The sequence below is a fragment of the Ixodes scapularis genome, unplaced genomic scaffold (genome assembly GCF_016920785.2).
Source record: "Ixodes scapularis isolate PalLabHiFi unplaced genomic scaffold, ASM1692078v2 PGA_scaffold0__279_contigs__length_252992795, whole genome shotgun sequence".
NCBI classification, from domain to species: Eukaryota; Metazoa; Arthropoda; class Arachnida; order Ixodida; family Ixodidae; genus Ixodes; species Ixodes scapularis.
Window position 1 is genome coordinate 232,022,641 of NW_024609835.1, and position 144,179 is coordinate 232,166,819.

Sequence of the window (144,179 nt, forward strand, 5' to 3'; positions counted from 1 at the left end):
CAACACAGAGAGGCGCTATGCTCAAATTGAAAAGGAAGGGTTGGCTGTGGTCTGGAGCTGTGAAAAGTTTCGTGACCTCATCACAGGATTGGAAGTCATCATCGAAACTGACCACAAGCCTCTGGTCCCAATTTTTTCCACAAAAAGTTTAGAAGACATCCCGCTGAGACTACAACGCATGAAGCTACGCATGATGAGGTACTCATATGACATCAGACATGTTCCAGGTAAAGACCTCATCGCCGCTGACGTCTTGTCCAGACATCCTCTGGCTGAAGTCCCAAGCCGTGAATTGGAAGAAGAGATCGACGCTTACGTTCACGGCATCAAATCCAGTCTCCCCGCTACTGATAAACGACTTCAGCAAATCCAGGAGGAACAAGAAAAAGATGTCACCTGTCAGCTCTTGACCAGATACTGTGCTGATGGGTGGCCTACCAAGAACAATGCAGATCAGACGTGTAAGGACTTTTGGCAATACCGAACCGATATTTCTATGAATGAGGGGCTTCTAATGAAAGGCTCAAGGATTCTTGTGCCCCAATCCATGAGAGAAGACATCTTGAGTAAAATACACCACGGACATCAAGGCATCACTAAATGCCGGGCACGCGCACGCGAGTCTGTCTGGTGGCCTGGCATATCGACTCAAATAGAAAACTTTGTCCGAGGGTGTCACCAGTGCATCCAAGAAACGAGCAACAGACGAGAGCCGTTGATGCCAACGCCTTTCCCTGAAAGACCGTGGCAACAAGTAGGCATGGACCTGTTTTACCTCGCAGGAAAATGGTATTTGCTTGTCACCGATTATTATTCTAGATTCCCAGAAGTTGCGCCGCTCACGAGTCTGTCAACAACGTCCGTAATCGACCACCTCAAATCTATCTTCGCCAAGCATGGCACACCAGAAACTGTGTTCAGTGACAATGGCCCACAGTTTCAAAAGATCGACTCGTCAGAATTTTTTAAGTTTTCACAAGACTGGGGCTTCCACCACAAAACTTCCAGCCCGAAGTTTCCGCAAAGTAACGGCTTTGTAGAGTCTGCTGTCAAAATAATCAAGCGCAGTATGAAGAAGACCGATGACGCCTATCGCGCACTTCAGTCGTACCGAGCCACACCTCTCGAGAACGGCTACAGCCCCGCAGAGCTCCTGATGGGAAGGCGCATAAGGACCTCACTCCCTACAGTCGGATCTCGCCTAAATCCAAAGACTCCGGATCCCGATCTCCTCAAGAATTGGGAGCAACAAAGCAGGGACAAAGAGAAAATGAACTTCGACAGAAGGCATGGAGTACACCCACTTAAGCCACTGCATATTGGACAGCGCGTGTGGGTCTCAGACCAAAGACAAACTGGTCACGTCACGTCGCCTTCGGAAGCGCCCCGTTCATACATGGTTGAGACCGACCGGGGAGTTGTGAGGAGAAATCGAGGACACTTGATTCCAATTCCCATTCCCACGACACATGCACAATCCGCACGTGAAGGATCATCCCTCGCTACCAATAACAGGGCTTCCTTGCCTACAACATCTACAGGCCTTCCAACCACGCGGAGTGGGCGTACTGTGAAACCTGTCGACCGGCTAGGTTCCTAGATATTAAAAGGGGAAGATGTTCTAGTAGCTCTTAGAGAGATGCGCGGGCTGCAGCTATAGAAGTAGAAGACGAGGAATAAAAGAGGAGACTGGCTCGTGTCCTCAACCTGGCTGGTCCTGTTTCCTCGTCGCTCGCCGTACCCCTAAACACCCAACGCAACACCTTTTAGTTCTCTTTTATTTCAATAAAGGTCCCGAACAATAATATGTTCTTTTTAAATTAAAATGTCGACCCGAAAACTGTTCTTGATTTTAAAATGAAAACGTGCATATACATTTTACACTCGGATATCAATAATTATGCATGCGCAATGGCGATGCGCAGTATAAAGCTACCGGAGGTATTGAAATAATATACTCAAACTACGCAACTTAGTCGGCACCTCAAGGAGTAGATTTATCTCTAGGCAGTGCTTCTATATAGGCACTTTAATTTTACTAATATGATGCGACTTCCTGTGAAACAGTATTTTTAAGAACAAAACCGGAAAACTGGGAAAATAACAAAAGACGCCGCAACAGAGAAAGTCGTTCGTTTTTTTTTTTCTTTCTCCGATCTCGGGGCTTTGTCATAAAATATGTTCAACCATCCCTAGCTAGTCGGAGCCCTATCTTTTTGTTCCTTGAAACAGTATGATGTAACGTCCAGTCGCTTTTCATTTGTTATCGTACTGATAAGTCAATCACCAAACGTCGCTACGTTTCTAGCAGACGTCCTTGTCAACCAGTGTACTGATGGAGAAAACCTGCTAAACGTTTATGCTGAGCAATCTTTTTTTTTTGAATTCACAAAAAATTTACAAGTGAAGCCACGAGATCTTTCTCTCACTTCGTGAAATCCTGCACACAATCTTTTAGAAATTACTACACCACGGATCAGAGACCTATATCAGAGAATAAAGCCGCCCAGGTTAGCATCCTCGAGTAGATGCGCTGTCTGAGCTGGCTCATCTATTGGAGGAGCCGAGGACACTGGGCGCCTCGCTGGCATGCTGGCAAGAGCACGCGGTGGAGGTGCAACGTGCACAGAGGACTGGCTGTATCATCGGTGCCACGAGCCTTACCAGTTTCTCAGCCACACGGATCGGTGTCGCAATCTAGACGGATCAGCGCACTTGTTCTTATTTCTTAAATCTGAAAATGTTGTATTTATCCTGCCCAAGGATTTGGTTTCTCTTTGTATTTTATTTATTTATTTATTTACATAGAACTGCGTCGCCTTTCGACATAATAGCAGGAGTTAGCAGATGAAATACATTAAATTCCAACAAAAACATCGTAACACAAACAAATTTGTATATACATTAAACATATCCTTCAATACGCTTTGATATGCAGTTGTTGCTTTTATTTGCTTAATTCTTTAAGATGTTGTACTTCTCCTTAATATGCATTCGGAGTTTTTTTTTGTTATAGATTATATGTAGTGGTTCTTATTTGTAACATCTCAAAATGTAGAATCCCCAACCCCCTTGCGCAACTTCCTTCACAAGGTGACCTGAAAGGTACTAAAAATAGTACATTATATTTATTTCTGTATTTTGTATCTAATGGCTTCAAGGGTGTTTATATTTTGCTAAATATTTAATCGCAAGAGTTATAGTAATGTAAGCAGCATCGGACGAACTTCGTCTGGGGGATATCTTATCTTGCTTATTTTGACACTGAACGAGAAACAATCTGCATTAAACGCAAGACAACTGCCTTTGATTCACGCATTAAAATCTTCAAATGTTGAGATTAGATTAAAATTACCAGTCATTAAATATAATTGCGATGACTATTCACTAATATTAAAAATGGAAAAAATCTATATTGTCGGCATTTTAAACAGCTGACAAGGACAGCGACCTTTTTATGCACCCCGCAGTAGTGCTATATTTTGAGCACGGGAGAAGAAATCTTTAAAGCAGCTATCTTCTATGCAAGGCCAAAATTTCTATAGGAAGTAAATTCTGACAATGATGGATGCCATACTAGTTTTCACGAAAAAATGACAGCGTTTGGAATATATATATATATATATATATATATCAGGGGCAATCAAACAACCATTAATCATCGCACGTGTCAAGCGCAGCGATCGAGAATCACGGCCTAGAATCCCGAGATCTCGCGATATAAACGGTACGGTTCGCAGAGACCTGGGAATTTGACGATTTTCGGATTGATCGTCTTTAAGCTGTCAAGCACTTTGAGGTAAACTGCATGCAGCAGGAAAAGAATTACGTCAACATACGCGAAGATATGTAAAATAATAAAATATGTAAATGGAAGAAACATTAGAAATATGTCCACGCAAACTTACACAAAAGTAATTTCAATTGTCAATTGTTATTCTGCTTACCAAAACATGCCGAGTAACACATTTAGATTTAAGATGCAAATGGCAACTATGTAGCTTGGAATTTATTTATAAATAAAGTTCAGCATTTTTTGGTTCAGTAACCTAAACATGGTACAACCAGAAACGACTTTGTCAAACAGCGACTCTCCGACTATCGCGTAACTTATGTTATATGCTTTCAAAAACTATATGTTACGTTACATTTCATGAAAAAAAATGTAACTATGATACTTGAATTTTCATTTTACAGAAATAAAGGTCAGCTTGTAAAAGTAACAGATGGTAGCTTCCCCCACTTGTTCTTCTCTAAAGTTTATTGTGTCGTACTATAGGCCGGAGTGTGGTAGCTTTTTAAATGTATACCGCTTGATGAAAATATATTTAAAAGCAATTGGGTACAAAAACAATTAGTCATTTATTATGGTCTTTGCTTGAACTAGCCACTGCTAGTAAGCGTCGTTCGTGAGTTAAATTGGCAGTGGATATACGTATAGTGCTCTATTTATAGTGTTTCCAAATAAAAATGAGAGCACCATATAAGGTTTGCCAAAGAATTTATCATATTTACCGAATATTACGCGTGTGTCCTCTCATTCAGCTCAACTGGTATTCACAAGCAAGCGGTGAGAATAATGGCCACTGCCTAAGGCAAGAAACATTATGGTTACCATTTCGAAAAATTCTGTTAATTTCACACAGGACCCAATTTGTTTCAGCATTAATTACAGAAAATAAACTTATTAATTGCGTAGAATGTATGGCGTAGATTGTATTTTATAGTTTTTTACACTTCTTCTACTCTTATGCATAACACAAACTGGCCGTCGTTGGTCATTCGGGCCAACTTTCCGTCAGCGGCGTATGTCGGCTTCTCTTTGGTTTATCATTGCAACCCTCATGCAAGTACGCCGTATGATAACCAGGCACCACACAGTATTGCGTTTATATTAACGTCCAATCAGAAAGAATTTGTCGATACCATTTTTATCCAGTCAATATCTGTGAAGTATTGGCTAGGTCGCGTCGACGCCATCCTGACATACCCTACCCCCTGCCGGTTTTTGTTGAGTGTCGATAGTGTCTTTTGTAAATCGGCGAAGCTGACGAGGCATTCGGATTTTTAACCTACTAAAAACCTAATTTGATAAACGAAAAAAGAAAATATAAAACAAAGCGGATTGCGCTTCTTTTTAGCTGGAGAAATACAGCAAAACGCAGCACTGGAGATTAGCTGCATTGCCCATCTCCCGTCGACATCACCTTTCGCTAAGCCCTCCCCCCCCCCCCCCCCCCCCCCCAACAGCCTCCCCCTTTATTATGCGTCTTCGTGTTGCTATGAGCGAGTTCGACGACCGCTTCAAGCAAATCAGACTGATAGACCGAAGCACGTGACCGCTCTTCGCAGGCTATAAAAGCTTGTACAAAAGTTGGTCACGCGACTCGCTCTCACCCGCTGATAGGCTCACTGGGGCCGTAATCTTCGCCATTTGCCTACTTGTAGTTCGGTTTCCGAAATGCGCTCTTTGGTCTTCTACTTCCGTCCATTCCAGTCGCGGCAGTGAATTTTTGTCATCAACGGTCGAAATACGCCATGCCAACTTTTCAGTAATGACTGTTCTTCTTTTCGGAGTCCATGGAATCTTTGTTCGGTGGTAGTGGCACGCGCTTCGACAAAGAAGTGCTCATCGGCGACACTGAGACATTCGTTGAATCTGGGCGATATTCTTCCTTCTTCACTTTGTGTGTGCGTGGCTCTGTGCTATCCGATCGGGATAATGCACATATCAATGGATTACATGACGCCGCTGTTTTATTTGTAAGTGCACTAAAAACATGCTTCTGATAGTGGTCCTGCTTCCATCACAATAGGGAATTTTGGAAGATTCTCCGATACCTCCGATACTTCCGATAACGATGCGATGAACAAATGCAGCGACAGAATAAGGGGTATTGTTATCAGTCATCGGAAAGATATACTTACACTCTCTAATTTCAACGGTCCTTTCTGTTATATTCGTGAGCTTTGCTTGGCATGAAAACACATGGTTGAAAAAACCTCGAGACTGCGGGTAAACGACACAACACTAAAAAGTCTTTAGAGACTTTTTAGTGTTGTGTCGTTTACCCGCACTCTCGAGGTTTTTTCAACCATGTGCAATATATACCAGCTTGTTTGCGCCCTTACTTTTCGCTCATGAAAACAAAGTAATTTTATTTCATAATTTGCTTTCCGTTCCAAAGAAGTATCCTTTTTTTTAAACATTTGCCAAGAACATGAAGTCTATAATGACATTGGTTTAATAAAAGTATGGTTGCGATCGAAACAATTCCATTTGTCTTTTTTTTTTTTTTTGGAGCAAGGCGAGCCATATACCGACAATTAACGTGCCAGTAAATACTGCCGATAATGCCGGTAGAAAGCAGGGGCATAAGCGACGTCCGGCCGGTACAAACGAGATGCATATGCGACATGTGGCCGATACGTGGCCGACAGTCTTATCTCGGAAGTACTCGCGGGATATCACTGCTGATATTAAGCCGGTGGCGAAACGGTGGTGCACCAATACCTGCGCAGCTCCCTCCCGCTGGCAGGTCAAGCTAGGCGGCTCGGCAGGAAGGGCTTGTCGTCATTTTATTTGTTTAGCTTGTGGATCGACGCCAGGGGTTTGGGTGAGTCCATGTTCGAATTTATGTGTTTTTGATTATGATTAAATGCTTATGAACGTGTGTTCAAAGGATTCAGCGGGTGTGCTTTCGGTGAGAATAGGAGGCCTCACCTGGCGAGCCGCCGGCCAGGTAAGCCTACTTATGCCCAGCTGCGAAGAGCTTGCTCGAGCAGTGCTAGTGGCGCGAGCTTGTCAAAGTCGTGGTTGAGGAGTGAACCATCCTTGCTGTCGCCGTTTTAGGGGCGGTAAGAGGCGATGTCCGCACGTATACCAGATTGGCCAATCGATCTGCGTCCTCTTTTACTGTGATCCTGCAGTGTACGGGGACCTTATAGAAATTAACGGTCGACTACGAGGGACTCCACTGTTCGGCCGAGTGGTGGCGTGTCGTCGACCTTTGAAGGCGGTGAAAGACCGTTCGGGAGTCTGAGACTCAAAAATATGGGAAGCCAGCGGAGTCCCTATAAGCTCCCGGAGCACAATATGGCCAGCCGCCAGCTTTATTCCGAGCAGACTCGTTGGAGATTTTCACGGTCGGCTCTCTTGATCTCGGTCACCCGCTCTGTTCCATAATACACAGTCGGTGAACTACCCCAAGTGTCTCAACTTCCAGGCGTCCTCCCCTTCGCGTGCGGTAGATTCAGGCTGACGTTTAGTTCGTGGTTTGGGATCATCAAGAGTGCACTTTTAATTAACTACAGCTATTTGTTTCAAGCGCTGTCGAATCCGGTTGAGAAAATCCAAAGTTAAATTTGTGATTGTGGTGCGCGATATTTAGATTTAGAGTTTGCTGGCACTTCATTGTAAGTACGCCACCAAGTTTCAATGGCTTCTCCCGATCATTCGCGCGAAGCGTGATCTTGAGTAATAACTTATAAGGTATGTTGTTGTTGCTGTTTTGTAACCTTGTTGTAACTCCTGTTACAAATAGCGGTTATTCTTTTAATATTTCGTCATGCTTTCCTCCACCGTGGCATCATGCGCGCAAATTTGTGTCCATTTTTTTGTGTATAAACGTATTTGTCAGAATTTGCGAGGGTCTTGGATCTACTGAATCCCAAACTTCGGAAAATAATGGTATTAAGTGAAACATTTAATTAAGAATCTTCTGTAAAACAAATTGCGAGCAGAACCCAAGCGTCTCTAATCGCTATGAGTTTGTTATACAGACGTTTTGGGTTTTATTGTTTCGCGTACTATGGTTTCTTCACCTGCTCATCAACATTTTTGTATAGTACACATTTATGCACGCCAAGCATGTGTAGTTTGTTCGAAGCACAATTTTCTCGACCACTAGTATTTATTGGGAGCAGAACCAAATGGTGACTTAAAAGTACCATTATAGCTCACCACAAGTACACAGAGCTTTACTCCATATCGACCAATTTATCAAAGACTTATTACAAAGAATGTCTGCGTACCTCAGTTCGCTAGAAGTGCACTAAAAATATGGCTGTTTTTCGCCATTTGACGGCCCACCTCCCGATGTTCAACGCGCAGGACGGCTACTATGGTGTACCTGCACTGTGTTGTATTGAGTACGCATGTTTAGGTGCATATCGTTTAGGTGGCGTTCCACCATAATCTGTGAAGCACACAGTATTTAAACGAAAATCGGGATCGCACTCCAAGTACGGGAGGCGCAGTAAAGTGAATGAGGGACTGTCTTCCTCCGCAGAAGTTCCACAACTGAGGTAATCTACTAAAATTGGCCGTAGCTGGGCGTTGTTGTCTAGTCCGAGGTGCCCGGATGTGCAGGTCGCGTGTCACTCAGCGACTTCCGCATACGCGAGCAACACGGTCGTCCTCCTTGTCGTCTGCTTCCCAGACTAAAAACCATTTTTTAAACAACGCTCGCGTTATAAAACAACGCGATTATGCTGCACTCAGTGGCTACATATATTGTTAAATGGTCAAGGAACCTTCTACTTTGTTTCATTATAGTGTAGGATGCATTTTGGCAAACAACACACTGCGCACGAAACGTGGCTCCTGCAAGGTCACTTCCCCGCAGAAAGTCTTGAACCAGCGCGGTGCACATGACTGCTTCTCTGCCAATGCGGACTTATCAGCCAAATAAAAAAAAAAAAAAACAATGTGAAACTCTTGCTTTGCAGTCAGATCTCATACCGCTATTTTAATCCTTGTGACGTTTCAGCGCCATCGATGGGGAGATGAGAACATCAAACCGGTTCCAATTCCCACTTAAACAGCAGTGCGTAAGGAAGAGTTTAAATGAATCTCAAGAAAACTTCGGTCATGTCAATCAGCAGAAATCGCGAGGTATAATGTTTTACTTTAACCCGGCTGTCGGGCAGATTCAGAGAGCATCTCTTGCAAAGACGATTGGTGTTTAACTTCACGGCAAGCTGTGTTTTCTCCAAACATGTTCTGAAATAATCTTCATTTCGGCACACGTTTTCAAGACCGCGTAGCGCGCAACCCCCGCCGCGTGAAGGCTGCGCGGCGCGCTGCCGCGCCCGCGTGCGAAGTTCCAGATCGACTGAGTATCATCGTGAGATGTGCGAAACATTAGGTGTATTTCGATCCCCCTATGTCAATGTTCTGACACCTCTCGCTTCTTCTGCCGTTGTAGCGCCTGTTGCAGAAAAAAATGGAAGATCGTTTCGTTTACGCCCTTTTGCACGCCACGCGGTGGTGATGCCGACAATGCTGAGTTTCAGTTCTAGAGCTTACGATGGCTTGACGCCAGCGGGAGGCTCTGGAATAAAAGGGCTATACTTCGTTTCAGCTTCCGTCCGAGCGCAGCCAAAGGCTGAGGAATGGTTTGCAACTTCGAGAAGAGCATTCCTACGCACCACAAAGTAGTCCGTAGAAGTATTTTTTAAACAACTGTTTTGTGCTTAAGCATTCCACAATATTCCAGATGTATACTGGTGAGCATGGTTTGAAACTAAAGCAAATAAGCATCTGAAGTTCATTTTTTTATTAATCGATGTAAATGCATGTAGTTTGGTGAAAACACGTACATTTGCTGACAACACGCTGCAGCGCTTGGTTTTTCTGTGGTCGCTTCAAAACGTCCTTTCGAAAAGGCACGTTTTGGCGTCAGGGGCGATAGGTCGTGTTGAATGTCTGCTTTCGAATTCGGCAGTAGACTCCGGCCGCGTCGTACAGCGAATGCGTTGTAAACAAGAAAACATCCGGGCCACTACAATTCACTGATACGCGGCGAAGTCAGGGTACCCCTTTACCTGCCGATCACATTGAACGCCGAGAAGCTGGTGGGAAGGACGGCGCCTCGAGCACTGGTATGTGCAGACAATACAAGAAAACATCAACGGCCGATTTATTGGTCATCTTTCAATGTGTTCAATCAAATCAATTGATTTGATTTGATACTTACATCTCGAAACTATGCCGAAAGGCCGAACAGATTGAAAGCTCGGACATGGACGCCAGCGGCCAGCTTACGTACTGACATCCCCTTTAACTAAGTTTCGGAACGTGAAAGAGCACTTTTTAGACCTGTATCAGGCGATGCCCTTGATACACCCGTAGCAGACGGAATACTCGGACAGCGCGGGCGGCGCAGACCACCCGCGGCGCAGCGGAGGGATACAAAAGTGCAGGTGAGACCGCGTGACCTATTGCCGGCTTGTGATTGGCTCCGGCCACACGTAGCTTTGGCTGCGCTCGGACGGAAGTTGAAACGAAGTATACCTCGACAGCTTTCAAAAGTAATAAAAACAATTAATGCGGATTTTAGGTTGAGTCATAGCACGAACAAACATTAGCTCTATAACCCACTCTCTGGCACGAGTGTTTTCTGCTTACTGTCATCGTCCATAACATGTTTGTCCCCATTTGTATAACAGCACTACCTGCGCCTTACGAAAGCCTCCTAGAACCCGTACTTAATTTTCAACCTAGATTGAAACTCAACATCTTCTTTCGAATGTAACACACATCCAAACAGTAAACCGTGTATGTTGTTTTGTTATCTACCTTCGAACTCGCACCGGTGATTACGGGTATGAGTTCAAGCTCCCGCGTTCCTAAATGAATACTCCAATATACGATTAAACTGACGATGACGACCGCACATTAGCGTATTCAGCGTCCCCTATATTTGACTTTTCCGTATGACTTTGAGAACTTGGTTTCCCCTTCTTTCGCTGTTGCCAACAATGAAACAGCGTCGTACGCTTCTTTCTCGAGAACAGCTTAAAGCGACGCCGACAAAAATCGGTCGACACACAAATTCAGGTGTGCAGATCCATCAAGAGGGGGCGGGGATTTTCAAAAAATGACCTTGCAAGGTATTTTTTTTTATTTCGGTTTTGTTTTTATGATTTGAATTAATACAATGAAGTGATGCGATTTGTCTTTCTCGTTTTGAACACTTCCCTATTGGAAAATCTCGATGATGGAAAGATGACGGAAAAGGCTCATACAAGCGTAACCGTAATATGGGACATCCTATACAAGCGAAAAAGGCGGCTCCAGTATAGTGGAATAAGGCGGAACGATACAGGTGGGCGGAACCATACAAGCGTGTCGTATTATGGGACATCCTATACCAGCATAGTGGATATAGGCGGAACCATGTAGGCGGACGGAACCATACATGCATAACGTAATATGGGACATCCTATACCAGCAAAAAGGCGATACCAGCATGGTGGAGCCATATGGCTCCAGCGTGTTGGTTTCGCCTTTTCACTGTTGTACAGGGCGATTTAGTTTTAAGCTTTACATATATGTTTAGAAAGGTCGTGAAAGCTATATTAATGCGGTTTGTGCAGGCGAGTTATACGGCCAGGCGTACGTAGTATAGGGACCTAGTCGTAACGATCAGTCAGATAATTAAATACAATTTGTTAATCAACTTTTTAATTAGTGAAAATGAAAATATGGTTTCAATTATAAACTTGCTGAGTCATTGAAAACCACAAAATCAAGTTTTTTTAGAAGGATATAATTCAGGGGTAGCGTTTTATGCATTCTGTAAAAAGCTTTATTTGGACGAGTTTCTAGGTTTCAGTTTCTTATCAGAGCTCATCTCTGCGCCCACGGTCCTGTTCCCCAGGGGCATAGACACGCAACACACATGCGCCTTGCTTCCCTTCATCCTACGAGGGAGGCGAGGGGGCGGCTTCGCACTGCGGTCACTGGGCAGCTGGACCGCAGGTGCAAAGATGCGCTCTGGTAAGAAACCGAAGTCTGGAAATGCGTCCAAATTGACCATTTTTTATAACGCCATAAAATGCTACTCGTCTTATATCTTTACAAAGAAAATTGATTTAGTGTGTTTTGATGATGCTTAGCAGGTTTCTAATTGGAACCATGGGTCTATTTTCACTGATTAAAAATTTCACGAACATACTATACTTAGAGAGAGGTTGAAGCAGTTTTGTATTTGAGAAAACACTTTTAAATCTTCTTCATTTGACCTCCAGAATCTCAAATATCAAAATTATTTGCTAATTTAATTAATCAAGGCTGCATAGTCATTTTTAAAGCGCTGTGAAAGCACCTCCCTAGAGAGCGACGTCACAACAGCAGCTTTCAAAATCTTTGTTCACGCATCTTCAGCGCCTATCAAAGCTATGCACGCACATGCTATTTTTTAAAAGGGCAGAAAAATGTGTCACGACTGGTGCCAGTGCCGGAGAATATACCTAGAAAACTTGCGATTGGACGCGCGGCCCTTAAGCGACACACGCTTGGCGGCCGAAAGGTCTTCTTACGATGTCACTGTTGGTGGGATGTTTTTTGTGTTTTCTCACGTTTAGTTATATCTTTGAGGAAAACGAACGGGATATTCAGATTCGCGGGATAAAACTACGCTAGAATGAACCCCCATCTAGTTTTCTGAAAGAAGTCTGGCACATCTCTGTAATAAGCCGACGGATCATTACAAATTAGCCTTTTATACTATGCCGCCCTGGCCATATAACTCACGTGCACAGACCGCGTAAATGTAGCTTTTACGGCTTTTTTAAAAAAAATCTGTAAAACATAGAAAAAAAACTCTGTAGAATGTCCCCCAATACGATACGATTGTATGGTTCCTTCCCCGCTTGCATTGTTCAAGAAAGACTTGTGGACATTTAGCGTTTCATTGGAATGCTGGATGTCAGCGAGTCTCTACATCAGTGAGTGGTTTCAAACAAGCATGGTGTTTGCACACCAGTAAGCTCTTATCCGAGGCTCACCAGGAGCACTAAGAGCAGAGGCGAAATGTCGTGACCTGGTAAATTTGGTTGCAGGTATTTATTTTTACAAGAACTGCATGCAGCAAAGCTTAACTTTGCTTAAAAGAAGATTATTAAAAATTCAATACTGAACAATGGTGTCCCTTGAGCTGTCAGACCAAACTCCCACTCTTGCCACTCAGGAGTTCCTAACTTGTGCGTAGAGGATCAGCACAACCCAGATTTGTGCTGCGAGCGCACCTGCAATATAAAAGTTGAATAAACATGAGATGAAATATGAGACGTTTACAATTCTCTGTAACGTGAAATTAGAGCACAGATCTTGAAGAGGAGGATGGGAAGGTATGCCCCTCCTCCCCCTCCCCTCCTCCTCTTCTGCTCCCTCCCATTTAGCAGGAAACTTCCCTGAATTTAGCGGGAAAATTTCCCCACTAAATTTAGCTGGTTAAGTTTCCCACTAAATTTAGCGCAGAAATTGATGTCACATGACCTCAACACAAATGCAGTTTTTCCGCTAAAAGTAGCAGGGAAAATGACGTCGCATGACCGTGTCACGTCAGCCATAAAAAAATTCAGTTTCTCAGCTAGACTTAGCGGAAATATTAACGTCACATGACCACAACATTAATTCAATTTCCTGCCAAGTTTAGTTGGGTGGTTACGCCGACAGCGACGCCGCGAAACGCGGAAACGGGTGCTAAGAGCTGCGCTAAAAACTAAATGCATCAGGTGAAATAAAGTGAACATTAGAGATACTGTAAGAAAAAGAAGAGAATCTAAGATACCTTTCTCAGATCCTTCCTTTTGTCCGTTCTCAAATGTTTTGATTTCAAGAAATGTTTATCTCTTTATTCATACCCAGAGAACCCCTCCCAGTTTCACCATGAATGCAATAAATCAATGCAGACTAGACCTTGTAAACTATAATCCACATGAAAATTAATGTTTGCCACATAGTCATGTATGAGTCAGTGGCTTAGATCTCTAAATACATTTGTATTGAGGAACATTCTTGAATAAAACTTCTGGGCTTTGAATTCAACAGTTTGTACTTCCATAAGGAACACTGTATGGCACTGATTTTTTTTTTTTTTGTGACACATCAGAAACAGCACAGCACTGTCATCCTCGCATACCCAACAAGAATTTGTATTTTTTTTTTTAGCATGGCATGTGCTATTCTAATGCCCATACAGCATCCTTTAACAAAATTTCCTTTGTAGAGCTTTTTATTGGTTCTTATTTAGCTCGCACGACAGATTCGGTACCCTGAATTCTCACTCGGCATCAACAGTTTTATATATTAATGTAATAGCGAAAGACAAGATGTATGGACTTGAGTACGGCTCAGCAAGCACAGATGTTGAGAAAAGTACTGAAGAAAACTCAAATGTCAAAATAAAAATAAGCTGGAATGTGGAATTATGGACATTGACATGAATGCAGTTAGCAGATTCAATATGAAGAATATGTGTTAGACGCACGCTCAAAGAAACCTGTTGCATCTATATTCATTCAAATTACTTTGCAGAACCCAGCGCTGCAGTCTCAGGTGGGAGTTCGCTGAATGAGTCTACTGAAAATGAGTGTAGACGGAAAAAGCAGTTTGATCTGCGATAATGAGCATTACATAAGTGACATGTCATTATTACTGTTACAGTGCCGAATGTTCCAAACTGTCAGTCGCATCATTCTGTGAGTTCCCTCCGTACATTACAGGGTTTGGCTCTCTCGAATGCTTTGCGAGAAAAATGATGAACTGGAAATATCTAGAGTAGTTCTAGAAAAACTATTTCCAGAATCTTATCTCAGCATCGCAAAGAATATAAAAAGTTTCTAAAGACAAGGTTAGTGCAGGAGTTGAATAAACTAAATACTTTGTTTTTCGAAACCATCTTGCCGTAGTAAACGTATGAAGTTCCCCTAGGTAGAGCTAGTCATTACGGATGATTGTGCCCATTGCGTACCATAAAAATTTAATTTGCGACCTAAAAAAAATTTACAAACTCAATTAACTCTGAATAAGTGGACCACTTGGCATTAAAGATTGGCCTCACCATGACTGGCTGCCAACATCTACATAATAATTTCCATGAACCTATGTATTTCAAGAAAATATTTGGTGCGAGCTGCTTAAAACACAATAGCACTTTTTAGCAAGTGCTGATTGTTGGGCAAGTTGGTACGGTATGTTAGAAAACATGATTGTGCTTTGAAGACGGGGACATAGGAAGGACAGACACCACAGAGTGCTAACTTTCAACTGATTTAATTCAAGAACCTCGGCGTAGAAACACACTGCGTCACCGCACCACATCTCAACCAATCCGTGGCCCTGCCACGGACCGCAAGTACGCCAACTCCTTATCCGCCAAGTCAATTGACGCCACACTGACACAACACGTGCCGGAACTATTTATAGCATCAGCCTCCATAATCTCTCTAACAGTCATATCTTTGTGCCTAGCAAGAACAGTAGACTGAGCAAATAATGGTTTGCACTCGCAGTCATGATCTGTCGTGTCACTGTCATGACTGCGGGTGCAAACCATTATTTGTTTCGTCTATTGTTCTTGAGAGGCACAAAGATAGGACTGTTAGCGAGATTATGGAGGCTGACACTATAAACAGTTCCGGCACAAGTTGTGTCAGTGTGGCGTCAATTGACTTGGCGGATAAGGATTTGGCGTACTTGCGGTCCGTGGCAGGGCCACGGATTGGTTGAGATGTGGTGCGGTGACACAGTCCGTTTCTACGCTGAGGTTCTTGAATTAAATCAGTTGAAAGTTAGCGCTCTGTTGTGTCTGTCCTTCCTATGTCCCCGTCTTCCAAGCGCAATCATATTTTCTACCGCACTTTTTAACACTAATAGAAAGCCTGTAGTGGGCCACAACTTAAGCAGTTTTCACTTCATTATAAAGAGCAATTACACATATGTGAACCATGAATATAGGCCTGCACTGAATTTTTTTCTTAAGCTGAACGTGCTATGCTCTGTTTACTATATAAATCTTTGCAAAGCTGACAATGTGCAAGTTCCTGTTTTTTTATATTTCACATGTCCCGACTGGTGAGTGTGGTAGGGACATAAGATTGATGACACCAACGAAACACAATGATTATTTTAAGAATTTGTTTGGGTATAGCATGAGCAAGGAGATCTGCGGGAAGTTATTTCTGTGACACCGTCGAACCTACATCCGCGGGCTTTAAGTTCACATGTTAATCATGTCTGCAGACTCCTTTTTGTAATTGGAATTTCATCCAACCCAAGATTTGAATATGTTTTTTTTTCATTTTAGGCTTAGTAGTGCTTTTGCTGTTCTATTAATAGGTAAGAAAAATGCTTATTTCAAGTGGCATACCTAACACCTGGTGGCACGAGGACTCCCCTGTCGTGACGCAGACCGAAAGTCACAGCCAGGGAGATACTGCGATGCTCTTGTTGCTGGGATTACCTCCCCCATGGTCCTGCCCAGACCACAGAAAAAGATTGAGTCCAAGCTTGTGGCCACTAGGATCTCCAGATCTTGAGGCACCCAAGTAGCTGAAAATAAAAACAAATCACAATCAAGTACTTGGCAGAGCTACATTAGAATGGCTAACATATTCTTTCGTGATCAGCACATAGATCCCCTTATTTTAGTCATAGTCACCCCCCAGGACAAAGCTACGTAGGCGCTAAAATGATGGGTACCGAATTTAGGTGAATGATCAAATGCATTCATTTAACCCCCTTTCGCCCCAACCTGAGACTTCTGTCAAATATTCACATTCAACTGTAAAGACTACAAATAAAACTACTACTGCAATGCAAAGCCGTATAGTGGGAGAGTTTAGCCAGCGGGTGTGGCAACGAAGGCGCCGGAGAGGAGGAAAGGGAGGAGAACGCCGAAGGAGGGAGAGAGAAGGCAGCAGAGAAACAAAGAGGAGACGACCACCATTTTGACGCAAAGCTGTCTGCACGGAGCAAGGTTGAGGCTACGTGTCGTCTGCTACGGGCTTATTTATTTTTTTTACCTAAATAAAAGTGCGTTCAAACATGGAGGAACTTCTTTCTTTAGGTTTTTAAGCCACCGAGGAATAACACTATATCATTTTATTGCCAGAGCCTGCCAAATAAAAGGAAAGAACCGAAATTTGAATATCGATCCCATGCCGGGCGAATGAATGAAAATGGCGGCCCTCCCCGCTCAGCTGGGAGCAGCCTAGAGTTCACGCGCATGCGCTCACGCCTCTTGCTCTGTGCCGCGGGCTGATCAGCTCACTCGGAAGGGAGACGTTACGGCAGCGAAATCATAGACTGCCAGACTCTCCCCATATATGGCTCTGCTGCAATGGAAAGATTTTCCTACCCTCGTGCTCAGCGAGTGTCGACTGTGGTACAACTCCGGTTCATACACTCGCTGAACATGAGGGTAGAGTGTACCAGCAGAGGGCAGGTGTCTGTATACAAAGAGTTTAGTTGGCACACCAAGAGGCTAACGAATAAGAATGGGTACCACTCTGAGCAAAATGCCAAAAAAGCGTGGATCTCGGCTTGACACTAACAGCAGCACACAGTATCTATTTTAGTGACAAAGGGGTACTAAATCATTATTTTCAGCTTCCTAACTAAACTAAATATTCTTCCCGGCTTGCTTTTTAGGAAAATCTCCAAATTTACAAGAACTACTAAGACAACGTCTAAAAAAAAAAAAAGCAATGGCAAAACCAGCAATCGAATTCGCCTGCTCTCCAGTAGCACGACATCTATGGCAGGCAGACCTGCAGAATGAGCAAGCAGTTTAAGAAACAGTATGTCCTATGTATAATTTTTTTTTATGCTGCAAAGCAAGCGCTGGAAGGAGGTTTCACGACATTAACGAAATTTCTTGCAATCAGTTGAGAACAAATTAGAGCAGTGAACTTGTCCTTGCTTCTGGCATAACGTTTTAGTGTTGCCCATGGAAACTCACATAAATTTGAAAATAAAAACAAAAAAGACTAACCTTCATAAAAAAATCTAACTTTGGCAAAGAAAAGTTACCTTGGAAAAAATATGTACAATACAGTTGTACAGCGTGCATTTGTGTGCTTAACCAATTTTGAGGCAAATCGGCGACAATGAAAAGAAGACGTTTGAGTACAATTAAGGGAAAGACAGAAAGGATGCATACCTACAACAAAAACATTTAGAACGACCACGGGCAGGAAACTCTGGTGAGGCTCTCGGAGTGACTCCCTCATATGGGCCTGCGCAGACCACAGAACAAGATCGGTCAGAGCTTGCAGCCATAAGGTGCTTCATACCATGAAGTTACAGAAGCGGGTGCAATTGGAAGCAAAGTGCATTTCATTTCTCTGAAAAACGAAGAGTTTAATAGGTAGCTTGCATTCATAAGGTGATACAGTCATGAATGCACAGACTTTTCAATGCAGCGCTATATCACCAACTTGTTAACCATGCCGGGCAACACTAAAAACTGAGAGCATTATTTTAAACTATCTCAGCTTAAAGTTAACCACGACAGAAGCTTCAAGCCATCCTTGCAAATTCAGTGCACAAAGCAAGCCATGTGACCTTCTAGTTGGACGCCATGGTACGTCGAGCTTATAATCATGCTTCATGCTGTTTTTGCTGCAAAGGCTTGTAGTTTCAAAAGTGGTCCAGCTTAAAGAGACTAAAAGTATAGACGTTTATGAGTGGGGCCCTCATTTAGTCTGCAGCTACATTGCGAAATAGGACGATCCAACCGGGATGTTTGCTGCCTGTAACCACACGACCAGCTTGTGCCCAGCGATTGTTCGAGCTGAATACATGTCCTCGACAGTGCCATTATTTGACAAGCATTTCTATGACTGTTAAACATGACTGACTTACAGAGAGACTCCACCTCAACGACTAATGACTTGGGATACCTAACTGAATACTGATATATCAACTAAATGCAAAACAATTACCTGGCAAGCATTAAATTTTTCAAGAGGCTGGGTCGACTCCGCATTAAGTTGAAGGAGTCGATGCGTAATAGGACAATACAAACAAAAATATGCCTTAGAATTCCTTTTGCACCCCCAAAATGATGTGTTTTTGAAGGTAAGGTACACAATGTTCTTGATTTAGAAAGTGCTTCAGCTGTACAAATGCATATGCAATAAGGGAACTTGCCAAGCCTATTCTACTCAGCTCTGTGCAGGTTAAGCTAAGTTAGAGTATAGAAGTACATGCTCACTGACACCATCAGAAAGGCAGGGAGAAGTCTCCGTTGTTCGACCTCCAGCCCGTCTGCTACCTTCGATGACGTTTCAGCGCCTGATGAGCCTGGAGCGAGCACATCTGTCTAAAGCGGGGTGAAAAGCACAAGCATGTGCTGGAGGACGCCCAGTCATTCTCTTTTTGTCATCGGCTATACTACATATTTTTAGTAAGACATATTTTTAAGTGAGGAAAAGTACTGCAAATATGCAGTCCACCTTAAAGATAACAACAGTTGCCATTCACCATTTTCCAAATAAGTGCTCCCACGTACCGGAACATCTACACATGTGGTGCGTGAGTAGGTTCAGGACTGAGAGGCTAGAAAACGAAGCGCTCGCAAGGCTTGTCTGGCCCTTCCAACCATGCGGGTACATTCGTTGCAAGTTCCCGATTTGTAGACAAAATGATTTAGAATGAGCAAATCTCGTCTACGCCCGAGGTAGAACATTGAATTGCGATTCCCCCATATTGTGCGAACCATCCTTCAAACTGCGGTACCACCTGCAAATAAACTATGTTGTGCTGCGGCACGCGTCCATGCTGCCTGCTTCAGAGGAAAACCACTGCTCGTGTTGAAGACGACATCCCACAGTGGACAGGCAACAATTTTTAACGAACAAAAACAAAATTGATATCATTCAATAGACACAGATAGGCTCACAAAGTGTCGGCACCACGATTGTTGTTGTTGGTTTTACTCTTGCATACAAACAAAGGTGACTTCCTCTCTCCTCCGATGGACAGTAAAACCCCCTTATCTTGGTGGCCCCTATTTCTTCTCGAATCGGTCAGAGAGGACATAATCGCAGTCACTGAATTCCGCAAAATTAAAGGCCGCGAAAATTAAAGGTTCGCCAACATTAAGGGGTTTACTGTTCTTCTGAGTGTCACATGATGTTAACATTTCAAGGAGGCTGAAGGTATTGGTTTAAGAAAAAATTGACCTATGAAAAAAATGCCCTTCTCCAGGTTAGGCACGCGAGGTTCTTTTGCACTACCTATAAGGTGGCAAGTTTATTTCGGCAGAGCTTTTGGTAAAACGGAGTCACAAAAGTAGCTATACTTGGCGTCAACTATTTTGTGCTGCATTATAAAGCCAGAGTAGATTCCACAGTGCGTGCTTCAGCAGAGCACTGTTTGTTGCGAGAGCATATGTGGTTTAGTGTTGCATCCCATTTGCATAATCTAGAGAAACTAGCGCTGACAGAGTTGGAGCACTCCAAATATTAACAGCCGACTGTAGAAGCATTGAGAGATGCACACATGCGAACTGTGCATTTCTTAAAGGTGGGTTCGAGCAAAGGTAAAACCAATATCTATACTTATGGCGGCCATACTTGCCTTTCCCAAGCACGACCACTTTTCCCTCGGTAGCACCATCCAGTAAGAAGCACCAGCAACACGCCCATGAGACGCCGCCGCCTCCTGGATTGAATGACGACCCGCCTGAGGTCTTGGAAGGAGATCCGGAACACTGCTTTAGGCCAGATGTTGTATCTGGTGGGGCAGAGACTAAAAGTAAAAATTAACAAATTTATCTGAAGCACTACATTCCTATAGGACAGCAGTATTTTTTTTAGGCCAGTGATTCGCTTTAATTAAACACAAATGGTTGGTTTATATGATGAACCATCAGCCCCTATTTTTCTTAAGTGTAACGCAGTGTCTAACGTTACGTCCGACGGAACCCGAAATAAAAATTAAAGTTACGCCCAACGTAACTGTCAAGCATTCGAGTTACGTCCGACGTAACCCAAAATAAAAATTAAAGTTACCGTATTTACTCGAAAATAGGTCGAACTCTATTTGTTAGACCCACCGAGAATAAAAAAAAAAAAAAAAAAATTCAAATATAGGTCGACTTTTTTTTTTTTATTTTTAAGAGCAGGGGAAATTTTGGGCAAAAGAAAGAAACCTTTATTTACATCACTTCACAGCTTGGTAGACATCCTCGCAAATCCGCCACAATACTTCACTGACACCGTCGAAAGCGACGAAAGACAAACTACAAAGACGCAAACAAAGCCGCCGTGTCGCCATGAGCAACACGCGAGCCGAGCCGCCTCAAGCAACTAACAAAAGTAACATCTTTTTTTTTCTTATTTTTTTGTGCGCGTTTGCGAGGATGGAGGACAAAGTGCATGGCGCATCGCGTTCCTCTCCTTCCCCATTGCCCAGCAAGGGGAACGCTAGAGGTGCGATGGCGAAATCCAATGCCCCAAGAGGTGCGCGCGATAGCGGCATCGGCCACCGCTGTTGTTTTCGGTTGTTTAACAAAAGCTTTTGGAAACAAGAAGCGGCGCAGCTCTACGGCAACGCCGGCTCGGTGACTTGATAGCTTCATGCCTCCGGTACGGTCGCAAAATTTGGTCGCGAATGTAGGTCGAAATTCTTTAGTCACGATTTCCGAAAAAAAAAATAAATAAATAAAAGAAAAGAAAAAAAAAGGTCGACATATATTTGAATAAACACGGTAGTCAGCTGCGCGACGTGACACACATTATGAAAGCGATTGGTGCGAGCGATCAAGGTGATGAGCGACGTTTTCTAGAAGCCCAGGAACCGAGCGGCGCAAGCAGCGAGAGTGAGAAATCTTCGTCGCTCGGCGCCGGCACATGAGCTTCTCGTCGTCGCTCGTCTCGTTGATCGCTATATTGCTTACATGCTGTTCAGAAAGGTGCTCTAAGTGGTTACCATTGCATTGGGACCAGCCTCGCATCCAACCGTAACCAGTCTTGACTTTTTTTTAAGCCGCCCAAGTAGAAGTTAGCATCGTACATACATCGTTTTCAAGCATGGCTCCTCGTTCATTGCTCGATTTACTTTTTCGTAAATGACAAACCGCAATGAAGCACAATTATTCTAGTTCAAAATTGTCACGAACACTTGGCACGCATGCTTACACTGTAGCGCACCTAACGTAATTTAAAAGTAGAACGAAAACGGGACGAGATTCGCTTACCGCTTCACGGAAACAGAGTCCTTCGGATCCTGGGCCTAACGGCCGAAATCGGAAGTCGCCTGCGGTCCGGCAATCGGACGAGTTGAGCCGGCCGCGCTGTGCTGACCCCGGCTGACCACGCCTGGTTGAACCATGAGAGGCGTCGTCCAGTTGAGAGCCAGAGACGCAGTAGAAACGGACCGTAAAACATCTGTCCCGTAAAACGCAGAAGGAGCCAGCGCCAAAACCGCTACGTCTGGCTGCGTCGCCATCTCCACGACGACCGGAAGCGTGTAAACCGGGACTGGCCGGGAAGTTAGAAAAGGCGCGGCAGCGGAAGCCACTGGGCGGAAGCTTTACGTTTCGGTTTCGCTTTTCTCCGACATCGGCCACGGTCGCGGGCTGGTATGTTTGCGGCTGGTTGCGACAACGCGAGGGGCCACGAAAAGACGCCGAGTTGGCCGAGTACGAGTCACGGCCCACGATACGAGCAACGGGCCGTTTGCCGCTGTCGACCGGCGATGCGGTATCCGCGGCTTAGTGTCACGATCGGTTTGTTGCCGTGCACGTTGACTCAAAGCTCGAAGTTATGCAGTTCCGTCAGTTCCGTTCCGGCACCAGCAGCACCACGTTTTCCGGTGCATCGCACGTGGAGGCCTTTCGACGCATTCAGTGAACGTAAAGATCGCGCCCGCTGTCTTCGGTGCTGTGGAAGAAGTTGGGAGACGGAAGAAGCATCAAAACCAAGGCGTTTAGGACTCCAGTCCGGGCCGCCGGTCCACTCTGAACGAGAGGCGACGTGTGTGTGCACGCTTTGAGGAAGCCTCCGCGTTTCGCCGCGCCAGACCTCGCCGATCGCGACCAGACCCCGAGTCCGAGAGGCTCTTGCGCAGCCAGGAACGGCAGCGAGGTAGGAGCTGCTCGTTCTGCGCAACCATGCAGTGCTCTACAGTGATCGGAGCTCTCGGTGTCATGCGTGCTTGCACCGAAGCCTTTGTGACCCCTTCGGACGCGCAAGTCGTACTTCGCAAAGGTTTGGACGGGGCCGCCCTCACCGAGCAGCTCCGCTAAATTCCGCTTACTTATGATCGCAATAAAAGCTTGCGTTTGTTCTCGGGAAAAAAATTGCGGGACCGCTCTCCGCGCCGCCGACGAGGTTGGCCGCCACCATGTTCTCAGCTGTTCACTCGCTCCCGCAGCGAGCGCGCCTTCCGATAATCCTCCCCGTTCCAAAATGCGATGCGATCTTCGTTTACATGGGCTGAATGAATGCGCACTCGCCATCTCAATCCACCTCTGTCTAGCGACTTTAATGCGATGCGCTTTGCGCATTATGCCGTTTACATGACCGCATATTGAATGCGGCAACTGGATTCAATGCGACTAAGTCGCATTCATGTAAACGCGGCTTATGTTATTTTTCGACATGTATGATGTATGTAACGATACCGGTGGTAAACGATGGACGTTTTGTTGGAAGATGGCGGTCGTCTTTCTGCATGTATGGTTTAGTTATACCGGTGGTCTTGTGGTATAGGCGTTTCGTTGGAAAGATGGCGGTCGTCTACGTCATCGGACGCAAAATCATACCCGCCATACCGAGTCATATCGGCGAGCAAACCGGCTGCCAGTATAGACAGACCCGGAGCCATAGCGGTGCCGGTATCTCCAGTTATGGAGAACGCAAAACCAAATTAGCTGCATGTATAATAACAATAAATTATGGTGGTGTCATACCAGGACTGTACAAGCAGCAGGTTTGTTTCTTGTACGTTTTTCCAATAGGGTTCTGGAGCAGCCAAAAGTAAAATTCGGAACCCAAAAACAAATTTTAGAGAAAATTATTGTCCCTCTTGTCCAGCACGCTTGCACCTTTGTAATAATTGCGATATAATCTTCGGCTTCAAACTCATGCCGTTCATCATTGTTGGTGTTAGACTGGTGGCTGCAAATAAAACCCGTTTGCTCTATCGACGTTTGACTCCTGGTTAGCTCAGTAGGTAGTGCGCCCCACTGGAAATGGAATGGTACCTGGTTTAATACCAAAACCTGCCGGATATTTTTTTTTTTCGTGGCGCAGCAGTTTTATAGTTGTGTTGAGAGATTTGTGTTTGTCCTTTGTCCCTCCAGGGAACATTTTTGTCATTCTTGCCCAGCTCACCTGCACCTTTGCATGAATTGCATTATAATTACGAGCTTTAAATGCAGGTCCTCCATCATTATTGCTGCTAGACATGTGCCTGCTGATAAAATCAGCTTGCTGTACTGACCTAAAACTCCTGATCACCTCAGTTAGTGGAACACTTCAAGAGGAATGCAGAGGTCTCTGGTTTACCAGAACCAGGCAGATTTTTTCGGTCGTGCACCGGTCACCTAGCTATGTCTGGAGATTTGTGTTCGTCCTTTGTCCCCTTTGTTCTCCGTCTCCTAGGATTATTATTCTCATGAAATATAGGGTCGGATTCGAAAATTTACGAAATAAAGAAGCAATCGTCGGGGACGAATACAGGTTATATTCCTGGCGCCCCATTTTTGCCTAAAATAGCATGCGTCGCTAGCCTCGAATACTCCTTCTTACTTCACAAAGTACCAAATGGTAGACTTTCACTTTTTTTCAATTTTATTTAAGCATGCACCCGAAAGTAGATATGTTTATTATCGATCTCAAATTTAAGAATTAGGAAAAAGTATCGTAGGAGCCAAGGCAGAAGCAAAAGAATAGTTGAACGCGGAGAGTATTTTTTAAAATCAAGTTAAAGAGCGTAATTTTGCAACCACAAAGGCACGAAACGGGTAGATCAGCGTTTGGAATACACGTTCCAGAGATTGAAAGGGGTCGAGTACCAGCCAGGCTCAAATAATTTTTTACATTTCCGTTTCGTTTTTGTAGCCAGCAACAATAATATTTTTATTAATATAAATATTCGGCAAAAACAACTGGTTTGGGTAACCGAAGGCAATAAAAGACGACGACTATAAAACAAGATATGAATTTTTGTATTTCCCTTATCTTAGAAATGCCTGAAAATACGGCCGAGTTTAGCAAAAAAACTGGTGTGATAGTGTGGCGTAGATGTATCTGCTTGAAATTTGAGGCACGCACACATCACGAGCCATGCTGACCCATGGTTTACTTAACAGACACGATAAACGCAGATGCACCTCGTTCCGCTTTATTTGAAAATAAAGATACGTCTTAGCGAACCACATGGAACACTTAAAAAAACAACAAAAAACATTCAACTCAGAAATAAATAAGACTACGGTTCTTCCATGTAAACCAAGCCTCAGGTTATTTTTAGACGTGTGGAAAATTTCGCGAAATGTCCGCACAATGCCTACATTATAGTTGATGATAACCGCCTGCCCATGGACCGCTGTCTCCTTGGGTTCGCCCGTGGGAGCTACGTCGCAACCAGCCGCATTCCTACATATTGATGCTTCTTCATCTAACCTTTCATTCCTGGTTTTAGAACTTCCGCACCTGGAAACAGCGTCTGTTTGCCGTCAATTCAAGTCAAACGCATCGTCACAAACAACGGGTAAAGCTCAGTTTATAACTGACCTGCCACCTCATTTAATCGTCAGTGGGCATGGAAGAGCAGCCATGACGCAGACGCTTCTAAAAACATTCTGCTTTCTCGTACAGGTTAGTTAACCTTATTCAGTTCATTCTAAACGCACTAGTAATCGTTGCTTGCCGCTCGTTTCATGCCCCCTTGTGCAGCTTGATTTATGTATGAATAGTATTTGTCATGAAGTTGTTTTCTTGTTGGTTGACATTGAACTGAAAACCGGCCGTAAAGACGATTAGAACAAGAGCATTGGTGAAACATTGGCTGCCGTTAAATCTATTTCCACTTCAATAAATACATCGTGTGTGTCTTCACTCAGTGAAGCCAAAGCCAGTCGAAAATTCCACGAAGACTGTTTGTCTATATGAACGTGAGATTGCCTGACGTGGTATCGAAGTTTACACGACTGAGGGCCTTCGTGTTGTTTCCGAAGTTCAAATGCCGTGTTGGTGAAGCCTGTTAGAGACGAACATTCCGCACTTCAATGTCGTCTGGATGAATATGAGGAACAGTCACGCCGAGATAACTTGATTTTATATAGCATCTCCGATAGCCCGACTGAAGAGTGCGCCAAGTTCGAGTAGAAAGTGCGCTCGCTTCTGTTTGATCCCTTCTCCCTTCATCTCACCTAGGAATCTATTTCACGAGCACATCGCTTCGGCACTTTTTTTTACTAACAAGTGTCACCCGATAGTGGTAAATCTATTTCACTTAGAATTAAAGAAAACATTCAAACCCAAAGATATAAACTGAAAGGCACGAGGATTGCGTTACAAGAAGATCTTCGTAAAGCTACAGGGCTTTCGCGTAAGGCGGGTATTGGATTTCGGCAAGGCGAGTACAAAGATATTTAATTTTTGTGAGAAGGTTTTTGTCAACACTAGTTGCTAAGCATAAAACGTTCAGACCAACAGTATGCGCCAGGTCAAACTACCAACGCGCGTGCAGGTATTGACGCTGTAAAGTCCGGTCATGATAACGCTAGTGACGCTGAACGTTCACCCACTTTGATCCTGCCACCTCCTTTCGAGCTATCAGCAGTCGTTCAGGCGAGACCTTTTTGTAACTATTTTCTTTTTTCTTTTCGATATAAGAAGCATTATAAACAAACGAGATGTCCTATCGTCCCTTGACAAATGGCTTGCCGATGTGATTATCTTGACGGATTCCAGGTTATCTGGTAAAGTGTACAGCCGTGAACTGCTTTCTTGTCAGAAGGATTATACTGTTTATAGACAAGATCGTTAGGGACGCTTGGGTGGTGTAACTAATTGCTGTTGCTGATAAAATAGTTTCGTATGTTCTTCTCACGCCTTCGCCTCTCTAAGTTCTCTGTAACGTGCATTCCTTTAAACTACATAAGCACGCTAATGTGTTTGCTACCGGCCACCTCATAATACGCCGACATTTTTGATGCTATGTTCGATTGCGTCAATACTATGATTATTAAATTACCATAACCCCGTATTCCTGTTAGGTGATTTTAAAAATCCAGGCTTAATGCGGAAAGATTCCCGCCCCATTGTAGCTGCTGCTTCATTGGATTGTTCAGCTGTAATGAGTACTGTTTCTATGTTTAACTTCTGCCAACTTGTAAATGTACCTACTCGCGTTAGTAGCTCATCGGCTAAGGTTCTTGACCTCGTATTGACCACCCCTTCTGAATCAGCCTCATCTCTATCTCTTCCGCCTTGTTTAAGGTACCGCTCTGCTATTCCTTTCCCTTTACAATCCAGTTCCCACACTCCCCTAAACAGAATAAACTAATTCGTGACTATGCTTAAGCGGATTTTCTAGCAATCAACGCTCAATGGCAATTTTTGTTAATTTGTTCTTTCCGCAAATTGGGGAATGATTGATTTATGAAAATTGGGATACATTCAAAACCAAGGTCACGATTCTAATTGATAAATATATTCATCTTTTTTCAAATATCTGGTTCCAGAAAATCTCAGTGGTTCAACCTAGCATTAAGAAATCCACAGAACAACAAAAAGAGGTATTTTTCTATCGCTCTAAGGTATGCAACATATGAGAAAATTGGTCAGCTTATCTGTCCGTGTCGTCGAAATATAAACAAGCTATTGCCAGCGCCAAGCACGCTTTTTAATAATGCGCTTCCATCTTTATTACCGTTTAGCCCACGCAAGTTATGGATTGTCGTCAATATGCTTGAACGTAAAAGACATACGTCTAAAGTCCGAAAGTAGATTGTTTATTCGACGTGATTAGAGCAGTGTATTTTTGATTAATACCTTCATATTTATTATTGAGGATTTTTGCACCGACTACATTACTTGTTGTTCAAATTCAAAATGTTACACCTATGCAGCCTGCTTTCGTCGATAGGGTCGTTATTTTTTAGCTGACTGAGAAATATTGCGCTGGCTTAGCTCGGCTGTGCCAGGATATACGTAGCGTCAGCTTATGCGCACAAAAATGACCGCATCTCCACGTGGTGAATGATGTTAATTGGGGCGAAGCTCTGGTGGTGCTGATGTTACTGATTTCGTTCATAGGTCATGCTGATGATGCTGATTTTTTTCGATTTTTTCTTAATCTTTATTCCTCATAGGTAGTGCTGTGTTCCGGGTTGCGCTTCGAATTGATTAGCCAATGGATGCAAAGTTTAACGCAATTGTATACGCATGTGACCGCAGCGCCCTCTCCTGTATAGACATCGAGCGGCTACATGCAACGTTTCATCCATGACATCCCCAGCTATTGAGTTACAACCACATCTCAGAGCGCCCTACTCGTCCCGCAGTCGTGGCCGAGTGGTTAAGGCGACTGACTAGAAATCCATTGGGGTCTCCCCGCACAGGTTCGCATCCTGTCGACTACGCAAAAATGTTTTATTTTTTTTTAAGAAGACAGAGGGGTATGACAATCGATGTGAGCACGGACGCCGGACAAGGCTAGACCCTAATGAGCTTCGCCCCTAGAAATGAGAGGCGCTATCAAGCGGCTCGGTTGCAGCGTCAGACTTGGCTACTGCGCAACGGAGGCGCACAGCTGGGCACGCAGTGGCGCCAGAGCGTCTGCCGTGGCTATGACGCCACTCCTCTGGAACGCGCATACCGGCGAGGCGACGAAGCGGCGGCGGCGGCTCCAGCGCGCCAGCTGTGCTCCGTGTGATGTCACTTCTCCTCGCGCATGCGCAGCACGCAGCACGGCTCAAGGGGTGTCCAAACAGGACACTACAAAACGCGCGACTCCGACAAATCGTGAAAATTGAAGCGGACGCGCCCGCTTCAAGCCCGCGTCAATTTTCACGATTTGTCGGAGTCGTGCGTTTTGTAGTGTCCTGTTTGGACACCCCCTTTACGCGAGCCACGCGAAGCTGTTCAACTTCGGCAAGCTTAGCTCACGCTAAAAAGCGAAAGTTTCTTCTTCAGTAGGTATTTATCGCTTCAGTTACAAGTTTGTGAAGAGTACTGTGAATTATTCATTTGTCGCCTTGTCTCAGACTTTTAAGCAGTCATTGTAGTCTACCACCCTACACGATCAGTAGAAGGTTGGCAAGGTAGTTCCGGTGCGCAAATCTGGTAAGGTTTTAACCCTTGTAATGCCATACCGAATTCCTTGGCATTCATTCCAAGCAAAATACTTGAACATGTGATATACTCCAGTCCGTTCATTTTCCTAAAACCAATTCCTTCTCTGGAACCTGGCCGTACGGTTTTCGTAAACATTATTTATTTATTTGAACATACCATCAGTCCCTTACGGGACCAAGGTAGGGGTGGAAGATAATGAACAGCTCAACAATCCCAGTCTACGCTGTCCTGCACCGACAGAATCACAATAGAAACAGTAGCATAAAAAAGCAACGATAGTGAAATAAGAGTAACCCAACAAACAGCCTGAAGCGCGACCGAGCGGTAGAAAATAAGCGTTCCGAACTCCAATTGACCGCGTGCATCACCAGCACTTTCTTGGAACTGGTTCTGATCGCGTGCTGTTTGCAAGAATAACGAGTATCTAAATCATTCCTTATTCAACCGCCCATCTTTCGCGTGCCGTTCATGCTTATTCCTGGTTGCTCGTGACGAATCTTTATCTATATACCGATGCTTGTTAACAAGAATCAAATTGTTGATATTGTTGAGAAAAAAAAAGCTTTAACTTTTCTCTTTTTTTTTCTGCGGAGTTGAAGCAGCGGTAAACTGGCTCCGTCATAAAGGGGGGAGACCGAATCCTGCCTTCGGTAACGCGAGTAAATAAAACGCAATGCGCGTCGCTGTACACTTTCCAGTTTAAACTGCAGGTTCTTCACATATGGGTCTCAGACTTCGCATGCATATTCTAACATCGGGCGAACTAACATCTTGTATGCAATCAACTTAGTCTCTTGTGATGCAACTTCGAGGGTGCGCCGGATACATTCTAACTTTTCATCGGCTTTACCCATAACATTATCAATGTGGATTGTCCACCCTAGGTGTGCAGTTATTGTGACGCCAAGATACTTATATTCAGTCACCTTATTCAAGGTAGCACCCTGGAGTGTGTTGCTAAACTCTAAACGCTGGCGTTTGTGATTTCTGGTCATACATTCAGTTTTTGTGTATTTAGCGACATTTGCCATTTTACACACCACGTGTTTATTTTAGACAAATAGTCGTTTAGCCTCACTTGATTGACGACAGACTTCGCTTCAATGTAGATAATACAATCGTCTGTAAACAATCTGGCTTGGATAGATTAATCAACTATAAGGTCGTTATTATACAAAAGAAACAAGGGCCCAAGCACTGAGCCCTGAGGCACTCCCGACTCGACATCACATATGTCAGACCTGTGTTCGTCAATGCTTACAAATTGTTAGCGATTTGTGAGACATGCCTCTGTCCAGTCAACAACGTTACTATTTCTTAGGACAGATTTCAATTTAATTATTAGTTTTTTTATTACTTACCGTATCGATAGCTTTTCTGAAGTCTGAATAAATTATATCTACCTGTCCTCCTGTGAAACTCAACTAGTCGTTATACTAATGATTTGTTCACTGTGTTAGACCGTTCATCTGCCGTTCATTGTACTTTTCTTGACATCACTAGAGCCTTTCATGCAGCTCAACATCGACTACTACTTTACAAACTTAGCAAACCTAATCTCGAGAGCAATATGTTTGGATGGATCGAGTGTGTTTTGCGTGGTCGCAACCAGTATGTATCAACTAGTGAGCATGACTCTCAACTTTACTCTGTGTCACCAGGCGTCCCTCAAGGATCCACCCTAGGAGCCATTCTTTTCCTCATCAACATTAATGACCTTACTGATTCGATTGTCTCATCTACTAAACAGTTTGCTGATGATGGCGTTTAATATAAAGAAATTTCAAACTTCCCTTACGAATCTATCCTTCAGCAGATTTTTTTTTTTTTATGGTATGCCACTTGGCTTATGAAATTCAATGTTTACAAATCGAAGGTAATGAAAGTCACAAGTCGAACTAATCAATCAAATCCGTCTCTACGTCTCCTTAAATATGCCCCATTGTCTTCCGTTTATACATATGCATATATTAGTGTTGATATTACCTCTAATTGTTCCTGGCAGACACATCTTGAATGGTCGGTTTCCTTCGTCGTAATTTCTCTCTTGCTCCGATTTCATTAAAACTGTTATTATATTATACACTGTGCGCTCCAAAATTCAGTATCCTCAATCTGTATTGGATCCTCATATTGATTCCTTCGTTCTAATCCTCGAATCTATCCAGAATCGCTGTGGCTATTTTGTATTGTCTAGTTATTTCGTTTACCTAGCGTCTCTCAAATGAAAAAAAAAAAATCTTTCTTACTTTTCTAGTCGACGTTGCATCAATAGAATCTGAACCTTTCATAATATTTATTACGCAAACGACAACCTTTATTAGTCACTTTTACAGCCCCCTCCTTTTTGCCACCTTGGTCCGACCACCAATTGAACGTTGGCGTGCCCAGTTGTAGGACTAACCAGTACTTCGACTTCTTTGTCCTCAAGACTATCGTGGACTGGAACCACCTTCCTGCGTCCATCGTCTCGATCAGCGGCCGCATTATTTGAAGTCTGCGGTGTTTGATCATTGGCCATCATAACTCTTCTACCTTCTACACGTTTTTCAGACGTTTTCCGTTACTCCTCTGTGAAACGCCTAACGGCACTGAGACTAAATAAATAAAGAAATAATACAATAAGACGAAAGAGCTCGTACTGTGCTTTCACAGCGGAGCTGTTAAGGGCTAGTTTCCCCAGGATCATGTCACCCGCAAAGAAATGTCGGCACAAAACTCTGGTTGCCGCCGTCGCTCATAGATTGTAACGACATTTCTCCGAGAGAAGAAAAGCGGGAACGGAATGAGCGGCGAAGTGCGCAGCAGCGTGAGTGGTTTTGTAACCGCCGCGAGGCCGCTGTCGCCTAAAGTTACACTGCGCCGAGCGCTTCAGATTCCCTTGCGAAGGAAGAGCAGCTCCGCTGCTTTTCCTTCTTTACTAAACTGCGGAAAGGCTGAAAGTTATTTCTTTAATATTTAGTACTGTAAGTAGTGATATTGTTCATGCCATGTATCTGTCCCTTAAATTATGTTCAGCTTATGGCATTCCCAATCTCAGCAGTATGTAGGGTGTTTTGTTATGGGTTTTAAATATTTGGTTAAAAAAACACAGTGAAAGCTACACAAATGCACTTTGTTCACGTGTATTATACAGACAGGGGTCTTATATAACCGGTAATGGTTACGATAATTAGATAACTAACTAAAATTTAATAATTACGTCAGAAGTTGTGAAACTAAATTGCTGGTTTCATTAGACACTTAGTGAGAGTAACTAAAAACCAATACATTAATGAAGTCTAGAACGATTTTCAGTGCGTGCGAAACATGGTAGTGTGTAAAAGTTACCACTCGCGCAATAACGTACAAGCTTGGCGGTGAGAGAACACGGAAGATAAAAGACGGAAAAACGAGCCTGCACGTTTTCGCACTAGATTGGTAAATTTAGGGCACCGTGGCGCTTCCATTGTGTTTCAGCTTCTTCTAAACTTTACGGATTTAGTTGCTTTTGGTGCCGCTCTAACGCTTCTAATTGGAACCATATGTATATGTTGAAAAATTAAAAGACGAAGAAGAAATTTTCTTTAATTATTTAACACAATCGTACGATTACCCTTGCATACTATGCGCGCCTGGAAATTCGCTATGCCTACTAAATTGAGTCGAATAGTTATATTTGCTGCCTTACGAAAGTACAAAATGCAGAGCTGTATTACATTTGTGAAAAAAAAATGTGTAAACCAACTCGCTCTTGGTGTAAAAAAAATTATTTTCGGAGGTACTTTCAGGTCTATATTCAGAGGATCACGCTTTAGTTATTTTACACAGAGATATTTGCAGTACTTGCCAGGTTGAAAAATATAAGAAAGAAAGTGTGGCAATGCATCATTTAAAGTGCAGCGAGAATGTGCTATTTTCCGTGGATGGCTACCCTTGTTGCTTAGGAGACAAATCTTTCCCTCAGCATAACATATTATACTACCAAACCAAAACCATCCTCGCCCCTCCAAGAACAAAAATCCGACTTGTTGTTAGAACTGTCGCTCGTTTTGCATTCAGATTTACTAATGACGGCCATGCTTCTGCCAAACAAAAATTATAATATGGTTTCATGGATGCCAAAAATGACAAAACATAGACTTGTGCAACGTTAGAATCTGGATGTCATTGTTTCTTTTATACAATGAGCAACAATTGCCGGCGTTTGCTGACGTGCTTGTGTGATTCGCTGAATTTTTTTCTCCAGTTCTGTGACACAGCCTGTTTTGATTACGAGAAGAAAGCAATCAATGTACTTAAGCCTAATGTTCGGACTAGCTGTTGAGGTGCCAGCGCCTGTGGTTCAAAAGCGTTAACGTGAGCTCTTTTCAGTTTATATACAATGGTTCCGTTTCTCGTATGAGTGTGTGGCTACCTTTAATAAACCAAAACGATATCGTAGTGGCTTTTAGTTTTCAGTTTTATAGTTTTGTAATTCGGCTGTCGTCTCTTCTGTGACTGAGATCGTTTTTGGAACTTTGATAGCACTTGTTGCGATCATGAAATTCATTTACAATACAACAAACCACTTACGACAACTGTTATTAAACAGATTCACTAGAAACTGATAAACAAACACATAGCTTATATACGGGAACGTTTGACCACTACTCCCGTGGCCACTTCGCATGCACGGGAGCGTTTTCTTCAAGCGCGATATATCTGCCATGCCCCCGTCCGCATCAAGTGCAACCGCCTTATCATGACATAAGGGACGTGATTTTGCCTACGGTACTCTGAAGATAAACACTTTGAATCAATTCTTGAGTACACCATAATCTTATGGGTGATTGGTTAATGAGAAGCATCAGCACAAAGAAATATAAGGGGCTGATGTTATCCTAATCCACTCTTCTTTTCTTTCTTCGCAGTTAAAAAAGACCAGACACTGTGCCAAGTCACATCTAGCTAACTTTTCCATACCGCACTGCTAACCGCGTTCCGACAAGAGCAGCAGTGTGTGACATCACAATAAGGTGAGTAGACAATGAAGCCCCTAACAGTTCCCTTTACTTGATGAATTCTCCTGCCCAAGCGATTATGCCGTCAGAAGCTTGTTTACCTAAGGGAAACTGAGAAATGACAATCAAGGATGTTTCCCCCACAACTACCCAAACACAGCATTTTCATTTTTTTTTTTTGGGGGGGGGGGGGGTGGAGGTTTGAGGGGGGGGGGAGGGGGGGAGTACCTGTTTCGAAGTGAAATCCCTCGAAAAAAAAAAAAAAACAACTATCCGACGGGAAAACAAAAATGGTTAGTGGTTAGAGCTGTATCTCCCATTCTACAGAAACAAAATAATTATATTAACATAAAGAAGGGGATCGCACAGGTGCCCGGCAGGGGAATGGGAAGAGGAGAGGTTCCCGTTATGTATGCAATCGGCGACTGAATGTGACGGGTCGCATTTTTCTTTTGTGAGGAGTACTTTACCCTTTTATAATTCGGAAATGGCTATACGTGAGAGACAAAGCGGTGACGATTGAGTAAGCCTCACTGTTACGGGAAACAGGAGGATTCCTATATCTGCCGCATTTAGCCATCTGTTGCGATAGTCAGTCTCCAAGGCGGCGAGAGACCGGACGGACGGACCGGAGAGTCCCCTCCTGAGAGAGACGGGTACGTCTTTTTTGGTGTCTTGTCTGTCTCATCCTACACTTCACTGTCGAAAAGCATTTCCTCAAGGCACTCCAAAAAAAAAAATGTTTAAGCCGCGAGCGCAGCATTTCTGAGGTAGAGTTAAAATATCCCGGCACTCGACGACTATAAAAGCCTAAGGTTATTAAGAGATGAAGATCATAATTTGAGTACAACATATAAGGGAGTTGAGGCCCTCTTATAAGACAAATGACAATTTGCAATTCCATAAATCGTGTTTTTTGTTCAAATATATTAATGCAAAATGGAAGCTATACATCATTCGATGAAAGGCGGCACTAACTGATGTAAGGCATCTCGAGATTGGGAGCAAAAAGGGTCGGTAATTTCGTAGTAACGGTTTGATGCACCTCAGTATTACGGCGTATAGGCCAAAAACGTAAAATACTACTAAAATGAAGAAGTATGGTAATTTTTTCCAATATCACTTTTTAATGAAAAAGGTTTTAGAAACCCCAAATGTATACCGTTAGATCCTATCGGGATATATCTAGCCCTCCCATCACATGATCCAAGATTCATTACCCTTATAAACGATAATTTCAGGGCCACGCATTAATTGCAGTGACTATTGCCTTGCGCGTTGTAGCAAATCAACACTTAAAGCAGGTTGACTTCTTGAGTTTGTAAAAAGATAATTCTTCTCCATTATACTACCACGATGCAGAGACGTCTGTATGCTCTAGCTAGCACTAAAGTTTCGTTAATCTAGGTGTTTCAAACGGATTGTTATTTCAGCCGTGGCAGGGGTGCCAAAATGGTATCCCCACGAGAGAGGTATTTCGAAGACTTCTTCTCAAAGCGCTCAAGAGGCAACCAAAACGCTTGTTATCGTAGCGGGACTAGCGTAAGTCTCGCGTCCTACGGCAACTATTTTGCATAAGCTGTCTTGATTTGGCTTGATTCGTTCGTTTCCGCGTGTTGGTGCTGAATGAAAAAAATCTGTTGTTGTGAAGGCAGACTCGCTGCTGTATGATTCGGGCAACAGTCGTGATTGTGACGATGGGTTTAGTATTGAAAAATATAGCTACACAGGTGTAAATTTGCAAACAATTTTGGAGGAAGAATTTGAGTGTTCTACTAGCATCGGGTTTATCGAGATATGTTCCCAACAATTCGCTCCGGAAGTATTGTAGCTTTCAAGGTTCAAGTAACGCGATTAGATTGCGAAGGTGATTTTATAGTTCGCGTGATATGTGTTCGGTATGACGCTGACCAACATGATCGGGGATGCTATTCAAAAAGAAAATTTGTACCTATCGAATGCACGTCCCATTTTTGAATATGCGTGCGCCGCATGGCATTTGCATACCGGTAGCACCATTGAACAACTCAAACGTATTCAGAAACGGGCAGCTCGGTTCGTCTCCGGCAATAACAATTTATCTAAACGATCACCTGAATTAAGCCGCAATCTAAGATGGCTTCTGTTGGACGACAGAAGAAGGTACCTTAAGATCCCTTTATTTTTCAACATACTTAACGGTAGAACCGGCATCGAGAAAGAACGTTAGATTAAGGAACCCAGTAATGTGTCGCCGCGTTCAGATCGTTACAATAAAAGTACGTGATTATGGATGCAGAATTAATGTATTCAAACACTCTTTTTTACCACAAACAATGCACGAGTGGAACAATTTACCAACTGATGTCATCATTTCTGCACATTCCTCCTTTCCTACTGCCCTAAAAAAACTTGCTGTTGAAATAATTTTTCACTTTGCTCTTACAATAGTGCCAGTCACTATACTTTATTTTTATATATTGTACAAAGTATTGTATTGTCCTCATAAAATGTCATATCCACTATTTCTGCATCAGAATAGTTATTGTGTATCTCTATATCTCTCGCTTGCTATTGTTTTGTATTGCCTTACCCCCCTACAATACTGCCCAGAACAGGGCGATGTAGGTATTCCAGTAAATAAAAAAAATGATTAAATAAATAAATAAATAAACACAAAATAAATGTTAAAACGGCATATTTTGTTCTTCATTTTGTGTTTAGACTTTTGTATCATTTTTACCACACACCGACTGACGCTGACAGGCACTTGTACTGCGACGTGGCTCATGAGTGTTCGAACGCTAGAGCGCCACCTTTATGAACTCGCAGCTGTTAAACACGGTAGGACACAAAGAAATAGCAGATGAACTCAGACGATGGCAGACGGGAACGCACCGCTTGTATGGTCCCGTTTCGTGGCAGTGGCAGGCAGGGGTTAACAGTGATGGAATAGTACACGATGCTGGACGGTGCTGCGTGTCTGCTCACACAATTAGCTGGCGATGTCAGATGACGGACTAAACTGGACGTCGGGACCGCGATATATTCGGCTTGCTTACCTGTTGAACGGAGCAGTCAAGCAAATTGAGGACTAACGGGCGAGTTTATGGGAGTCACTAAATATTTGCAGAATAAAGCAGGTCTAGAGTCACTGAATGTTGTCAGAAGCTTCGCTGCAGAACCGAGTCGTGGTGCGGCAGTTGCAATCCCCAACATGGCGCTGCCCTGTGCGGCCAACGCGAAGTGCGTACAGTTTTGTGATCGGTCTCGTGTGACCCATTCAATCCGCGTTTCTGGCTTCAGGCGACGCTGGTTTGTTTGAAATAAACGTTCTTGCCCTCGTTCCGAGCAGTGCGTGACTTGCCTACTCGCTGTCTCGTTTCTCTATCTCTGGCTTCGAGACACACCGAAGCCGAGTGTTATGCTTAGCGCCTGAGCTGTGATTGTGAAACGCAGCATTAGCGCAAATGTAGCGAGAAAACAAGCCGGCAATCCTTGGCGAACCAGATTAGCGGCTACCTGCTACAAAAAATAGAGAGCGAAAATCAACGCACTCTCCTTTCGGTCCAAACACATCGATGCCCAGCGCTTCCCCTTGTGAGTTCTTGCCGTAGCCATGGTTGCGCGGAAACGTTTTATATACATTGTATTTAGTTTGGACCTATATATCTTCAAAAATGGCCGACGGATAACCTCCGCCGCAGGTCAAAACAGCCAATCAGAACTGGATTGTACGGGGATTGACTTGTGGTACGCGTAGTTAATAGGATTCAGTACTCTGGAAACATTTAACAAATCTAAGCTGAACCACTGATATCTTGCCGGGAATTAAAAAAAAATATCGTAACTGCCCCCTTAATGGCGTCTTGACGTGTAAATATACCGGAAACATTTTTCTTTTTTTTTAATTTTTTTTTAGCAGATGTGTTTTATCTATGTACTTAACATTTCTTCAATTAGGTTTTTCGAAAGGCAAATTTTAGTCAAAATAGTTTCAAGCGTTAGAAGGAGCAGTGTCTCAAGTCAGTATGTCAACATTGGAAGCTTAAGAAGTTTGATAGAACAATTTAGCTGGTTTTAGAAATATAGCAAAATAACCAACCAATGTGTGTTTTAAGTGTAATTAACTTTCTTTGGCTGCTTTCTTCGTAACATTTTAGGATATTAAAAGTGAGTTTCGAGCACAGCAGTGTTTTGCAGTGTTTGTGTACTTGTCTTTTCTCATGTTTTTTTCTTCGACTCTTTATTTTCATCATCTACAGGTGCAGCATTTCTTTTTTTCACGTTCATGACATGTAAGCAGAATAGTTAACAGAAAACCGCTTATTTAAAAAAAGAACTGTTAAACTTGACATGAAGAATAATAAGACAGGAAGCACAGTCCACATCGTGCGTTCGCTATGCTTCAGTTATAATATGTTATGCCTGGTTAGGGGCGGGGGTGCTTCTGTCGATTTCGGATGCTTTGCACATGGCAATACACCAAATGAGGGAGTACAGGGGGATATGGATTGGGCATCTTTCGAGAGTAGAGAAGCGATCAGTAAAGTAAAATTTGAACAAAGGCTAGCTGAAATTGAGAGAAGAGAGAATAAAACTTTATTGTCCCAGCACTGTCAGTGGGGTAACGGCTGCAGCCGTCTCATCCACCGCAGTCCTAGAAGACGGCCTAGATCTCCTGGACCTCGGCGGCTTCTTCGGCTAGCCGGGTGGCCCAGACCTGACCTTGTGGGTCTGAGCTGAGTAGTAGGGCCTCCCAATTCTCGCGGTCTTGAATTTTGCGGCCATTAATGGTCGGTGCCGCCTGAGAGCCTGCCCATAAGATATGTGGCAGATCCCCCTTCTTCCTACAGAATTTACACCTATTTTCCAACTGTCCCGGGTAGAACCGGCTTCAGGCCACTAAGTTCGGATACATGTTGGTTTGGAGAAGGCGCCAGGCCACTGCCTGCTTCTTAGTTAGTTCAGGTTGAGCCGGTGGGTACCGGGCCCGTCCCAGTGGATAATGATTCGTAATTTCTGGATAGGTGAACATGCGGTCTCCTTGCGTTCCCAGTTGGGCGGGCTCACTGGCTCGGCGTGTAAGACCTCGAGCTACTGTGCGAGCCGCCTCGTTGCCTGGGAGCGAGGAGTGCGCGGGTGCCCAAATAATTTGAATCGTCCCGCGTTGCCGCTGTTGGTGATGGTCACCGTACGTTCTTAAAGCTTTGAGCGTCTCTCACGAGACGCGCCTTTTTACGAAATTTTGGATGGCGATCTTCGAGTCACTTATAATAATTTTAGCTTTGGTGGAGGCCACCGCTAGAGCGATGGCCGCCTCCTCCGCTGTCTCGGGGTTGTCCGTCGCCACGGTCCCGCTTACGAGGGGCTCCCCGTCTGCGCCCACCGCTACGACGCACATGTCCTTGTAATTTCGATATTCTGCGTCATCTACATAAACCACGTCTTCGGCGTCTTGGTATATTCGTTTCATGTTGCGAGCTCTTGCCTCCCGTCTCTCCTTATGTTATTCCGGGTGCATGTTCTTGGGCAGTGGAGGGATTTCGAGGTCCCTCCAGATACTCTTTGGTATGTCTCCCTCAGCTCCGGTTTGTGATTTGTAGTGGATGTTAAGTTTCTTTAGAATGTGCCGCCCCATGGGGCTCTGTGTTAGTCTGTCATATTGTGCAATGGTGTTCGCTTCTACGGGTTCATCTAAAGTGTTATGTAGCCTTTCTAGGAGCTTATTGTTGGGTGTTGTGATGGGGACGCTAATTGCTTGCTTGTAAGCCCTTCGTATCAGTCCTTCCGTTTTGCGCTTTTCGACGACCCCGAATGCTAGATACGGCGCCACATAGACGACTTGGCTAATGATGAAGGCCTGCACTAAGCGAATTAGGCCGGCCTCCCTCATGCCGTAACGCCGATTGGCAATTCTTTTGATTAGCCAAATTGTTTGTTGTGTGCTATTTTCCAGCGCCTTTAGTGTTTCGTTGTTTCTGCCCTTCGCATGCACCCAGAGTCCTAGCACCTTGATTTGATCCCCGATGGGGATTTCTTCCCCGTTCGCTTTTATAGTAATGCTTGGTGCCCCTCCGTACTGTTTTCTAGTGGTGGGATATACCAACAGGGGAGCTCTGACTTTTGTGGGCGAGCAACTGAACCCCTTTTCCGTCGCGTAGCGATCGACCGCCTCCGCTGCTCGCTGTAGCGTTTCTTCTATTTGAGCCTCACTGCCGCTTGTCACCCATGGGGTAACATCGTCGGCGTAGAGACTGTGGTTGATGCCCTTGATCTTATGTAGGGTTTTCGGCAAGCCGATCATCGCTACGTTGAACAGAAAGTGAGACAGGACCAAACCCTGCGGTGTACCCCTGCTGCCTAGCACTATTTCTTCGGATTTTATGCCTCCTATCGAGAGTTTGGCCGTGTGGTTCGAGAGAAAGTCCCGAACGTAGGTCTAGGCTTTGCAGCCTACCCCTAGGTCCCGAAGGTTTCCAGAACCGCCTTGCGTGTAACGTTGTCGAAGGCCCAGGATGCCTTTCAGCCCTGCTGCCCTGCCCCGGGCGTCGAGTATTTGGTGTTGGATTTGGAGCATTACGTCCTGCGTCGAGAGATGCGGTCTGAACCCAATATTTCGTGTGGATAGAGTCCCCGGTCCTCCATGTGGTTGTTTAGTGTCGTGAGAACTACGTGCTCCATCAGTTTTCCCACGCAGGAAGTCAGGGAAATGGGCCGGAGGTTCTCGATCTGTAGCTTCTTGCCGGGTTTGGGGATCATGACAACTTGCGCAGTCTTCCACTGCTGCGGTATTTCGCCCCGCTCCCAGCACTCTCATGTACCTCGTAATTGCTTCAATCGACTCGTCGTTCAGGTTTCTGAGTGTCTTGTTGGTGATGCCATCTGGGCCCGGCGCTGACTTTGTGCGTAGCCGGAGTACCTCAGCCCTTACCTCGGCCTTCGTGATCTCCTCGTCTAGCGTGGGGTCGTCCCTACCCCTGTAGTCTTCTTGAGTTTCCCTCGTTGTAGTGCCTATGTACCTGTTCTGCATCTCGTGTAAAAGTTCCTTGTCTGTACCGTTGTACGTGTGCGTGATCTTGTTGAGATTCTACCTCTGTAACGTCTTGCTACTGTCGGGATCTAAGAGACAGCGAAGTAGGTTCCCCGTCTTGCGCAGCCCGATTTGGCCCTCCGTGCTGCTGCATGTGGACTCCCATTGTTGCCAAGCTAGGCGGTTGGCACGGCCCTCGATGGCTCTGTCGAGCCTTGCTATTGTCCTCCGCAGGTTTCGATTCAGCCTCCGGCCTCTCCACTTTTCCTGTAGACTGTCACGAGCCTTTCACAGATGTAGGAGTTTGCTGTCGGCTGTTTCTAGTCCGGCTTCCTCAGGGATCTCTTTTGTGGCGTGTTTGACAGCTCTGTGTAACTGCGCTGTCCATTGTTCTATGTCTGTAATTGTAGTAGCGTATGTGGTACTGTTCCGTGCTTCTTCGTCTTCGTCTTCGTGCTCGCTTTCGCGCTCGCTTCCTTGTGTCTGTCTGAAAGCGTCCCATTCTACCATTGTGAGTTTCCTGCCCTGTTTCTTTGTGGGTCTCGTATTGAGTGTCGTAGCAATAATAAAGTGATCGCTGCCCAGGTCCGTCTGCGTGTTGACCCACTTAGGGTCCAGTGCGTTCTTCGTGAAAGTGAGGTCCGGCATCGTGTCTATGCTCACGCTGTTACTCGAGCGCGTGGGCTGTTGGGGATTGGTGACAAGGGTTAGTCCAACACTGCGCGTCCGCTTAAAGGCTCCGTCCTTTGACGGAGCCCCTTCGGTAGCCCCATGCGGGGTGCGGCGCGTTAAAGTCCCCAACGACCACCACCGTGTTTCTCTTGGCAACATCGAGTGTTTTGCGAAGCAGGGGCCCGAACCGCTGTCGCTGCTTTGGAGAGCTGTATAGATTTAAGACAAAGAGGCTACCTTCCTTTTTGCTTAATGGTATAATTTCTAAGAGGACGTGCTCAACGTTTGCTACCGTGGTTTCGTGCTGTATCACCGCTAAGTTTCTCCTTACAAGGGTTACAACTAGCGTTTCGCTTTCGCCTCCGTCAGAGGCTGCGGCATATGATTTGTACCCCGTTAATTTTGCAAGTCCCATCGTATCCTGCAAGGCGATGACATCTGGCGCCTCCTCCTTTTTATAGTTACTGTAAGAACTTTAGAGGAACTGCTGAAGGTTTTCCCATTTCCGGCGAAACCCGCGGCAGTTCCACTGCCAAATTGTGTACTCTGTATTTTTGCTATTCGGGGCCATATCTAGTTGCTATGTGCTGGTCCTCCTGTGGCCTTGCTCTTGTCACTGCTACTCTCCGCAGCAGCAGGACTTTGGTAAGGTTTTGTGCTCTTAATTGGTCCCGCCGATGCGGGACGGCTCTCCGCGAGGGTATTTTCGATGGCTGTAGTTCTAAGTTCAATTCTGTCCATGCGCTGTCTAAGTAGCTCTATCTTTGAGTTAAGTTCCGCTTTTACGAGCTCCGTTAGACTTTCGAGTAGTTTGTGTCTTGGTTGCGGGTTTTCCTCAGATTTCCGCTTTTGCGGCGGTGCCGTCACCACCGGGCCCTCCGCAGCAACCGAGGCTATTTGCGCATGTGGGAGGGGGGCGGGTTTGGTGTCCTCCTGCTGGTAATTGACCGTGTGCGGCTCCTGCCTTTTACTTTCTCTGTCTTTAATTGGGTGATTTCTGCTTTAAGATTCCTGTTCTCTCGTAACACTTCATTCAACACGACTGAATTTGGGCTAGCTGTAGTTCTCGGGCGGATCCGCCACTGTCCTTATGTTGAGGCTTAATGGACAGGGAGACCCTATCTGCCCAGCTCACCTGTTGTTGTTGGTCTGGCTGTGGGCCTAGTCCCGGCTGCTGTTGTTGGTGGTTCTGTCGTGGCTGTGGTGGCGTCAGTCGCTTTGCCGAAGTGTGTCGGCCTCTTGGGGTTGACCTAGATCTTGACCGGGAACGCCCTGCTCTGGGTCGGGAGCGGGAGCCGGAGCGGTGCTTGGTGTCTATGGGCGGGAAATCTCCTGGTTAAGGGAGTGATTGCTGTGCCGTGCGTTGTTCCCAGAGGCGTTTCCGGATGACCTATGGCGTTTTGTATTTGGCCGTGCACCCTTTGTCCGCCGTGGGGTGGGGTCCATCGCACAGCGTGCACTTGGGGGTGCACTGATGGTCTTGGTCAGAATTGCGGCGCCGCTGCCCCTGCATATCTTGTTGTGGGGAAATGGACAAACGTCCATGCGATGCCCGAGACGGCCACAGTGCTAACATATCTCGATTTGCGTTCGGTACAAGAGGCAGGGGATTAGTGTTGCGCCGTAACGGACCAGGTGCGGAACACTGGGTCCGTCGAAGGCGATGACGATGTTCGTGGGGAAACCGATGCGCTCCGCGGCCAGGGCTATCGGATTGCGGGCAATTCTGATGTTAGCGTCGATTTCCTGGGCGCTGTCGGTGAGGGGAATACCTCGAATAACTCCCTTGGTAGTGTTGTCCGGCGCTGCCCCGTATGCGTTGACTTCGTGGGTGACACCATTGACGTGGATAGATTTCATGCGCACGTACAGTCTCCGGCGATATGAAAGACCCACTGGGAGCGCGTGGCCGATGCAATGGCTGGCGGGGGCGCTACAAGCGCTCCGGGCAATTCCATTCTGCTTCGAGGGGAGGACGCTCACTCGGGGCTCAGTACAAACTGATAAGCGCGCGCTTTAGCTGAGCCCCGAGTGAGCGTCCTCCCCTCGAAGCAGAACGGAACTGCCCGGAGCGCTCGCAGGGCCCCCGCCAGCCACCGTCTCGGCCACGCGCTCCCAGTGGGTCTTCCATATTGCCGGAGACTGTACCTGTCAGCATTGCGCGGTCGGGGCGTGCTGATCACGACGATGTTTTGTTGAACGTTGGGGCAGATCGTGTCGTCTTGGCTTTCTTCTGGGCTAACTTGTGTTGCTTGGAAAATGGCTGCAGTCACTGTGGGGCTGCGAACGTTGGGGTTATTTAGTGCCCATTTAGGTCTCACAATGATCTTAATTTCGTTCTTCGGTAACTGGAGCATACGTCCGGCCTTCAAGATTTGAGATTTAACGTTCTTCCTGCTTTTAGAGCGAGAGCGGGAGTCTTGCGATTGGGGCATGTCGTCGAGAGATGAGTTTTGGCCACGCCTCTTTTCGGGACTGCGGGAACGGGCGGTGCGCCAGCCCACTTCGGCGGTCACCCCTCTGGTGTGATGTCCTCACCGATTACTTGAACTTCTATTCTCCGCTGGTTGAGTTAGGAGCCTGCACGTCGATGAGGAGCGCGCGCAGGAACGCGCCACTTGGCCGTCCACAGTACCGAGAAAATCCAGACCTGACGATGTTCTCGGAGTTTTCAAGCTTTTTGGCGAGGCAAAATCGGGGACCAGGGCGTGCCTCGCGCCAACCCGAGTGGTCGGCCGGCTGTGCCGAGCGCCGGCTCGATGTTTATGCTTGGATCACGTTCTCGTTTTTGTGGAGTTCTCGGAGCCCGGGGAAAGTCGACTGCTCTGCTCGGAGGTTGGAACGAGATTCTAGCTGAAATTGAGGATACACTGTGGGCAGCGAAAGGTTTACAAGTCTGTATCTATGAAAAGTCTAAATAATAAGCGGAAAAACCGAACCCGCAAGCTGAGATCTAAATACATTCAACGAGATGGGGCCGATCAGAGTATATCAGTAGAAAAGGGAGTAAAGGAAACAAAGAAGAAATTGTGGGAAGAGGGAATGCAGGGGAAATCAGCTTCATCAATATACAGGGCACAAAAACAAGAAATAAATAAAAGGAACAGTTGTATATTAATTCATTGGGAGATCATTACTCTTTGAAGCTAGAACGGGGGTGGTAAAAACGAAAACATATAGGGCTAAATTCAGGAAATTGACACTTGATGCAACATATGCTACCACGAAAGGGAATATATAGAGCACGTAATTTTAAGGTGCACAGGGCTTCTTCCAACCCTCTTGTGTGTGTGTGGGGGGGGGGGGGGGGGGGGGGGGAAGGGATGGCTACAAATTTGGAGGGGGCCCTTAGTATTTACAGAGATGGATGGACGAATGGATAGGGAAATAATTGCGGTAGCCAAGAAGAGATTAAATTCAAACTTGGGTTTAGGCTAGTTGGTCCATTACTGTATAAAAGGTTAAAAAGCGCGAACAAACGAGGACAAGAAAGAAACACGGACGACAGAACAGGCGCTTTTCACTCTCAACTGGTTTTTATTAACACCATTTGTCACCTACATATATACACACTGCCCAAACCACATCAGATTCAATCACCACAAACAGAGCCAACCTTCCAGAAACACCATCTCACTCTCAAGCAAATACAAAGACGGAGCGCTGACGCAATTGTTTTCTTTCTTTTTTATGTAGAATTCCTCTATAATCTCTCTTTCCGTCTTTTCCTTTGCCTTTCTAAAAATATTTGTGCCAGTCAGGTCAGCTTTACACCCACATCGCCTACAATGATCAGCGAAATGGCCCCCTGCGTTGTTGTGCACACACAAATTATGTTCACGTGCTCTACCATTGAAGTAGCGCCCAGTTGCCCGATGTAGACTCTGCCACAACTAAACGGAATTTCGTACACCAAATGGACCTTTTCCTAGAAGCGTTCTGCGCAAGCGCGAGCGCCCGATGCCAAGCGGCGGAAGTCGGAACGAAAAATCGAGGAAATTCGGAAGGAGGTTGTATATTAGCGAGTAGAACACGTAACTGCAGCATATATATAATTGTGCTACACAAAAAAAAAAAAAAGAACGTCGGCGGAAAGGAAAACACGACGTTTGGGTGGACGCTACGGATTCCCCTCTTAAAGCTGGGCACGCGCAGCTGCTCAGAAAGCGAAGAAACTGGTAGTGTAGCCTCCGTAATCGATTGGTAGCGCAGGTAGGTCACTTCCTCGATTTTTAGTTCGTGTAGCCACCGCCTGGTGCCGTCGGTATGTGGAAAAGGTCCATTGGTGACGCACGCAGTATATTGAACCCCGCGTTTCTTGGAGCACGGTGCCTTTTTCTGCCTTATCAACATTGGACGTATCCTGGCAAGCTTACGCGGTGCCGAAAAAGCCAGGTTAATTTCGTATCTACCAGCTACCTTTCTTTAGGTTATGGGACACGGTATGCATGTACGGAATGACTTGCACTCGTTTCCTTTCATTACTTGCCTCGCTGCCTTTTTTACTTCTTTTTACTTTTGAAGAAGGCTCTCACAATAACTAGAGATTAGATTAGAGATTGATTGTCGTTCAAAGCTGATTTTCATCTGGTGTTTGCAACTTTTTTCCAGAGCCGAACTTAGACATGTCCAGGCTATACCCCTCTTTACCAGTTTAGAGTGAGCACTTTCAAACAAAACCAGGTTTTTCTTAGTGCGCGGATAATACTGCCAACAACCTGTTCTTCAGAAAAGGATAAAAATCTCTAGAAACTGAATGCAGTTATTCACAGGCCATTCCCAGATAAAATTAAGTCCGCCTGACACCTCCCTAAACAGTCCGACAATCTTCTCAACCGGTTGCTCCGAACCCGGGTCTGTATCTAATATTAAAAGATAGTCATCTACGTATCTATACGTCTTTAAAACATGGAAATCTGCGAGCCTATCTGAAATTTGCCGGTCCAGTGATGGCAAAAAAATGTTACACAAAACAAGGGCAACTATCGACCCAATGCACACAGCAGACTTTCGTACAAAATATTGCGCGCCAAAACTGACGATAGTCGACTGAAGATAAAAGACTAGCAGCTCCAAAAAATTATCGGTGCTAACACCTGCGGAACTTTAAAATCTAATTTTTCCAGAGTCGTTGATCTTATCCCGAAAAACCAGTTTAGAGTGAAGCGCCTGTCCTCTCGTCCGTGTTTCTTTATTGTCCTCGTTTGTTCGCGCTTTTTAACCTTTTATTCAGGAAATTGGAAGATTGGTAAAAAAGAGAATGAAAGAATTAAAAAATGCAGATAAAAATAAGCAATGGAATCACTTTAAAAAAGGGGGGGGGGGGGGGTCCGCTATAAAAAAAAACGATATATATATATATATATATATATATATCAGGGTGTCGAACCGGAACCGAACCGATATTTTTTTTCCGGAACTGAACCCGAAACCGAACCGTTATATTGTTATCGCGATGAACCCGAACCGGAACTGAACCGGAAAAAAAAATAACGGTTACCGGCTCATGTCAAAACGGTTCGGCCACGCGCTGTTGACAATGAATGTGCTATCAATGCCATTTGTTTTTTAAGTGCCGTCAACTGACACCCACCTGGCTTACATATTTTTCTTCTCCACTTAGTCTTAGGAATATAAACGCTGCATCCATGAATCTTGACAAACGCTGCATCCATGAATCTTGACATAGGAACCAGTATTGCGCTGGTCGCAGCTTGCACGGAAAAAAAAGAATTGGAAAGCTGTGAAAAAATAAACAAAATCGCGTCACGGGATCTCATTTTTATACAATCTCGTAAATCCTAAATGCTGCTGTGTGCTCATTTCATAACACGCTTCTAGAACGCGCGAGTTCTTGAAGCTTGCTTTCATCGGAATGAGAAAAGAAAAGGCTGTGGAGTTTGATAATAATGCATCCGGTTTCGTATAGGCACTTAGAAGCTAACATATTTGTGAGACAGCGAACTCTTCTACTTTAATATTTATCCTATTACGTCCTTCTGGCGTTGCGTTCGGTAAAGTGTTTTTCATATTCCGTATCTTGTTTAATGAGAACTTCTTTAAGGGTCTAATTTGAGTTACCGAAGGCTAGTTCAAATAAAGAAAGCTGTATTTTCTCCCCACTGTTCCTTCAATTGCTTACACGCTGAGGTGGCGGGATAGTTAGCGAGTTCTACTTGTAAGTGGGTTAGTAAGGAGGTCGCGGATTTTACAGCTACTGCGTCGGACTCAATTAGATAAAGTCCGAATGCGTAAACGTCGGTGAGGTAACCTTTGAGTGCACATAAAGAAACCATTCCTGGTAGAAATCCCTGAGCCTTGCACTACGATGTATACCGTTTCGTATGTGCTGATCTCAGATGTTTTATTTGTAATTTATTTTGATGTTGCAATTTGTCATTTATAATTTCCGAACCAGTTCACGAACCGGTTCAGCGCCCCGAACCGGTTCGCGAACCGGTTCGCGGATCGAATTAATCGAACCGGAACTGAACCGGAAAAAATAAATTTACCTGAACCTGAACCGTAACCGAACCCGTATTTTTTTTGTTTCGACACACTGATATATATATACAAATTTGAAAAAAAAGGAGGGATGACGAAATGTTTGGCTAGGTGGCGCAAGCTGCCGCCCGTTACAAAGGGTATAACCATTAGCATCCATCGATTCAGGTTTATCAGGTTAATTAAATAAACTTATTCAGGATTTGAGCGTGTGACGAGTATGCTTTAATGGTGGGTATAAAAAATACTCATGTTTTAATTAAGCGAATTAAATTTATTTGATGGAATAGGATTTCGGTTTTCCAAAATTTTTTTTTTAATTTCAATCATTAACATTTTATTTAAACCAATGCAGACAAAAAACCGTACTTCTTAACTGGATGTATTTTTATATATGTCAGAGTAATTGAATAATCTGTCTGATACCTAACAAACACGGTTGAAAAAAATCGTCCCTCGTTCTAGCGGTGTCTTATTCTTTCGGGGTTCCTCAGATATAACAATAAAGTTTAATTAACGATATTTTATTGACGTAAGCTTTGCTACAATATAAAAATAAAACTTTTAATTTTTGTTCGGTAATGCAATTATTGGAGAGGTGCAGGCTACCTAGAAAGGGAAATGGAGAGGTCCATGGTTCGATACCAAGACCGGCTGATATTTTTTTCAGCGCGTACCAGTCACCTAGCTTTTCGTAGATTTGTCTCTTTTCTCTGTTCCCCTTATTCCCCATCTCCAGATACCTTTAACAAGCATCCTTAATTTTTCATTCTGAAATATTTTTTTTTCGCGTCCTGACTTGCTTGCATAATAAGTCTACGTAAATGACGAACGAAGTTGTAAGCACAAGGAAAGCACTACCGACCCTGCGATTTCACAGAAGAGCACCTAATTTTTCTAACGCTGAGCCTATTCTGAATGTTTATTTGATTTGCAATTATTTTAAGGGTTAACCAAGTCCCGTGAATAGGAACAAAAGATTTTATGCAGATAAGCATATATATAAGGGTTGGCCAGGTATCGCGATACGAAGGTATCGCGATAGTATTTCAGAAATACATTTAGAATGTTGCTTTGTATCGCCATACAATCAGGACGAAATGTATGTCGCTACAACTCTTGAGAAATACTCGACCCCTCCCCCCCCCCCCCCCCCGAACTTTTCAAAAAAAAAGTAAAAACGCTTTTTTTTTTTTTTGCTTTTGAGCGCAGCAGGGTCAAAGAGATGCTGGGGCATTTACGATAACCAAAGTTTTTTTCCGATTCTCCAAAAGATTTTTCTATGCGTCCTCATCTCTCTTCTCTGAAGTGTTGCATAGTCGGGGATTCGAACCAGGTTGTGTGCCTGGAGTGGAGTCAGAGCATCATCTGCCGCAGGTTTCTAGGTAGAAATTTCATGAGTCATTGTTTGCTGGCTTCCAACTCCGGCTACTACCCGTCTCTCTTGTCTTAGCGTACAAAGTACAACCAGCCGGCAAAGCTCAGTCACGGTCCGTTGCAGCACGAGCCGGGCGGTGGCTGATTTGAAATAGTAGGATGACTCACACAGGGAAGTTCAACACACATCCGAATGCGTCTTCGCCAGTAATATTGCACGGCTCAAGGGTACGCCATGAACGTCACTCGCTGCTCTGGTGATCTCAAACCCAGCAAGGAGCCCAGACGTGGCCTCGCAGTGCAGACCCAGACTTCGTACACCGGCGACTCGTCTCGAGGGCGCTGTTTCTCGGAGAGCTCGCACCTGTGTCGGCAATATCAGGTTGCAATTTACGAGGCCTCTGTTTCGATGATGCTCTACGAAACATGAGGACTGCACTCCATGCGTCGGTGGCAGAGGGTCGGCAGGAGTGACCGTCACAACAAGGATGCCACCATATCGTTGTTTTTTTAACCGTAACAGAAGATAAGACATGTGTTACAGGATGCTTCAGGTGGTCAACTATTCTTGCAATTTTAATGACACTGCCTGCACAATCTTCATTGAGGTCATCTACAACGAAAATGCGTATTGTTTTTTCATTCAGTAGCGTGGGTAAAGTTCCATGTTCAAGGCCACACCTACAGATAAAGAACACCTAGTTTATGCCACCGTGAAGTCATGTGATCAGTGTTGAAAAGGAATCGTTATGGAACAGGGGCGCGGTGACGTTTCAATGGGATTTAGGGTGACATTGAATTCATTTAGAAGTCAAAGTAGGGTACGTTGTTGGGCTAGTTGGGTCATCTTAGTAAAACATATAAAATAGCGCAACAAAAAGACAAGGACTGGAGGTATACAGGACAGGAGCTAACCAAAACTCTGTAGTTTGCGCGGCTAGACGTCGAAATGAACGAAAGTTGCCCTCAGCCACACAGTCAGTGTAATACGTGTAGCACAGGACACGCAACAGGTCGTAGAAGAGCCGGACTTGGCGCCAGAGTTCAGACCTCAGTATCTTGGAAATCCGCTTGACGTGGCCAAAGGACGGTCTGACGAATCCAAAAAAACATAGAAACTTCCGCGGGTACCAGTCCTTTCCTCAAGCAAAACGAGATGAGTCTTGCACGACAAGTAGCAAAGGCGATATGGCTGACCAGACACGAAGCTGATTCACTAAACGTAGAACATAAAAAGGGCCCACTGTAGAAGAAATATAGTTTAGTATGGTACGTTGTTGGGCTAGTTGGTTCACCTTAGTAAAACATATAAAATAGCGCAACAAAAAGACAAGGACAGGAAGTATACAGGACAGGCGCTAACCAAAACTCTATAGTTTCCGCGGCTAGACGTCGAAATGAATGACGTCGAATGAACGAGCCGGGCGGTGGCTGAGGGCAACTTTCGTTCATTTCGACGTCTAGCCGCGCAAACTACAGTGTTTTGGTTAGCGCCTGTCCTGTATACTTCCTGTAATTGTCTTTTTGTTGCGCTATTTTATATATTTTACTAAGGTGAACCAACTAGCCCAACAACGTACCATACTAAACTATATTTCTTCTACAGTGGGCCCTTTTTATGTTCAACGTTTAGTGAATCAGCTTTGTGTCTGGTCAGCCATATCGCCTTTGCTACTTGTCGTGCAAGACTCATCTCGTCTGGCTTGAGGAAAGGACTGGTACCCGCGGAAGTTTCTATGTTTTTTTTTTGGATTCGTCAGACCGTCCTTTGGCCACGTCAAGCGGATTTCCAAGATACTGAGGTCTGAACTCTGGCGCCAAGTCCGGCTCTTCTATGACCTGTTGCGTGTCCTGTGCTACACGTATTACACTGACTGTGTGGCTGAGGGCAACTTTTGTTCATTTCGACGTCTAGCTGCGCAAACTGCAGAGTTTTGGTTAGCGCCTGTCCTGTATACTTCCTGTCCTTGTCTTTTTGTTGCCCTATTTTATATGTTTTACTAAGAAGTCGAAGTACTTTCACATCACTCGTCAGATAGACAGGATGTCAGGGAAGGGACCGCGGTGAATCCTTGAAGCCCAATTAAGACTCCTGTTGGTCCGAAACCACTACCTTCAAGGCAAACCCAAGCAGCACGTTGTGAATGGGCCGTCGCTGGCAAGTGTACTATGGCCAACCAGATTTTCGATGGCCCAAGCTTGGCCAAAGTGCTCGGCAATAGAAGTGTTTTCGTCCTCGTCTGGTAACTTGCCATTCACTTTATGCTGTCGCTGGCCATTCACTTTAGGCCAGTGACTGGCAATTCACTTTGGGCAGTGACTGGCCATTCGCCTTTGTCCAGTGGCTGGCCATTCACTTTAGGCCAGAGACTGGCAATTCACCTTTGGCCAGTGACTGGCCATTCACATTTGGCGAGTGACTAGCCATTCACTTTAGGCCAGTGACTTGCCATTCACCTTTGGCCAGTCACTTTCGGCCAGCCACTGGTCATTGACTTCCGGCCAGTCACTGGCCGAAAGTGGCTGTAGTTATACACTTAATACATAATTTATCACAGACTGCCTCAGTGTTCCTCAAAGACTGTCAAGAGTTTCGGAAGGTCATGTTTCATAACTCGACCCCAGAAACTCTTACATAGTAATGACAAGCGAAGCTGCTGCAAGGCTGCTCAATATTTATTGGACTTTTTTAGTACAAAGTCTTACGACGCTGGTTGCGACCACCATTCCAGTCTTTGTAGGTTCAGTGATGGTATGTTGTCCCACCATTAAGATCCTCCGGTAGTGCAGCAGTACAAAATATAAAAAAGAAGTAACTCTAGGTGAAGGGACAGTGCAACAATACAGAGTTTTAGTAGATCGTTCCGATACCTTCGATAGTCCCGATAACGATACTATGCATGCGCAAGGGAGGCGGTGGCGAAGTATTGAGTATCGTTATGGAGTCAAGGGAGCGATCTACTAAAACTCTCTACTGTTCAGTTACAATATTATTCACTTTACACAAGCTTACTGGCACTAATGGGAAAGAGAAGCCTTGAGTACACAGTAAAGGTTTTTACACACTTAAGGGTGTAAATCAGTTTGTCCCTGGGCTAACACCCTTATGGCGTTCAGGCAAGCACCCTTCACAAAGGGTGCTTGCTAACACCCGTGGTGAAGGGTGCTCAGCATGAAATGGGCACCTGCTGAGGTGGCCCAGTGGATGCTGGGCCACCCCAGCCAATCTGGCGCCGGGAGAGTATCATGCGACGTTTTGGTTATGTGGAGTTCAAAGTCACATGACGCTTTCTCGACGCTGGATTGGCTGGTAGCGTCCGCCGCGCTCGGACGAAAGGTGAAATGAAGTATAGACCCCAGTGAACATTTCATTGGAATGTGTCCAATACACATATCAGAACTTGTAAATTGTACGAAAATCATATATGGTATTGCATATTCTTATATTATTATTATATGATTTACAGCTTATCATGTTTACAGAACACATTTACACTTTTTTCACTTAGAGGGATTGCCACATCACCACATACGGGCACGTGATGAAGAAATAATGAGTCACACTGAACACACTCACTTCATGAAGTAATATAAAAGAGCTCCTTGCAAGCCACATCATAACCCCGTGGGCATTTGGGAAGTGTTACGGCACCTCCCCCCCCTTTCTCGAACTCTAAGTGAGCAAGCAGTGGCCCCAAGCATCGCACTGCACGGCTGAACCATTGTGAACATCATGGCCTGCCACGAACGAAGCATGTAAAGCTTTCTTGTTTGGAGATCAAGTGACATGTTTTGTTTGTCTCAGGGATTGCAGGCAACACGTTTCGCTTATCATTTGTCTCCTACGCGCATCTGTTTACTAAGTGGAAGTAGTGTAGAGGGGGGTGGTTTAGCCCTTGACTGAACCACAGCAGTATTTCATTAGGTGAAGCTCAATATGACATCAATTATAATGTGTTAAATTGAACATTTATTGAACCTTGAGAAATGGGAAATACAATGTATGCCATTCCATGAAATAAATAATGCTATCTGCAAACATGTAATGAAAAATATTTCAGAATGAACTAGCACTCTACGGCAAAAAAGCAAACGTTTCAGTAGAAGACGCTATCCTCTTGCTCACGTACAAAGAAAATTATAAAGTTCTGGAAGACGACTATGGATAAGGAACTCGTACAGCTAAATTCTAAGCACCTCGTCTACAGAAGGTCAGCATTAGTTATAACAGAAAGTGCCCAACATTTAAAGAAAGAAAAAGAAAACATGCCTCCATAAAACCTTCTATCATTCGTTCTGGAAGCAAAATAAAAATTAACCTGATAATACTGGCGAGAAAAGTGGATTATGCACTTTTAAAACGGCTCACAAAACATATCTTCAACCACATACCTTTCTGCAAACTTTGTTCAAAAATTTAATTACGACTGCCTTTGGATTGGTGTCGCTCAAGACAAGGAAAATCCTCTCCAGAGCAACCAGTGTGTTGGAGGCCTTGCATTCGTACTGGATGCTGAGAAGCCAATATGCTGCCAACAACATGCACAGCCCCTCTTCTGCATTAAAAACGGAAAACAAGCGCTCATGATCCTCAACAAGGTGAAGAAAGTCTGCATCGTCCAGCTCTTGCTTGTTGTAGAGGACACATGGTGCCGGTGGGGTGTTCTCGTCCTGCGTCAGGTAAAAGGATAAAGCAAAACACATTTTAATGTGAAGGCCAAAACATGTTTGCTCTTGTCAACTGCTATTATTCGCTGCAGTTAAGGCCATCAGCATCAGCCTCCACACAGGCATACAGTGCTTATGTTGGAACAACTAACCGGCGTCTGCAGCAATGTAAAACGAATGAAGAATTACAATCGGGGCAACATCACAACATGCAAGCATTGCGATGTAATCTTAGGGGCACTTGTGAGTATCTCTATTTCTGCACCGAAATGCACTTCCGAAATCTATTTTTGTTTCAGTAGTGAAATACTTTTGCGATGTATTATGATGCGCTGCTCGACTTATGTATCTTGTTACATTTATTGATAGAAATGAGCTGACAGGTTTGGAGATAAAAAACGAAAAGCCACTGAATAATCTCACGCCTCACTGGTTTATTTTGGCAATGAGTAATTTTTTGCTTTGCTCTCACTTTTAACTGCTACAGCGGCCGGTTTTCTTTCCGCTGACAGCAGTCTTCCTGTGTACATTTCAGGTTATTGTATGGGTACGAGACCACCAACAAATGCACAGATGGGAAACAATATGTCTAAAAGAAGAAGGCAAAAAGCAGAGACGTTTGGGCAGACACGCTTTGTCAGGCGGTGTCATCGGACGCCAGCGTTCATTGGGTGCGATAATGGGTTATTTTCGGTATCAGCGAACATAGCCAAAGGAAGTCAAGTTGCAAAAAAACGGACAAACACCGACAGAAGGCGGGGAGCTCAGGTGCTACAATTTATGTTTGCCACAGACGCACCCTTCTCACCTCGCCACCCTGCATTTATGAACCGTATAGGGCTGCCGACTGACCATAACGGTACATGCTAATATTTGTCCCTTGGCCAATGTTAATTTTTTTGCCTCCTCCTCTACACTGAAAAACCCAAAGATAAAGGTTACAGAAAACAGCCAACATAAACATATTTCGCATGTAGCTGTAGAAATTAATTTTCAAGAGCTACATTTTAAGTACAGTCGCCGGCCATATGAACTCCCCCGTCCAAACACCAACCGGTGCTGCAGAAATCCAGCGTGCAGCGTGTCGAGGTTGACGGCTGCGGTTTTCAAAGGTGGAGGGGGTGACTACACATCAAAAGGTGCTCGTGATATTATATTTCTACAGCTATCTATGATACATTGTTGCGTTTGCACCTCAATGCACCCCTCGAATCCGTGACAGACAAAGGTGTTCTGACAAAATATACAATTAGCTGTCTGCGTCAAGAGAAGAGCAATCTCTGTGGCCCAAAAGGTAACCTGCGGCTGCTGGATGACTTCATGTAAACGGACCCAGAATTCACGGGCTTAGAGAGAGGTGCAGAAACTATGTGACATTCAACTGAAAAGTTGATAAGCTCAAATTATTATCCATTTTAAGCCAAAATCCATGATTCGCACATGCCTAATATTTTCACAATGAAGCCAAAGGCGAACAAGTAGTAGTCCATTGATTTATTGCCGAATAGAATACACTTTGAGTACCAAACTGGATGCTTTGCTTGAGTTGGGAAGGTTGCAATGACAAATGCAATACTTAATTGGGTGAAAAGCAAAGTTTTTTTAAAAACTATGTGGATGATTACATTGTACAAGTCGTTTTACGTGTATACACTCTAAACAGCATTCTATTTGAAAGCTAACAAAATTTAAAAAAAAGGCCGTGAGAGTTCTCTCGATGTCTTCACTGCGTGTTCGTGGGACTTGGCGGACATTAGTAAAGGGGATAACTGTCACAGTATGTTGACTAATTGACCAAAATATGTTAGCTTTGTAATTCATGGCTTTATGGACCATGTTGCAACTGCAGTGTTAAAAGCCAGTCAATATTAAAGGCTATCCCTATTTAGACCATTCACAAAAAGCCAAGCGGCTTGGAGGTATTCATTGTCCAACTTTTGCGTTTATAATGTCGGATGCAAAAACCGTGCTCAGCTTGAGCTCAAGATTTCGTGCCGTTAATAATGGGCAGAAGAGTCCCCAAGTCATACCGGGTAGGTCGTCACTATCTCGACAGTGTGTCCTTGGCGGAAGCATCGGCGTCATACTTCCAGCATAGTGAAAGTGCGTCCAAAGCAACCAGGTCCGCACAACATCCTGAGGCCTTCTGAGCGCAAGATTTTGGAATTGGGCGACGAAAAAACAGATTATCACTGAATATTTAAAAACTTGTTGCCATTCGCAAATTGTGTCAATTGTGTTAGTATTTATTATTATTTTGCCTTCGAAACTAAAATTGAAACATACCCCATAAAACTATTATTAAAAAGTTTGGTTAATTAGTTTTGAATAACATACTGCTAAGGGTTTTCCACTCATGTAATGTCCTCTGAGCCCCACAAACACACATTGAAGTCAACATCTAAATAACACTCACGCCTTTTTTTTTTACTTTGTTTGAATCAAAATAGAAAGCTTTGTATTTATGTATATATAAATATAATAAATACCGGGTGCATGTGCATGCAGCCGTGCACCATCCCACTATAGAGGTCCACTTTTTTCTGAAGTAAAACTATTTCAAACGGACATGGCCAGTTTCACATAAACCCCCAGCACTGCATGTACCAAAGCCTGCCAAATATGATTGCTCACCTCATAGAACACTCTGCGCGGCTTGAAGATAGCGGCTTGCGGTCTTTGACGGTGAGTCTACTCGCTTGGTGCAGCTGGGACCTGCAATAAATTCAATACCGCTTGCCCTATCCCACAAAGTAACAAAGAAAAGCCAGTAATACATAAGACTACAGCACGACATGTCCCAGGGACCGCTAGAAATTTTCGCTCGACTCATAGAACACTTCACGCGACAAAACCCTGCATTAAGGACCGATTGAACTTAGTATAAATGTTGCAGAAAAATAAGGATCTGTATTCAGCTGTGTCAAAACACGTGATATAATGTAATAATTGTGTGGCCTTTTAATGAATGATGATGATGATAAAATAATTTTGACTAAAGAGAGTGACCACAAGTGTATAATGAAAGAATCACTAACAATGATGAAACCTAGAAATCTACTAGTGCCTTCCCTGTGTTTTGCCATTGAGTGGAAGTTTCTTGGCCTATATTTTTGTTAGAAACAGGTGTGATGCGTCCGTCTGTTTTTTTAAATCTTGATGAGCATATTTTTTATTTCCTAGGTTGAAAGCTTAAGGCACTCCCTGTTGTTTGTTCAATCACATTTACCCAAATTCTAGTAGGTTGCTTTTTTATGTTTACTGTCCTTGGGTATGTCAGGGGTTGTGAACAGTAAAACGCTGTAAGGCCCAGGAAGGAATTCCTTTTGTAAAGTGGTAGCAAGCATAAGAGAAATTGTAAAGACTGACTTCATGTCATCCCCTACGTTTTCTTTTTTGGGTCGCCTATTCATTTTTTGCCCATTAACACTCAGCTCTGTTTGATACTTCTCTGCGTTTGTGTCATCCTTCAGACAATCCGTCTTTATTAAATTATGTGTTTAGCCTGTTTAGCTAGCTTGCACCCTCGTTTTTGTTTATTAATAAACGACTGTAGGATTCAACTGCAAGCACGGTGTTAAAGCATACTAATAAATAGCAGCATACTTTTATTGACTAAGGCTGATGATTGGACTAGTTAGTAGCCAATTATTGAAAAGAAATCATGAAGAATATGGGAACGGAGGATATAAACACAACACAGCACTGTGTTCATCTCCTCCTCCTTGTCCGTGCCATTCCCATTCCTTGTTTTTAATAACACATTTATTAATAATTTCCTGCTTGGTATCATCTGTACCAAGCAGGTGGCAGGTGGGTCACTGGAACGACCCACCTGCTATTGCATTCACTTTAGGGCAGCTCCCCCTTTCTCATGGTGCCATCGTTCAGGAAGTGCAAGGCGGGTGTCACTCTCACTCTTGTGGTTCAGTTATCCAGGTTCCCATAGGTTTCAAGCTTCTAGCCAAACTGAGTCAGGCCTTCCAGCCCTGCAGGAAATGTCAATTCCACTCTTTTAGACGTAGACAACCACATTTTGCATGTACGTGAAAGAAGCTCTAACAGAGAGGAAACAAAACGATTTGCCCTTTCTTAATGCATCATTTTCTTTTGCTGATAACATACATATACGTTACACGCTATTGTACATACAGTGGTGCGGCTTAATTTAGGAAGAGCACTTTTTTTCATATAACTTTTATATAAAGAAAAAACTCAATATAATGGGTCGGGCATAAATGGTTGCTATGAACTGCCCTATACATTTACACGTTACCTGATATCATCAAAAGAGTAGAGTAGCGTAGGGCTGCACTGCACCAATTACGACATTGTAACCAATTAATAGTTGGCACTTATTTGTTTATTACTATTGGGTATTATTGTTTGACAGAAAGAATAACCGGGCGAGTTGGTACGGTGGTAGTCTTTGAACTCCATCAAATATTCAGGTTTGACATTAGTTAAATTTTTCCGCCTTTTTTCATGTTTTTGCTTTTTCTAGCTGCTCTGATTTTTGGAGGGGCTTTGGCCACTACTAAAAAACGTGACATCTAAACTCCTTTTATTTTTTGCATCACACAATCGTAAACGTAAAAAGTGTGCCGGTTCGGTAAACGCGAAGAGACCTAATTTCCGAGGGTAAAAGCTCTAAAAACAACGGAGAAGTAAAAGAAACAAACAACACGGGGCGTTGTTTGTCTGTTGTTTTCAGCGCTTTTACCCTCGGAAATATGACGAAGACACCGCGCGTCTCTACGGCACAGGCATTAGCTTATTCAAAAAATCATGCTGCATGCTCGCTCTTGTAACGTTTTTCTCGCTCCCCCTTTATGAAACAAATCGGCGGCGAGCGGCTGTTAGGACAAGACGTCAGAACTAGCATGACCTGTGATTAACACTTTGTGACGGCGACTGAATGCTTGAACTGCTGTCAGACGGCACTTGAACGCTCCGCACAAGCGTCGTCGGACGAGCGCTTCACGACGGCGCCCAGAACATGCCCACGGTTCCGGCGCACGGGAATCTTTCTCGCACTGCGGAGCGAGCTAAAGGTTTTGAAGAAGTTACGCTCTTTTCAAATAACGAAATAACACAGGGCAGAAGCATACTTAGAATCAAACATAGCTTAGCAAGCACACGCTACACGACAAAGTTTGAAACAGCAGCCCACTTCGCCGAAACAAAAGAAAGTTGCTAACCGGCTTTTGCACGAGTCGTGCATGCGCGGTTCTGAACTTAGGGGCGTAGGCAAGACGCAGCGTCTTCCAGCTCTCAGTCATCGATTGCTATTCTTGAACACGGTATTCGTAAGGAAGATATCTGAAATATCGACTAAAACGGCTAAAACGTAAAAAAAGGAGATTTCCGAAACCTCTGGAACTTCAACGACCATTCAACCGAGCCCAACGGAAGCTGATTGCAATAGCTATTGCCTTGCGCAGTCTTCAAGAGTCTCTTTTCCTTTTTTATTTATTGTTATTTTTAGAACGATACTAAGCAAATTATTATTATATTAGTAACAATAAGAATGTCCTTAGAATATTAATGTAAAACATTACAAAAAGTGAGTAAATCTTAGGTTTTATTTAAACTTTAGCTTGTTTCTTTTTTGTGTAAACCGAAACCGAAACTAACTTAAAGGGAAGCTACGGAGCTTCTTGGAAAACATGAGTTAGAAGTGAATTCTAGTGTATTTTTACCCCGTGAACCCGAATACCCAAACCATTTGCTGCGTAATTATTGTTAAACGCGAGAAAAACGCGAAAGACAGTCGCTGTCCGTGACGTCATCGACGGCTCTTTTGGCTGCCCAAGGCTAGGGGGGCGGGGCTTCAGCCCTATTTTGAAATTGCTCTTGTGGCTCTCCAGCGCGTCGCATTGAAATATAATTTTGATATCTGTTATTCTAAAGGCCAAATGAACGCAATTCAAGCGTTTTTTCTCAAATGTAGAAGTGCCCCACCTTCCCTTTAAGCAACGTTTCCTTCGTCGTAATGGTTTGCGTGTGTGTGCGTGTATGCGGGTGCGTGTTTGTGCGCGCACGTGTGGATGCGTCCACGTGCATGCGTGTGTGCGTCTCTGGTTGTGCGTGCGTGTGCGTCTGCGCGCGGGCGTGGGTATGCGCGTGTGCATGCGTGTGTACGTGCTTGCGCGCGTATATGAGTGCGACTGCGAGCGCGCAAGCGTCTCTTTGCGCGTTCTATTGCACTGTGCCCGCAAGAAGAACAATTGAATGTCCCTAGACACTGTTAAAACACTAACTTATTGATTATTATTATTATTATTATTATTATTATTGTTGTTGTTGTCGTTATTGAAACATAGCCCTGAGTCTTTAGACACAGGGCCCTAAACTTTTTTATAGCTGGCTGTAGCTGTATCTATAAATTTCTAAGGCCGACCATGCAAAGGTACAGGGGGTGATAGCCTGCCATTGAATTTTCCATAGACGACCATAGGCCACCTTTGTATGGGATGTCTCGGACTGCTTTATTATGGGATTTGACTCTTTATGTGTGTGAGTTTTTGTGCATGTCACCATATAGGCTCCTTGCACTGACGTCACATCGCACACATTTGAACACCAAGTAAAAGGAGGAGAGAGAAGCTGCTTTTGTAAGAATTTTGAGTGACAGCCTAATCTTCTATAATCTTCTGAGGGGAGAATAGCGACGCCTGTGCAAATCCGGAAGGCACAAAGGAGGATCCTGATAAGAGGGGAGCTCCTTCTTCCCCTCTTTTCTAAAGGGCAACGGAAATGACGTCCTGTGCAAGGAGACTATTCTCAAATGAATATTTTACTCAGGTTGACATTTATTTATTTATTTATTTTCATACTCTCAATGCCCGGAGGCTCTACAGAGAGGAGTGGGTGGTACAGATGAAATCGTTGGCAAGCTTCTTGAAGTATGTGACGTCCTGGATGGACACGATGGAGGCAGGGAGGTGGTTCCATTCGCTAGATGTTCTTGGAATAAAAGAGTCAAAATAGATGTTCGTATGACATGTGGGCGTGCCAACCTTACACTGGTGATCGTGGCGAGGTGACACATATGACGGATGAAAAAGTAGTTGATCTTTTAGAATTAGATTAGAATAATAGACTTTATGGAAAAGACAAAGACGAAAGTATTTACGGCGTAAAGCAAGGTCAGGTAAGTCCAAAGTTGTCTTCATTGATGAAACACTAGCAGTACGAGAATAATTAGAAAGGATAAAACGGGCTGCTCGGTTCTGGACTGATTCGAGAATGTGTGATAATGTTACATGACCCGGATCCCAAACGGAACAGGCGTATTCGAGTTTTGGCCTGACTAAGGCTTTATATAATTGGAGTTTGACGGGAAGATTAGCGGAACGAAAATGGCGCCGCAAAAACCCAAGCATACGATTAGCATTATTAGAGACATAGTCGACGTGCATGTTCCAGGAAAGGTTATGAGTTATGTGAATACCAAGATACTTGTATGAAGCAACAGCATCTAATGGTATATCATTAAGGATGTATATGGCAGGGTCAGTGTTTTTAGAGAGTCGCGAAAGACGCATGCTTTTACATTTAGTAACGTTAAGCTTCATTAGGGATTCAGCGCACCAAGAAGAAACTACGTCGAGGTCTGACTGTAGTATAGCACACTCTTGGGCATTAGTAATTACGCGATAAAGTACACAGTCATCCGCGAACAATTTAATAGAGGAGACAATTTGCGATGGGAGGTCGTTAATGTAGACTAAAAACAAGAGAGGCCCTAGGACAGATCCCTGTGGTACCCCGGACGTTACAGGAGTAGTAGAAGAATTATGCCCATTGACAGAAACATATTGTGAGCGGTTAGATAAAAAACATTTAATCCAGCCCAAGATGTTAGGATCGATATTAAGTTTACTCAGTTTCAAGAGAAGTAGGTCGTGCGAGACAGAATCGAAAGCCTTAGCAAAATCTAAGAAAATGCAGTCAAATATTAGCCCGGCATCAATGGCAACCATCAGGTCATTAGTAAACGATACGAGCTGTGTTTCACAAGAAAAAAATTTTCGGAACCCGTGTAGACAATTAGTAAAAAAAGAATTGGACTCGAGAAAGGCAACAAGGTGAGAGTAAATGATATGTTCAAGTAATTTACACGGCACACTAGTCAATGATATGGGCCTGTAGTTAAGTGGGGAGTGAGCAGTACCTGATTTATGCAAAGGAACCACCTTCCCTACCTTCCAATCGTTGGGTAACGTGCAACACTGCAAAGACTGTGAAAAAATTTCGGAAAGAATCAAAGATGAATAGGTGGCGGTGCTCTTCAGGAATTTTGAGTTGATTCCGTCAATCCCAGCACACGCAGAAATTTTAAGCTTCTGGATTAAACAGTCGACACCAAATGAATCAATACTAACAGGAAACATAGGACTATAATTAGGGCTGAAAACAATGGGGTAACAGGTAGGAGTCGTGTGGGAAAAATAAGAAGCAAACACATCATTCAGGACATTGCAACAATCATTTAGATCTACAGGAACATTATTCGCATCACAAAGCTCAACCGCACTGGATCTACTACCGCTGACCACGCTCCAAAACTTTCGTGGGCTATCTTTTAAAAGAGAAAAAAGTGTACACTGATAAAACTCCTGCTTTGATTGTGCGACAGCTTGTTTATATTCCGTATCAGCAGCTTCGTAAGCGTCCCAGCGCTCAGCACTTTTTGTTAATTTTGCGCGCCGAAATAACCGTTTCTTTTTATTTCGCAGACGCTTAAGGCGTGCGTTAAACCAAGGTGCCAGTGAATTAGAGCGGATGCGCTTCAGAGGGATGTACTGGTCAGTTAGGTCACTCACTTTTTGCTTGAAGAGAGACCAATTTTCTTCAACCGTTCGCGTATGAAAACGTGAGATGTAATCAGTTAGAAACGTGTCTAATTCATTATTAATTGAAACAAAATCGGCATTTTTGTAGTCACGAATAATCTTAAATGCTTTATATGAGGAAGCAGATGCCTGCAGGTCGAACTGAATAACACAATGGTCACTTAAACCTGGTAAGTATGTTAAGGGAGACACAAGCTCAGGGGTTGTAGTGAGAATGAGATCTAATACATTGGAAGAATGAGATGAACATCGTGTAGGCTCTTGTACAAGTTGCTTTAAATTAAAATCAAGACAAAGGCTTAGAAACGAAAGAGCCTGTAATGAGTGATCACTTACTGTGGGGGTGTCACTTTTCCAGTTAATTGTGGGAAAATTAAAATCCCCCAGAAGAAGCAAAGACGAAGAAGGAAACCGTACTACCAATCTATTTAAGACATCGTGAAGCTCAGAGCAAAATGTACTAGACGAAGCGGGGGGTCGATAGCAGGCGCAAAAAATAAAATCCTTGTTTCTGACATGTACACGGGCACACACGAACTCTAATGATAGGTTAAGTGGTATAACGCTCGATATTATAGAATCACGAACAGCGATAAGAACACCGCCACCTGAGCGCGAGTCACGATTGAAACGATAAAATTTGTACATACCTTCACACTCAAAAATTTCACTGTCAGCAATTTTACTAGAAAGCCACGTTTCGGTCAGGATAACAATATCAGCTGTACACGTGTCGATAAGAGATGACAAAGCGTCGCGTTTGTTGCACACGCTTCGCACGTTAGAATACAATATTGAGATAGCGTTAGTCGCCGGGCCTTTACATAGTTATGTTGATGACGCGTGTGAATTATAATTGCTTGCACCAGGTGCGGAAACTGCGTTATCGATGCCCGGTTGCGGCGCGGAAACTGTATTATTGGCACCCGGAGAGAGAGACGCGGCGTTGTTAGCTTCACGAGCGTGACTAGGAGTCACTTCGCAAACACAATCTGTTACAGGGCAGTAAGTATACACCTTTTGATTAACGTGCAGCCTGTTTAGTTTGAGCGAGAACCTCTGACCGGTGCCTTTACCGAAATCGATTAACTTTTTACGTAACTGCCGCGTAGCCGGACAGAAATCCTCACCGACTGAAATTCCTGTTCCTTTCAACTTAAAACGCTGAGAAAACACATTCGCCTTGAATTTAGAGGAAGAGAATTTAACAATTATTGGCCGGCATTTATTAGTTGAGTATGAGCCTAATCTGTGAGCACGGGATATTGCCTCGCCAGGTAGATCTAGTCCTAACATTGTGGAAAGATTATCGCGGATATGAGATTCTGACTGCGACCAGTCTTCGGAAAGGGTGTCGGCGATACCGTAGAAAAGTAAATTGTCACGACGGGATCTATCTTCAAGCTCATTAAGTCTTGAATTCAGAACGGTAGTTTCGCCTCGGACGGCCTCACTAACAACATTAGACAGTTCAGTAGGATGCTTTGGCACATCTAGTAATTCTACAAGTGATTCGACTGCTGCAAGTCTTGAATTGATGTCTAACACTTTTAGTTCTAGCTGATGCTGGTTATCTTTGACCTGATTTAGCATGTCAACCATTTCGGTATGACGCGCATCGTTTTTAGAAGACTGTTCAGCAATGGCAGCCAGAATATCAGCGTTAGTGATAGGGCCGGGGTTTAATTCAACGTCCCCAGACAACAAAAGTAACTTAAAAACGTGAACACACATATAAGCAATTCTAAGAAAAACCAGCGGGCACTGGAGGAGCAGCAGAAAGCCATTACAGGATCGTTTAACGTGAAAAGATGGGTATTTACGAACCTGCAGAATGAAGCAGAAGGGATTTTGAAGCGACTGCATAGCCGCCGCTCCTCTGTGCCCACTGAAAGCGTCCTGCGGTGACCAGGCGCTTAAATTCGCAGAGAATCCTGCTGTCGTTGACGATGATGCTGGCTTGGTGAAGGGGAGGGACGAAACTGTGGCATCGAACACGGGCGCGATGTCGTCACCGATAGCCGCCAGGACAGTGCATGATGACGGTGCAGAGATGGTGGCTGGCTGTCGAGGAGGAGGTAGCCCTGTCCCGAGGAAGGCCAAAATCTGCAGAATGAAGCAGAAGGGATTTTGAAGCGACTGCATAGCCGCCGCTCCTCTGTGCCCACTGAAAGCGTCCTGCGGTGACCAGGCGCTTAAATTCGCAGAGAATCCTGCTGTCGTTGACGATGATGCTGGCTTGGTGAAGGGGAGGGACGAAACTGTGGCATCGAACACGGGCGCGATGTCGTCACCGATAGCCGCCAGGACAGTGCATGATGACGGTGCAGAGATGGTGGCTGGCTGTCGAGGAGGAGGTAGCCCTGTCCCGAGGAAGGCCAAAATCTGCAGAATGAAGCAGAAGGGATTTTGAAGCGACTGCATAGCCGCCGCTCCTCTGTGCCCACATAGTCATGTGACAGGTTCTAGCAGCATGTCATGAATATTTGTCAAATATTTTCACTATATTTTGATTTCATGTTGCCAGATATAAACTCGAGACTAACTGATTTTTTACTGTACACTTCCATCAATAAATATTTGTAAAAAATGCTAGTATAGAGCGTTTCACCCTACTAAGCAATTTATGAGCATGGAGTGATTTCTAAGAAAATGAAATATGAACTCATATATAAAATTTTGACTGCAAAGATAAAAATTATATGCAAAAGAGGCACTTTATTTTCAGCTATTTGCATGAATTACAAATGACATTATAAAAAGCTAGACTGCTAACAACTGTAGCTTTTCAAGCAGAAATCTTACGTGTACATTATGGACAGAGCCATATATAAGCTTTCCAAAACCATTTCACATTATTTATTTAGCACCCTCTTCTACACCCTTCTCACATTCTTCACTAAATGTAGGGTGTAACACGAAACAGCACCTTTTTCGTTAAAATTATGAGGTTGTATTCCTAGTTTTTAGGGTGGTAAAAGTGTGTAGCCGAGGGTGTAAGTTTCTACAACACCCCTTTTAGACCCTTAAAGGTGTAAAAACTTTTACTGTGTAGTACGGCCGAGCATCACTGGCGTCAATCACCACGATAGCGTCAATAGCGTCACGGCGTTGCCCACCACCCGCCAACAACCACGTTGTTAACAACAAAACCAGCGTTCTGCACATCTAGGTCGAGATGTTCATTTTCTTTTTCTTTTACGTTTGCTTCGATTTTGAACGTTTCCGTTGCCGTTTTAACCGAAGTTGTTAGCTTTCGTTGGCTCAGGAAATCAGTATCCTAGCACCTATATAAAACATTACTGAGACTAGCTTAAGTTTAATCAATATATGAGAGAAGTCTTGTTTAGGCTCCTCCAAAACACAAAGCCTGAAATATCCAATCTGTTATGTATCTGCTTTTGGTATAGCAGATGGCGGGACATGTTGCGAAGCACGCGGTCGCCGCGTGCTGAGAGCGCGCGGTTTGAAAGAGCACGGGTCTCGGTCAGTCGGGAGCCATGATTAAAACGAAAGAGTCGAGCGACTAACGGCTGCAACTGGGTCTTACTCGCGATACATCACACAGTCTTATCCAATTCAAGCACAAGCTGATCGGGAAGCGTGGCTACCGTGGCGGTTTACTGAGCTGAGTGCATTGATACACCTATAGGTTTTTAAGGTAGAGAAGGGGGCTTATGGTCGGTGTACAAGTATACACTGGCTGTGTAACGGAGGGCGCGTCTTCCAGGAAAGGGGAGCATGTGCGCCCGATGCACCCGACTACAACTTTTTTTTCTTCGAGTGCAGTTGGGAAGTAAATATGTGGAGCACTAACCTAAAAATCGCGGATGTGGTATTCGTGCTAAGAGTGCCGCGCAGCGACAGAGCGGTGTTGTTAGCGCGAAAATGACGTGGGCGCTGTTTTCGTATTTTATTTTCATAGAACAACGACGGGCACAACTCAAGCAGCACCAGAAAGTGAATTTCGATCGGCCGACGGTTGGCCAGTGTCTGACAGCTTGGCCACTTTAAGTGCTTGGCCACCGGAGACATAAACAAGGCCGGCAAGAGTCCGGCCACAAACTAGCTGTTTTTAGCTTGTCCGCCGGAGACATAAACACTGCCGGCAAGCGCCTGGCCCGAAGTGCCCATTTTCAGCTTGGCCGCCGGAGACATAAACGCGGCCGGCAAGTGTTTGGCCAGCAGTGCTGATTTTCAGCTTGACCGCCGGGGACATAAACACGGCCGGCAAGTGTCTGGCCAGATGTGCTGATTTTCAGCTTGGCCGCCGGGGACATAAACACGCCCGGCAAGTGTTTGGCCACAAGTGCTGATTTTCAGCTTGGCCGCCGGAGACATAAACACGGCCGGCGAGTGTTTGGCCAGAAGAGCTGATTCTCAGCTTGGCCGCCGTGGACATAAACATGGTTGACAAGTGTTGGGCCAAAAGTGCTGATTTTCAGTTTCACCGCAGGGACACCCAAATCTAAACTTTCATCGCGTTGACGAAACTTTGGTGTAACGACGGGCAGCGAGAGAAGCATCATGAGCGAGTGGTTGGCAGGATATTAGTGCGTGCATCGCGCGAACACTGTTAGCGCAAGCAAACGATTACCGTTTTATTCAGTTTTTTTTCGTTAGACTTGAAAGGCTATTGTCCTAACTAGCACTGTCGTGCGATATGTTCATTTGGAACATTACTAGAAGTGGGAAAATATTGTGCCCGTCCTTGTTCTATGAAAATTAAATACGAAAGCAGCGCCGACGTCATCTTCGCGCTAACAATGCCGCTCTGTCGCTGCGCGGCTCTCTTAGCGCGAATACCGCATCCGCGATTTTTCGGTTAGGGCTCCACATATTTACTTCCCAACTGCACTCGAAGAAAAAAAAGTTGTAGTCGGGTGCATCGGGCGCACATGCTCCCCTTTCCTGGAAGACGCACCCTCCGTTACCCAGCCAGTGTACCTGTATACCGACCATAAACCCCCTTCTCTACCTTAAAAACCTATAGGTGTGTCAATGCACTCAGCTTAGTGAACCGCCACGTTAGCCACGCACCCCGATCAGCTTCTGCTTGAAGCGGATAAGATTGGATATTTCAGGCTTTGTGTTTTGGAAGAGCCTAAACAAGACGTCTCTCATATATTGATTAAACTTAAGCTAGTCTCAGTAATGTTTAATATAGGTGCTAGGATACTGATTTCCTGAGCCAAGGAAAGCTAACAGCTTCGGTTAAACCCGCAAGGGAAAGGTTCAATATGGAACCACGCATAAAAGAAAAAGAAAATGAACATCTCGACCTATATGTGCAGAACGCTGGTTTTGTTGTTAACAACGTGGTTGTTGGCGAGTGGTGGGCAACGCCGTGACGCTATTGACGCTATCGTGGTGATTGACGCCAGTGATGCACGGCCGTACTGCACAGTAAAATTTCTTACACCTTTAAGGGTGTAAAAGGGGGTTGTAACACCCTTTTAACACCCTAAACCTAGGAATACAACCTCATAATTTTACCGAAAAAGGTGCTGTTTCGTGTTACACCCTACATTTAGTGAAGAATGTGAGAAGGGTGTAGAAGAGGGTGCTGAATATATAATGTGAAATGGTTTTGGAAAGCTTATATATGGCTCTGTACATAATGTACAGGTAAGATTTCTGCTTGAAAAGCAACAGTTGTTAGCAGTCTAGTTTCTTATAATGTGAGTTGTAATTCAAGCAAATAGCTAATAATAAAGTGCCTTTTTTGCATACAATTTTTATGTTTGCAAACAAAATTTTATATATGAGTTCATATTTATTTTCTTACAAATCAATCCATGCTCATAAATTGCTTAGTAGGGTGAAACGCTCTATTTTAGCATTTTTTACAAATATTTATTGATGGAAGTGCACAGTAAGAAAATCAGTTAGTCTCGAGTTTATATCTGGCAACATGAAATCTAAATATTGTGAAAATGTTCGACAAATATTCATGACATGCTGTTAGAACCTGTCCCATGACCATGTCAACCCGAGTAAAACATTCATTTGGGAATATGTTGAAATGCACAAAAACTCACACATAAAGAGGCAAATCCCATAACAAACCAGTCCGAGACATCCCATAAAAAATGGTCTATGGCGTCTATGGGAAATTCAATGGGAGGCTATCACCCCCTGTAGCTTTGCATGGTCGGCCTCAAAAATGTATAGATACAGCTACAGCCAGGTATAGAAACGTTTAGGGCCCTGTGTCTAAAGTCTCAGGGCAATGTTTCAATAACAACAACAACAATAATAATAATAATAATCAATAAGTTAGTGTTTTAACAGTGTCCCGGGACATCCAATTGTTCTTCTTGCGGGCGCAGTGCAATAGAACGCACAAACAGACGCTTGCGCGCTCGCAGTCGCACACATACACGTGCGCACGCACGTAGTACACACACATGCACACGCCCAAACCCACGCCCGCGCGCAGACGCACACGGATGCACAACCAGAACGTACACGCGCATGCACGCGGACGCATCCACACGCGCGCGCACAAACACACGCATGCGCATGCACACACACACACACAAACAATTACGACGAAGGAAACGTTGCTTAAGTTAGTTTCGGTTTCGGTTTACACAAAAAAGGAACAAACTAAAGTTTAAATAAAACCAAAGATTTACTCACGTTTTGTAATGTTTTACATTATTATTTTAGTGAAATTCTTATTGTTTCTAATATAATATTCCTTTGCTTAGTATATTGCTAAAAAAAATAACAATAAATAAAAAGGAAAAGAGACTCTTGAAGACTGCGCAAGACCATCGCTATCGCAGTCAGCTTCCGTTGGGCTCGGTTGAACGGTTGCTGAAGTTCCAGAGGCTTCGGAAGTCTCCTTTTTTTACGTTTTAGCCGTTTTAGTGGATATTTTAAATATCTTCCTTAGGAATACCGTGTTCAAGGATAACATTTGATGACTGAGAGCTGGGAGACGCTGCGTCTTGCCAACGCCCGTAAGTTCAGAACCGCCCATGCACGACTCGTGCAAACGCCGGTTAGCAACTTCCTTTTGTTTCTGCGAAGTGGGCTCCTGTTTCAAACTTTGTCGTGCACCGTGCGCTTGCTAAGCTATGCTTGATTCTAACTATGCTTCTGCCCTGTGTTATTTCGTTATTTGAAAAGAGCGTATCTTCTTCAAAACCTGTGGCTCGCTCCGCAGTGTGAGAAAGATTCCCGCGCGGCGGAACTGTGGGCATGTTCTTTGCGCCGTCGTGCGGCGCTCGTCCGACGACGCTCGTGCGGAGCGTTCAAGTGCCGTCCGACGGCAGTTCAAGCATTCAGTCGCCGTCCCAAAGTGTTACTCACAGGTCATGCTAGTTCTGACGTCTTGTCCTAACAGCCGCTCGCCACCGATTTGTTTCATAAAGCGGGAGCAAGAAAAACGTTAGAAGAGCGACCATGCAGCATGATTTTTTCCATAAGCTAATGCCTGTGCGTAGAGACGCGCGGTCTCTTCGTCATATTTCCGAGGGTAAAAGCGCTACAAACAACGGACAAACAACGCCCTGTGTTTGTTTCTTTTACATGTCCATTGTTTTTAGAGGTTTCAGCCTCGGAAATTAGGTCTCTCCGCGCTTACCGAACGGGCACACTTTTTAAGTTTACGATTGTGTGATGCAAAAAAAAAAAAAGGAGTTTAGATGTCACGTTTTTTAGTAGTGGCGAAAGCCCTTACAAAAATCAGAGCAGCTAGAAAAAGCAAAAACATGAAAAAAGGCGGAAAAATTTAACTAATGTCAAACCTGAATATTTGATGGAGTTCAAAGACTACCACCGTACCAACTCGCCCGGTTATTCTTTCTGTCAAACAATAATACCCAATAGTAATAAACAAATAAATGCCAACTATTAATTGGTTACAATGTCGTAATTGGTGCAGTGCAGCCCTACGCTACTCTACTCTTTTGATGATATCAGGTAACGTGTAAATGTATAGGGCAGTTCATAGCAACCATTTATGCCCGACCCATTATATTGAGTTTTTTCTTTATATAAAAGTTATATGAAAAAAAGTGCTCTTCCTAAATTAAGCCGCACCACTGTATGTACAATAGCGTGTAACGTATATGTATGTTATCAGCAAAAGAAAATGATGCATTAAGAAAGGGCAAATCGTTTTGTTTCCTCTCTGTTAGAGCTTCTTTCACGTACATGCAAAATGTGGTTGTCTACGTCTAAAAGAGTGGAATTGACATTTCCTGCAGGGCTGGAAGGCCTGACTCAGTTTGGCTAGAAGCTTGAAACCTATGGGAACCTGGATAACTGAACCACAAGAGTGAGAGTGACACCCGCCTTGCACTTCCTGAACGATGGCACCATGAGAAAGGGGGAGCTGCCCTAAAGTGAATGCAATAGCAGGTGGGTCGTTCCAGTGAACCCCTATACAGATGATACCAAGCAGGAAATTATTAATAAATGTGTTATTAAAAACAAGGAATGGGAATGGCACGGACAAGGAGGAGGAGATGAACACAGTGCTGTGTTGTGTTTATATCCTCCGTTCCCATATTCTTCATGATTTCTTTTCAATAATTGGCTACTAACTAGTCCAATCATCAGCCTTAGTCAATAAAAGTATGCTGCTATTTATTAGTATGCATTAACACCGTTCTTGCAGTTGAATCCTACAGTAATTTATTAATGGACAAAAACAAAAAGGAGGGTGCAAGCTAGCTAAACAGGCTAAAAACATAATTTATTAAAGACGCGTTCTCTGAAGGATGACACAAACGCAGAGAAGTATCAAACACAGCTGAGTATTAATGGGCAAGAATGAATAGGCGACCCAAAAAAGAAAACGCAGTAGAAGACATGAAGTCAGTCTTTACAATTTCTCTTCTGCTTGCCATCACTTTACAAAGGGAGTTCCTTCCTGGGCCTTACAGCGTTTTACTGTTCACAACCCCTGACATACCCAAGGACAGTAAACATAAAAAAGCAACCTACTAACATTGGGGTAAATGTGATTGAACAAACAACAGGGAATGCCTTGAGCTTTCAACCTAGGAAATGGAAAATATGCACAACATCAAGATTGAAAAAAAAAAAAAAAACAGACGGACGCATCACACCTGTTTTTAACAAAAATATAGGCCAAGAAACTTCTTCCACTCAATGGCAAAACACAGGGAAGGCACTAATAGATTTCTAGGTTTCATCATTGTTAGTGATTCTTTCACAATACCCTTGTGGTCACTCTTCTTAGTCAACATTATTTCATCACCATCATTCATTAAATCATCATCACAGTTCTGTTCTTTAAAGGGGTACGGAAACAAAAATTGAAATATGCAAATTTCGTTCGGAAGTGAATCAAGTATGAGGGATAATAACCGTAAATGATAATCGCACGTTTGTTTTTTGAACAACTGGCTATATTTTGCGTTCTAAACGGTGCACTCGAGCAAGCGCTCGAAGAGAAGCGAACGGAGAGCGCGATGCGTCATGGGATATCCGGCGCAAACAAAAGCAGAAAAGATTCCCCGCGTTCGTGGAGTAGCAAGGCAGGCGTGGTTATCAGCTTTGCCTTTGGTGGCGCTGGCAGCGTTGTGGTGGTGTCAATGGCGTCAGCGCGTTACAACCGAGCCGTTCGAAGTACCCGTGGCGTGACGAGCGTGTGGCTGGCCCACGAAGGCTGGCCCAAGGAGAACGTAGCTTCCACAACACTGTCAGCTTAGGGCTGAACGGGGTGGGGAAAGCAACTTTTGTTCGAGTTTTGAGCGACGGGCTAATCTTCTAGGAGGAGAATGGCTGTTTCCCGTTGCACGAACGAGGGTCTGGGAATGAGGGGAGTCCTTCCTTTCCGTCTTCTTGGACCGTTTTGTACAATGCGCGATTTGTGAGTTGAGCCAGATGCGCGTAGGAGACAAGTGATAAGCGAAGCGTGGGTTGCCTGCAATCCTCTGAGACAAGCAAATCATGCCACTTGATTTCCAAACAGGAAAGTTTAACATGCTTCGTTTGTGGCAGACCATGATGTTCACTATGCTTCAGCCGTGTAGTGCGATGCCTGGGGCCACTGCTTGCTCACTTACAGTTCGAGAAATGGGGGTGCCGTAGCACTTCCCAATTGCCCACGGGGGTTATAATGTGGCTTGCAAGGAGCTATTTTGTATTACTTCATGAAGTGAGTTGTGTTTAGTGTGACTCATTATCTCTTTATAACATGCATCGTATGTGGTGATGTGGCAATCCCTCTAAGTGAAAAAAGTGTAAATGTGTTCAGTAAACATGATAAGCTGTAAATCATGTAATAGTAATATAAGAATATGCAATACCATATATGATTTTTGTACAATTTACAAGTTCTGATATGTGTACTGGACACATTCCAATGAAATGTTCACTGGGGTCTATACTTCATTTCACCCTTCGTCCGAGCGCGGCGGACGCTACCAGCCAATCCAGCGTCGAGAAAGCGTCATGTGACCTTGTACTCCACATAGCCAAAACGTCGCATGATACCATCCCGGCGCCAGATTGGCTGGGGTGGCCCAGCATCAACTGGGCCACCCCAGCAGGTGCCCATTTCATGCCAAGCACCCTTTACCAAGGGTGTTAGCAAGCACCCTTTATGAAGGGTGCTTGCCTGAACGCCATAAGGGTGTTAGCCCAGGGACAAACTGATTTACACCCTTAAAGGACTAATGAAACGAATTTTGGGCTGGAGTAAATCAATTTGTATTGGGATTTTACTAATAGCACATCGTTCAGTGGGCCGAAAGAACAAAAGTAGAAAGTCAGAAGCCTGACTTTCGCTACGAAAATTTGCAAAACATAGCGGACTATTTCGTACCTCCTTCCCTTAGTAAACTTTCCGCCTTTTCAATGTGATACATCCGCGGACCCCGCAGCGCGTCACCGGGCTTCTAGCCACCATAACCGGGCCCCCGCAGCGCGTCACCAGGCCCAAGCGCACGTCACACGACACCGGACCTCACTTAATCCCTTTACCCCTAAGCTGACATTGCGGTGAAAGCTACGCGCTTGCCGGACCAATCAGCCGCTTCCCCTTCATCGCCTGACCTCATTCTCTGCGGGTCGGTATGCGCGAGAGAGCGTGATCCCGTGGAAAATGTGTGGCTGGCCCAACGAGCGCTTAGCTTCCACAGCACTGTCAGCTTCGGGGTGAACGGGGTGGGGAAATCAACTACACACTAAACTTTTTTACACCCCTTAGGGGTGTAAAGCACTTGTCCCAGGACGAGCACGCTTTGAGGGTGCAAACGAGCACCCCTCTGCCAAAGCACCCTGTAGGGGTGTGAAGTAGTATAGGGTGCAAGGTGCATTGCACCCCAATCCAAGGGTGCTGATGCTGATTTTAATGGGTGCTCGAGGATGATTCATTCTAATCGAAATAAACTTTTGTAAAACAAAACTTTTCTCATTTACACAGATGATCTCGTTACAGATGAGCACTTAGCCAAGCCGACACTTTGTACAGGCAGGCTGGCACTAAAAGTGGACTATTATCTAAAATTAGTTGATTAACTTTTTCAATTACTGGTTCGACAGCTGTTACGAAATTGAAGACAATCACCTCCTTAAATCAGTAAATTTTTTATGAATCCTGAAATGAGCCCATAGACCTAAAAAGAGAAAATATCATTTCACCAAGGGGAGCGGTATTGTAGCGGTCCACAAAGTATTGTATCCCACAACCCGTTTTGTGTGCAACAATCTTTCACAATCGTTTTTTTCTGAGGTTTGTGCTTATTTCACGAAAAATAAGCTGGTCTGAGAAGGTGACTGCCCCCATTTTCACAATATGTGCTGGTGCTATCGAACCAGTAACTAAAAAGCTCATTCATGAATTTTATGCAATAAGTCCACTTTTAACTGTCATCTTGACTGTATAAAGTGCCTGCCAGGACAACTATAACTCAACTGTAAAAAGATAATTTGCATAAAACAAAAGTTTTATTTTACAAGAATCTGTTCCGATGAGAATGAATCACCCTGTATCTCAGCACCTGTCAAACAGGGTTCAGTATACCAAGCATGGCAACCAGAAAACCACGAACTATGCAGACCAGATAAGTGAAGAAATAAGGAGATGCAAAAGTGCAGTGCCAGCACAGGACCTTGTTACAGAAACTGGTTTCCTGATTTGATCTGTGCAATGCATCGGCACATATGCTACTTGAAGCAGCCGTGCATAGATGCACTGCCCGATAATGAAGGCAAGATGTGCATGGCAGAAAAAGTAATATTTCAATGTGAAGCTTATGTGCAAACGGAAGTTACAGGAAAATCTTGAGTAATTTAAGTTTTACTTCCGACAAAATTTGGAAGGAAAATAAGAAAATATCACAGAATTTGTTCCATGCCTAAAGCTTCTGAATCTATTAATTGCTCGATGGTCTTAATACTACTCGTATACTAGAATAGATCAGTGGGAGACATTCTCAAACATCATTTTAAAGGAGTCTGCCACCAATCTCAATGTGTCATCAAGTGTCCAATTGTCAAACTGCCAACACTGAAGTGTGATATGCATCACATGCATAATCAGCACTTGCTCATGCAAGCTAAGCAATGTGAGAAAGTGTATGGCACAAACATAAACAACAAGGAGCTTAGCTTGTTCAATCCTGATACTTGCTCCTTGCATCCTGCTCTGGCTCGTCGGTCATTTCCCTTGCATATGAGGCGGTTACGAGTTGTCATACTTGGCATGCCGTAGTACCTTTACACTTTCGCCCAAGGCACGGCGAGTGGCATCAGCTGCATACAAACAGCATGTGATTGAGCTGCAAGTAAATACACTTTGTTATAAAATGAGTAAAAAAACTAAAAGACAAACTAAATTAATAACTATTTATTGAGCTATTATGTGGCCACAAAAAAATAATGTATGTCCTCCACACACATATCCAAATACAATACTTGAGGCATTCTATCAAATATCACAGCATATATAGGCCTAGATGCTAGTAAAAATCGAGACAAAATTGGGGGGTTTGAGTCAATAAAAGCCGAACTAAATTAAAAATCATTTATTTAACTATTATGTGAGCACAACAAAATAACCAGCTATGTCCTCCATACAAATAACCAAATATATTTTCTTTAAATATCAAAGTGCAGGCTTAAGATGCTAGCAAAAATAAGAAAAAAAAATCAATACAGATTACCTCAGTACATCACAATGGTTCTTGATAAAATGACTAGAAGAGAAGAACAATTTAAATGCCTTCCGTTTCGAGTGTATACTTTTTGTTCCATTGCACATGAGACTTTCATTTAGGACCCTAAAGTTGCATAAAAATCAAGCTACACTTCTTTTAGTTTAGGGCTTAAAACATTAAAACAAGCTACCATACTTTCCAGACTATACTTCACAATCAGCTGTATAATGCCCAAGGGTAAATTTCGACTAAAAAGAAAAAGTATTTTCTTAGATAGTCCGCACTTAGTGTATAGTCCTCGGGGAAAACTTCAGGCTGGAGAACTCCACAAAAAAGATATCTGCGGATGAATGTCAGGGGGCTTTCTGTAATCTGCTCGTCAGCCAATCGCAGAGTTCCTCAAGATTATGCTTGACCTAAGTTGGTTGCTTGCGGGCTCCCAAGCAAACATGTCAGATGCGAGGTATCGAAAGCCTGGGAAACAGACTGACGGTAAGAGGTTGCCTTGATTACTTTATCCCAGCGTAAAATATCCAAAACACGGCAATCTGGCCTAACCAGTTTTGTAATAATGAACAATCTTGAAACAAAAATAGTAGAGTCCACACCTGTAGATAGACTGTACGGTGTAAAATATCAACTTTTAGACATGTATAGTTTGTGCACTATAGTCTGGAAAGTATAGTACATTTATTTTAGTTTAGAGTTAGAAAGTTAAATGGGTGCTGTACTGAAATTTGGCTTCACAAAACAAGGCATCAGAAGCACACAGTGAGATGCTACAGACCCCAAAACATCACTCATGCAGCAGTATTTCAGCTGGATGGCCATATTTTTGAAGAAGGGAAGAAGAGAATACAAATGTCGCAAGCTTTGTTAATCTTGCTCATATTTTCCAAAAAGTACTGCCATCCGTACAAGATACCGTCATATGAGTTATGTTCTAAGGTTGGCAGCATCCCACCTAGTGCTCCGCCCTGGTTTCGTGCCATCCAAATCTTGGTTCAGCATCCCTTTGGTACTAGAACGGTTGTTTGTCGGCCTCATTGATTCTACGCTCCTGCGACCTTGTTCAGGAATTTCATCAGAACTGGCCTAGGAGTAGTGCTGCTGAGGCCGACAAACAACCATTCTAGTACAGCAACTGTGTCTGCTGCCTTTTTCGAGTACGTATATTATAAAGCCAGTAAGCCACCATGATGGCAGCGATGTCGTCCTCTGCATTCTTCACGAACAAAGACCGCCGCCTATCGACAGCGAGGTAACAAAGACCGCTGCCTATCGACAGCGAGGTACAAAAAGTCAGATCCCTCGGCGTCATTGCCAGAGTACACGACGCACGGCATTGCCGGGATGTCTTGCTCCTGTGTTAGCAAACAAAATCAATGCAATGTAAGGCAGGAACCAAGCGTGATATTCTTCTCTAAATCATCACAGTTAGTATATCACTATCTACCAGCGAGCTGGTCCAGTGTTATTTGCTATAGTCACTTGATCTATGTTAAATACGTAATACTCCCACCCTCTGCAGGCCTGACTACACTTGTTCAGAATGCAACTTCGACAAGTGGCAGTAAATCATGCTTTCCCAGCACTGATAAATATGCAAGATCATCAGTGCGACAGGGACACCTGCATTATCTCTGCGATTAGTAAAATTTCGGCAATGCTAGCCAGAAGTCTGGTTCCACATAGGGACGTAAACGTTGCTTTGGCTTGCTCATTGCAAAAAAGCCAAAATCAGTCAACAGGAGTCCACATTCTCTTTGTGTGATCTCCTGATCTGCAATTACTTCACCTCCCATGTACATTTGGGCCAAAATATTTTGCTTTAGATGGTTAGAAATTTTGTGGAAACTACTTTTGGCCATGATATTTCCAACTATCAGTGTGTCAGAAAAGACAGCCACTGGACCCTTTGTACCTTTCTAGAAGAGTGTGCCGTGCAGTGATTAGAAAGCTTGTCTGACGAAGTTGTAGTCAAACATGTGAAGCAGTGCCATCAGCATCGTATTGGCTCCCCTGAGACCATGCGACTCCTAAACATCACCTCCAACTGCATAACTTTGCTAAACTCTGATCTAGATGAAGGCTAAACTGTGTACAAGCATGGAACATGGCTCAATCTGTTGTGCAAGAAAAGTGCTAGTTTGTAATGTACCGCAAGCTTGGCTGCCATTAAAAAAAAAAAAACTTTAATAAGATGAATACATTCACAATCGCATATGTGCCCCAATGTTGCCTAAACATTTGCTTAGAAAGATTGTGCGCAAGGGAGTTCATAAAAGCGCTAGGTTACATTTTGCAACCTATGCTAGAAAAGATAGTTGAGAGCTTACCTCCTCTCCAACAAACAGATGTGACAGTGCCATGGTTTCCTTTACATTGTAAACCACGATCATCGTAGCCGCTACTGCCAAGATGTCTGAAAAATAGTAGCACAGTTCCAGTATAAGGTTAGTAGAAATTCTCTACAGTTTTCATGCCCTTGGCGCCGTAGAGGGCTCGCCTTCCACGGCGCTTGCCTACATGATTGGCAAGGTCCATCGAAGTTGGAGCTTCAGATACTAAAAGGAGTGTGGAGCTGGATGTAGTGCTGTACACGCATACTTCTTGTAAGCGACTAAAGCGCACTGGCGAGGCCTCTTGGCTCCAGCCGGTACCAGGGGCAGCATAAGACGAACAAGACTACGCTAATGTTCCGAGCACGTATACTTACAGCGCCCGGCGAGTCGAAGGCACAGATTGGCGAGCATTTGTTTCAGTTAGTCCTATAACCACCTGCTGCACGAAATTAAGGAGCTTGGTTCTAAGCAGTGTTTCCTGCAATCACACAGGTGTAATTGCAGCCACTGCACAGCTGTGACAACTGCTAAGTGTGCCTTTACTGCTGAGAGCTACTGTGGTGCGCCCCCTGTCCCACCGCTTCATGGCGGGTGTGTTGATGATTTGATGTTTTCGTTGCTTAATGATTCCATACTTTATAATTATAACTTCAGATGTTCCTTGTTTATCTGCAATATTAAATAAAAAGTACCTTAATAAATAACTGGTGCAGCTCCCTGATTATAATATTCATTTTGCTTTAAAAAAGACAAAGCGGCGGGTCTGACCCATCGTAGTTGCTTCATGAGGCATCGCCAATGCGTCGCAAGTCACGTGCATTCGACATTATGTGACGCCACTGCAGCACAAGCTGGTTCTGCATTGTTCAATTAAAACATAATGCACTAGTAACATAATTCTCTCCTTATTGCCTCGGTTGCCCTAACCACCAATAAAAGGAATCTAAGGATTCCTTTCATCTGAAGAAGCTGAAATGGAAGGTCATAAAATGCAACAAAAAAAAACGCTCCTTCATCGTCTTTTGCCTAGTACAAACTGACATGTCTAGCTAATTGCTTCAGGGAGCCCAACGACGTTACAACGCACAAAATGAAAGCAACTGCATGGCAACTCCATCGGTAGTGGATTATTCTGTCCGTCTTGTTTTTCTGTATTATTGTTCTGTCGTGTGTGCATTCAATTTTCTTATCCTCTGCCTGCATTCCCCCAGGGCAGTTTCTCAGCCGCTAATACATATTATAGCTTTTTGGATCCAATTAATTTGAAGGATATGAACCTCAGGTTTCCCAGTGCCACAGAGGCATTGCCAGCGCCTGTCCTACTCAAAAGATAACGAAAGCCCAGCCCCCTCTCCGCTCCCCCCCCCCCCTCCCCAAAGTCTTCCATTTTGCTGGGGCCTCTTCTCCCCCATCCCCCTCATAACAGCATTTTGTCATGGGCGCCGCGGAATCAAGATTTTGGCTACGTGCCTAGCTTGCACCCATTTTTTGTTTGTTCATTACTGTAGGATTTAACTGTAAGCACAGTCTTAATGCAGAGTAAAAGATAGCAGCATACTCTTGTTGGCTAGTGCTGATGATTGGACCAGTTGGTAGACAATTATTAAAAATAAACTGTGAAGAATATGGGAACAGAGCATACGGACATGACACAGCACTGTGTTCATCTCCTCCTCCTTGTCTGTGCGACTCCCATTCTTTGTTTCTGATAATAATTCATTTTTAATGATTTTCTGTTTGGTATCATCTGTATGGGGGCTCACTGTAACGACCCACCTGCCATTGCATTCACTTTGTGGGCAGCTCCCTCTTCCTTATGGTGCCATCGTTGAGGATGTGCATGGTGGGCGTCACTCTCACTCTTGTGGTGCAATTCTCCAGGTTCCCATAGGTTGCAAGCTGCCAGCCAAACTGAGTCAGGCCTGCCAGCCCTGCGGGAAATGTCAATTCCACTCTTTTAGAAGTAGACACCCACGTTTTGAGTGTACCTGAAAAAGCTTCAACAGAGAGGAAGCGCAATATTTAGCCCTTTTTGAATGCATCTTTTTCTTTTGCTGGGAACACACATAACACCACACACTAGTCTACATTCAGTGGTGTGGCTTAATTCATGATGAGCATTTTTTATATAACTTGAAGCATTTGGTGAAAACGTACAATATCATGGGTCGGACATAAATTGTTCCTGTGAACTATCCTACACATTTACACATTACCTGATATCATGAAAGCAACAAAGCAGGGGAGGCTGTACTGCATGAATTACAAATGATTTATAACCAATTAAAAGTTGGTATTTTTTCATTTATTACTATTGGTTATTATTTTTTGACAGAAAAAATAACTGGGCGAGTCGGTACGTTGGTAGTCTTTCAACACCATCGAATATTCAGAATCTTTTCACATTTTTTCATACTTTTGCTTTTTCTAGCTGCTCTGCTTTTGGAGTGGCTTTCGCTGCCCCGTAAAAACGCGACATTCAAACTCACTTTATTTACATCGCACAATCGTAAACTTCAAAAGCGTGCCGCTTCGGCATACGCGAAATGACCGCGCGTTTCTGCGGCACAGGCATTATAAGCATAGGCAAGAAATCATGCTGCTCGCTCTTGTAACGTTTTTTCTCGCTCCCGCTTTACGAAACGAATCGGTGGCCAGCGGCTGTTGAGACCACACGGCAGAACTAGCATGACCTGTGATTGCTTGAACTGCCGTCAGACTGCACTTGAACGCTCCGCAAAATGCGTCATCGGACGAACGTCGTAGAACGGCGCCCAGAACAGCCTCTCGGCTCCGCCGCACACGAATCTTTCTCACCCTGCGGAGCAAGCCATAGGTTTTGAACAACGTACGCTCTTTTTAAATAACAAAATAACACCGGCCAGAAGCATCGTTAGAATCAAGCATAGCTTAGCAAGCACATGGTACACGACAAAGTTTCAAAACAGCGACGCAGTTCGCAGAAACAGAAGTGCTCACCGGCGTTTGCAGCAGTGTTGATGGACTGTCCGCAACTTGCGTTGGTAAGACGCAGCGTCTCCCAGCTCTCAGTCATCCCTTGCTACGCTTGAACACGTTATTCGTAAGGAAAGTATCTAAAATATCGGCTAAAACGTAAAAAGGAAGCGATCCTCGAAGCCTCCGTAACCACTAACGGCTGCCAACGGCAGCTGAGTGCAATAGCGATGGGCCTTGCGCAGTCTTCAAAAGGCTCTTCTTTTTTTTTGAAAACGAAACTAAGCAAAAAAGTATTATATTACTATTAATAGTGTCACTATAATGTTGTAGAAAGTTAACAAAAATTTAGTCTATCTTAGGTTTTATCTAAGTTTTAGGTTTTCTTTTTAAACACGAAACCGAAACTACAGCTCAAGCACGTTTCGTTTGTCGTATTCATTTCCGTGCGTGCGTGCGTGTGTGCGTGTATGCTCCCGTGCTCGTGTGCGCGTGTGGATACGTCCGCGTGGTTGTTTGTGCGTGCGTCTGCGTCTGCGTGCGTTTGCGCGTGTACATGCTTGCGTACGCGCGTGCGCGCGTGTATGTGTGTGTGCGCGCGCGCAAGCATATCTGTTTATGCATTCTATTGAACTACGCTAGCAAGAAGGCCAATAGACCGATCTCACCAAGCGTTCCACGCATGCGTGACGCCGCCATAGCTGTAGTTCGTAGGAGGCAGACGCCAATTCACGAGATAGCTCATGCCGCCTCGTGCTCTGCTCGCGCAGACCTCTAGCAGGGTTGTCGCGTGTGCAGAAAGACTACAGCTCCCACGATCAGTGGCGGATCCAAGGGGGGGGGCGGTGGGGGCGATCGCCCCCCCCCCCCCCAAACGCTTCGCCAGGCAACCCCCCACCCCTCCCCCGGGGTTCTTCGTCAGCTCGAAGAAAAAACGTAAGCAATCGACGCGAGAAACAAAAGGTTAAAACAGCGGTGGGTGGACGCGCCTGCTGGGCGCTTCCAAAGTGGGGTTTATCTCCGTCAAGGTCACGGTACGTCTTCCCGACAGGGACGGCGCAAGAATTTCGAAGTGGAGAGACAGTGGGGAGGCGCACCAAATATCATGGTCCTCGACTGCAGGCACACTTCCAAACAAGGCCAGCACGTCGAGCACGAGGGGAAAATACCTCCAACATATCTAATCCCCTTTCTCTCTCTCTGTCTCCCTCTCTCTCTTTGGGGGTTGTCTGCGAAAAATTTGTGCCCTGAAAGCTACCAAACGCAGACGTCAAGCAGCCTTCCTCAAGGGTAGCGGATGATCCTTCCTCTCTAGCGGCCGCCTTTTCATCACTTTTCGTTTGATGGTTTCTTCGTGGTTCTGGGCTTGTCTTTTGGCATGTCTTTTTTGGCTTGCTTTAAGATGCTATCGCCCACGGGCTCACTAAAGGTATCTTATTGGCACGGTGTGCTCATTGCCGAGGGAAGTGCGGAGGGGACGTACCGGGAGGAGACGTTCCAGGCGGGGGGGGGGGGATGCAGCTTGTACAACCAAGTGTCAAATTGCTTTTCTTCTCAACTGAGAGAGGAAGCAAATACTTTGGGTACAGTGTAGTCTGGGTCTGAGCTTCTCTTGAAGACGCTCCGGACTTCCCCACGACCTTGGCTTAAACATAAGCCCGCTTTCGACCTCGCCTCCATCCCTCACTGAGAATCAGCGCCGCAGCGCGGAATACAGAAAGAAGCCGACGAGCGCCAGAAGGGGGAGATGTTTCATTTAATGGGCTTCATACTGCCTGCGGTACGACTTCTCGTGGCGGGAAGCTAATAAAAGAAAGATAAACGGTGCGAGCACTCTAAAGGCTGGAGGCTGCTTACACGGGGTCCTCAAGCCGACGCCGTAGGCATTTATTTGTATACAATGCCGTTTCAACTTAAGGTGGCGGGACATATTTTAGGAAAGGTGCCCTCTACCTCTTGTCTCCCCTTGGCGCTGTCTTTTCCAGTTAAACGCGGCTTCTGTGGATTGACGGCAGAGCTTTCGCGTGGCTTTGCAGGAGCGAATATGTGTGTGTCGAATGGACTTGGGGAAAACGAGCCCTTTCAAAGATGCGGCTATACATAAATTAAATAGACAGTGCCTGTGCATGTTCGAGTGAGCACCGACTCCCAAACATCCATGCTGCAGTCGTGATCGGCCTTTAGCCCAGTTGAGAGTCGCCGACCTTACAACCACTCTGCCCTATCATATCTCTGAACCTGTTCTCTCGACCCTGACGAATGAGCTAAATACCCAGAAACAAGTAATTGTTCCTTTCACACAGAAAATATCCAGACAAAGTGCAATTGAATATAATTTGGAAGGATCCATTGGTGGTTTAAGGTCCTGTCTAAGTTTAAAAGTTATAGTTGCCGGACTGCAACATGCTTTCAAAAATATTCAACAATTATTCGCTTTCGTTCTCTCGAGTTGCATCCAGAACACGTGAAAACACGAGTTCGTATTGGCAATGCCGCATGTGCTGCGCTCTGGACATCACAAATATACGGCGAACAACAAACGAACTTGCCTGGCAGTGTTCGTTTCGCTCGCTGCGTCAACAGTGTTCGACGCCGCGAGCAGCGTCGAAACCGCCGGGCCATTTTTGTCGCTTGTTTGCAACGTACTCGCTCCGCTGATTTAAGCCACTCTTCCCGTTGCCGCCGCAGTTGAGCACTAGCTCCAACCAGAACGTCTGCCAAGGCAATGTCTTTAAGCTGCCATAAATCCACTGCTCACGTAGTGTCGGCCTGAAACCCAAATTTCAGAAAGGATAGCGTCACCACAATTTTCGAGATACTTACCTCTAGCGTGGTCACCCGAAAGATTTTAATTCAAAGAGTTCATCCCCGACAGGTAAACCGATACAAAAGCTCTCAAGATCTATATTATGTTATCAGAGTTTAGTAAAAACGATAACTCCACAAAAAATATAAACACTCCCCCTTCCCCCCCCCCCCGCCGTCTTACACCGAGGAACCGCCCCCCCTAAAATGGAGGTCTGGATCCGCCCCTGCCCACGATGCATGTCGGCAGCGGTGGCGTACTCAAACTAGCTGTGGGATCGGTCTATTGGATGTCCCTGGGCACTGCAAAAAACAATGAATGATTTTATTTTTATTGTTATTATTGAACTATGCCAGCGTGAAATCCAGTGATTCTTCCTTAACTCTGCAGTAAATACTAGTTGATTGATTGAGCTTTATTTTTGCTTGTCGTAATTTGAAATAGATGGCGATCGGATTTTCGGAGTAACAGATTTTGGTTGATTAGTCATAAATAAAAATAAAATGAATAAAAAATATACTGTGGTTCATCAATTCATTTAATATACGCTGAGCCTAGTTATATAAACTGAAGACGACATAGAGATATCTATCGCTTCCTTTTTTCTAAATTATGCTGTTAAAAATAAAGAACACCCTTGACCCAATAACTGAGCACCCTTCCAACACCCTTCCAGCTCTCAGCACCCCTCACAATGAATCGGAAGGGTGCTCGCGCAAAAGCACCCTCGCGCTCGTCGTGAGGGGTGCTAACCCTGCAAGAAAAAGGGTGCTAGACGGATAAGTGAAGGGTGCAAACCCCCTGCAGCACCCCTAAAGGGTGCTGTAGCACCCTTAAAGGGTGTAAACAAGTTAAGTGTGTAGTCGGAATTTTGAGCGACGGGCTAATCTTTAGGGGGACAATGGCTGTGTCCGGCTACACAAGTGAGATTCTGAGCAAGAGGGGCTCCCCCCTTTCCAACTTCTTGAACTGTTTGGTACAATGCGCGATTTATGAGTTGAGGAGGAAAGCTAAACAGGAAAAAGTTGAAAAAGCGTTTCATGACTCCTTTAAGTGTGTAAAAACTTTTACTGTGTACTCAAGGCTTCTCTTTCCCATTAGTGCCAGTAAGCTTGTGTAAAGTGAAAAATACTGTAACTGAACAGTAGAAAGTTTTAGTAGATCGCTCCCATGACTCCGATAACGATACCCGATACTCCGCCACCGCCTCCCTTGGGCATGCATGGTATCGTTATCGGGACTATCGGAGGTATCGGAACGATCTACTAAAACTCTCTATTGTTGCACTGTCCCTTCACCTAAAGTTACGTCTTTTTATTTTTTTTTACTGCTGCACTACCGGGGGATCTTACTGGTGGGACAACATATTATCCCTGAACCCACAACTGGAATGACGGTCGCAACCAGCGTCGTAAGACTTAGTACTCAAAAAGTCCCATAAATATTGAGCAGCCTTGCAGCAGCTTCGTGTCTCATTACTGTTTAAAAGTTTCTGGGGTTGAGTTCTCAAACTTGACCTCCCGAAACTCTTGACAGTCTTCTGAGGAACACGCAAATTTTCTGGCAGTCTGTGATAAATTATGTAATAAGCGTATAACTACAGCCACTTTCGGCCAGTGACAGGCCGGAAGTGAATGGCTAGTGGCTGGCCAAACGTGAATGGCCAGTGGCTCGCCGAAAGTGACTGGCCAATGGTGAATGGCAAGTCACTGGCCTAAAGTGAATGGCCAGTCACTGGCGAAATGTGAATGGCCAGTCATGGCCAAAGGTGAATGGCCAGTCTCTGGCCTAAACTGAACGGCCAGCCACTGGACAAAGGTGAATGGCCAGAGACTGGCCTAAAGTGAATGGCCAGTCACTGGCCTAAAGTGAATGGCGAGTCACTGGCCTAAAGTGAATGGCCAGCGACTGGCATAGAGTGCATGGCAAGTCACCAGACGAGGACGAAAACACTGCTATTGCCGAGCACTTTGGCCAAGCTTGGGCCATCAAAAATCTGGTTGGCCATAGTACACTTGCCAGCGATGGCCCATTCACAACGTGCTGCTTGGGAATATTTTCCCATTTCTGGCATATGTTCCAAATGAACATATCACACGACAGTGCTAGTTAAGACAATAGCCTTTCAAGTCTAACGAAAAAAAAACTGAATAAAACGGTGATCGTTTGCTTGCGCTAACAGTGTTCGCGCGATGCACGCACTAATATCCTGCCAACCACTCGCTCATGATGCTTCTCTCGCTGCCCGTCGTTATGCCAAAGTTTCGTCAACGCGATGAAAGTTTAGATCATGGGAGTTCCTGTGGCGAAACTGAAAATCAGCACTTTTGGCCTAACACTTGCTGGCCGTGTTTAAGTCCCCGTCGGCCAAGCTGCAAATCAGCACTTCTGGCCAAACACTCACCGGGCGTGTTTATGTTTCCGGCGGCCAAGCTGAAAATCAGCACTGCTGGCCAAACACTTGCCGGCCGTGTTTATGTCACCGGCGGCCAAGCTGAAAATCAGCACTGCTGGCCAAACACTCGCCGGCCATGTTTATGTCTCCGGCGGACAAGCTAAAAACAACTAGTTTGTGACCGGGCTCTTGCCGGCCTTGTTTATGTCTCCGGTGGCCAAGCACTTAAAGTGGCCAAGCTGTCCAGACACTGGCCAACCGTCGGCCGATCGAAATTCACTTTCTGGTGCTGCTTGGGAAGTTCCTAGCCTACCACAAAGTAATTGTGGGATCAAAAACTTCCACTTCAATCTTCAAGCTTCATCTCAGTTGGCGTCTCAAACAAATTTGAAAAATGTATTGCAGGGTCAGTATTTGTGTATTTGTATTTCTGCCCTCCCTAAAATGTATTCCTGTATTTTTATTTCCAAATACGTTCTGCCTCTATTTAACATGTATTTCCGATACGCATCGCGATACATTTTTAGAGATATATTTTAGTATCGGCATTTTAGCTCCTATTTTAATGTATCCCAGTATTTGTATTTCCAAATACATTTTTGAGTATTCGTGCACAACCCCTGATATATATATATGTATATAACGTTTTGTCCTGACCCAGGCAGCACCGAGTTCTGGGCCAAAACTTGGCTTGCGTCTGGCAGTTTAGGGGATTAAAAAGCCCGAAGATGCCAAAGTAGTGCCAAACCTGACCTCCCTTGGCAACAGTCTGGGTATCTTGGCCCTAATTCGCCAAACAAGTGCCAAACTTAGGCTTCGCTGCCGGGTAGTTCGGTTATTATCTGGCATCTTCGGGCCTAAATCGCCAAACAAATGCCAAATTTAGGGTTACTGCCCGTCAGTTCGGCAGATCTTTGGCATCTTTGGGCCAGAATCGCCAAACTAATGCCAAAGTTAGGCTTCACTTTTTGATAGTTCGGCTATCACCTGGCACATTCGGGCCAAAATCGCCACAGATGTGCCAGAGTTAGGCTTACTACCTTGTAGTTCGGCAGAGCTTTGGCATTTTTGGGCCAAAATGGCCAAACTAATGCCAAAGTTAGGCTTCACTTTTTGACATTTCGGCTGTCACCAGGCACATTCGGGCCAAAATCGCCACAGATGTGCCAGAGTTAGGCTTACTATCTTGTAGTTCGGCAGAGCTTTGGCATTTTCGGGCCAAAATCGCCAAACTAATGCCAAAGTTAGGCTTCACTTTTTGACAGTTCGGCTGTCACCAGGCACATTCGGGCCAAAATCGCCACATATGTGCCAGAGTTAGGCTTACTACCTTGTAGTTCGGCAGAGCTTTGGCATTTTCGGGCCAAAATCGCCAAACTAATGCCAAAGTTAGGCTTCACTTTTTGACAGTTTGGCTGTCACCTAGCACATTCGGGCCAAAATCGCCACAAATGTGCCAGAGTTAGGCTTACTACCTTGTAGTTCGGTTGAGATCTGGCATCTTTGGGCTAAAGTCGCCAAGCGAGTGCCCAAGTTAGGCTTCGCTTCCCGATAGTTTGGCTGTGATCTGGCAGCGACGGGCCAAAGGTGCCAAACAAGTGCCAGAACTAGGCTTACTGCCTTGGAGTTCGGCTGATGAGGTATTTGATGCACGCGGGTGGTCTTCATCTTAATTAAATAGAAATCAAGTTTTATTCGGCTGGCAAATTTATCTTATTTTGGTTGTCTCTTGATTTCTGCAGTCCAAAGGTTGGCTGAATGTTTTGACGCGGCTGGAGCGGGCTTTTCAAACGCAAATTGTGCCAGATGTTTTTCTCGCGCGTAGGTACACGAGCCAATATCGGGATGCGCCGTGAGACTGGTTCGACACTATGGCGCGTTCACACCGGCGATGCGATCTAGTCGCGCCATAACTTTCATCGCAAAAGCGACCATCGCGGGCAAAAAGTGACGGGTTTTGAGCAGTCGCTTGCTGACCCGACGTTTTGCGATGCACTCTAGTCGCGGAGAGGCCGACCCAACCAACGGCGTTCGGAGCGAGAGTTTTTGAGACGCGACTCGCCAACGAAGGCATTGGACTCGCTCATCGCGCACGCCAAATTGACCAACTAATTACTTTTTTTTTTCTTTTTTTTTTGCGATGCGATTTAGCTGGATCGCGCGACTGCTATCCCCGGTGTGAATCCACCTTTACAGAAAGTGCTGCCATTGAGCTAACACTGCGCAAGACGGATGTGCGCACGTCTCAACAAGATATATCATCATTAAGGGGTGTCCAAACAGGACACTACAAAACGCACGACTCCTACAAATCGTGAAAATTGAAGCGGACGCGGCCGCTTCAAGCCCGCTTCAATTTTCACGATTTGTCGGAGTCGTGTCCTGTTTGGACACCCCTTTATGCGGCGCATTGCAAAAGCGAGCGTGGCTCTGTGCGTGTCTTGCATTGTGATTGAGCACTGTCAAATCCTAGCGATAACAAAGTGCGGAAACGACCGTGGCTCTATGGCGCGGTTCCCGCATCACACTTGGGGGATGAAAATGAAATCCCGGAAATTGTACTATTTTAGCGTGTTGATACTTTTTAAACATTAAAAAGTAGAGACACAAAAGGGACGATAAAGACAGGACAATCTTTGAACTTTAGAGGCCGCTGTACAAACGGGACGTTCTTCAGAGAAGAACCTTCTCAACCGAAGCTGGGGGACGGGGAGGGAAAGGTCAAGCGTTGGATGGAAAGGTTTAGAGAATGGGATTAGCCTCGGGGCGAGCCATCCTCTAGAGAGGGAGTGGGGACGGAACAAAGCTGGCCGTGGAGGTGCCGGCTACCAGGTGGAAGAAAGTTAAGCTTGTCAAACGGCGACCTCGGATCTGAGGACGGGCACGCCAGAGAATTTGAAAAAAGCTGCTTGATTAGCCGGACGACCCAGTGCGGTCTACTGGTTCTACAAGGTGACTCGGATGAAGAAAACTCGTTTTGGTCGAAAACTCTAAAAGCATTCTGGACGTGAACCCTTGCCACAAATAAAAATAACACATGCATGAAAAACTGCGAAGGCACCTAAGCTTTCGCCTATGATGTGGGAATGCGTGAGCATTACAGGCAGAGTTATGTTGGCGCAACTTGCAATAAAGAAAGAAAAAAAAAGTTATGTGGGCGACGGATAGCGCGCTAGTTTCACGATCAGGAGGGCCTAGCTTCGAAACCGGGCAGGGGATGTTTTTTTTTTTTTTTTTTTTCTAGTGTTATTTTTTTTGTTATTTTTTTTTGTTTGGTCACGTGGCTAGAAAATTCACATGAACAGAATTGTTTTTGCCAAGTCGCCAGAGATTTTTTTTCTAATTTCTCCTTTTCTTCAGTCTTTCTTTCTTTCTTTCTTTTTTTTCCTTTTTTTCGGTTTACGCTTCCTATCGCAAAACTCTTTGCACCTATTTCACGTTACTTTGGCGTTAGCCAAATCATTTTATTTATGGCAGGGAATTCTGCCTTACGTATCATATGTTACTATTACCAACCCTGGATTTCGTCCGGACACCAGTTTGGGAATGACGACGCCAAATTTCTGTTATAATTTCTTTCAGGTCTAAGGCCTCGTTATCCGTCGGTCTCTAAGATTGGCTCTTCAAGTATCTTTTGGGAAAGAGTTGACGACAGGCATTTTTAAGGAGCACGTGTGTCGACCAGAGTGAACATTGCTCAAGCGCCTCTAGTGTGATTTTGGCCGTAAATAACTGGAGGCCCCAGGCAAACCAACCCAATGGAGAAAAAAATCTACCTTTCTGGTTTCATAGAGAGCTATGAGAGTCAGAAGGGACGAATCCCAGACGAGTCAAACTACCGGCTAGCAAACGCAACCGTGTTGATAATAGCGCAAAGGAGTTTGTATGACTCTCTCTGGCGGTGCGCAGAGGGTAAAGGCACTGAGGTAATATATGCTTTTGCCCAGTCACCTCGCGAACGCTTGGGTATTGGCTGCAGAGATCCATTTCGCGTTGTTTTATTACGGGATTATATCTGGATTTCTTTGTTCCTAGTTCCACAGACAGAACGAAATCGCTTTTCTCGTGTGGTGTCACGGCGGGAAGACAGAAATCAATCAGAGTACCGAAATTCGACGCTTGTGCTCGTTCTATAGCGCTTCTAAAAACCGTGCGATCACGGCTGTGTATCGTAAACATTGCATAAACTGCCGTTACTTGTACTCGTATTGCGTCGTGAGGGAACGACTATGACTGGGTAAACAGAAATAGGAAGAATGGGTGCGTGTGATTTGTTGAAGTTCGAATCAACAAATCGAGCTTCAACGAATGCGATAGTATTGCATTCACTCAACCAGCTATATGAGTTTTCAGATCCTTCCAAGTATGCGATTCGTGTTCTGCCAGTGGTACCTCAGTTAAATTAAAAAACAAAATCCACGTTAAAAAAGAAAAAAAAAAAAAAAAATTCCGGTGACTCGAGTTGCAGCCGCGCCGAATCATGTTTCACGTAAGCGTAATTTTGGGCTCGATGCACGACGAGGGGTCTTCAATTATAAAAATATTTTGATTACGATTATTTGCGGCGCTAAAAATTTGAAAGCCAAGCAGTGAAGACGATGGTGTTCTTATAAATATTATATACATTTTATTTTACACTGTTTGAATACGCTGCCGTCGTTATGTCCTTGAATTATTGGCTAGCTTGTGGCGGACAGGGAAGTCTTGCAGGACCATGATGATAGGACCTACACTAAACCTGCCGCGCTTCGAAAAATGTTAGTCCAATGCATACCAGCTTGTTCAAGGCGGACGAAGCATTACGCATCCGGCAAAACGCATTAAATCGCTGCCCGCGACGTTTTTTTTTTTTTTTTTTTTTTTTTTTTTTTTTGTGCAGCGAGATAATCTTTAGTCAAGCAGCACGCCCCCTCTACGGCGGGTTATGCCGGATTAACGGAGGCGTCTCCTAATCCATTCTCCGTGTTCGCCCCTCGGGGGGGGCGGTGAAGGGAGGAAAGGAGGGCAGGAGAGGAGGAAACGCAAAAAAAAATGGAAAGAGCGAACTTTATTTTTGGCTTCAACCTCAAAACCCGCCCGCTCCGTGGGAGTACCGGAAAGAGAAATCTTGGCGGAAGGAGAGGAAGCGAAGGAAGTGTACGCGATCCCCCTGTCCTGCGGGACCAGGTACATCGGGCAAACGGGGCGATGCCTCAACGACCGACTCCGAGAACATCAAATGGACGCCTAAAGAGCTGCTTCGGAGTCCAAGCACCCGATCGTCATTCACGGGAGAAAATGTCCCGGTTGCGCTCCTAATTTATGTAATAACAAAAACGGCTTGACATAACAAAAATAACAATTTAATTAAACGTTTCGCCTCCCATGCGGGAGGCATCTTCAGTAGAGCGCAGAGCGAGTGAGAGTCGCACAAAAACGTTCGGTTATTTAGGCATAAAGTTTGTGTACACGTCCGGCAGGGGGCCACGGTTCTTGTTTACCAGAGATGAATCACTTCCGCATTTGTCGTTCTGGATGAACCAAGATTCCAGCAGCTTCCTCGGTCCCCACCTTATATCTCTCGCCAAGGTCGATGCCTTGCCAAAGTCAAATTGGTGTCCTCACGTCCATGCGTGGTCAACGAGATCGGACTTGAAGCGGGTGGCGTTCGTGGAATTGGCGACATCCCGTGCGTGTTCTTTTAGTCTTGTTATTCTTTTTCGTCCCGTCTCTCCAATGTAGGAAGCGTCACATTCCTTGCAGTGCACCTGGTAGATCACGCCCCTTTCTGCCTCTGGCGCGGTCGGGTCTTTTGGCATGGAGATAACATTGACAATTGTTCTTTCGTACCCCCAACGGCCTAAGGGCGCGTCCCAATGCCTCCGGGATGCACACGACGTCACGTGCTGGTTCGGCTCGATCCGGGCGCCGACGGGACATTTGTTTCTTAACGCGATTGACAAACCAGTCGGGGTAGTTACGTTGGCTAAGTTCTTGAATGCTAAGTGTTGACTTAGATGGGACAGTTTCTGAACGATGAAGTAACGATCTTACAACTGAGCTTTTGTGTTGAGTAGGGTGATGAGAGTGGTAGTCAATAAAGTTTTGTCTGTCACATGGTTTACGATATACGGATGTCCCCATCTTAAAAAAAGGTTCACTAGTTCTATGGACACGTACATCTAAACACGGCAAGGTACTATCGGTTTCATGTTCGCAGGTGAACTGAATTGAGGGGTGGACACTATTCAAATTGCGGTGAAAATCAGTTACGTTCTCTCTGTTAACCATTACAAAAGTGTCATCGACATAACGACGGTAGAACTTCACGGGGAAATCAATGCCAGACATTACCTTTCCTCAACATATTCCATGACGAGATTCGAGACGGTTACAGAAACTGAACTCCCCATAGGGAATCCGCTGACCTGATGATATATGTCCCCATTAAAACTAAGATTACACTGGTTGAGACAAAAACGCAAAAGGAGAATAACGTCTTCAACAAGGAGGGTTGTGCGAGTGGACAACGACTGGTCTGCCAACAACCGGTCACGGGCGACATCAACCGCCAGGGCGTTGGGGACATTCGTAAATAATGAAATCACATCAAAGGATACCATAGCCTCGTGCGGTAGCAGGGTCTGAGCGCGTATAAGTTCAACAAAGTCAAGGGAATTCCGGACGCTAAACTCATTTTTTCTTGTAAGAGGGCTCAGAATCATAACCAGATATTTGGAAAGGCTGTAAGTGGATGAACTAATAAAATATACAATCGGGCGTAGGGGGCAACCCGGTTTGTGAATTTTGGGGAGTCCATACATCTTGGGTGTCGCGGCGTCAAAGGAGAAGAGACGACGGTATAGGTCGTCACTGATGCGTCCTTTCTTTTTCAGCTCTCGAAGGTGGTCAACTAACTCTCTTTCGGACTTAGCAGCGGGATCTCTTGATAGCCTCACGAAATAGTGACTGTCGTTTATAACTTCATACATCTTCTTCATGTAGTCATCCCTATCAAGCACAACGGTTCTTTTTCCTTTGTCGGCCTTTAAAATCATGATGGAGCTGTCTGACTTCAACTCATTAAGAGCAATGCGTTCTTGTTGACCAACAAACAAATGTCCCATCGGCGCCTGGATCGAGCCGAAAGAACACGTTACGTTAAGGGTTTCGGAGGCATTGGGACGCGGCCTTAGGCCGTTGGGGGTACGAACTGTATACAAATCCTACAGACCAATCGCCAATGTTATCTCCAAGCCAAAACATCCGACCCCGCCAGAGGCAGAAAGGGTCGTGATTTACCAGGTACAGTGCAAGGAATGTGACTCTTCCTACATTGGAGCGACGGGACGAAAAAGAAAAACAAGGTTAAAGAACACGCACGGGACCGCCACCCGCTTCATGACCGAACTCGTCGACCACGCATGGACGTCAGGACACCAATTTGACATTGACAAGGCATCGACCTTGGAGGGGGTAAAAGGTGGGAACCGAGGAAGCTGCTGGAATCTTGGTTCATCCAGAACGATAAACGCGGAAGTGATTCATCGCTGTTAAACAAGAACCGTGGCCCCCTGCCGGACGTGTACACAAACTTTATGCCTAAATAACCGAACGTTTTTGTGCGACTCTCACTCGCTCTGCGCTCTACTGAAGATGCCTCCCGCATGGGAGGCGAAACGTTTAATTAAATTGTTATTTTTGTTATGTCAAGCCGTTTTTGTTATTACATTTATCACGTTTTCGCCCGGCTTGTGGAGTATTTTTGCGCTCCTAATTTCACCGGCACGACAGCCATGGGAGGCCACAGCGGAAAGGTGTATGCATCGGTTCGGCGGTGGCTCTCGTATTGACTGAGTTTTATCTTAACACTCTTGACAAGAAAATAACAGATTTTGTTGGCTGTTTGGATGGAGAAAGGTTTTTGGTTCGGAGGTTTGTTGATGATATCTTGGTTTGTGCTCCGAATCAGCTTTCTGCTACTCAGATCCATGATTTTATTTTGACCGCTGCACCAGAATTAAAATTCACCTCTGAATCAGCGAAAGATGGGAGGTTACAGTTTTTGGACTTGCAACTATTTAATAAAAGGGGGCTTTGTTGGTCTTATGGTAGGGAAACCGTAAAGAAGGTCCTTTCTAGATGGAGTGCTCATTCTAAACTGGTAAAAGGGGGGGGTGGTGAGATCATTAATTGGCAGTGCACTGAAAAATCTTGTTCTCATTGTGTTGGAAACGCTTTCGACGTTCAAACCAAACGTCTACTGTCAGCGGGTTATAGTTTGGATTTTATCGTTTCTAGTGCACGTAGACTGCTTGTACGCGCGTCAGTGACCGCTGAGAGGGTTCAAACTCAAGGTAGAACCCTTGCTGTAATTCCTTATTTTCATGGTTTTTCTCATAGCCTAAAGGCCTTGGGTGCGAAGTTTAACGTTAATGTAGTTTTTAAGACGGACTTCCGTTTAGACAGGCTTACTCCGTTTTCCTTCAGACGTGAGGGATGTTGCGGGAAAAAACACAGAGATCCCTCAGTCTCCTGTGTCACAGAGGTAGTCTACAAGATCCCCTTTGACTGTGGATTGTGTTATGTTGATCAGACGGGGCGTTGTTTGAATGACCGACTTGTGGAGCATAAAAGGTGTGTAAAGAATTTGGCGCAGAATTCTGAATTGGTTAATCATGTTAGTTCTTGTAATTTTTGTTCCCCTCTTTGGCAAAAGACGTCTGTGTTGTGTAACGAAAAAGAATTGTTTAGAAGGCTAATTAAAGAGACTTTATGCATTCGCGAGCGGGGGAATTGTGTCAGCCAGCCGTCCTTGGTGATCACTGATCGAATGAAAGAGTTTTTGCTTGTATGAGGGGAGCTTTGTAAACCTTGAAAAAGGCGGGGGGGGGGGGGGGGGGGGACCGGGAAGCGTTTGCTTCGAGTAAGAAATTGGGGGATTAGGCTTTAGTGGTTTGGAGGTCACCATGTGTTGGTGACCGTGGGGTTGTTGTTGTTTGAGTGGTCGGCGCCCTTTCCGGGGTTTGTTGGAGCCGGGGAGTGGCTTAGGCCGTCTGGGGGGAACGCGTTGGCCGTCTTGTTTTTGCTTTTGAGTTTTTGTTGCCCCTTCTCTTTTCCTTTTGTGTAAAAGTCTGTTTATTGGTACGCTCCTATCAATAAAACTTCAGCTGCGTTTGAGATTTTGTTGTGTTCGTCCGTTTTTTTATTGTTCCCCATCTCAGGGTTTACAAGATGTCGATTGATTACCAGCTCGCCTGCACTCTCTCACTGCTTACAAGAAATAACTGAGGCCTATCGGATGGCGACAAGCCCGGAAAACATAACCACCCCGTCCATTTCGCTCTCAAGAAAGGAGATCATCTTTCTGAGGCCCTTAAAGGGCCCATGAAACGATTTTTGGGTTGGGATAAATCATTTTAGATTGGGATTTTACTAATAGCACATCGTACAGTGGACCAAAAGAAAAAGGTAGAAAGTCAAAAGCCTGACTTTCAGTGCGAAAATTTGAAAACAGAGCGGACTATTTCGTACCTCCTCCCCTTCGCAACCTCTCTGCTTTTCACTGTGATACAACCGCGGTCCCAAAAGCGCGTTATCGGGTCCAAACTGACGTCACACGCAACCGGACCTCACTTATTCCCTTCACCCCTAAGCCCACATTGTGGTGGAAGCTACGCGCTTGCCGGACCAATCAGCCGCCTCCCTTTCATCACCTGACTTCATTCTCCGCAGCCACATTTGCCACGCTCACGTGGCAAGTGTGGCTGGCCCAACGAGCACGTAGCTTCAACAGCACTGTCAGTTTCGGAATGAACGGGGTGGGGAAAGCAACTTTTGTCTGAATTTGGAGCGACGGGCTAATCTTCTAGGGGGAGAATGGATGTGTCCGGGATTACATAAACGAGAGTGCGAGCAAGAGGGGACTCCCCCTTCTCGTCTTCTTCAACTGTTTGGTGGAATGCGCGATTTATGAGTTGAGGAGGAAAGCGAAACTGGAAAAAGTTGGAAAAGCGTTTCATGACCCCTTTAATGGAAGCCGAACGCTGACAGACTAGGCAAGGCGACAAGGTCACCGGCAGAAGCGGCCTTTCCTTTTATGCGTTGTTGATGCCCCTTCGACCTCGCCTTTTGCAAATCCTCCCCACCTGCTTTTGCGTCTTCGTGTGGCTGTCAGCGAGCGCGACAGCCGCTTTAAGCAAATCAAAAGGATGAAGCGAAGCGCGTGACTCAGCGTGACCTCTCTACATAGGACGCGTAGGACAAAAACGTTTGGACGAAAATTTGTCACCTGACTTTGTCTGTCACGCTGATGGGATCTCTGGGGCTGTCGTTTTCGCCGTTTGCCTAGTTATAGAAATAAGCAGGCCAAGTAGGTCCGGTTTTCGAACTGGGCTCTTCAGTGTTCTGTTGCTTTCGTGCGTTGCAGACGCGGCCGTGATTTTTCGTCGGAAACGGTCGGAATACGTCCATGCCAATTTTTCGGTAACAGTCATTTTTTGCACCGGAGTTCGTGGAATACTTGTGATGTGTTTGTTGGACACGCTTCGACAAAAACTGCTCTTCGCCGACAACGAGACGTCAGTTGAATGTGCGCAACCTTCTTCGTCGAATGTGTTTGTGGCGTGCCTGAGTTGGATTATGCATCTATCAAGGACTACATGATATCGCTCTTTTATTAGTAAGTGCACTGTAAGCATGATTCTGATAGTCGTCCTGCTTTCCTTTAATTCTTCGCGGTTTTACGTGTGATGAGTTTTGCTTGGCATGAGGACAGTGTTAATTGTATTTTATAATTTGCTTTTCGTTTTACAGAGAAGTTTGACCTTTGTAAATATGTTGAGAATACACTGTGTGTAATGATAGTTGTTTAATAAACTTCTGGGGGCGATCGAAAAAACTTGTTTGTCCGTATAAGTGATTGGATACGCAACAAATGACATGCAACGTACACATACTTGCACGACGTTCGGCCAATACGAAGCAGACGCATCGTAGAGTTTTCGCACAATATTACGCGAACGCTAGGCCGGGGCGAAACAGCTGTACGGCAATACCTGCCGGGTATCAAACGGTGGTGCAAAACTGGACAGTTGAGCGATATTGGAACCGACTTTCGGCCGGCACTGGCACGATACTGCAAAGTATTGCCGTGCTGCTTGGGAACGGAGGTGATGACATCTTACCATCGTGCTTCCAACGCTTATTTATTTTATTTCTCTTCTGGGACGCGTAAAAGAGCACTTCTGTGACACACCAGAGATATTCGAAACTTGGGCTGGCCTCTCGGCTTTCTTTGCCACTTTTGGCACTTATTTGGCATTTCAGTGGGTAGCCAGAAAAGAGCCAAACTTCGGCATGCCCCGAATCGACAAATTAAGATTTACTGCGGCAGTTATGGCTCAAGTCCTGCACTTACTTTGGCACAACTGTGGCGGACCAGAGAAAAGCCAAACTCGGCGAGGCTGAAATACCGAAATTAGGCGTTGCTTTGGTAGTTATGGCTCAAGTATGGCACACTTCGGCACTCCTGTGGCGTATCAGAGAAATGCCAAATTTTGGCGTGTCCCAAATACAAAATGAGGCATTGCTCTGGCAGCTATGGCTGAAGTATGGCACCAACTTTGGCGCTCCTCTGGCGGACCAGAGAAACGCCAAACCTTGGCACGTCCCAAATACCGAAATTAGGCGTTGCTCTGGCAGTTATGACTGAAGTATGGCACCAACTTTGGCGCTCCTCTGGCGGACCAGAGAAACGCCAAACCTTGGCATGCCCCGAATTCCCAGTTTAGGTTTTATTATGGCAGTTATGGCTCAAATCTGGCACCAACTTTAGCGCTCCTCTGGCGCACCAGAGCAACGCCAAACTTTGGCATGTCCAAAATACCCAAATTGGGCATTGCTGTGGCAGTTATAGCTCTAGTATTGCACTACTTCGGCAATCCTGTGGCGGACCCGAGAAAAGCCAAACTTTGGCACGTCCCAAATACCGAAATTAGGCGTTGCTCTGGCAGCTATGGCTGAAGTATGGCACCAACTTTGGCGCTCCTCTGGCGGACCAGAGAAACGCCAAACCTTGGCACGTCCCAAATACCGAAATTAGGCGTTGCTCTGGCAGTTATGGCTGAAGTATGGCACCAACTTTGGCGCTCCTCTGGCAGACCAGAGAAATGCCAAACCTTGGCATGCCCCGAATTCCCAGATTAGGATTTACTCTGGCAGTTATGGCTCAAGTATGGCACCAACTTTGGCACTCCTCTGGCGTACCGGAGAAGAGCCAAACTTTGGCATGCCATAGGATCGCCCAACTAAGGCTATAGTTAGGCACCGTACTTTGGCACTGATGAATGCCATGGTGCAAAAACCTAACTGTGCCAAAGTTGGGCCCTTATGTTTGCCAGACCTTTGCCCAAGTTGGGCATTCCTCTGGCGTGCTACCTGGGGAGACAGGCCTTCTTCAAGACTTGTTGCGAAGATCGGTTACAGAGTTGTTTTCGGTTTCAACACTCGGGACGCGCCACTTGTTAGATCACGTGTAAAAATGCCCAAGTAAAAAACGCTGCTACACTCCGTCCCACTACACGCCTGGCCGCAGCAGACGCCGCCAGCGCTCGATGCCAAACCAAAGGCCGCGTCAGTTTTCGTGACCCCAGGAGCGGAGTGCCGCCTCGTACGGAAGGCGCGGTCACGTTCACATAGTTGGATCGACCCAGATGGCCATCAAGTTCAACGCACACCGCGGAAGAACGCAAAGCCAAAGAAAGCACAGTAAAAACAAAAGGAATGAAATAATCGCACACAGTAAAACAACGCCAAAACGCATAGACAAACCCCCTGCATAGAAAAGCAAAAAAAGGAAATATGCGGACACAGTAAATCAACGCCAACGCGCATAGAGAAGCCCCCTACATTAAAAGAAAAGCATTCAAAAAGCGCACACAGTAAATCAAGCAAACGCTCGGCCAAAGCGCATAAACAAACCCCTGCATTAAAAAAACACAAAAAAAAACACACAAACGCAAATTTAAAGGTGTTAACCGCAGTCCCAGAGTATTCAAAAAGGAGCAACAGGTGGAAAATGCCCGTTGAAGGTTGAATCATCGACAGGTAATACGGAACGGTACACGGATAATTGCAGGGGTTGTACTCAGAGGATTGATTTAGCTATATATATTTTGATGAGTTGCGCGGTGTGATTAAAATCACGATTTATATCGTAATAAAAGTTAATGATGTAAACCATTTTAATTTTTTCTCCACCCAGCTTTAATGAGAAGTTTCCATGGATCCTGCTTCTCCTGCGGGTGTGTGTAGCACCTTGGGTTCTTTTCGGATTGCCAGCGGCCTTTTCTGCCAACTAAAATAATCGCGAGCGGAATACATTAAACGCGCCCGCTACAATAGCTTGCTCCCGTGCTATGTCGTGACGTCATACTCGTGATGCAGCACTATCCCGTGCTGCGTTCTATTTCGATCCGTGATGTTGTTGCATTCCGTGTGGAGCTACGCTTTGCCATTCGTGAGCCACCTTAGCGCCCCGAGCATCTCCTGGTATCGTACGCTCCTCTGAGCCGTACGTGGTCCTGCGTCTTCTGCTCTTTCCCGTCTGCTCCTCGTGTCGCCCAGCTGAGGCGTCGGGCTCCGGATCCCACAATCCAGGGCTTGATTCCCACTGTGCCGCTCGGCATATCTTGCTTCAACTGAATATTTATCTATAGTTATGATATATGTATGGTTAATATATGGCCTCGGCTGCCGCGAACGCTTTTTGTTGAACTTGAGGGTATCACTTTTTTCCATAAACTCCTGCCCATAACCACATTTTCTAGTAATCAAGATTATTTACATAAAAAAATAATTCAAATTTACGAAAGCTGTATTTATTTATTTTTATTGCAGGTTCTGAGCAAAGGAATTCGTTCGGCACCAGCAGTCACCGCCCTCAAAACTTCACAATGTCGGAACAGGGCGGGAGTTCATCGGCGTCTGGCGCCTCATCTGGGACCACGAAGAACCAAAGCATGTCGGTAAGTACACCCCTCTGATATTTTATGTGTACGACAATAAGGCTAGAGCTACGTACGCGATTCACTGGCTATGAAACTAGGTCATGCTCGTGGCGTCTGCTTACCAATTGGCATCGGGAACATTCTCCCACAATGACGAACAGGGAGACTGTATTCGGCATCTTCTTCATGCTTAAACGCTATCCCTGACGACAGGGTACATGTCAACATGAATTACAATGTTTTTTTTTTGTCTTTTTTTTTTTTGTTTTTTTGCTGTTTTCTTTGCCGTTAAAATAATGTACGCAGTACCCACCGCTTTGTCTCCGCACAAATGTAGCACTTGGGGTGCCCAGCCGATGGCAAAGTTTTAGAAGTTTCTGATATGTGACTCTAAGGTGATACCCAATTTCTTTTTACACATTTATTGTAAAAAAATGAACTCCATTTGGGGTAGCCGACGACATTAATATTCCTGAATCCTTGGTCTTTTTCGGCCGCCTTTTTTTTTCATAAATGAATAGGTCGAAAAATTGTTTATAACTTTCAAATCAGGAAACGGCAAGTTCTAAACCCTTGCCGTCTTACCTTGAGAGATGCGTTGCTTTCTAGAGAAGTCTTAAAGTTCAGACATAGTCCGTAGTAGCAATATAGAGCGCAAGCACGCGCCGCGCCGTCGCAGCGCAGCACGACTTAGCGCTTGGTGCGCTAAGTCGTGGTACCTGAGCTCGAGGTTGGAGCACGAACGAGCCTTAAAGGGGCACTGACGTCCCAAAGGTCGTAATGGTTTTGTGGTCTAAAACTATCAAAGTAATAGACTTTGACATACACAAAAATACCACAAAGAAACAAAAATGAAAGCCGCCCTGTAAAACTGAATCCGAGCGCAGCTCTTGAGGAAGAGGAGAGCGGGTGCTAGGGTGAGGCTATACCCCTCCTCCCTCTACTTCACTTCGTAATCCTGCCTGCTCCTCCTCCTCCCCCTCCTTCTTCTTCACCTCCTCCTCCTCTCCTCATCCTTCAACATCCCCCTAGTTTCTTGCTCCTCCTCCCTTTTCTCCTCCTCCTCAAAAGGGGGATCACGTGACCTCGGGGAGGTCACGTGACCGGGGGGATGGGAGGTCACGTGACCTCACGGTTACGCCGACGGCGACACCAACGCCGCTCAAGCCGGAAACGGGCGCCTGAGAGCTGCGCTCTAGAAAATATTCACCCACGATCGCGCGGGCCTTTTTAATGTTTGGCGTTTTTCACTCCCAGTTCTCACCTCGTCACTTATTATTAGTCGTGGCGTCAAAAATTATAAAATTTAGAAGCCTTGTAGGCGTGACACGACTTCGTGTCACGTCAACCATGAACAAATTTCGTGGCAGGAGAAGAGAAGAAAGAGAAGCGGAGGAGGAGGAGGAGGAGGAGTGGAGGAAGAGGATAAGGCGAAGAGGAGGAGAGATAGAGATTCGGAAGGAATGGAGAGGGTACGGAGGAGCGGGAGGGGCGTACCCTCCCCTCCGTAGCCTCCTCTCCTCCTCCTCAAGAGCTGCGCTCTAGTTTTGCATTACAGAAACTTGTAAACTTTTTTTTTCTTTTTACTTTACAAGGGCCGAGTTCCCAAGTTGCGAATTTTGAGGGTAATGTCGAGGCACCGCTTTCAGTCGTTTCAGATAATAAAAAAAAAAATGTAGTGCATCGTTGTTACTACCAAAACAATACCTGAATTTTTTACCTGGCCAATCTAGATTTGATTATGAGACTCGCAATAAAAGATGCAGGTCGCCACATAACAGCGCGAGGTCACCGACATTGATAACAGTCGAAGCAACGCTACATTTTCTGGCCGACAGCTTCCCGGACAGTTGCGGAAATATGAACTCTATCACAACACTGCCGTATAACATCAGACGCTGGTTAAATAAGAAGCGTGTTGGTCACGTAGGGGTTTCAAACCAGGCAGCTCCAAGTGGAGAGACGCTTGCAGCGTTTATAGCCATCTTAACATAATGAACTAGACATCCATCGAACTGCCCAAGAGTCGGACACGCTTCTCCTAATGAAATGAGCAACAAATGTTAATTAAAGTCATGCTGACAAAACACCTCTTCCGTACAAACCGAAGTTGATCTTCAAGTGAAGATTATCTTTCAGTAAAGCTTAGCCTAGTTCTGAGTAAATCTAGGTAATCTAATGAAGTCTCGGCAAACATGCACTTTACTATATATAGTTTTATCTCTAATCTGAGTGGAGCCAATGTCACATGCCGAAATCAATGCTATACTTGAGACGTCACGGCGCTCTACATCTTACTGTCTATTCCCTATTATTGGTTAAACATATAGAACTTCGCAAAGACGCCGCATGTAAGTGCATGCTTGTTTTTCAGCCTTTGTGTGCGCTCTGGCTTAAGGTCAAGCCAACTATATCCTTTATCCAGGTATTACATTTTCTCAGGCTGCAATTTGTTTTTTTGTTTGATAATTAGGACGAACATAATGCCAAGCTTGACCTTCTTAGTTTAGAGTTTGGGTGCCTTGGCCGAAATACAGCAAACAAGTGCCTACTTTAATCTTCCCTACTGGTTCATCGGCTGTCATTTGGAATCGTTGCGACCAAACCGCTAAACGAATGATATTAATAGGCTTGCAGTCTGGTTGTTTGTTTGTCATGTGGGAACGTTGAGCCTGAATTGCCAAACAAGTGCCAGATCTAGGCTTGCTTGCTGGTTCCTTGGCTCGTACCTGGCATCTTAGGCTCAAGTGTTGCACTTTGGCCATTGTGTGGAAAGTAATGACTGCCATAGAGATATCAAAGAAGGTACTCCGGCACTAACTAACGACTTGGAGCGAAACTGTATCAGGTCCAAGGTAAGCCCCTAAGATTGCCAAGCTTGTACCACGTTAAGTTGGGCGTATCTAATGCGTGCTGTCTGTGTATGGCGTCGGTGAGACGCAACGTCACTACGCCCGGGAGAATATTATTTGTTGGGATTACAATCTACAGAATTTAAATCCTACTGCCCAAAAACATTTCATACAAAAGCTGTTGATACACATGCAGTGTAGCTGATTTGATAGTTCAAGGATTACCAAGAATTTCAGCAGCTGCAAGATATATAGTCAGCAATAAACAAAAATTCGCTCCTCTCTTCTCAGTGTGTGGCTGGTTTGCCGCAGAAAAGGGGGACCCACTTCTTTAATTTTCTGCGATTTCCGCGTGAACTATTCAAGGTACGATGGTACCGGTAAGGTTGTATTTGCGTTTTATTATTTTCGCGAATCAAATCAATTGAAATGTCCTCAATGGGCTTTCAAAATCATAGATGAGTAGCTGAACACTGACCTGGCCACTTAGATGCGCATAAATGTACAAGCACTCTCAAAATGGCGCAGGTACTACAGCAGCTCGTCGAGATAAAGGACCAGAAGAAGCAGTTTGGCGGAATGATGAACCACGAAGCTTCAAGAAAAAGGAAGCGATCCCTGAAAAATAAATTGGACGCTAAAAAGAAAGAAGAAAGCGACATGGGCATTCTGTACCAGTTGGTGGTCAGCAGTACGCAGATGATGCAGAAAGTCAAGTGCAATAGGGAGCATCTGGACACCAACGACTGCGACGTCATGTTCCTCTTCTGCCTCAGGGACACCATCAAGACACTAACCGCCCAGAAGGCGACTCTGGCCAAAATTAAAATCCAACAAATTCTCTTTGAGCTTCAATTCCCAGACAGCTGAACCCCGTTTATCCTTGTCACTAACCATGCATCTCGCCTCTCCAGTATGCTGATGAAAACGAAGAAAAAATGTTGTAAAGACAAAAATAAAACGAGTAACAGTTGCTGTTCAAACTTCATGTTATTTGTGTGATCAGAGCGAAACCATGCTTTCCGGCACACGGTATGGTCAGGAATTCAAGATGTCGACTGGCACATCACCATATTTGTGTGTGTGTTTTTTTTTTTTCCATAAAGCACGTTTTGTACAAACCCCATCTTATTTTGTTCAAAGGACAAATCGTGATGGCCTTTTAGTGCACGACCTTGTCAGCAGATTTTGGAAATATAACCTTGGACCAAACTGACCTTGAAATCTTGCTTTATGCTCACTTATGACCTGGAATTTTCTTAAATTACTGCGTTCGTCCTCGCCTCGACCGCCCCGAAAGAGGTCACACAAGACGAAGTAGGAAGGATCTACCGTCGTACAGTTGTACGACAGTAGCCTGTTTCTTAAGGTGTATTCACACGACGGGCCAAATTGCTGTTTTAGTCAGCGGGCCGCGCATCACGTGATCGTACGCCACCGGTCTTCGAGATCCGCCGGCGGTCTGCGGCCCGCGCTTCTCAGAAATGCCAAGCGACTTTCCTCGCCCGGACCTTAGCGGCGGACCGCGGCGTTTTTAGTATAATTGAAGCGCTAAGTCTGGCAACAAGCTGACTTCTGCTGTTTGGATTGGAATCCAAATAGAAAGTCGTTTTCTCTTGGCGCCAACTCTTGAAGACGAAGAAGGCGAACCTTTTGTTGTGCGACGATGGCGGCATGGTGCGACGATGCAACTTTTTACTTCATCGCGCTCATGAAGCAATTCCCCGCTCTGTGGGACAATAGATGCACGCACTTTTCGGTTCACTTAAGGCACCCTCGTCCTCAATAGTCAACGCCAGGGCCACCACGGCCAAACGTCTCTTTCGTTCAACCTCCATCTTGGCTCCTTACAAAAAGCCTCAAAGCAGCTCGCTGCATGCGTTTGACGGAGCTGTGAGGTCGAGAGTTAGACCGGCCCGTTCGCTCTGTCGTCTTAGTAAAACATATAAAATAGCGCAACAGAAACAAGGACAAGAAGTAAACAGTAAAAGTAAACAGGACAGGCGCTGACGCGCCTGTCCTGTTTACTTCTTGTCCTTGTTTCTGTTGCGCTATTTTATATATTTTACTAAGATGAACCAACTAGCCCAACAACGTACCTTACTAAGCTATGTCGTCTGCTCTTTTGGTCCGCCGTGTGGATGATAGTTGCAGCCGGGCGGCCCGCGGGCCGCGCATTACGTGATCAATCGGTCCGCGGCCCGGTTCATCGTGTAGATACACCTTTAACGTCCTGTCGCTGACCATGCCCGAGCTCGCAGCCCGAGCTCTGCTACCCGCGTTGTCCTCTTCTTCTGCTCACTTGTCACCCGTGGGCCCATGTCCGGCACCCTCGTGGCCGTGATCCTCACACCTCCCCTCGCCCCTCGTCACCTTTCAAACGTGAGACGGCGGAGGCGGTTTGATGATACGAATTATTATGGGACGTCAAAGAGGAAGTCGCCGGGTTCGTATACGGAGCGTTCTCGATGGCAGCCGGAACAGCGGCGGTCGTAGAGCAGGCCGCAGTTTGACGTCAACAGGGACTGCGCGGCGACGGCTGCGGGCCTTGGACGGGGTTGGCAGCGGCGGTGGGCCCCCGGGAGGATGAATGAGGCCTGGGGCCTCGGGTGCGAGCGGGTTGGTGCAGTCCCGTCGGAGCTGCTGAACTGCCACCTCCACATCGGCATGAAGAGACAGCGTCTTCAGCCGCTCCTGGTGCACACTTCCAGCCTTGTGTATCTACGGGCGTACGAGAGGAACATCGCACAGACAGTCGCTGTTCTTAGACGCAGTGGGCATACCAGAGTTGGTAGCGTATGCCCTCAGAATGGCGGCAGGATGGTGTCATCGGGCTGCCCGGTTTCCGGCTTAGATTGCTATTTCCGTCGTCCACAAACAAAGTGGACTGCTCCTTGATCCTCGGACGCCGTCCACGTCGCTACAGTGTGGCCGGGGGGCCTGCTCCAAGCTGGTCTCCCCGCCGCGGAAGGTTCGTAACGGCTCGAGGAGCATTTCTTACCCATTCGCATCATACTCGAGGAAACGTGTCAAGGCGGCCTTACCACTAATCCTGATAAAGTTCAGTTGGCCTCGCTGTAATCAACCTTGTTGGCTTTGTCGTAGATAAGTGCACGTTGCGCCCGAATGAATATAAGTGGAGCGCAATCACGGGGTATCCATCCCCTATCTACGTCAAATGCCTACAAAGGTATCAGGTGTTGATTGCGTGTTATGAAGATTTCATTTCACAATGTGCCACGATAACGGAATCACTCAACCAATTGTTTCGCAAGCAAAAACGAAGCGGTGTTGGGGGCAACAGCAGCAAACTGCAGTTGCGTGCCTTTCGAGGGCTGTGATTCCAAACTTGTTTCTAAATGTGCCCGCCTTGAATCCGACCAAATCAATTACAGACAAGGAGCTGTTCTTCTGCAGGAACATGACTGCGTTGATCCTAAAGGACCGACCGAACATCGTCCGGTTAGTATCCAAGTGTCCAGTTACGATGCGGCTGGGTTATACGGGTAGCATCGTAACTGATCCACGTATCCAGTTAGCATCTACCCGGACTTACAGTTAGCATGCTAACTTACTCTAACTGAAATGGAGCGAAACTATAAAACAGCTTAAAAATTGTCTGACAATTTTTTTCGCGCCTACGAAGTACACTTTTAGAAAAAAGGGTATGGATAGTCCTCCCTTAGGGGAGCAACGGTCTTGTAACCTATGTTCCTTTAGAAAGGGAGAAACTTTCGTCTCTGAAGCAGGGGAGCAAAGTTTCTCCGTCACTTGCATCTCAATATGGCGGCCCCAAATCGAGCATATCGAGCCCAATAAGCCTTGACGAGGACGCTACGTCTCTTGTACGGGACGAGAGCAGCAGCAAATAAAAGCGCAACACAAGCTCCCCTCAAATTGTGTTTATTTCCGAAGCCAGATTCCCCCCCAGGTACAGAAACTCGCGTTTCGAAAGCAGTTACTCAGTCTTCTCGTCGACAGCACTGCGATGTTAAACGGAGACAACCGATACCCAGTTACTTTGCGATATTTAGGTGTTACTTTGGTGTTCCTCGAGTCACAATTCCTTCGTCAACCACACATCACGGAGAAGGGCAAGCTCAATCCGCGAAACCAAAAGCCGCTCTCGAAAGAACAAACTCGAAGCCGCTGTTTATCGCGCAGCGTGAAAGAAGGTCAAATCGCTAGCCACCAGATGGCGGGGTCAAGCAGAGTAATTGCAAGTAGCTACGCTAGGTGGCGCTAGGTACCGCCCAATTCATGTTTTACAAAAAAAAATTTGCTTCTCTCAGGCCACTACTCTGCTTAAGATCCTCTACTATACACACATTACGCTTATTACAAGCATCAGGTGAACAGACATTGAGCACATACACGGCGCCCGCAAATATCAATACAACGGAACAGCACGCTAACCCGAACGCTACAACCGTGCTCTGCGTTTCCGTCTTTTATACTGGTCGTTTTGAACGCACGGAACTTTTCGGTGACTCCCCAAGCAATAAAAAATATTGCCGGCATGTTGATTTTTTCACGGCAATGTCGTACCTCTGAGAGTATTTTGAATGGCTCAGGGGATGAATCTCTAATTAAAAAGTAAACGCTCGATCATGCCGTAATTACATGAACGCCAATAAATCAAGCCGCTGCAATGCGGTTCGACGCCATGAGTTTGTTAATTCACACGGCACGTCGTAGCCTGTATTTCTATTGGTTTTTCTATTTGTGCTGTTCGCGCAAAGCTGCAATTGCCGTCTTGAATTAATCTCTGTAGAGCGGATATTCACTCAGCTGGAAGTGATGCTTCGCGGGCTGAGAAATCGCTTTTCGATCATCTTCAATGGAGTCATAGCCGCGACTTGCAGCAGGTACGGAGCTACGCCGTGGCGAACCCGAAAACTTCTAGCACTCATCCCAGCGCGCCACTTGGAGGGCAGTTCCTCCAGGAACCGTAGTATATTTAAACAGAAAAGTAAAGGGTAGCTTTTTTTTTCGATTTTACCTATTATTGTTTCTTAATGCCGAAATTCCATATTGTAAATATACGTACTTTCCGTCACGATTTCGTACTATTCAGTCCTTGTCCCAGAGCGCAATCGCTCTCGGGAACGAGACAATTCCGACAGTCACATTGGCCACTGTACGATAGGAGCCTCTACTACTCAGACCAGCGTTCCAACATGACTACCCGCACGTTGATTGATTGCAGGTAATTTCTCAAGTGGTATTAAACTTTTTAATATAAAGCGGAATGTGAACCTGCGACACCCCGCCCCCTCCGATCACGGCCCGACCAGCGGCATCAATGCCCAACAGTTTACGATCTCATATTCTTGTTACACCACTGATACGCGAACACACGGTAAGATCGGCGATAATTCCAGTCTTCTGTTCACAACCCACAACACTGCCATCACGATGTTGCAGCTATGTTGCTGACCCATAGAAACACAGAACCACGTTGAACGCCGGTTGCACACGGCATCGGAAAACAGAACCGAACTCAACACGGAAGGCACCCAGGCAGCCGGCAGCAAAACCTGCTTGTCTTGGACGCAGTTCCTGCGGTTTCCATAACGTCGGAAACGTCGACACAGTTCAGCGTGGTTTCGCTACTGTAGTTCCGTGCCGCGCTAGTCCCGAAATCCGGAGACGGTCATCCCCCAGTGTACGTGGCGCCGCTGGCACTGCTCCGGAACTTCACTGTTTCTAGCGGCTTCGTTTGCTCGTTTGATAAAATTAGTGATAAAAACGTCAATACAACCGAAATGTTCTGCACGTTTAGACTAGAAGACGGAATTACAGGCGGCCTTCGCTGCCGCTGAAGCTCAATCAACTCAACAGCTATTTATTAAACAACGTGCGCGACCTGCTCGAAACACGAAACCGAAAGAAGATGAGTCGGGAGGGCGAAAGCTTTCTCCCGTCTGCCTGGAGAAGGAGAAAAGCGTTTCGTTGCTCCCCTTTTCTCGTGTCCGCTTGCGGGGCGCGTCAGCGGAAGGGAGGAAGACGCGCCGTTGCTACTTTTTTCCTCCATTTTTTCTTAGAGTGTATAACATCCCTTAGCGAAAAACCGGGGCTCTTAGAGTATACTTTATTTGCACTTCCAGAAGTATGCTTGTTGCTCTAAATTGGCCGGTTTTTAGTATACTTCTGACGCACTTCAAAGTAGCATTTCGCCATACTTTTAGTATACTTCTAAGCATACCTGTAAGAGGCATTTTAGTATACTTCTTACGCACTTCAAAAGTAACATTTCGCTATACTTTTAGGATACTTCTAAGCATGCCTGTAAGAGGCATTTTAGTACACTTCTTACGCACTTCAGAAGTAACATTTCGCCATCCTTTTAGGATACTTCTTCTAGTACACTTCTGAGCAGAATTTTAGTATGCTTTTATGCAGGCCTTTAGTACTATAAATTGTACCCCGGATTAAATTTGGAAGCAGGCTTTCAAATATAATCGGGGGTACACTTAATAGAACTTTTAAAGCATTTCACCAATTTATTCCTGACCAATTCCAGATAAGAAAAGTAGAAAATTATATTGATTTAGCAATTGCAGTGGTTTGCAGTTATCGAAACTGAAATGCATTATGTCACAGGCTTTAATGTAGACGAGTTCAAAGTGATGACAAATTAAAGTAAAAACTTTTTATTAAACAAATATTTTTTTCAATATAATGAACACATGTTGCCTAAAACAAACACTTACGATGGAACAAAAAACGTAATACTTTTAGTGGCTTACAAATATCACAGATGCACTTAAAGCTTTATAAACAAGCTCTTATTAGAAGAAAAAAATAATTACAAACTATCATGATGAAGAAAAACGAGCAAAAATAGTATTGCACCTGTTAATATAAAACCTACAATATTTATCATCTACCATGACTGAAGTAACATCACCTACATGACTGAAGTAAAATGAATGAAAAAAGTTAATGCACTTGTTAAATAAAATCTAAATTAATCGCTAATCAGATTTAAGAGAAAAAAAAAGCCAATGCGCAAAATAAATAAAAATGAAAGCTAATTTTTTTTTTTTTTTTTCATTCTGCAGTTTTCTAGTGTGTTGGAGGCTTTGTTTTGAGTGTAGGAAGCATTGCTGCACTTCCTTTACAGGTATTCTTTCACGGACTTCCGAGTTTCTCCAGGGAATTGGCAGTAACAAAAGCTGAAAAGAGAAGACAATAGACAATTAAGGAACTTGCCTTAAGACTCCATATTTACTTAATACTACTTAAAATTATACTTCAGGTCCACATAATTTTAGAAAATTTCACAAAAAGAAACCAACAACAAAAAGTTAATCATCTAAATATATTGAGCACGGGGACCAATGACTATGTTTATTGGCAACTGTGAAATATTGTTGCTGTGAAATAATGTAAAACAAGGCATTTCGTCAATTTGCAATGCATTAAAGGGATCATGAAACAAGTTTACTGTGGAAACAGTCTGGAGCTCGTTACTTTTATTTCTTTTACCTTATCACAAGTACGAGAAAACACACCGTGATCCCTCAAAATGTCGCGAGTGCACTGCGTAATCAGAAAGGAAAAAAGGGTCCATTTTTCATCATGCAGCTTATGGTGGCCACAGGAACTACTGGCGTGGCGCCAATAGTGGTTGAGTTTGCGGGTTGAGCAGGTATCTGCCCAATTTGAAGCTAAGGTTTTTATAAAAGTTGTCATTCACTCATTTGGCCCCCAATTCATGTCACACGCACGTGACCTGGAAAGGACTCTAAAGGTTGAGGGGCCCCCCAAGCTTAAGTCTATTTAATTTTTTTAATAAAACTAGTGCACCTTGGAAAAAATTGTTTTCTGATCTTCACTGCACATGCGATGGTGAGATACTGCCACACTTACTTGGCCGAAGTCTGAGGACTATTTCATAACCCCTTTAAAAGCCTGCAAACATAACATTCTTTGTGACAGGGACTCTCAAACTTTCTGACATCAGCGAACAAAAATTTACTAATGTTATTGTTAGCCGAGGAGCCCCTTCCACTCTTGGCATTGTTGCAATTGAGTGTATGACAATGGTATAGGAACGATTGAGGAAGTTCAGGTGCTGAAAGAACCCTCAGTATACTGTACTAGGAACCCTGTTCGAGAACCAGTGCCTCAGGATATTTGGCTAGAAAGTCGGAGATAGCGTAGCTAGACAATAATTTTAAACACACAGATGACCACATTTTTTTAATTTTGATTCTGACATCTATTTTATATTATAATTCAGGGTTTACTGATATAAAACCAACTTAGGCCATACTGTACCAAACAATTACTTTAAAAACAACTGAACAAGCTGAAAGTTTTTGAAAGATTCACAGCCTAAAGCTGGGGTAAACAGTCAGCTATCTTCAGAAAATTGTACACAAAAGTAAACAATACTGAAGTTTCGTTAAGTTTAATCGCTGATATAAATCGACAATCAAAATTAAGCAGAAGGAACATCAGAGTGAATTATAATCTAGGCAAAAATTAAAGTATGCTAGAACTGGGGCACATTATTGCAAACCAGAGGTGTAGCGCAAGACGTAATGACACAAAAAGACAAATACCTCCCCCAACATAAGCCAAAAAGAAACAACCATCCATGAGTACCGAGACACAAGTCCAATGGTGACCAGACAAAAGCTCACCGGACAGAAGCTCACCCGTTTTTTTCTTAGACCCACACAATAGCTCACCCCCTTTTTTTTGGCTACCCGGTGAGTCACGAGCTGGGCCAAAGTGCGGACGCAATGGACATTGCACTATTTTTAGAAGAAGGGGTACCCCATCTCATGCAACGGTGTCGACAGGTAAGCCATAACAGGCACAGAAGCAACGATTTGGGACAAAAATTTAGGTCACCAAAATGAGTGGAGCTGAAGCTGATAAGATCAATCTGGGTTGACTCAAGGTATGCCACAACCGTCTGGAAAATATTTGCAAGGGGCTCCAGGTACACCGAGATCTACCAAGACTGCTGGAAACAGCCTGTACGGGACTGCATTTCCTTCTAACCAATCGAAAAACTTGTTTCCAGTCTAATCAACAAACCATGTGCCTATCAGATTTAATTCATTGTTGTGTTTTAGTGTCGCACGCATGCACCTAAGTTGTCTGCACTCGTGTAAAGACCAACATGAAATTTTCACGTGGTGAGCTTTTGACCGGTGAGCTTCTGTCTGGTGAGCTTTTGTCCAAGATTTAAGTCCAATATATGTCAAGAGTAAACTTAGTATTTGTTCCTGTTAAGTTTGATTGCAATAGTGCCTTGCCATTTCCTCTTTATAGCAATTTACTCACCTATCAAGTCCTTAACTCCCTTTTTAGGAAGCTTTCCCTTCATTGCCGACCCCGTAAGGCAGCAGTTTGTCAGGGCCTCAGTTTCAAATACCATGACCGCGAGTTCCTGAACGTAAATGGATGGCTGCTTCGTGTCGACATGCTTCAACTGCGCTTCAGGAAGCGCAATGTCTCCAAAGGTTATCTGAAACATAAAAATAGAACCAAATACGGTCATTACATCCATATGAATGCCTTCTAGATGAGCGCATGTGCACGAATGGCCGTGACATGCTGGTGGTAAGGAAGTGTTTGATGAAGAGAGCTAGCTAATAGTAAAGAGGGTAATAAGGCTAGTTTGAACATTTACTATATAAAGTCCACTGGTCAGGCTAGTCACCATCACATTGGCGCAAAGCATTTTTGTTTAATAGGGCGATTGATGCCTCACTCACACGCTTTTTTCCTTTTTCCCAAATTTCATATGCTTCATGCAGTTCTCTGCTTGTTCTGTCATTGTATTTGCGAGAATCTTAACATAATGCAATACCGGGGAACAGAGGCATCTGCTGCAGTGAATGGCGAGGTGGCCAGACAGGCTGGCTGGCGTGGCAGCCACATGCTCACGGGCAGGGTCATTCCCACATCTGGCCCATATACACTGCCCCTCACAATATTGGTATCTGATACACAACGCCCAAAACACACCCAGCAATTTTATCCTTGTGTTTTATGCTGCAAGGCTAAGACGGCGGGGCTTGGGCCTGTTGATTCTGTGGCAGAGCCAAGCCATCCTATTGTGTGCCGAAGACATCACAGTAGTGCGGTACCGCTGACCGACTTCCTTGAATTGTGTGACACTGAGTGTACATACCTGCCAACCTGTGGAATTTCAAATTCATAAAAGTCGCGCGGCTGCGGCCGGGGGGGGGGGGGGGGGGTACGCGAAGCGATGTGCAGCTTAATGTCAGCCTGGCCAGCGTGCGAAACGCTTACATCTCACGTGTACGTGCTACACAATCCAAATTTCTCTTGCTTTTTGGGCGGCATGAAGCACGGAAATTTCGACGTGTAGGACTTCAGGAACACCTGAAAGTACCTCTTTTGAGGTTTCGAGTTCGGCATTGCGCCGCGAAGCCACAGTGACAAGGAGAATGCTACAGTTACACGCGCAACAAACACAGACGCCATACTTTTTGCCTCGAAACTGGCCGAAACAACGAGGCCCCAGCAACGTCTGAACACGCCGAACCAACTTGCACCTCTGCACCGCCGAACACACGAACAAAGGCTTTGAGCTTTGGATTGGTTTTCGATTCGTGGCCACCGGATAGACGGATAGTAAAAACCACGACGCTGCTGTGGACGGTACCTATCGCCCTCTTGTGGCAATACAAGATACCACCAACAACGGAGTTACAAAAACAACAACAAAAAAAATAAAAACTTTTTTTTGTAAGATTTGAAGCAAGATTCGTAAAATCGTAAAATTAGTCCCAATTTGTACATTTTACGAAAAATTTCGGAAGAGTTGGCAGGTATGAGTGTAAGTATGGTACCACATCTGGTCTCACATTGGGCCTCTCACGAGCAGGCTTGTTTATGCCTCAACTTTATTTAACAAGCTTTTGGCGACCTGAATTATACACATCTGCAGGTAGCTTGCTTCTGGATAAACAAACCCACTCGTGAGAGGTCCAATGTAAGACCAGCTGTGATACCATACGCTCAGTTTCACACAATTAAGGAAAGTCGGTCAGCGCCACCGCATTCCCGTGGTGTCCTTGGCATCCAATAAGATGGCTCGGCTCTGCCACAGAATCAACATCATAGAGCAGCTGTCTGAGCCTTGCAGCATAAAACACAATAATAAATTTGTGGATGCATGAATGAACGTGCCCATGAGCACGTGGCTGCCACGTGAGCTAGCCTGTCTGGCCACCTCGCCATTCACTGCAGCAAATGCCCCTGTTCCTTGGTGTTGCACGATGTTAAGATTCTTGCCAGATACAATGCCAAAACAAGCAGAGAACTGCATGAGGAATATGATATTTAGGAAAAAGGAAAAGAGTGTGTAAGTGGGGCATCAATTGCACTATTAAACAAAAATGCTTCGCGCGAAGTGATGATGACTAGGCTGGCCGAGGAGGCCTACATAGTAAATTGTCTTTCCAAATAAACAACAGTTGCGAATGATTATAATTAACTATAATTAACTATGATTATAAATAACTATAATTATAAAAAACTATAATTACGCTTCACTCTGTGATTGCAGCCTCCGGAAGTTCTGAATTGGCAATCTTGCAGCATGCAGCAGTCGACTGGGGAAGTATTATCGAAGCTGAAGAAAACATCCGCTGTCGAGCACATTCCAGGCTTGATCTGCGTCGTTTATTAAAGCAGTTTTCTGATTGTTTTTTTTTATTTTGAAAATGCTAGTCCTTAAAGGCAACGCCCAGAAATTTTTAAGTAACTTCTACACATTATGCGATCGAGAATGAAATGTGTCCCACAGTGGATACAGTAAAACCCCAATTATGCGTCCCCGGTTTATGCACAACTGGACGAGTCAGCAGAAACTCACTGATTTCTTTTGAAGTTCCAATGTGATAATAAAGATTGATTGGCACCTCTATTACACAATTTCTAGGTTACATTCATAGTTGCATGAGGGTTCTAGCTTCTTCAGATTCCAGCAGATTATCAGCTTAAAGGCTGTTTGGAAGTTTTGTATGTCTTTGACCCGTAACTGTTGTTTTTTGGATTATCCAATGTTGTCGCGCAGTCTCCTGAAAGTCACATAATCGAGGCACCACTATATCCTCCAGCTTTGAAAACGCCTCAACCGATTGAATGCTGCGCGCCCTACAGTGGCTGAATGGGAACTTCCGCTGGCCGCATTCGTGGAGTGTGGCAGCATCACTCGGAAAATCATCGAAAGATAGTGGTGAACCTAATACACTATTTCCATCCAGTTCCCAGAATTTAGAAGGCGTGCGTAGAGGCAATGAGGGATATATCTGTTGCAAAAATTGTTCCCTGGGTTCTAACTGAATTATATTTAGGTTATGAAAATGATCAGCAGAAAGCAGTCCTGACATTGTTGGGATGGCCTAAGCCTGCATGAACAGACACCCCATATACAGCATCTAATTAAAAAAAAGAACCTTTTAAAAAAGAGGACGGGTCTGCTGAAACCTTGCAAACCACGAACAAAGCAAATCACCGAGATTTAAGGACACGACAGAAACAGAGACAACACAAAAGAATTCAGAAATGAAACCAACAATACGGTTAGCACTGTTTGAAGAACCATTACCTTTCTATGCCTCAACATTGCTAAGCTTCTTCCATAGATTCCAATGCTTACCTCTTCGCACATCCTGGTGGAATGTGGAAACTTAGGCCTCACATTAAAAGGTCAGTAAGTATAGCTATGGTTCTAATAGTTGAACCTCTCTAATAGGCACATTTTTTGCTAGAACATATGGTTCGTTCACACTTTTAAAAAGCAGTCTTGCTGCCGACCGAATTTGGTCACCAAAAAAAGACCGAACTGTTCAGGCTTAGCAGAATGGACAATTGGGCGAGTTTACGGTAGAGATCATTATAACTTACAGTGCGACTAGGACAAAGAGAGACAGAGGAGAAAACACAGGCCAAGCGCTTAACGAGCAACTGATTCGATTGAAAAGGAAATACATATGATGATGCTGCTGCTCGTCCAGGCATGCCCCTCCGTGGTCCTGGCGCTTTTTCTTTCACTTAACACGATACCAGCCGAATTATCCGAGATACAAAAAGCCGATCTCGCTCTTTATCAAAGTCACTGTGGGCTGGCTCACACACAAGGATCCGTTTTGTGTTATGTAGTACGTCTGCATCATTTCTCGGGGTAGTTTCTGGTTGTGTCGGAACATCACTGTCGTGTTGTTCAAAAGGGGTTGGCATCCGCAATCCCGGCAATGCATTGTGAGATGTGTGTGAGCGGTTCCTTTCATAGAACTGTGGTGTTTTCGTAGTCTTATGTTGAGGCAACTCCCAGTTTGTCCTATGTAGGCACGCCCGCAGGAAAACGGGATCTTGTAGACCACACCTTTTATGCAGGCGACAAACTGCATTCCGTGTTTGATGCTGCAGCGGCTGTGAGATGTAGGATCGTCATTTCTCGCACGTTTGTTGACTGTGGAGCACACAGATCTAAGCTTGTGGCGGGCGGAAAAAACAACATTCACATTGTATCTCGTGGCAGCTTTCTTGAGTCCGTGGGAAAGACGGTGGATGTACGGTATGACTGAAGTTTTCCTTTTCTCTTTCTGCTCGAGGTCACATTGCTCGATCTCTGGATCTGTTTTAAGGTATTTCATGATTTTTTCGCAAGCTGAAGTAATGACCGAATTAGGATACCCCGAATCCTTGAACCGTTGAATTTGGGACATTAAGCTGGAACTCAATTTGTGGATGCATGTGCTTGTTAAATCTGTCCTCAGACAGGAAAATGCGATGCCTTGTGTGACGAGTTTGGAGTGGGCTGAAGTCCACATTCATCGGATGGCAGGACAAGGTGTACCTACAGAAGTCCGGAGTATGCATAGGGTCGAGGGTAGCCTCTGTGCTCAGTAACATCTTCCTAGGCAAGATCCATCGGGACCTGGAACCTTGCTTGGAGAAAAACACCAAAAAAGTGTTTAGGTACGTAGACGATTATTTGGTCTTCGTTGAGAGGGCTAATTTCCATCAGAAGCTTGACGATGTGCTGAAGATCTTCACGAAAAAAAGGCAAGGACTTCGATTCACCTATGAAGCCCCAAAAAAGAACCTTATTGAGTTCCTGGATCTCCGCATCAAAGAGGGGGATGATCATGTTTGCTGGTGTTACAGTCCCAGAACAGCAAAGGCTCTTCTAAACTTTCAGTCAGCCCACTCTAAACTCGTCAAACAAGGCATCGCATTTCCCTGTCTGAGGACAGCTTTAACAAGCACATGCATCCACAAATTGAGTCCCCACTTCATTTCCAAAATTCAACGGCTCAAGGATTTGGGGTATCTTAATTCGGTCATTACTTCAACTTGCGAAAAAATCGTGAAATACCTTAAAACAGATCCAGAGATCGAGCAATGTGACCTCGAGCAGAAAGAGAAAAGAAAAACTTCAGTCATACCATACATCCACCGCCTTTCCCACGGACTCAAGAAAGCTGCCTCGAGATACGATGTGAATGTTGATTTTTCCGCCTGTCACAATCTCGGCTCTGTGTGCTCCACAGTCAACAAACGTGAGAGAAATGACGATCCGACATCTCAGCCGCAGCAGCATCAAACACGGAATGCAGTTTGTCGCCTGCATAAAAGGTGTGGTCTATAAGATCCCGTTTTCCTGCGGGCGTGCCTACATAGGACAAACTGGGCGTTGCCTCAAGATAAGACTACAAGAACACCACAGTTCTACAAAAGGAACCGCTCACACACATCTCGCGATGCATTGCCGGGATTGCGGATGCCAACCCTTTTTTAACAACACGACAGTGATGTTCCGACACAACCAAAAACTACCCCGAGAAATGATGGAGACATACTACATAACACAAAACGGATCTCTGTGTGTGAGCCAGCCCACAGTGACTTTGATGAAGAGCGAGATCGGCTTTTCGGATCTCGGATAACTCGGCTGGTATCGTGTTGAGTAAAAGAAGAAGCGCCAGGGCCACGGAGGGGCATGCCTGCCTGAGCAGCAGCAGCATCATATGTATTTTCTTTTCAATAGAATCAGTTGCCAGTTCAGCGCTTGTCCTGTGTTTTCTCCTCTGTCTGTCTTTGTCCTAGTCGCACTGTAAGTTATAATGTTGAGGCTTACTACTCCCTGCCGTTCCCATATGATGTATCTGGGAAATCAGTTTCCTTAGTACAACCCTGCCGTGCCAGTGTGCGTCGGCGGAGGAAGTTAGGAGGTCAACTTTTGACAAACACCATGCATTACTTTGAGTAGGTTACCTATGCTCATTGCTCAGTGACAACCAAGAAATATGCGAGCACCGAACGAAAGCTGTCCACAGCACGGGGTCTGATTTTCGTCTTGGCGAGAGTGAAGGAGCTAAAAGACTGTTTGCAAATATGTTGCCTGTCAGTGCGAGAAAAAGAAGAGTTTGGGAAGTCAACGCACTGGATTTTCTGTGACCAAAAGGGGGACCGAGCAGAGCACAGATTTAAGATTAATAATTAGTGAAGCATCATCAATCAGGTGCGACTCGTGTTCTCACCGAATGGGCAGTCAAGGCTGACATGACACTCGTGTTCAATCCGCGCTTCACACTGACTCCTTTTAGGTAACATGAAAAATCGGTGCTAAAACCTCAAGTTCGTCTAAATTGTGTTGGTTTCGCCTGCCATGAAGTGTCAATCACCGACGAAAACAGAACAAAAAAGACATTGATGTATCGTCTGCTAAACGAGATTTAAAATGATTTGTGAACGTCTGCTATATCACAAAGGATGCAATAGACCTTTTTTAAAAGCTGCATCTACCTACCTTGGCACCAAAAGGCAGTGTGCTGTCGCAAACCAACTGTAGCTGAGGACAGAAAAGGCCGAGCAAGACAAGGAAGGCAAGCGGCAAGGCCATTGCAAGCTGAGGAGGCATGTGACAGAGCCTTGCACGAGACATCCTCGCGCCGCCGAAATTCATTTTCTTGCTGCACATAAGCTGACATTCCCTGGTGTGACATATGGCAATAGAATTCCTGCCTTTTGTTCTAATTAAAAAGCTTTCTCCAGCAAAAAAGAAAAAAAAAGATCAGAAAGGTCTTTGATCGATCCGCTTGCCACAGGATATTCCACAGAGTTCTGACACCCAGCGTCTAAAGTCTGCGATTGTGGTTCGAGCATCAAAATAATCTGATCAAATTTTGACGCCCAGCGTCAGAATTTCGTGTGAATGAGCCATTACGGTTAGGAAAAAGACAAGATAAAAGATTCACACCTTTAACTGCGATGTGAAGAAAAAAAATTGTTACATACCATATTCTACACAATATCCTCTTGAACCACAGGGCCTGCCACTCCACGAGTCTCCATAGCCGCAACAAGGGGTGGCACACCTGCCGGTAGGAAGCATCAAATTATAAGTAAATTACTGGTTCAACAGTCAACACTGAAATCACAGGCGCTTTGAAGTTACACACATGTGACACCTGGTTTAACATTAAGGAAAATTAAAAGTGCACACGATTAAAGCAAACACTGCACCAAACTTGCTCCTAGACTTCAAACTTTTAATATGAATGGTGGGAAAGCATGAAGCTGTGAAATCCAAGCCTGAAATCCCATGCTGGACATGTGTATACTCACCATAAAGAAACCATTTGTGAAATTATCCGAGCCCTTTAACTTGCCCTAGAAATATTGCTCTCCCTTCAGACTGCTTCGCCACCCCAATACCCCTCAAATCTCATTCCCTGATCTTAGTCAGCTCAGTTCAGTGGCTGTCACTTTTATTTTCAAAATTTCTCTCCTAGTGCACATTCAGTATTTTTGTGCATATTTCACTGCCTTCGACACGGGCACTCACTGTCAACACGCCGCTTCACAAACCGCTCCCAAATCGAGTAAGAATGCTGCTGCCACTCTATATCATATTATGAGTGGCCCCATTTCACCTATGTACAGCTGCAACTTTAAAGAGAAATGCACAAGCTATTCCTGTAAGGAGAACAGCAAATTGAGGCATGAAAATTGACACTGTGTGTAAACATAGAGACAGTCCAACTCCAAACCCAAGCAGGGTCAGCTCTCGCATCACGATTCAGTGCTTTACCATCACAGATATTGCCTACCCTGATTTTGAAAAAGTCTCTCCTGTATCAGCATTCAGTTTAACGAAAAAAACTTACAGAATCACAAAGAATGGTAGCAGCAGTAGTACTCATTTTGGGATATGAAGAAGCTTGTTGACCATTTAACGCAGGGAATTAAAGCAAAGTGTAGATAAGAAAAATGTTTTAAACTTTATTTTTTTGCTTTGTATACATCTTTGTAAGTATGGCCTATGGGCGCCGCCATCTTGCTTACTGGGGGGTACTTAGGTACACTGTGGGCCGCGCCATAATCTGACTACGTCTTCTTCTCAAGGCATCGTAATTAGGTTATGGCGCAGCTCACGCGCTCTCCAGCTAGGAAGATGGCGGCGCCCAGGGGACGTACCTGCAAATGTGTATATGTAATCGATCACTAAAGTTATTTTTGGTGCAAATGAACTTCTAAGCAAAAAATCTTTTAGGTTGCAAATTTGCGACATCGAGCAGTTAGGCCTGGACAAATAGGTTATACTGTTTCACCTTACATCCGGATGCAGAGGACGCTACGTTACAACCTCGACCTCCTGTGGTCTGGCCTCGGCCGCCCTAGCCTCAGCGTCCCCCAGTCAGGTCGGTCCTGGTCTCAACCTGCTCCATGCTGGCTTCAGCCTCGGTGGCCCTGCCCTGGTTTCGGCCTCGTTGGCCCAGGCTTTGACCTTATTAGCCCTGGCTTCGGCCCCGGTCTGAGGCTCACTGGCCCTGGTCTCGACATTGTTGGCCCAGGTCTCGCCCTCCTTTATCCGGGACTCCTTGGACCTAGCAGAGGCCTCTTCAGCAGAGGCCAGGGCAGGTACAGCGAAGACAGGTCCTCGAGCTTGTGATGCAACGTCCTCAGGATCCCCAGAAGATGCACGGAGCTATAAACAGAAAATATAAGCAGTAATGATAGATTATCAGAGTTGTACAACAAAGTATAACATTGGAAGTCCTAAGCAACTGCTTCCCAGAAGTGACCTCTGACTGACCCGCAAAGCTGCATTCCCGTTGCCACCAACTTTTTCTAATGCTGAGGAAAATAACATCATATGTCATCTGCCCTCACAGTGCAAAGGTTACTGAAACAGTATATCTAGTCTCCAATTACTTCAGCATTCTGAACAGCTTGCAGTTTGCATGAATGAATAATTGATAAGTACACTTGAAAAAGCAATAATGACATTGATTAAAATATATCTAACCAAGCACCAAAATGGCAACATTATATAAATCTGATGCGCTCTCCATAAAGCTAACACTTTCTAACAAAAATGTTGTTATACATACCCTGTGACCTTTCAGCTCCTGGCGAAGCTTTTTGAGAAGCTTGTCCTCCACAGTGTCTTTTTTTTTTTCTTGTGGGCTGCTTGTTCTGCAACGAGTGATTTCAAGAAAAAAAAATCAGCAAGTTTTTGCAAAATTTCGAAAGACGTTGCGAACGTCGCTGTTGAAGCCGCAGGATCACAGCGTGGTTCATGTTCCGAAGTTCCGCGATTATAAGCTGCACCATTGTAAACTCATTTCCTTGACGTCACACTTCGAGCAGAAGAAGCTCTTGTCGAAAAAATAATCAGCGACGGACTCACCCGGTCTGTGTCCGCCGGAGCATCATCTCGTAGAGTGCGAATCGTCATCATCGGGGAACACCATCTGTAGTTCTTCAGCCCATTTCGACCAAGTTTCCAGTCGCTTCCCGGTCGTTGGATGCCACTCAAGCCGTCCCGCTCACCTTCGATGAAGCAACAGCGAGCGTTATTTCATCGCTCCACCCGGACTGCGTTGCGCCGCCACCGTGTTGATATGCGCCTCCCAGTCCCGCGCACTTCATGGCGCTCGCTGCCGACGACGAGTCAGAGAAGGCGGGAATGGACGCCGTCAAGTCTGGCATCGCGGTCACCGATGCGAAGCCCGGTTGCGACGCCAGGGTCCGTACGAGCTCACGGTCCGCGGCCATGGCTGTGCTTTCTCGTCGAGTCAACGGGAACACTGAACGGCCTCTCGTCGGTGGCGGAAACAATGGACGCGCACCACCGCCCGCGAAGAAGACTCACGTTCGTCGGCGTGAACGTGGCTGTCGCAGCCACCACTGTTCCGGGGAGGCTCAGCGGTAATCCCACTTCGGAATCCTAAAGTTTTCGAAGTAACATCATCGAACGTTCATAAAAAAAACTGGTTTATTTAAAGACAACAAAACTGACGGCTGATCAATCCGGCACCATCTGGATGATTGTATGGGTATGGATACTACTGCGGCACCTTGCAACGCACTTTGTAACGGGCGGTAGCTTGCGCCACCTAGCTTAAGTCTAAAAAGCGACGTATTTGCAAACGTGGTCGGTCACGCTCGCGACTGATAGAAATACCAAGAACTCAAACGCGTCACGACAGCAACAGACCCCAAATCATTCGAATTTTAACACTGCAATGAAACCACGCGGAGCTCTCAGACGCAGACACGATGAAGCTTGTTTTTTCTGCGTCGACGAAACTCAGGAGCATCGATTTCGCGACCCGGTGCACCACTACACAAACTGCACTGCTTTATAATCCGACTGAGAACTATCGACGACAGAAGATTGCTCGTCGATGTTGGTGGGGCAAATAACACGTAGCACTGATGATTAAACGATGGAATCACAGACGTAGTCGGTCATGCTCGCATATTTGTTGATTGTCACCAAGCAATCACTTTCTTTGTACGCGGTGTTCGGATTCATCCGCCAAGCGCCTGACTTTTGCGGGTTGCGATGTGATATCAGCCTCCCGAAGCTGGTGGATCACACGGTAATAGCGTATCTCACTCGCTGTTGCAGGCTGCTCACCGCGTCCGTGTAACCAGAACGAACTGGAAACGACAACAACTACGCTGAGACTGCAGCGGCTACCTTTCATATTCCTGAAGATATCAACTAAACGTACCTTTCACAGTTTTTCTTGCGCTCTTGTGAGGGGTAACCACTGCGTCAACGCAACTATTGTTGTCGTTTCCAGGCGGCTCATTTCTTGATCGCCACGCCGGGAAGCTACGCGTCCACAGCGTGTGCGCAACTTATAATGGTCACTACACTCATTCTGGGACGGTGCAATCGCAGACGTAGTCGGTCACGCCTGCCACCGGAACGCTGAGAACTTGATCAGGGGGCTCACGTACAGCACTGAAACGCCACAGCGCTCGAAACAACGCGAGCTGCTGACGCCATTTCATGACACAGACACAGCGACGAAGCACAATGTTGTCCTCATTTCATGGTGAGCGCAGCTAAGCATACTCGGTGCATACTCTGATTATCCTTTCAGCGCACTTCCATAGTAAACTTTTCGTTCACTAAAAGAAACCTTAGAGAGGCAACTGATAAGTCACTGCACGAATACTTACAAGATCCTTCCAGCTTACTTCCATAACGTTCTTCTAGTGCACTAAAAGATACCCAGGACAGGCTACTAGTAAGACGCTTCGCATGAACTTAGAAGCTACTTAGGTCTTAGCTAGTTTACTAAAAGTATACTATTACAGTACTTACTTCAAGCATACTAAGAAAGGACACTAATAGTACAAGCCTACTTCTGGCTAGCATCCTTTAAGGACAATTTTAGTATACTTCTTGAGAATGAGTATCTTAAAAGACCGTAAAGTATACAGTAACCTAGTTTTCGCTAAGGGATGCACCTTGACGGGCAATTCATTTTTAGTTCAAGCTGACCACAAGGCTCTCTTGTGGTTCAGAGGACTTCAGAACCCTACAGGACGACTCGCTCGATGGGCCCATTTCGTTCCAGTACTGCAATACACAATTGAGAACAAGCGTGGATTGGCAAACCACGTGTCAGATGCATTGTCCGTGCTCCACTTTTCGGGCAGAAAATGCGGGTGGATCCCGACATGATGGCACTGGCCAATGCGGCACCCATAGCACATAATTTAGGCCAGAGAACCCTGAAAAGCAAAGAAGAGATCCAGGTGGCCTAGCTGTCCGATGGACTTTACAGAATGAGATGCACCAGCTGGTAGCAGTAAGCGCAGCCGACACCGGGAGTCCAAGATGCTTGGACTCATACCTACAGAGCAGCGATAGTATGCTCCTGCGGCATATCCCCCAGGCTGACTAATGGTGCGGCGGCCCTCCATTCCGGATTCTAACACCTCTTAAACTGCGTGAGTCAATTATAATGCATGTGTATAATCCCGCCTTGGCAGGCCACAGCATTGGGAACAAACTTTACTAAAAGTTATTCCAAACTGCAACGTGGTCAGGCATGAGGCAGAATGTAATGAGGTTGCTCTCGTAGCTGCAGAGTATGTCAGAAAACGAAACTGGGAGGTGGCCAACAATAAGGTTTAATGCAGTCGGTCCAAAGCAAGTACCCCTGGGAGTGTGTTGCTTGCGACGTTTTCGGTCCTTCTTCCAGTAGTACATGCGGCAGTCAATATTTGCTTGTTGTAACCGACTACTTTACGATGTGGGTCGAAATATTTCTTTTACGCAAGCTGGACTCTTGGAAAATCTGAAACTGTCATCTTCAGACATTCACGCTCTTTTGGTTTGCCGCGACGCTCATCACAGGCAACTCTTTTTATTTCGTTAACAAGGCTTTCTTGGATGCGCATAACGCATAGGGACACTGCACAAACCGACTTCGCCGTACCATTCAGGGGCGAACATCATGGAAAGATTAAACCGTAACCTGAAGCTGATGCTGGTTGCACATACGTATCGAACCAAAGATTGGGACGCAAAATTGGCTGAAATGGAATTCGCGACCTGCACTACAATAAACCGATCCACGGTATTTACTCCGACTCAACTAAACTTTGGGAAAGGGCTCGCGTTTCGCATAACGAAGTCCTGTTTTTTTGCACTGATCCAGCAAGCATGCAGCGCAGCACTAAGCATTTCGCCAAAGAGCTCCAGAAGCGGTTCACAGATAAATTGCGGGAATCCCGTGAGACCCCCTACGTCTCTAAATTTCAGCAGGCAAACCAGTACAAGGGGAGGAGAAATCTATTGCTCAAGGTAGGAGATCTGGTGCAGCGGCGAACTCGTCCGCCTAGTGACGCTGCTAGAGGCTTCATAGCCGCTTTAGTTATGCCTGTGTCCCACTAGAGCGACAGACAGAAACAAAAGACAGCTACAAGTCTCAAATCCATGCAGCATGCTCGCGATGGTACATTTTGCAGGCGTTTAGTCGTTCGGTGCTCGTAAAGTAAGCACGAGTGATTGCAAGCCTACCTAACATAGCCTCGCGTGCATGATGCTCGTGTTTAAGCATAGCCTCCTTTATTCTACAAAGCCTCTCAAATCGCGAAAGACTCTGGTTTGAGGCTCTTCGCTGTCGTTTGTTTCTGTTTGTCGCTCTAGTGGGACACGGGCATAAAGGGCAAAGAGTGTCCCCACCGTGTTAGCGGGAAACTTCCATGTCTTAGTAGCTGTTGCATTGCGAATCTGGAAAAGTGAGCGGGTCAGTTCATGGCGCCGGCATAAAAACTTTCTATGAACACGAGGAGGTAGACCTGTGGCAGGTTACAGATAGCAACGATCCGGACCACCTCTCGAAAAATTCCATACCGTCTGTGCCAAGATTCAACCTGCGACGGCGGTTAAGGCCACCAATATAGCACGGGCTCTCAGACTATTACATTCGTGCCCACATCGGTTTTCTGGTGGGAGAAGAAGAGTAGACGTGCTTTTATATGAACAGTTTGGCAGGCATCGTTCTTGGGCGCGGTCACTTATTCCAGCCGCGCCATGGCCTCAGGTTGTTTTTAATATCTAGTGTCTTGTTCCAGACACTCACGTAGCGGCGGCGACCCAGCTCCCATCACCAGACCCTCCAGAGCCGCATCGGTAACTTCCGAAAGTGCTGACGTCGGACCCGCGCTCACCCATCTGCGAAAACTATCTGAACCCAGAAGGAAGGCCCCCAACGAACTTCTGAGACGACCCCTAATTGTTATTTTGCAAGGGGGTATATGTAAGGGCAACCTGGCGGTCCACAATGTTTGCCCAGGTAGCCTGCCTGTCAAATCGTCAGTGGCCTTTTCCACCTCGAGGGGGCCAAGGACAGCTGGCCACCCGAGCAGCGCTCCGCCGCCGATAAAAGGCCGTCGTAAGGGGTGTCCAAACAGGACACTACAATACGCACGACTCCGACAAATCGTGAAAATTGAAGCGGACGCTTCTATTTTTACGATTTGTCGGAGTCGTGAAAATGTTTGCAGGAGTTGTGAAAAGTTTTACGATCACGACTGCTCGCCTCGTCAGATTGACGTCACACGCCACCTGCGTCTGTCTCACCTCGCCAACGCCCTCGCGTACCGCCGTCGCCTCGGCTCGAAGGCCAAGGAGGTCCGACTTCGGGTGGATTTCGGACATTCCTGCGTCGAAGGGTGCGTTTCGCCCGCCTCGGATCTGCTTTCTTTGTCGAGATTCACTTTCGTCGTGATGGCGTCCGATGCGGTTCCGTATTCTGAGCGGAGGCCTTGAGCGATTGACCGACAGCCAACAAAGCGTGTGAGTGGCTCTCCGGACCCACGTGATGAGCCAACACCACCTAGATGGAAAGCAGCAGCGCTTCCCTCTCTCCCTTCAAGGAGCGTCTGCATGAGTAGGCTGAACTGGTAGTGCGCTTCTCCGCAAGGCTCCCCTGATAGTTGGCTTCTTTGCAGTGCACGTTCCCTTTTACTTTCTCTCTCTCTCTCTCTCTCTGCTAACGACACGGAGCTTTTTCTTTTTTCTTTTTTTAGTTCGTGCTTGAGAAAAGCCGGAAAACCAAGGCCGCCCCGGGTTTTCTCAGCGAACGTCGATCGCGTTCGTTTCATTCAAGGGTGTGTTCGAAATGTTTTTCAACTGTGCGTACTGTGCGTGTTAGCTACTCCTGCGGGTCAGATCACATGACAACAAAGACGGATTAACCAACGAGGACGAAGCTGGACACAAGAAAGTTTTCGAACGACAAGGTCAGTAACTCTTCCGTGAGATGGAGTATGTTTTGGAACACACCACAGTTCTCCTCGTGTCTTGTGGCGCCAGTTCAAACAGTTCTGTTTGTTTCGGTTGAGGTTCGGTGCAACGATGCCGTATAAATGTTGTGTACCTCGCTGCCGCGGGAATTATGACAGCGCAACTGGTATAGCCGACCTCAAAGTTTCTATATTAAAGTTTCCGCAAGATGAAGGACTGCGGAAGACTTGGATTCGAGCTATTCCCCGGGAAAACCTCGTGGTTTCTCAGAATACTAGGGTGAGAACTTCCCGCTCTTTGTTTTCGTTGGTCCCTTGACAGGATGCAAAAATTATGGGTGTTATCATTGCGGCATTGAAGCAAGGAATTCAACTGCTGAGCAGGTTGTTCCTTTAGGCATGGGACTAAAGAATGACCTCATTGACTTGACGATCTTAAGTTCGATGCTGTTTCGGAAGTTATGCAACTTATAAATGATCGCTGTTGCAACTTGCGCATTGATGTAAATAATTAAATCGAAGCACATCATGTCGTTTTTGCGTATAAGCATCGGAGCGTAGAAAGTATCTGTCTCTAGTAAGTAACATATTACATCCAGTTTTCGAGTTGCTGTGTACGCGCAGGTAGCAATGATTTACTTGACAATTTTAGGTATACCTAAAACAGAGGCACTACTTGAGATTCGGCTTAGCACAAAGGACTCCCATAAGGGCCACGTCAGTGCAGGCGGTTCTCTAGACAAAATATTAATGGGGCGTTTCTTTCTTTTATTTCAAACACGCGAGTTGGGGCGTATATTTGGATGTCGTGCAATTAGTATAACATTAATAAGCTCATGTCTATTTGAAACAAAATCAGTTTAATATATATGTACTTTTTAATATGTAGCTTTACGAAACACGAGAGAAAAGAAAAAGTCAAGCAAGGTGAGAATTGTATTTCGTGCTCGCGGTAATTGCACGTAGCTCTCTTAATTCGCATGAATATAGAAAAAAAAAACTAAGTTTGCTGTGTTGTGTGTGTCGATCCATGGTACACAACCCATTTTTATGAGTAAACATGTATTTTGACATATGCAATAGCCATGATAAAAATGTCATACATCGTAATTTACACAATCTGGCGACACATGCCATTCGGAGCCGTATCCCGGAATATGCATTACCGATAACGCGTACCAAATGTTGTATGCATTGTCAACAAACTGGTAGAGTTTCTGTTTATTTCGGAGTAGCGAAATATATTTAAGAAATTAGAAATTTTATGAGGTTGAACGTTAGCAACGGTTTTAACCAGTTTTACTAAACAAGCCATTTAGATTTTCCGTATAATTTTTCTAGTTATTCCTTATCATATTTCCCTCCCAGTGGCCGCTGCCGATTTTCTCCCTTTTCGTTGCAGTTCTTGCACAAGCGGTCAAATATACATTTCCGCAGATTCGGGCAACTGGGTGCGTATACGCACCCAATCGCCCGAATCCACGGAAATGTAGTTTCCGCTGGTTAGCTTACCCGCAGCGCGATATTATAAATGTCGCTTGCTAAATGCTATTCGCATATTGTCCTATAGCCAGCCGGCAACAGCAAGGTGGCGCCGGCAGAATGAAAGCCCACGGTTATACCCAAAGCTACCCTGTCTTGTTATAACTTGGCAAAGGTTGAACGATAAGCCCCACATTTCGTTCCGACGGCTTCGGTATGCGCTGCGTATAGACGCTTTGCAGCAGCTGTGCATGGGCGCCGCCATAACTGACCTTCAGTTTTTGTTTCCTCTTATATTTTTCACTTCGCTCCATCATTAGCACAGGAGGACAGGTTACTGGGATTTTAGATACGACGGTGTCTTTTTCCCCAGCATTTGCCTTTGTGGAGGCTCGCCAAAGCCCGCTTCAGTGGTTTGATTTCTCGGTAAGACAATAGAAGGTCTGCAATGGTGTCTGTAATCTGGCGCGTGTGTAAAGCGTCTATACGACCGCAAGGCACATATATTGGAGCATGACGCAGCTAAAATCCAGATACTTCTTGGCAGTAAAAGCGCACTCCGGTGATACGTAGTCACGTTCCGATAGGCCCGCGAGGGCCGTAGCTTCCGCGACCACGGCTTTCTGGCCTACCCAGTATTTCTTGCTTGAGACACTAGGCTAAAGGCGCATTCCCACCGGCGATATAAGCAGTCGCGAGATGCGACTAGATCGCACCGCAAAAAAAGCTAGATGGTCACACCGGCGTGCGCGATGAGCGAGTCCAACGCCTTCGTTGGCGAGTCGTTTCTCAAAAACTCTCGCTCCGAACGCCGTCGATTGGCTCAGCCGCTCCGCGACGAGATCGCATCGCAAAAAAGTCGGGTCGAGTAGCGACTGCTCAAATCGCGTCGCTTTTTGCCCGCGATGGTCGCTTTTGCGATGAAAGTTATCGCGCGACTAGTTCGCATCGCCGGTGGGAACGCTCCTTAAGGGGCGCCACCAGAGTGTTAGCTCACGTTGGAATAATGGAGCCTCCACTCCAAGGCAAACCCAGTGTTCTTGCTTCATAGAGAGCGCCAAACCAAACAGCATTGCAGGTTGCCTCGCACTTACAAAATATAAAAATTGACAATCATCATTAATTAACTTTTTTTAAATTTTGTTTGAAATAGTTTGTGATAATAATTACAGCTATACTATTGCCAGTCAGTAGCCCGGATATATGACTGCAGGCGACGATTATCCAGCAAGCGACATTTACGATCATCACGTTGCAGTGAAGCCATGCAAACAGCGGAAGTTCACACGCCTGTTCTATTTCAACTTTAGTTTGGGACTTTTAGGCCATGTCAGTGTGACCTAGTTTAACCTTATGTCCAAACTAACGCGCATAGCATTTCAGGTGCTTTCTAGGGTTCTTGGGCTCCCGTTACATAAGTTACCCAAGTCACACTACACAAGTCTGGCGGCATCCAGCTATTCAAGCGGCCAGGTTTCATTACCTTAAAAACAACTAGGAGCAAGGGCCACCAATTTTTAGGTACTTGGCGAACTCTCGAAGGCCTTTCAAAAGGGTGAAAAAGTTCCATCTGCCAAGCTTGTGCAACATTCGGGCCAAGTTAGCGGAACGTTTTTTAAGATATTTCACCTGTTACACACGAAGTCAAATCTTCGTTCTAGGTCTGTGAGCTTCATTTTGCCGACGAAGTTATCATACGGGAGGCGTCTCATGTTGACGATTCTTCGGGGCGCACACTGACAGCGCCTCTGACGCACCCCCGCCTTCGCCCGGACGCAGTCCCTTCGAAGTTCCCGCACTGCCCCAGCTACCTGTCCACTCAAAACACCACAAGAGAGAACCCCGACTCCAAAAGAAGGCGTCGGCATACCGCCGACATGGAGACCGCAATTTCAGACTCCATTAAGACCTTCCAATCTGAAAAAGAAACAGACACCATCCTCAGCCTCACAGATCTTGCCGACTACCTGAGAAGTCGGCAGTCTACGTTTTGGCATCTGATTGAAGGCGGTGGACACTTAACCTTAGTGCACATCGTTGAAGACGACGCACTATGGATTAAGTACTCGGTTGTTGTTAGAGAGGACATGACTGTTACCCTACATTTGGTGAAGACACCAATCACTAAGTTGGGATCCCATCTGCAGGTTCCCGCTGTCGCAGAGAGCAAGAGGGCAGTGCCTAAGTTCCTTGAAGATGTCGAAAACTGGAACAGCAACCTCAATTCAGGTTCCCAAGATTTGGATGAAGACATTTGCGAGATGATTAGATTGCTGCTCGCCAAGTTGTCCGTGACGTCAACAGTCGACTAGGTCCACATCATCTAGTTCCTCACTGAGCAGTTGAAGCTACTCTCAGAAAAGAAGGACCAGCGGCGTTACTGAGCTGACTTCATGGTGTTTTGCTGCCTTTTTTTCTCAATCTCCCCCCATGCCTATAAGTACGTTCGCAGCCATAGGAGCATTTTTCTGCCGCACCCGATGACCATCCGACGGATATGCTCGTCGTACGGAACGAACCCCCAACAAGAGCATCAAAGTCAAACGTTTCTCTCCTACATGCAGTCAAGGATCCATGTTCTGGATGATCGCCAACGTTTCGTGACATTGATGGTGGACGTGATCCATATCAAGCCTTACTATGATTACAAAGGGGGCAACATTACGGGTGCGGCACTCAACTCCACAGAAACAGCCAACAGCGCTGTTGTTTTTATGGTCCAAAGTCTCACGTGCACTTTCAAGGAAGTTGCTCACATCGTCCCTGTGCACAGAGCTGACGCAGAGTTCTTGCACAAGTTGTTGAAAGATGTGATATGTGGACTGGAGAAGATTGGGTACAAGGTTAAGTGCGTCGTAACTGACAACAACTCTGTGAACAGCAAGGCAATGTCCTACTTTCTGTCGGTACAAAAGCTTAAAAGAAACAGAGCTCCGGATGAAGGGATAAATGAAGGATATGTGTATCCACATCCGTGTGATCCTTCCAGGCCACTGTTTTTGTGATTGACTCGGTGCACATTCTGAAGTGCATAAGGAACAATTGGCTCAACCAAGGTAATGACCGACATGGCTTCTACTTTCCTGAGTTCCAAGCTGAGTCCACACGTGAGCGGCACATGCTTTCTGCATCTTTTGCAACTATCAGGGAAGCCTACAACTTGGAGTGCGACCAGCTGTTGAGGTATGGCCACAGCCTGTCAAGAAAGGCTCTCTGTCCGTCGAACATCGAGAGACAAAACGTGAAACTCGCTTTGCAGATCTTCAACGACTCTCTGCCCCCGGCCCTTCGATCCATTGGAGTGAAGCACAATCTGTTACACTTTGAGGGAACGGCAAGTTTCATCGAGATCATAGTCAAGTGGTGGAAAATCGTGAATGTGAACACTCCGAACAAAGGAAGGAGACTAAAAGACGACTTTCAGAACCCAGTATTTTCTCTGGATGACGACCCCAAGGTGGATTTCCTTTACGAACTTCTAGACTGGCTAGATCTTTGGAAGAGCAAGGATCTAAGCACGGGTAAGCTCACCAGGGATACCCATCGAGCTCTCCGTCAAACAACTCGTGCACTTCTGGAGGTTGTTCGATACTGCTTCGAGGAACTAGGGTTTAACTGCGTGCTCCTGGGGAAGCCTGTAACAAGTTGCCTCTGCCCAACCAGAGGCAACTTGTTACAGAGCTCACAGTGGAACTCCTGGCGAATGAAGATACTTCAGACTTCGACACTTGCGACAATGGGCACACGAGTGAACTTGTCCTGAAGCACATATTGTGGTGCAGTACAAACGTTCTCTTAAGAAATTTCTGCAACAGAATGAACGACCGCGTTGTTGACGCGAATGCAAAACAGAAAAAACGAAAAGCCGAAACTCTGCGAGCAAAAAAAAGTTGCGACCAACTCAGCACCCGCTCGTCACCATCTCACTGTGCAACCATTGACTATTGAACAGTGACGCGCGTGAGGACGACCACAAGAGTGAGTCTTTGCTGTAGCATGTCTTTTAGACCTTAGTGCAGTGAGTGAAAGTGCGAGACCTTACAATGAAGATTTAAGTTGTCAAAGGTTCATAAATTTGTTCACCTTAAGCCAACAATGTGTTCGTGCTTCATCCTCATGCAAAGGCAACGCAGCTGGTATGTCACCTGCGTGTGAGTGCAGATAGTATTTCTGCTATGTCCTTCATTTCATTTGTGCAATATCTTCGTGTGGTACTACGGCACAGAGGTCAACATGCCGTACACACACTGTGTGTCTCCGTGTCATTACATCTACCCACGGTCGTCTAAGATGCATGCGTGCGAAATTTCTCAACACGTATATTTGAGAAAAAAGCTCGATACAAGAAGGCTTGTTCAGCAGTATTCAAACGTCAGCCATTTCCTTTTGTAGTGTAAATGACAGCGGCTTCGGTCATGAAGATTCAAGACGTGCATCCGTTCGCATACATAACTTACTTTTAGACGAAATAACATAGCTCTGCCGTGTCCAGACTCAGTTACGTCGAAGTATTTAAGGGTATGGGACGACGTCCAACTGCTACAATATTATTGTACTTAGATATTAAATTTTAGAATTGTAATATGTGAACTGAACGCATCAGTGTCTTTTTTTTTCATTGCAACAATCAGATAACTCATTTTATTGTTATGGGCAGAGGTCATCCGATTGACGTGCCGGTTTATAAAAGGTGACAGTTTAGTTCGAGATTATATCTGTCCCATTACTACCAGTGCTGTCATTTTAAGAAAAATGTTTACCACGCTCATGCCATTTAGAGATAATTTATAGCTCAGTTCGTTTCAAACGGGAACGCATCTGTGTCGAGAAATCACCACAACAATTGTAGTCTATAACAATTTTGCTCCGTTCTAAAATTTGTTGTTTAACACGCTTGGTGTTCACAGCCCTCATGTTAACTCAGAAAAAGAGAATCGACTCAAAAAAACCGCGTTTTTACGACGTAAAAGATACGCGCGAAACCTTCAGCTCAGCTCTATAGCGCGGCGTACGTCAGCCTGCTGCCATGACGTCACCGGAGCCGTGTTCTGGCTTTCTCCTCTAGGTGGTGTTGGATGAGCAGAGCAAGGCCGCCGTGGAGGAAGCGAGGGGGAAATTTGACGGGAGGAAGTTTCCCCCCGGGAGCTTTGACGGAAGGAAATTTCCCCCCGACGACCGGAAGCGGAGCGCGGCACGATTTGCCGGAGTCGTGAGTTTTGTAGTATCCTGTTTGGACAGGCCTTTAGCGGATGCGCGGGGGCACTTGGGATCGCGGCGCGGGCGTCGACGGTGAATAAATGACTGCGTGTTTGAACCAGTGGCGTCTTCTCATTCTCCGAGTCGGGTAGCAGCACGGGAATTCCTACAATAGATATCTTTTTCACTGCGTCTTTCTTTTTCTGCCGCTATTGCCCGTGATGAGCCGTAGCACTTCACATACAAATTCAAGCTAGAACGTTCTAATGTTAATATTTTTGTTTCGTAAAGTGTTATGCTTTATGGATAGGGTGACCATATTCCTCGAGGTTGAAAACGGGACATCCCAGCTCGGAAAAGGGGGGGGGGGGGGGGGGGGGGGGGCGGCGGCCGGGCGGCCGGGTGGGCGGGCGGGGTATTAAAGATTGAGACAGAGAGAAAACGTTTAATGAATTATTTGCTCTTATTTCAAAACGTTACCATATTGCAGTAAGCCCTAGTGTTGAAGGAACAGTCTCACTCACAGGTCAATTGCATGCACCCATTTGGAAGGTGTTTGTGGGCAAGAACAGTTTTACATTTTACACTCTGGGTAAATGTTTTAAAGTACCTAAGTTAAGAGTTATCAGATATACAGGGTGTCGCAAATATTTAAAGAGTTTTTTCACCGCAAAAATAAACGAGGCATCGCCGGACGCTCATTCTCCGCCCAAAGGCAGCGCTAGAGGTCACAACCAGATGCTAAAGTTTGAGCTCGATCAGATACCTTATTCAAAAGTTATAGGTGAATTTCTGAAAATTTTAATGGGAAAATGGAGCCCATTTTTGCCTGTTTTCGGTTTCCGCTTCCTTCCATAGAGCCCCATATATTCAAAAACTCCGTCGGCCGCCATTTTCCCATTGAAATTTTCAGAAAATCACTTAAAACCTTTTGTTAAAGTGTCGGATTCCGGCTGAAAATCTGGCATCTGGTCGTGACCTCTAGCGCAACCTTTGGGCAGAGAATTAGCGTTCATCTATGCCTAGTTTATTTGTACGGTAGAAAAAAACGTATTTTTTTTGTGACACCCTGTATTTGTAACGAGTAGGCATAGTTTCGGTTTGCTTTGAACTCGCTCGGTGCGAATTTCAAAACTACGCACTCCTTCTAAATCGGGACATGATTTTTTATTGGGACAAAAAGATGGGATAGCACAAGCGGACCTCAAAAAGAGGCTGCATCCCCACGTGGTGTATGATGTTGCTTGGGGCGAAGCTCTGGTGGGTGCTGATGATACTGATTTTATTGTTGATACGTACTGCTCATGGTGCTTATTTTTTTTTATTGCTCATAGGTAGGGCTGAGTTCCGGGTTGCGTTTCGACTTCATTATTACCGCTTTATGGTCGGTGAAATGCAGAGCCAGTGGTTCTTCTAGCGGATCCAAGCTGATCCGCTAGAAGCCGTGGGAACGCATCTACACCGCTTAAGTCAGCGGTCCATGTCAGAACGAGAATGTGTGGTATGGATCGTGGTTATATACGCAGTTGAGCATTTGACCACAGCGCCCTCTCGTCTGTAAACGTTGAGCCAATGTATGCGAAGTTTAACGCGATTATATATGCATTTGACCGTGGCGCTCTCTCCTGTATAGATGTTGAGCGGCTACATGCAAGGTTGGAGTGTAGCGTAGTGGTTAAGGCGTCTGCCTCAAGCGGTCCTGAGCAAGCGGTGCTGATTTCGAACCCCCGTACGGGCGAACGTTTTTCTTTTGTAAAGTGGGCCGATCCCGGAGACAGTGCAATCGATGTGAGCAGGGACGCCGGACGGATGGACAAGGCAAGAACCCAGGGAGCTTCGCCCCTAAAACAGACGTCCCGTTTTCGCCGCGGACTGCCGCGGCGAAAACGGGACGTCTGGTCACCCTATTTATGAAAATGGTCACCGGTGTCAAAATACTTTGCTTGTTACTCCTTTAATATGTGCTTGTTTTCAAACTTGTCATCGTGTTAAATACAAACTTTCAGAAACAACATGTACAAAGTTGAGTTTTCTTAAAATTATTCAATAATCCAATATGAATGTTAATTTTCTTATTTGCATTTACTAATTTTTAAGAATCAAATACGACCTAATGAAGGGAGCGCAAGCGATTTCTCTTTATTATCTAAAGTACTTCACTCCTAGCTACTGAGACCTTAATATGGATATTCATGGGATGTTTGAGGAGGCGGGAAAAGGGAGTGTCATGCAACTCGTATTAGTACGACTATATAACAGGCGGAGGGGTGAAAGAGTGTCGTAAATGACCGGCCCGCGCACCGACGCGAAATGTGGCGGTCCATAAATATTATTTTATAAAAATAATACCCAACAAATACATACTGTTGGCTAGAAAACTCTTTCGGCTAATAACACGTGTTGGGGTGCAGCCAGTATTTCAACTAAACTCAATGGCCCTTCTTGAACGATTAACGGGGTTTCGGATATCCTTTTATTGACCATTATTTCGAGTAAAGGCCGTGTTAAAATATTGAGAAATTAGCCCGTTATTTTCAGACAAAAATCATTTTCCCTCCCGTCACGCAATGGAAGGTGAAAAGCGTGCAGTTCTATAACCCAATGCAGTGACTTGAAAATTAACATTATACTTTCTATTACTTGTCAGATTCGTTTAGTGCTGTCATTAAGCAGAAGTTTATCAACAAAAGACCCTTTGCACAGCCGGCACCTTTATGTTCGCTGCTCTGCTTTCCATTGGCGAATTCCCACCTGGAGACCGTATTTTACGACAGACCATATAGTTGTCATAGCTCTGGGGATAATATGCAGATACGGCCAGCATAACTAAACTAGAAATGAAATGAACCAATGATGCGTGCAGAGTCCCACAAAAATAAACCTATATATTTACGCATGGCGCTTAAAGGGGCACCTCAAAGGAAAGAAACCCAAATGCTGCTTTGAAGAGCGTGGCTATCAGAGTTAAACACGAGCATTCAGTGAAGACATGGGTCCTGAGCGTCGGTTAATGACGACATAAAATTCTTGAGGTAAAACTAGCCGAATGAGGTGCACGTGACACCTTCTGACCCTTTTAAGCACGTGCTTCTAACTCAAACTTTGTTTGGAACACTCGTAAATTGGTGGGGCGTTCACATCTTTATAACTGGATGTTAATTCCAACAATGAGGAAGATCGCACACGGTTGTTGCACGCACTTGTCGTTACATGTTCCTATTGGATCGAACCAATGGCGTTATCAACTCTCGAAAATGCGCTCGAAAATCTGAAGTTCTTCCGTCTAATATGTTCGAAATACATAAGATTTATTTTTATTACATGTTTAATGCGTTGCTAGAGTTCCACACACTAGGTCGAGCGAACGCGGTGCACATGACAAAAAAAATGTCAGAAACGCGTTGCAGGGCCCCTTTAAGGCCACAGTCACCTGATGGCCCTTGGTGCCCTGTCTGGCGACTGGTTTCGACTTTTGCGCCCAGGACATTTGCAAAGTTCCCCCTTTTCCTACTTGGTAAAATTAAAAAAAAAAAAAAAAAAAAAAAAACTTGAGCTAAAAAGACGAAAACCCACACCTACTTTAATTGACAAAAATGCTTTGTTGGCAGCGCTAAGGCATGTTCGTATTGATACGAACGTTAGCACAATACTAAATAGGGGATAGGTGGCCAGAGGGTTAGGGCACCTTAGCTCAGAGAAGATGGAGCGAAAGCTCGCAATGGATAACCATAGAGTTATTATAATGTACGCTAGAGGTTCAACTGGCGCTAGTGTCTACGCGACTTCCGGGAGGCAAATTGAAGCAGACAGCAACCAGTCTGCTTTTGCGGTGCTCCTGTGCATTCCTATGGGAAAACGCTCGTGAATTTTGTCTCTTCGCCGGAAAATAACACGAATAACTTTTCTTATTTCAGTTGTACCGGATAGTATGTACCTTTATTGATATGGTAAATGTGTAATTGCTTTAGGTACAGCATTTTTCTTTACTACTGAACGATGTTAAACTTCGTTATATTTCAGGCCCAAACATCTGTTCCATCGCAGGTATGTAAAAATGAGCAACGATTCTAAGCAAAATAACAATCGAAAGGAATGTATAGTGCGTTCAAGGTTCGCTAGCATTCCGGTGGTGCTTATATATTGCTAACATGCCCGTTCTGTCACTCGCTATATGAAAATGACTCCGTCGTGAATCTTGACGATCTGTTAAAAAAATAAAGTATGTGGGCTACGAAAGGTGCGTCTTTTCATTATTTCTTATGTCGGGCAGTTTTAATCAGGCAACTGTTCTCTGCTTCTCCCTAGTTGCAAGGATTTGGAGCGTGCGGCTGATGATTTGAACCCAGAACAAGCATCTTCGCACGTATTCACGAGCAGAAAGAACAAAGCAGTACTTATTTATTGCATATCTGACTACTAGCATATTACGTGGCTTTCAATTTATTTTGATCGTCTGCATGCATAAGGAGTTACTTATCCAGTGTTACCGCGTAGTTCTTGCCGTCTCTTTTAGTTTTTCACATGTAATTCGTTCGTTTTGGCACGTATATCCCCCATGCTGAAAGGCGCCTACGCCGTGTTCGCGATAACAGTGTCCGACAGTGCACATAAATGCACGTACGAAGCGGTTTTAACAACGTTTTTCATGCCACGAATTTGAAATAAAAATGCTGTAACCGACCAGTTATTTCGTCTGCGTGACTGAGAAATGTTCCAATGTGCTTTGTACGTACAAATTATTCGTGACATTTGCTCTTATAATCGAGCGCAGAGAGAAAATGCACTCGCTTTTTCCCATAGAAATGCACTACCGGAAGCCAATTTCGGACTGGTTGCTGTCTGCTTCAATTTGCAGCAGCACACTAGCGCCAGTTGAACCTCTAGCGTACATTATAATAACTCTATGTGGATAACTTGGGGACCCTGGGTTTAGTCCTCACCCCTGCCCATATAAACTTGGATAAGCATCGTAAGAACGTGCGGTCGTGTATTACTACTGCGTGGTGCACGTTAGAGTTCTCAAACTAGCAGCTGTGCTGCGTATGTCTCATCTAGAGCTGAGACACCTGACGCCCTCAAGGCTGACTAAGTTCCTTCTGTATAAATATGCATACAACAAATAAATGTTTACACAACTGAATGTGCTCACATGTAAAGGCCTCAATAATTGTATGGCGGCTAGAACGGGAAGTGTAACGAGCGCCGGACGCGCAACGATAGAAAGGGGCTCGACGCGCTATGGAAATTTTGGGGACGACTGACGCGTCTGCTGACTGCAGCGCCCCTTACGCCGTACCCCAAAATTTCTATCGCGGCATTTTCCTTGCGCAGTTTGACCGATTCAAAAGGTAAAGCATGTGCAAGGCAAGTAGTTTATACAAAAAAATAATCACACACGATTTTATTCTATAGCCGCATCTGAAGTTGGACTTCAATATTACGGGAACCATAGTCAAAATATAAAGGAGTTATGTGCGTTTTCAACACACGCGCCGCTGGCAGCGCTTTTTTCTAAGTGTAAGTGGATGCAGACCTCCTCCCCCCCCCCCCCCGCCCTCCCCTTCCAAACAAAAAGAGAATGGAATAGCTCTTTGTGCTTATCACAAGCGAGGAAATATCACTGATCGCTAGCCTTTCCTACACACGGCTGGCCGGGGATAACCTGCCTGCTGCGCGCAGAGTCAACCATCGTTTTCTTCGCAATACTGTGCAACCCCTCGCTCCTACCCCCGTCACACTTCTATTTCTACTCTCCATAAGAATGGGTCTCTAACGGTTTCATGCGACCCGACTTGAGAATCTGCACCTTTCCCAAAATACACTCCCTCTTTGAGTGCGTAAATGTGTGCGCGGGAGCCCATTTGCGTACGCGTAGCGCGTGTGTTGATTCCAATTCTTTTGTATTCGTATGTCGGTATCAACATAAATAAAATTAGAGCAGTTATATAAAAAAAACAAAAAAAAACATAATTTTCAATTTAAAGCTACAAATGATTTTATATAAAACATGGAATTCTAGTATGTATTTCTAAACTATGGTTGGATTACTTGTGAATTGGGGGAGGGGGCAAACGAAAGCGCGCTATTTTTTTATTTTACGGTAATCCAAGCGCTGCGCTTGTCGATGCCAAAATAAAAACACAAATAGGTGGATGAGAATGAATCGCTGAAATATAGGCCTGCAAATGCGAAATAAAGGAAGCGTACATTAAGCCCTGAATTGTTCTATCTGCTTCAGCATGTCACGGATCAAAATGGGCTTAACAAATGTAAACTGAAAATAAATGTTTAATCAGGGAACTTGTGCCAGAAAACAAATTAAGATCGAGCGTCGAGAAAGCAGAAAATCGGGTGGCTATTTGGTGGCGTAGCAGCAAGCGAGAGCGCGGCTGACTCGACAAAGTCCCCGCATGCAGCTCCTTAACTAGTCGGAGTCATCATCTTGAAAATTCTGCCTAAAAAGTTTGATGTTCTCGCGTGTTTCGGGTGAGAATGAACAGGCTCTTCGAGAAGTGCCTGCCCAGTGGGAGCGCGAACATGTGGGTGACGAGAGTACAAAAAATAGGGCGAGAACAGGGTCGAACACACTCTGGGGTGCCACAGTAAGGGCACAGGTTGGACGCCGAGACGCCGCACTGTGGGATGCGATCTCGGGTTGGCAGGACACCTCAATCAACTCTCCAATGAAAGTGCACCACGGCCGCGGTAGGTCAGGGGACAGGTCACACGCCTAGTCGATAGCGCGGCTCTGGACCTGGTGGAGCAGGTGTACCTCTGACGCATAAAGAGACTCGCAGACACGTGAAGCAGGTGGGTCCAGGAGACTGACCTCCGGCACAACCATGACCTACTGGTGAGTGCGGACTTCCAGGACGTAAAACGGTGACAACACCTCAGTGGCGGGGCAGTTATTTCCAATCTCTTGTAACCGAAAAGGGCCGGGTAGTGCCGAGCCAGTACAGTACACGCCCGTAACCAAAGTAGTCGGGAGCTTTCAGCAGCTCCAAGACGCGCGAAGTTCATGGATTCGACTAAACAGAAACAAACACGGTAGTCCCTCCGCCCCCCCCCCCCCCCCCTATAAATCAAAGAAAAAATATGGTGTGGTTGTGCACCCTTTTGTTCCATAAAATCCACCCCAAAACTTCAGCTTGACCTACAGCGCATTGCCGTCGAACTGGCGGCTCCAACGTTTACGAAGGGCTTGGTGACGGTGCGCTATAACTCATTAAACAGCGAAATTGCGTGTCAATGACTAAAGAAAGAAAAATGCACTGAGCTTTTACAGTAGGGCCAAAAAATCTCCGATTACATTTTTTTTTATTGTAGTCAGTAACAGGGGGTTGAGCCACCCGGCTATCAATCCGCTTGCGAAAGCTGGTACCGTCGGTTCGACGTCGGTGCGCTGTGCGCCGAACTGAGGTTTTGGAGTGTATTATATAGGTCAAGGGGCATAGGGACTATACCCGTTTTTTTCTGAGAGTCTAATGTTCTGTTTTGGATTGTGTATATGCCAGATCTACTAACGGGAGGCAGGCAACAGGCTTAGTTTACGCCTGCGATTGCACGGCGCTTAGTGGGACTCTCTGCAGTGTCTTCCTTTCAAGTAACGTAACAAACACAGACCACATTTTTATATGGTCGGCTTCAAAAGTTTGTGGGACACGGCAGTGCTACCCACGAAATGCGGCACTTCACCTTCTGATGGCACGCCGCCGCTCTCAAGAACCACGCTTTGCGTATCCGCATCCGTTCGTGCTCGCGGTCACGTCTTTTTTAGTTGCCTCCGTCCGACCCGCAGGAGATTCTATGGACGCAGAAAGTGTTAGCCCGACAGGACTCGGAAAAATGCAATGTCGTGAAGATGACATTTCGAAATAGCTTGTGTAGCAGACTTCGAGGAAGGTGACCCACCAGCAGCAAGATACTTTGCACGATACCGGTCCTATTTTTGCGAATGTTTCCACCAAAAGGCATCAGTGACGTAACCTGGATAATTCATTAGAATACTTCCACCAAAAGTATAAAGCAGTTAATCTAACTTAAATACCTGAGCAAGGATCGCGGTGTTAGGGGAGGGCTTTCGTACTTCCTTTATAATCTTAAAATGCTGTGTCACCTTGCACTTCTCCGACAGTGGCAACCAGTTCGTCTATCGACTTTTCGTCGACATTTCGTGTTATCAAAATGTTGCCCGTTCTTTTTTTTTTTTTTGACACACCTTTGGACATTGCGTTGAAAGCGGATATACGCGCCCATTTCCACATTAACTGACATCCGTATAGTAACCCAGCCTGCCGAACCCTTAGCGATTTTCATGAGACCTGGTGCAAGCTCGGGCCAGAAATTATATTGATTTTTTCCCGAGCAAAGCAAGGGGTGTCCGCGCGTGGCGCCGACTTTTTGTGAGATTAGGATTAGCAAGGGCTCGCGAATTAGTTTTTGCCCTGCAGGAGCCCCTTGGGTGAGTCTGATTTAATTCCGCTACGCCTCGAGGCAATGAAATTAGTCTAGTAATCGAACAAAACCATTTAGGAACAACAATTAGTTGTCAACGAGCGGTCGCAGAAACATGTTTACGAAGCAAGTTTCTGCAAATCATCGAAGTGTAGTCAAAATGTGTGTTCATAAAATGTGTGCCCATGTAAAGTTGTCTACAAAACGTGTTTTAGTAAACCACATTTCGGCGAAACAAACGATATTCGAATATACATATTCTGAACATTGCTAGCGTGGTGCAAGCATTCAGACCATGAAAATAAAAGTTAGTATAAATAGATATATAAAACATAGTGTAAGTAACATAAAACTGGAGTACACCAAGCAACCGTCCGATAGGATTGTGCGAATTAGAGAGATTTTACTGCAATTCTTTCAACTTTAAACTAACCATTACACACCACCTAATTTACATGAGTTAACAGAAACCTAAAAGTACTGTAAAAGCGCTTCCGTTTAGCACGTCCTAAATCTATTCCGACAACGCAAAGGTGGTGACAAAATAAGCATTTATGTGTAGGTATGCACGAGCCATGTGCGATCTCCGATACATGGCGAGTAAAGATACATACTATTACTGTTATTATTAGAAGTACGAAGAAATAACAATAAAGAAAATGTTGATGACAACATACTTTCATTGTGCTCTCAGCTCACGGCTAAATTACTCGTAAAACTGAACCCTAATGATGAAAAATAATTCCACGTATTGTGGTCGTATTGCTGGAATGTTTGTAGCTCATTTGGAGAAGTTAAGAGGAGTAGAACCTAAGTCTTACGACCTCTGCGAAATCAATGTGTCTTCACATAGTAACGGCGCAGTACGTGCAACACCGAGAGCAGCGGAACGCTCGGTGTGTCACTGACATTAACAATCGGTACGCTGACGGCAGAGCACCACCACCAACACAGATTTGTTACCATAAAGGTAAAAGGCAAAACGAGCACGGCCCCGCAGGGCATAAGCATTGCTGTCACAGCCTTGCCACTGTGCTCTCGACGACGCAGTAAGACAATTCTATATAAGCGTCTTTTGTCGGCGGCCAACACTCATGAAACGCACCTAACTCATATCGCACGCATTAATAAACAGAAGCGGGCCTCGTTTCCAGAACAAAAAGCATCACTTATTAAACAGACAAAATGATGTTGGTAAACTGAGACAAAATGGCAATGAAATCAAACGCCACTTCGATATCGCCTGCCATTTGGGCGGAGCTTCCTGTTTACCTTACTCCGCCTTCAGTTTC

General features: G+C 45.1%; 2 protein-coding genes and 3 pseudogenes across 3 annotated transcripts; 2 read left to right on the plus strand and 3 right to left on the minus strand.

Moving 5' to 3' along the window:
- The first annotated feature begins 6,525 nt into the window (after positions 1-6,525).
- On the plus strand, positions 6,526-104,659 carry LOC8027322. 2 transcript variants are annotated; one of them, XM_040212082.1, is made up of 5 exons: positions 6,526-6,617; positions 6,684-6,743; positions 34,005-34,109; positions 100,716-100,843; positions 104,206-104,659. In XM_040212082.1, the coding sequence occupies exons 4-5, from the start codon at positions 100,772-100,774 to the stop codon at positions 104,545-104,547; spliced, it is 414 nt and encodes a 137-aa protein (XP_040068016.1). In that variant the 5' UTR covers positions 6,526-6,617; positions 6,684-6,743; positions 34,005-34,109; positions 100,716-100,771; the 3' UTR covers positions 104,548-104,659. The 2 variants fall into 2 exon arrangements, with proteins under 2 accessions (XP_040068016.1, XP_040068015.1); XM_040212081.1 differs by lacking the exon at positions 6,684-6,743.
- Positions 38,734-39,969, minus strand: LOC120841219 (annotated as a pseudogene).
- Positions 41,395-49,038, minus strand: LOC121046862 (annotated as a pseudogene).
- LOC121046861 lies at positions 63,127-65,057 on the minus strand. The gene has a single exon (XM_040501547.2). It carries the CDS (start codon positions 65,052-65,054, stop codon positions 64,017-64,019), a length of 1,038 nt encoding a protein of 345 aa, XP_040357481.1. The 5' UTR covers positions 65,055-65,057; the 3' UTR covers positions 63,127-64,016.
- Positions 104,660-131,111: 26,452 nt separating the features above from the next.
- LOC120841218 lies at positions 131,112-132,759 on the plus strand (annotated as a pseudogene).
- The last annotated feature ends 11,420 nt before the right edge of the window (positions 132,760-144,179 follow it).

Coding starts and splice junctions, on each gene's coding strand:
- LOC121046861 (XM_040501547.2), bottom strand. CDS start 65,054: ATGCAGTCGCTTCAAAATCCCTTCTGCTTCATTCTGCAGGTTCGTAAA.
- LOC8027322 (XM_040212082.1), top strand. CDS start 100,772: ATGTCGGAACAGGGCGGGAGTTCATCGGCGTCTGGCGCCTCATCTGGG. Junction 100,844..104,205: donor CGAAGAACCAAAGCATGTCG/GTAAGTACACCC, acceptor AAAATGGCGCAG/GTACTACAGCAGCTCGTCGA.